The 123,922-nt window shown below is 33.1% G+C and overlaps 15 protein-coding genes across 64 annotated transcripts in view; 5 read left to right on the forward strand and 10 right to left on the reverse strand.

The window, feature by feature from the left end:
• Window positions 1-694, reverse strand: part of LOC108209738 (patatin-like protein 7) — a 1,859-nt gene extending 1,165 nt beyond the window's left edge. Inside the window, exon 1 of the mRNA XM_017380815.2 lies at window positions 1-694. This exon is cut by the window's left edge and continues 342 nt beyond it. Coding sequence (XP_017236304.1) covers window positions 1-576 — 576 coding nt within the window. The 5' untranslated portion in view covers window positions 577-694.
• Window positions 695-11,757: 11,063 nt separating this feature from the next.
• LOC108205989 (protein LSD1-like) lies at window positions 11,758-16,392 on the reverse strand. Of its 3 annotated transcripts, XM_064088102.1 has the most exons (9): window positions 16,029-16,258; window positions 15,925-15,947; window positions 14,029-14,142; window positions 13,599-13,709; window positions 13,196-13,308; window positions 12,494-12,574; window positions 12,332-12,403; window positions 12,198-12,231; window positions 11,758-11,919 (listed from the first exon to the last, which is right to left on the reverse strand). In XM_064088102.1, the coding sequence occupies exons 2-8, from the start codon at window positions 15,926-15,928 to the stop codon at window positions 12,199-12,201; spliced, it is 528 nt and encodes a 175-aa protein (XP_063944172.1). In that variant the 5' UTR covers window positions 15,929-15,947; window positions 16,029-16,258; the 3' UTR covers window positions 11,758-11,919; window position 12,198. The 3 variants fall into 3 exon arrangements, with proteins under 3 accessions (XP_063944172.1, XP_017231624.1, XP_017231625.1); XM_017376135.2 differs by lacking the exon at window positions 11,758-11,919 and having other exon boundaries at window positions 11,990-12,231; window positions 16,029-16,392; XM_017376136.2 differs by lacking the exon at window positions 11,758-11,919 and having other exon boundaries at window positions 11,990-12,231; window positions 16,025-16,256.
• A 1,107-nt stretch (window positions 16,393-17,499) lies between these two features.
• On the forward strand, window positions 17,500-19,498 carry LOC108208211 (CASP-like protein 1B1). Its single transcript, XM_017378713.2, has 3 exons — window positions 17,500-17,854; window positions 18,498-18,621; window positions 19,114-19,498. Exons 1-3 carry the CDS (start codon window positions 17,610-17,612, stop codon window positions 19,354-19,356), a joined length of 612 nt encoding a protein of 203 aa, XP_017234202.1. The 5' UTR covers window positions 17,500-17,609; the 3' UTR covers window positions 19,357-19,498.
• A 3,097-nt stretch (window positions 19,499-22,595) lies between these two features.
• Window positions 22,596-32,762, forward strand: LOC108208094 (lysine-specific demethylase JMJ18). The gene is made up of 12 exons (XM_064088103.1): window positions 22,596-22,800; window positions 24,363-24,428; window positions 25,664-25,729; window positions 26,410-26,487; window positions 26,577-27,095; window positions 27,174-27,398; window positions 27,735-27,896; window positions 28,369-28,737; window positions 29,241-30,189; window positions 30,296-30,399; window positions 31,037-31,231; window positions 32,158-32,762. Exons 3-12 carry the CDS (start codon window positions 25,670-25,672, stop codon window positions 32,503-32,505), a joined length of 3,009 nt encoding a protein of 1,002 aa, XP_063944173.1. The 5' UTR covers window positions 22,596-22,800; window positions 24,363-24,428; window positions 25,664-25,669; the 3' UTR covers window positions 32,506-32,762.
• Window positions 32,763-36,633: 3,871 nt separating this feature from the next.
• On the reverse strand, window positions 36,634-38,880 carry LOC108206787 (cytochrome P450 714C2). The gene is made up of 5 exons (XM_017377193.2): window positions 38,496-38,880; window positions 38,162-38,388; window positions 37,825-38,075; window positions 37,325-37,685; window positions 36,634-37,237 (listed from the first exon to the last, which is right to left on the reverse strand). Exons 1-5 carry the CDS (start codon window positions 38,785-38,787, stop codon window positions 36,812-36,814), a joined length of 1,557 nt encoding a protein of 518 aa, XP_017232682.1. The 5' UTR covers window positions 38,788-38,880; the 3' UTR covers window positions 36,634-36,811.
• Window positions 38,881-42,035: 3,155 nt separating this feature from the next.
• LOC108210175 (alanine--tRNA ligase-like) lies at window positions 42,036-47,497 on the reverse strand. Of its 8 annotated transcripts, XM_064088110.1 has the most exons (13): window positions 47,157-47,497; window positions 46,476-46,714; window positions 46,238-46,378; window positions 45,639-45,902; window positions 45,410-45,459; window positions 45,171-45,226; window positions 44,782-44,950; window positions 44,467-44,648; window positions 44,213-44,291; window positions 44,093-44,134; window positions 43,250-43,383; window positions 42,774-42,897; window positions 42,036-42,500 (listed from the first exon to the last, which is right to left on the reverse strand). In XM_064088110.1, exons 1-4 carry the CDS (start codon window positions 47,296-47,298, stop codon window positions 45,897-45,899), a joined length of 528 nt encoding a protein of 175 aa, XP_063944180.1. In that variant the 5' UTR covers window positions 47,299-47,497; the 3' UTR covers window positions 42,036-42,500; window positions 42,774-42,897; window positions 43,250-43,383; window positions 44,093-44,134; window positions 44,213-44,291; window positions 44,467-44,648; window positions 44,782-44,950; window positions 45,171-45,226; window positions 45,410-45,459; window positions 45,639-45,896. The 8 variants fall into 8 exon arrangements, with proteins under 8 accessions (XP_063944180.1, XP_063944181.1, XP_063944179.1 ...); XM_064088111.1 differs by lacking the exon at window positions 45,410-45,459; XM_064088109.1 differs by having other exon boundaries at window positions 45,171-45,459.
• Window positions 47,498-59,806: 12,309 nt separating this feature from the next.
• LOC108208277 (uncharacterized) lies at window positions 59,807-60,321 on the reverse strand. Its single transcript, XM_017378795.2, has one exon. The coding sequence runs from the start codon at window positions 60,231-60,233 to the stop codon at window positions 60,006-60,008; it is 228 nt and encodes a 75-aa protein (XP_017234284.1). The 5' UTR covers window positions 60,234-60,321; the 3' UTR covers window positions 59,807-60,005.
• Window positions 60,322-60,731: 410 nt separating this feature from the next.
• LOC108206196 (coatomer subunit epsilon-1) lies at window positions 60,732-64,360 on the forward strand. Its single transcript, XM_017376416.2, has 7 exons — window positions 60,732-61,001; window positions 61,138-61,227; window positions 62,018-62,169; window positions 63,186-63,321; window positions 63,396-63,551; window positions 63,768-63,847; window positions 64,044-64,360. The coding sequence occupies exons 1-7, from the start codon at window positions 60,837-60,839 to the stop codon at window positions 64,135-64,137; spliced, it is 873 nt and encodes a 290-aa protein (XP_017231905.1). The 5' UTR covers window positions 60,732-60,836; the 3' UTR covers window positions 64,138-64,360.
• Window positions 64,361-65,496: 1,136 nt separating this feature from the next.
• On the reverse strand, window positions 65,497-69,924 carry LOC108210020 (UDP-arabinose 4-epimerase 1). Of its 3 annotated transcripts, none has more exons than XM_017381253.2 (11): window positions 69,751-69,924; window positions 68,952-69,102; window positions 68,566-68,690; window positions 68,314-68,427; window positions 68,113-68,220; window positions 67,923-68,014; window positions 67,108-67,249; window positions 66,873-66,967; window positions 66,447-66,576; window positions 66,103-66,247; window positions 65,497-65,939 (listed from the first exon to the last, which is right to left on the reverse strand). In XM_017381253.2, the coding sequence occupies exons 2-11, from the start codon at window positions 69,010-69,012 to the stop codon at window positions 65,716-65,718; spliced, it is 1,236 nt and encodes a 411-aa protein (XP_017236742.1). In that variant the 5' UTR covers window positions 69,013-69,102; window positions 69,751-69,924; the 3' UTR covers window positions 65,497-65,715. The 3 variants fall into 3 exon arrangements, with proteins under 3 accessions (XP_017236742.1, XP_017236743.1, XP_017236744.1); XM_017381254.2 differs by having other exon boundaries at window positions 69,658-69,760; XM_017381255.2 differs by lacking the exon at window positions 69,751-69,924 and adding an exon at window positions 69,387-69,514.
• Window positions 69,925-76,951: 7,027 nt separating this feature from the next.
• On the reverse strand, window positions 76,952-83,516 carry LOC108209945 (TOM1-like protein 5). Its single transcript, XM_017381164.2, has 10 exons — window positions 83,233-83,516; window positions 82,926-83,038; window positions 82,003-82,081; window positions 81,730-81,828; window positions 81,504-81,617; window positions 80,622-80,776; window positions 79,466-79,541; window positions 79,165-79,250; window positions 77,829-77,990; window positions 76,952-77,613 (listed from the first exon to the last, which is right to left on the reverse strand). The coding sequence occupies exons 2-10, from the start codon at window positions 83,024-83,026 to the stop codon at window positions 77,286-77,288; spliced, it is 1,200 nt and encodes a 399-aa protein (XP_017236653.1). The 5' UTR covers window positions 83,027-83,038; window positions 83,233-83,516; the 3' UTR covers window positions 76,952-77,285.
• Window positions 83,517-84,188: 672 nt separating this feature from the next.
• Window positions 84,189-92,055, reverse strand: LOC108209640 (pentatricopeptide repeat-containing protein At1g30610, chloroplastic). Its single transcript, XM_017380651.2, has 9 exons — window positions 90,849-92,055; window positions 89,637-89,828; window positions 88,926-89,007; window positions 88,357-88,548; window positions 87,830-87,943; window positions 86,930-87,014; window positions 86,682-86,839; window positions 85,814-86,245; window positions 84,189-84,703 (listed from the first exon to the last, which is right to left on the reverse strand). Exons 1-9 carry the CDS (start codon window positions 91,973-91,975, stop codon window positions 84,320-84,322), a joined length of 2,766 nt encoding a protein of 921 aa, XP_017236140.1. The 5' UTR covers window positions 91,976-92,055; the 3' UTR covers window positions 84,189-84,319.
• A 1,573-nt stretch (window positions 92,056-93,628) lies between these two features.
• LOC108209933 (probable nucleolar protein 5-2) lies at window positions 93,629-98,644 on the reverse strand. Its single transcript, XM_017381150.2, has 9 exons — window positions 98,497-98,644; window positions 98,239-98,319; window positions 98,067-98,108; window positions 97,422-97,601; window positions 97,154-97,318; window positions 95,931-96,131; window positions 94,821-95,318; window positions 94,597-94,731; window positions 93,629-94,284 (listed from the first exon to the last, which is right to left on the reverse strand). Exons 2-9 carry the CDS (start codon window positions 98,314-98,316, stop codon window positions 93,895-93,897), a joined length of 1,689 nt encoding a protein of 562 aa, XP_017236639.1. The 5' UTR covers window positions 98,317-98,319; window positions 98,497-98,644; the 3' UTR covers window positions 93,629-93,894.
• A 2,215-nt stretch (window positions 98,645-100,859) lies between these two features.
• Window positions 100,860-101,393, forward strand: LOC108206544 (protein LIGHT-DEPENDENT SHORT HYPOCOTYLS 6). The gene has a single exon (XM_017376878.2). The coding sequence runs from the start codon at window positions 100,860-100,862 to the stop codon at window positions 101,391-101,393; it is 534 nt and encodes a 177-aa protein (XP_017232367.1).
• An 8,744-nt stretch (window positions 101,394-110,137) lies between these two features.
• On the forward strand, window positions 110,138-110,722 carry LOC108206677 (protein LIGHT-DEPENDENT SHORT HYPOCOTYLS 5). Its single transcript, XM_017377056.2, has one exon. The coding sequence runs from the start codon at window positions 110,138-110,140 to the stop codon at window positions 110,720-110,722; it is 585 nt and encodes a 194-aa protein (XP_017232545.1).
• Window positions 110,723-113,202: 2,480 nt separating this feature from the next.
• On the reverse strand, window positions 113,203-121,294 carry LOC108209855 (pentatricopeptide repeat-containing protein At4g21300). Of its 39 annotated transcripts, none has more exons than XM_064088142.1 (6): window positions 118,614-121,294; window positions 117,308-117,365; window positions 116,460-116,984; window positions 116,232-116,372; window positions 115,874-115,913; window positions 113,203-114,038 (listed from the first exon to the last, which is right to left on the reverse strand). In XM_064088142.1, the coding sequence occupies exon 1, from the start codon at window positions 121,213-121,215 to the stop codon at window positions 118,687-118,689; it is 2,529 nt and encodes an 842-aa protein (XP_063944212.1). In that variant the 5' UTR covers window positions 121,216-121,294; the 3' UTR covers window positions 113,203-114,038; window positions 115,874-115,913; window positions 116,232-116,372; window positions 116,460-116,984; window positions 117,308-117,365; window positions 118,614-118,686. The 39 variants fall into 39 exon arrangements, with proteins under 39 accessions (XP_063944212.1, XP_063944196.1, XP_063944201.1 ...); XM_064088126.1 differs by having other exon boundaries at window positions 113,203-114,734; XM_064088131.1 differs by having other exon boundaries at window positions 113,203-115,467.
• Between the last annotated feature and the right edge of the window lie 2,628 nt (window positions 121,295-123,922).

The raw sequence follows: 123,922 nt of genomic DNA on the forward strand, positions 1-123,922 counted from the left end.
AAAGGGCCCACCAGAGTTAACATCATAACAAGGGACTAATACAGCTTTCAGTGTGTCTTTCAAACTCAACTCACCAAATGTCTTCGCGAACACTTTCTCCGACGACCCATAAAACCGCCGGAATATTCCTTCCGGCGCCGACTTTGAAATTTTCCGGCGATTGTCAACCAAAAATTTCAGAGCCTCCTTGGCTGAAAACATGGGCCCGCCATCTTTCCCGGCGGTGAAAAGCAATGCAGCCAGGACCCCGCCGGCGCCGGAGCCAGCAACAACATCGAAATAATTCGCAATTCTGGCGTTCGGATTGTTAGATTTTTGCTGAAGATGGGATTCGAGGTGAACAAGAGACTTGGCTGCGAGCAATCCATCAGTAGCTCCGCCGCCATCTATGGAGAGAACTCTCACTTTTCCGGTAACATGCTTACCGGATTTCAAGTGTTCAAGCTGCAACGCAGGTTGTTTATGTTGCGTGTCATCTTGTCCGAACAGGAACTTATTTTCAAGAATGGAGAAGATCTCGTATGTAAGCTTGTCTGCTTCGTAGTTGGATTCGAGCATTGAGAGTGGTGCCGCCATTTCTCTGAACAGTAAAGTGTACGTATATATATTTATGTTGTATGTATATATAGAGAGAGAAATGTTAGTGAGGTGGAGAATGAAGAAGATGAAAATGAATGTGAAATGAAGAAGTAGCTCGCAATAGGTGGTTTTATAGTAAAATGTAGGGCAAGCGTGCGGGTTGTTTAATAAATGGGATGGACCATTTTCAGTGTTTTTTTTCCCTTTATCTAAGTATTAATTAATCAACCGATACACAAGATTTAAATTTCATAATTAATCTTCGATTTATTTTGGTAATCATAAATGTTCTTCATATTCATCTCGTATCCTTGACACAAAAAACTCGTTTTTTTCATGTAATTGAAAAGTGAGGTGGTGTTTGTATTTAAGGCTTTAAGCTTTTAAGCCACTAATAAATTCAGTAACTCAAATATTTTTTGTTTATAGTCACTTGTAAAAATAAACTGGATGAATTTAGATTTTAAAGTTTTTATAACAGATATCAAATATATATAAAAGCTAAATTATATTAAAATACTTAAAATTTTATAAAAAAATTTATAAATATTTAATGATGTGAAAACGTTCAGAAAAATATATACTGGAAATTATAATACCCAATAAGTAACTGGGTATTATAATTTGTTTTGAAGCTGACTCTTGAATTTGCTCCGTACCTACATAAAGTAAAAGTATGTATGTCCCTCTAAGCATGTTTAATTGTTATTTTTTATTTGTAAATTATTTTAACATCGCTAAAAATGTTTCCCCGCAAGTTAACACATTATGATTCAAAACTATCAGCCGTGTTGGTTTCTGCAAAACCAAAATTTATGTACTCCGTTTTTGTAAGTGGAAAGCGGGAGGGGAGGAGTATTTGGCGGATGAACCGTTTAATTTTGTGCTTTCTTTTCTTACGACTCAAGTAAAATAATACAGTAAATCAAAAGAAAAAGTGATTTTCAATTTAGATAAAGTGGATGCGTACTAAGGAATGTTTGTCATTGATTTCAATTGTTACCCCGCTTAAAATTGATGTCAAAGCATAATCCAGGATATTTTAAATAATAGGTGTATATTTCACAAGTGTGCTGTCATATTTTGTCAGAAACATTGTTATTCAACTTGTACGTATGCAATAATCAAACGTAAAATTTAGCTTTTTTTTTTTTTTTGGTTGAATCATGAATCAAAATGGTGACTTAATCTGAATTTGTAGTGTATTTTAAAAATTAATCCTAAGTTATATAATTTTTGGCAGAATCAAAGGCATGCAAATTTGCAGAAGCCAAGTTCGATTCTAACCTTTTTGAGATTAATAGATGGATAATCTCCCCTGCTGACAATAGTTTACTCATTTTAGTAATTTGGTACTAAGAGATTTTAATTTACAATATAGTGATGTAATTATATAAATTGTACGAAAAGAAGGTCAACAGTCACTTTTCTCTTTGAAAAAATAGTTGATTTTCTTCTCTCAAAAAAGGTTGATTCTTGCATATTATCATACAGATAATATCTAATCATCATTTTATAAATTTGAAAATTTAATAAACACATTACTTGAAGAATCAAATTGGCCGCCATTTTACAATATACTCCGACCCAGATAACAAACACATTATCACACGTATCAAATTCCAGATTATCATAGTATCTCTTTTAGTAGTAATAATATACTAAAAACAAAACGTGCGGCTAAATTGAAAATATATTAAACTCCAATCAGCGTAGTCTTGTACCAATAACCTGTAACCGGCATAATCAAACAAAGAATCAACCAAGTCGTGCTATAATCTGTCAAGTTAACATATACTTTGATTACTCCCTCTGTTTTTTTTTATATGACGCTTTGACTTTTGGCACACACTTTTAAGTGCTTTGACTGGGTAGTTAAAAATATTATTTTTTAAATTTTCTTTTTCTGAATAAAAATTTTGATTATATATTATTATTCAGAAAAAGAAATTTCAAAAAATAATATTTTTAACTACCCGGTCAAAACACTTAAAAGTGTGTGCCAAAAGTCAAAGCGTCATATAAAAAAAAACAGAGGGAGTATTATATAACGCTGTGCAGAATTGTAAACTTCTTCGCAAGTCGCAAGTGCTCAATAACTTTCCGACAAGGCGACATATGCCACAAAGCGCACGTAGCGTTTACAGGTCAACCAGGACTAATTCATGAATTTTAATAATCCCATGGGTGCCGAGTTGAATTACTGTAACATATAGTACCATTTGTACCCATACGATGAATCGAGTTAGATTATTGTTTTCTCTCAACAGTACCGCCAGAGTGTCAAGATATGCACATCTGTCTTGATATTGTTTACTTGTTTTTTTAGGTATTATGTTAATATATTGTTTTTGTAACGATGACCGATAATTATTTGCGGTATTTAATATTTTCCCCACACATTCAATTTGGGTAATTGGGTTTATATGTACTTTAAATGCTACAAAAAGACAAAGGGCTAGGAGACAAACTAGTCTCCGGTAAATTCAACTAAGTGTAAAGGGTAAAAGAACTCGTAAAAACGTACGAAGGTACAACTAGTACTGCTTCGGTATTTAGGTTTCAACCAGGTCACTACTCACCAGTACTGTCCTAGTTTTAGTACAGTAAATAACCTATCCAAAAGTTTTAACTGTACGTATGTACAGATGAGTCTACTGACAACTTCTATGTGTGCTAAAGACATGGATGGGACATTCGTACACGGCAAATATTTTCACTTACGGCACCGACACTTCAGCAAACAACAGATCGGACACGCTTTTTTAAATTTTGTGAATATAAGAAGTTTATTTACATTTATTATTCATCTATCAATCAAAATATATTATTATCATTAAATTTAGTGATTATAATGTGCTATTGAACACATTATAAAAAGTCCTTTTTTAATATATACAGAGCATCTCCAACAATGTTCTAAGAAACTTTCCTAAATATATACTTCATATGTCCCTTTTATTTTTTTATATTACTCGACACGCATTTTAAGACGCATATAAAATATAGTTTCATAACTTTTTTTTGTAAAAAAGTTCATATAATAAATTTTTATTCAGAAGAAAAAAAGTTCAAAATAATTTATCAAACTATATTTTATAAGAGCACTAGAATGCGTGCAGGTCTCCCGTCTCCCGATGTAAACAATTGAGAGAGACGGAGGGAATAATAAATAATTGAACTTCTCAACTACAACTATAATCTCTATTTGTGTTTATTATTATTATTATTATTATTATTATTATTATTATTATTATTATTATAGTATTAGATCAAATTCTTTTAGCAAAAAGGTAACAAAAAAATATGGGAAAATGAGTATAAAAGGTGAGAGTTGAATATGATCATTAAAAATCAAGAAATTAGTTAGGGATTACTTTTTTACGAGAAGTTAGTTAGAGATTACCTTTTTATGAGAACTAAAAAATGGATCTTTAATATTTAGAGAATGAATAAGTAATCTGCTTGAGTGAATTGTTGTGTGAATTTCTCAGAATTATAACTTAGAAACTCGTATAACTAATCAACCGTTCTTTTTACCAGGGAGGAGGTCAATTCTTATCTTTTTCTATAAAACTAGCATAAAAACCCGTGCAAGGCACGGGCCGCTAATCTATATTGTATTTTATATCATTATTTTGTGTAATTATCTTATTTAGAACATGCGTATTATTTATCTGTTTTTCTATAAAATATGTGAGTTTGATTCATTTGTTTAAGCGAGTGAAAATATAATATTTACTATTTAGCAATAATAATGTTAATCACTATATTTTAAAAATTTATTACGGATCATAAACATATTTGGACATATTAGCTCATGTTGTCAAATCACGATTAAGTTTCAAGATATTACAAGAATTCTTGTAATGCATATATAATTTTCGATAGTTTGATTGTGATTAGAGAACAATGTATCACTGCCACTATCTCACGCTCCTATTTTCATTTTATTATAAGCAGTTTTATATGTGTCATAATATACTTAAAGTGGATGGAGGATTCGAATATTTTGATAATACTTAAGATTATTCGGACTCAACGTGTAATTTTTAATGTTTAAGACTGAATCAACCTGAAAGTGCGTAGAATTAGCAATGTTTAAGATCGAATAAATAAATGAAATTTATGGGATTCACTCAAGCGATTATGATTGCGAAATTTAAATAAAAAGCCAAAAATCAAAACACGTGAATATTTTTTGTGTTAATTGATTAAAAATTACATGAATTAATTGCTTGATTAATGGCTTCTAATTTTTTGTAGCCACAAATTTGTTAGTGATACTTTTATAAATGAAATTTTAATGTAAGATGATAAGCGTAATTAATGTCATTATTTTATGTGTAATTAGAGCATTCAATAACATTAGATAATTTTAGTGAATTAAATGAATTTTTTGGCTGGTATTCTTGTAATTATATGATGAATAAGGGTATATCAGACATTTCACAGCTATTTTCTTGATACTTTTTGCCCTTAGTTGCCTTATTATATATATAAGTAGATAGATTAAAAAATAGCTCTCGACAATCACAGTTTTTCATTTAAAAATCACTTTAAGGAAAATTGGTCCTCAAAAGGCCTAAATTAAAATTTATCAGGAATATTACCCTCCACTCTAAGAAAATTATGGATCTGGTAAAAATATCACTTGAGAGTTTACTTTTTTGTTAATGTCTAATAATTATACTGAATTAAATCGAGTTATGTATATATGTAAGTTTGTTAAATATTGAAAATTTTATTCAGTGGATAATTTTCTATAAAAATATTAAAAAGAATGTTTAAAAAAGAGAGAAGAGCGTGTATTTTGAATAATATGATTTTTATTTTGAAAAAATTATTTCAAACTAATTATTATATATATAATGCATGTTTGGCTAGATTTCTATGATACATCTCATGATTTGTAGATTAAAATTAATTTATTTATATTCGCAGTATAATGAATTTATAAATCAATTTAAGATCATAAATTGAAATACAAGAAATTGAAAATTCAAACCTTTTTATTGACTTGTTGGATTTATGAAGTTTCATTATTGTATTAATAATTTTAAATCTAATAAACTATAAATTATAAATAAATTTATATAAATAATAAATTAAAAACTACTTTTTACTCATAAATAATCAGTTCTCGTAATAATCCAAAAAATTTAATAAATACGTGGCCATATGTAGATCATGAATACGGGAGTATTTAAAACATTGCAAAAATCAAGCATGGATTTTCTGTAACCTTGATAGTGCTGGGAGTTGGGACCATGGACACACCGTCGGTAGATTGAAAGTTACAAATGAATGGTCCTTTTTATTTAAACATGTACTCTTGTCCGATTCACCAGATTTTCTCTTTGCTTCCACTTTTTTCTTTTGTTTGTTATCTCGCCGGTGCTCTGTCGCGAACAAGGACAAGGCTGGATTTAAACTAAAGAATTTAACTATAAGTCTATAACATCTATTTCTTATGCTGTTAGATAATGGTTCGTAGGACAACATTCCAGAGAGGGACTCCTTATATGGAGTTACATAGTGCGCCACTATAAAGCATCAATTTTATTATAAACTAGTTAAAAAAGCCGCGCTTCGCGGCGGCGTGATAAATTTTGATATGAATCCGTATTATAATAGCATAAAAATTATTTTGAGTCATCTTCCCGTTAAACATATCACAAATAAAAAATATTATAATTGGCATAAAATTTTTTTAAGTGGCCATTCTGTCAAACACAATACTAATAATAAAATTAGTTCGAAAATCCTGCCGTCAAAAACAATATTAATCCATAATTATTATTTTTATGATAAAATTAAATATTATAATTTAGATCGAAATTAGTTTGAGCCGCTACCTTGTGTTTTAATAAGAAAACATAATAATTTAGATATTAGTTTGAGTCGCCTTACTGTCAAACACAATAGTAATAAAAATTATTCTAATTATGATAAAATTAAAGATTATAATTGGATAAAAAGTATTTTAAACTGTGGTCCCGTTTTAACAAAAAATAATAATATTATAACATAGATAAAAAATTATTTTAGCTACTTTCATGCCAAACATAATACAAATAGAAAATTTATTATTATTTAGATAAAAATTAGTTTGGGCCGCCTCCCGTGCCCGTCAAACACAATACTAATCAAGAATTATTTACATTATCATAAAATCAATAACGTTAAAAAATAAAAAAATCAATATATGATTCATATTTTATATATATTATTTTATTTGTTATTTATTTTTATTATTTGATTCCTATTTATTAGTTAAAAATTATTATTCTTTTATGTTACTAATTTTTTTGCTATGAGTTTTTTTAATGATTATTATCTTTACAATCCTTTATTTTCTATTCGAAATTTAAGAAAATTATAAGACTAAATCGAAAATAAAAATCGTACATATATCCCCTACAAATCCTAAATATAAATTGTATTTTATCTATGATTGTTAATTTAAATAAATATAATCCTACTCCTTTTAGGATTCTTAAGTAAGAAAAAAATTGTATTACCTTTAGAATTCAAAGAGAAAAGAATTGTATCATCTTTAGAATTCAATAAGAAGTAGTAAATAAAAAGAAAAAGAATTATATCATCTTTAGAATTCAATAAGAAAAGAGTTGTATTACTTTTAAAATTCTTGAACCTTATTTTTGAATTATAAATATATTTTCTATCCGAAATTTGAGAAAAATCAGAAGACTAAATCGAACAATTCCAGAGACGCCCGCATCCTCCTTTATATATATATATTGATTCTGTTATAAAATATATATAAAACGTGATTCTAATATAGAATACTATAAAATATATCTATTTTAAATAATTTTACACTTAAAATTTGATGAAAAAAAGTATATTTTTGAAACTGATTCTACAACAGAATAATTCTGGATGATTATTATTCTGTTATAGAATCATGTTGAAATATTGCATAATTTTAGATGATCTTTGGAATAAATAAATTGTATAACTTCTTTTTCGGTTTAATAATCAAAATTTGCAATTATATTTCATAAAAAATATAATAAAATATATAATATGTGTATATTTGTAATGGTGTGCTACGTAACTCCATATAACAGGGTATGCTATGGAGTGCTGCCCATGGTTTGTATACATTTAACTTGCACAAACTTAATTTATCTTATTTTAATATTTGGAAATATGATTAAAAACTGATATAGGATAAATTCTGTTTTCTTTCTGACACAAATGCAGTTAAGTTAATGATTACCAACATCTAATCATCGTTGTACGTTCCAGTAATCAAAGGTGAACATTCTTGACAATCATTAGAATGATACTCCCTCCGTCCCAGCCATTTGTATACAAATGGTTGGGACACGGAGATCAAGAAATAATGTAAGAAATGAGTAAAGTTAGATGAAAAGTGGGTATAGTGGTGGGACCCATTTATATTTAATAATAGATTTGAGATAGTGGAGGAAAGTAGTGGGTGTAATAGTGTTTTTATTATTATAGAATGGAGATAGTGGAAGAAAGTAGTTGGTGTAATGATGTTTTATATTATAAATGTTTACTATTTTTGGTATGTATACAATTGGTGGGACGTCCCAAAAAGGAAACTGTATACAATTCACTGGGACGGAGGGAGTACAGCTAGCGAACATATGTCGCATTGTAGACGATAAAAATCTCATTACCCGCCGGATTTATATATTATATGTGAGATTTGATTTATCATCAATTCTTTTTCTCATGTCAAAAGAAAAAATAATCAGATTTTTGCGCTTAAACTATCTTAATTACTAACTGCCTGTCCTTTATTTATATAAAAAAGGATCATTAATCGATTGAAACCAATCAAATAAACGATTGATAAATCAAACACAAATTTCAGTCAAAATGAAATGAAGTTCTAAAATTTGATTTGTTGTAGAACAAACGCCAATATTCTGGACGTAGACCTTTTTTTTTTTTGTCACATCACTAAGCTGTCAACAATAAAATGAATAATTGACATATCGATAGAATTGATAGTAATGTAGGTAGCCGTTTAATAATTGACGTAGGCTTCATCATAGACTACAAACATCATGGTTTGTCACTATCTTTTTTTATAATCTCTCGTTGCAATCAAAATTGTAAGAATTGTAAATCTTCACGTCTGAACTCTACTTTACATAGACAAGGGTTTGGTCTTTCAATCATAGGGCAGGAGCTTCAATTAACAATTGTGTTAGTTAGATTCCATTATTAACCTATACATCTACTGGAATGATTTAAAGTAGATTTACTTGTCTGCTGGTAAAGTGAATTGGATACAAGATAACTCTTGAAGCTAACTCTTTCCCGTTTAAAAGTTTTAAGCTTTTTTGTTTTCTTTGGTCATCGACACTCACGGATTAAACTAAGCGAAAGGAGATTTGTTGTTAATTAAACTACTTTAGTTTGAAAAAACCATCATTTGGAACAAGTTTGTTATGTATCCAGCTGCGTTAGAGAAACATAACAGCTAAAAACGATCTTTGACCAATCTTATGTACGTTCACATAGTTGCACGAGGATAATCTATCTGAACTCTGCATAGCCGCATAGGCTGTAAACGAAAGATATTGTGTGGTCAAACACGTAAACTCTCTAGTATTGTTATCGATCTCACGTTACAACTAATAAAATTTAAGCAAGTTTAAGGACCCCGAACGAACACATACCGATATGAGTTTGTTAGAATATAGTATAATTTCCGTAAATCTTTTTCTCAACATCGTCAAAAATATGTTTCAAAATACAATTATTCACGTATAATTCTGATAAATCCTTTCAATATCTTGAGATTCTGAGATAATCAACAGAATTAATATTTGGATAATAAGTGAAATCATAATAAATTAGCAGCCTAACATGTCATGATGTATTTAGTTGTATGGTACATGAAATTCACGATAAATGTACGTAAAGATAACAAGAGCAACCCTACAGAGTTAATGCTAAGGAGGGGACGACACACGTGTGAGAATGATGTATCATACAGGCCCAAGATTCATTAAGATTACTGATATATAATACAGTACTACTTAAGTATTAGTCAAAGACGGAGAGAGTGGCGGTGCATGCACTGTGGACGGTGGAGAGGGGTGATGCGTGGCTAGGGGGTCATTTTAACTTAAAGCTATAACAGTAGATAATACTCCCTCCGTCCCAAAAAGAGTGAGCTGGTTTGACTTTCACGGAGATTAAGAAAAATGTAGTAAGTTTAGTTGAAAAGTGGGTAAAGTGGTGGGACCTACCAATATTTAATAATAGATTTGAGATAGTGGAGGAAGATAGTGGGTGTAATAGTGTTTATATTATTATAGAAAAGAGATAGTGGAAGAAAGTAGTGGATGTAATAGTGAAAAGTAGTGTTCAAAAATAGTAAGTATTGTAGGTTCATTCTTTTTGGGACGTCCCAAAAAGGAATAAGGGTCACATACAATGGGACGGAGGGAGTACGAGTATAGATTGAGAGCTTTGCTTTTGTATTGCGTTGTGTCCCCCCACAACTCCAACCACCCACTGCGGACAGCCGTTTGTATTTAAGACTATCCTCCGCCGACACTCGCCACTTTTGTTTTCTTGTACTTTTCGTTTCATATTTTGTTTCTCATTTTCCTTTATTATTTTCATCATGTTTCATATGTGTGTGGTGTGGATTGTTTTCCACAAAGCAAAAGGAAAAGAAATGATCAAAATCACACGTTAGATGGTCGAATAGATGACGTTACAGGGTTAATAGGCTAAATTTCACGAGTATTTGAGCAGCTTTCGGATGAATCTCCGATTTCTGAACTCTAGAATCAAAATTTTGAAAATGACAGTGTGAAGAATATGTGTTCCATAATCAATTTTTGGTAAGAATTCGCAATGGTTAAATCCTCTTTGACTTGGAATTCCCCGTGTTGAAATGAGGCAACTAATGGCTCAGTCCAATCCATTGCGAGATCTAACCCCATCCATTACAATAAACCCAATCAACAACAGTAAGATTTTGGAATTGATGTTAAGAAATAAAGTGAAAAATATCGTTTTATTAGTATTTTACTGATTTAAATGACTAGAACACTTTTTTCATTATATTTATAAAAGATCTTTCTCTAAGATTATTAGAGAAATTGATTGGTCCATTGACATAAAATATTGTTAGGATGTTCAATATGTTCTAATTAAAATATTATTAAATGTTTATAAAAAATATAATATTTTCAAAATATAATTAAGACTATCATGTTGAAATGAGCTAAAACAAATTACATGATATTATCATGATTAAACTAATTTATCCCAACATAAACATATAAATCAAAATTATCTCCTCCATGATGTTAGCATTATACTTATTTACTTGAAATGACTAAATGAGTACCACAAATTTTCTATCACATATTTTTCCCGTCAAATAACATGGTAAATACATGAGTGATTTTAATTTATCATTTTATATAATCTTAATTGAATGATTTATGTGCTATATATAAGATGTATTATCAATATGAGGAACACTAATCATACAACACGAATTGATATTTGGAAATAACTTTTGAAATACAAATGTTTGTGTATTATGCTTATATATATACATTTTATTATTATGATTCGTGGCTCGTATAATAATATATTCTATGTAGTGCATCTGATGCGAATACAGCCAAGTCTGCTTAGTGCTTTCCCTGTCTCTGTTAGGAATAATCAGAGGGCAAGCTTAGAGTCGATGAGTTTATATGATTTAATATGAATAATAATCCGACTTTCTTCTTGACTCCCTGATAAATAATTTTCTACATTGTCTAAAGACTCTAAACACAACGTTCAATAATATATTTCATCTGCTTCCATAGTACCAGAGAAGTTGCTTTTAACAAGTGTAACTTGTAATTTGTTATTTTCTCTAGGTGGAAATCGGTCTCTTTTGTTAAATAAGTGCAAATCAACCTATACAACTTATTAAGAAAAAATTTATGTATAATTTTTAGAATTCTTTTAGAAGCCGTTTGAAAACATCCATTTAATTAAATGATGGATTTCAAATGACAGGATTTGAGTTGTCATTTCAAATTCTCAGATTTATACTAATATTTGAATGTCTGGATTTCAAATGAAATCCAAATCCAAATTCCCAAACATGTTATTTCATCAAATCCAGAATTTCAAATGAAATCCAGGTTCCAAAACAAGCCATTAATTTATTTTGCAATTTAGCCACAATCATCAATTCAAGATTCACGCTAGTTCATGAACTGCCAGTATTTGTGACGGGCAGTCCTTTTTTCTCAAGTACGACAAGTATGCCTGCCACCGTAATGTGTAAATACACAAACAAACAAATCAAATTTCATTTCGGTCCGTCTTAAGTGTACATTAGTCCCATAATAATTTGAGGGTTTTTGCTCAAATATTTGCAAACAATTATTCGATATATTAATGACAACTGGGAGTCATTCCTGTTGCCGTCACTGTCCTTTCAATGTACAATTTTTTTTTTACAAACTGCAGCTTAAAAATTCAAGTAATGGGCACCCCCGCATAAACAACACAGTTCAGTTTTACCACACTGATCAGAATCTTAGAATTGTATTACCTTAAGCTCAGATACAACGGATTTGACTAAGTTGTGACGCCAACAACGACATTGCTCACCTGCAAAATTTACATATATGGTATCATGTTTGCTGATTACCATGGTATACATGTGTGTGTGCTCGTGAAAATAAAAACAGAATTGGTGGTAAAATCTCACCAGTTTGCCACTTTCGTCAACTGACATCGGATTTTGGACGACCACAGTTTGATTCTGCGGGCGTGGCGTTGCCTACACGTGTGTATCCGTGTAATAATCATATATTAAGTCAAACATGAAAAAAAACATTCCTCGGTAATTATAAAAATGATGGGTACTTACCGGTGAAGTAGAGGTAGTTGACGCAGATGTAGCAGCCCCACCAGGTCTCAGTGCAGGAATTGGGACCCTTGCATTACCCATCTGCATTTGACACAAGACATTAATTAGTACTTTGAAATAATCCAGAAATGGAAGACAACAAAAATACCTCCCTATGCAATACAATGACCGGACATACACAACTATTCAACTTTACCGATCCATGGTATAGGTTGGAGCTCACTACATAATCTTCTTTAAAAACAACTTAAGGGAGCTCAACTATCCTCATTACCAATCCACGACTATTCAACTTTACAACATACAGCATACAAATAAATATTGAAGGACCTAACGGAACCGTAAACGTTTCATCCCCGCCAAGGCCAGAAGGTAAAAGCGCAAATTATGAGAAAATCAATAACCTTCTATGCAGTATGTAGGTTCTTAGCAGGACACATTTTGCTATGTAAATCAAAAGAATTGGCAAAAGCAATTATATTTTGTAATACGTAGGTTCTTAGCATGAGACTGCTAGCTATCTATTACTAATGGAAAAGAAACTTATGTCCAAAAACAAAGTTGCTCTGCTATGTATAAATACAGCCAAAAAAAATGTATCATGCCTATGAATCTATAAAAGTGTAAAGAAACAAGATGAGACCTAAAACGATGCATCTCATCAGCTAGACATTGAATATATAATCAGGATTCAGGACTCACATTCACATTTGTTACGCAGTGGCAAACAGCGCATTTAACTGACGGAGCACCATATGGATACATAAGGGTTGTACGGCAACTGCAGCAATTGACATGAGCAACCTGGCCCGATGCTACATATTGAACATAAGAAACCAAGAGTGATAGCAGTTAGTAAGTGGACTCTGAACTCATAATAGAAAATTGACCCCTCAACCCCCTCCCTACCCAAGAAAATATGGAGACCAGAACGGTGAAGGGTAAACAAATGATGTTTTTTTTGGTGCCCAGTAACTGAGCTTGTGCCAAGTCTCATTTATATGGATCCCAATCACTACAATGCAACAACTAATTTAAATGAACATTGCATTTGGGTCTTCTGGCATTTCGAGTCACAACCAAAGAAAACAAGAATTATTTGTACCTGGCACAAGGTTTACTGTGTGACAGCATGAGCATCTGACACTTGATGCTCCACGAGTATACATAAGCAATGTACGGCAACCTCCACATATTAGTTGGGACATTTCCAGTCCTGTTGGTTTAGCAAATGATAAGGATGATATATCACAGAGTGGTTGCAGAAATGACTTTGTGCTCAGCAAGAAAAAAAAGTGGACTAGGTACATGTAATATGGATCATAGTGATGAAAGCTCGTGAGCAGAAAAATTGATCTTAATTCACAAACTCAGAACTGCAAATAATTCTCAATAACAATCAAATTTTCCTCAGAGCAAAATTTTGTTCTTCATCAATGCATAGGCTACATATTAGAAATATATAGTTTATTTGCAGCAGATTAATATGGCACATGTGATTATGCAAAGAGAAAGAATATAGCAGTAGGCCATACCAGGAGGAGGAACCGATGTGACAACATTGCAAACTGCACAACAAACATTTGCAGCTCCTCTTGGATAGAGAAGAATGGTTCTACACCCATTGCACACTAATTGACTCTGCATAGCTGTAATGCACAAAAATGCATGGTATGCTTTCAGCTAAACAGAAGTAAAATAATTATTGCTGATCTATGGGGGCGTTTGGATTCTGGGTGGGAATCGGTATCCCATGGGCTGTGAAGAGAACGATTTACCCACTAAATGGGAATGAGATTCCCATTCCATACAATAAATCCAAACACCAACACATTGGTTTGAGGTTACGATTCCGGTTAAGCGGGCTCATGAACCATGATCCAAACACCTCCTATATACTTCCACAAAATATTAACTGTTTAGGAGACTTAGGGAAAACAAAGGACCATGCTTCAAACTCTAAACCATGATATCTGACAAAGAAAATTTAGAAAAGTTTGGACTAAACAATACCCTATATGTAAAAAAGCTTGAAGGAGAATATATTAAAAATATTAAACAAAATCATTTAATATAGAAGTTGAGAGCCACCCAGCAGACCAGTACTTTGGATTACAATACAAATAGTAATTAAATGACCATTTTTAATAGACACAAATAATAATCTTGTCCGTTTGACCGCAAGGACTCTTCTGAAATGACACATAAATCAAAGGGCAAGCTGAATTACATCTGAGAGTATCAGGAGCCTATATAGTATATCCATATCAATACATTATAACCGCAGAAATTCTCCAAACTTTCCGCCATAGATATACAGATCTTATACAACTGGTTATTAATATTTACTTCTCAGAAGACCAAAACTTATAACATTTGTTATTTTTTGGTAATCCGAAAGGCCATTCTTAGCCTGATGCAGTGATGCTCAAGTTGTCTGCTTGTATTTGCTCTCTGCTAGGTCACACATTTACACCCTAGAAAAAGTTTCTTTATTAATAAGGGGTAACGCTATGAACATATGTTAATCATAACAAACCAGGGAGTAAACTAGCTGGAAGCATATTTCTGAAATTGATAGGAGGAACTAATATGTGCAACTCCACTTAGTTCTAGAAAAGAGTGTTCAGTTACGAGCTCAGTGTTGTAACATTTTGCAGCTCAGATGTAATTCTTTGTAACAAACATGATATGACTTTCTATTAATATATGAATCAATTCTTACTTTCTTCCTTTCAATTTCACTAAAAGAATCTGCATAAATGATAACCCAACAAAGAATTGTCTTGTCAACATATAAAATGATGAGAAACAAAAGATTAACATACAAAATAGGTAATAAACGATAATGCTATATAAAGTCAGTACAGTGATATCAGATCATCATAAAAAAGTTGATCTACAGTGCACTCTAGTGTTACTCAAGTCTGCTGACCTAGCAAGGTTCATATGCAGACATTTCAATACGTACATTGCACAGTTTACAAATGATCTATAATTTTACCCATCCGAAGGATATTTTAACTCCTAACATGTCAAATTAAACATATATATCAGCGATTTATAACCAATCTACTACTGTGCATAGTAGTTAATACTATTGCCACATAAAAACTAAAACCATCAGTATCACTATCATATAAGGAGGAATAACAGATAAGAAACAAGTACAGTCAACTACATAGCAGAATACTTTCATACGAAACCAAACATATCTGGTGTAGTGGTGTATCTCGCTCACAAAATCCGGTCCACAAGTGTAAGAAGCAAGGAAAACTCATACATATAACAAATACTCAAAATTCGCCTAATCCATACATCTTCCATACTACACAAATCATCAAAAGTACCCAATGCAGGTAAGTCACAACTTGAGTGAAAAGATTTCAAACTTTACAACAGAAAAAACATAAAAAGAGTTGAATTCTTACCCATGAGCAAGTCTTGAACAAATCTGATCAGGAAAAAAAGTGTAAGAGATAAGATGAGTTTTCTTGAAAAAACAGAGAAACGGGATAAATAATGACATACCCACCTCCCAAGATTGAGTTTTGACGATGAAAATGGGGACAAGGAATCAAGAAAAGTATAGGATAAGCTTGAATTATGCTCTTCTTGAAATCTTTCCTTTTCAGATATTCTTTTTCCTTTCACTTTCTGGGTTTCTGTATATATATGCAAAGAGAAATCTAGAAGAGCAAAATTCCAAACCCTTGTATTTTCTTGGTCGATTCTAGTCTGCAATGTAATAGAGTAATTCTAATCGGGTTCTTTGTGGGTCAATTACCATATGGGTCGGGTTGTTTTCAACTTTTCGTTGCTGGGCCCGGCGAAAACAATATCCGGCTTTCTTTTTCTTTTTTGAGACCAACAGTATCCGCCTATACGGCATTTTGTTTGAGTTGGAACTTGAAAATGGTTAAGAGGCAAAAATATATTCAATACTAATTTTAGGATTTTGTATTAAATATTTTAATTTTTGGATGATACAGAGACCCGTGTCAAAATCCAAAAATTTAATAATTAATACAAAAATTTAACTCTAGCAGCTTGAAGTAAGTCTCGAACTCGTATTAAAATTATCTATGATTACAATTTAATCTTGATTTCTAAATATCTTCAAAATTAAATTATTTTATCAATGTATCAGCACTAAAATTACATTACTTTTGTTGTGACCGAATTTTTAATATTTTTCAGACAAGAAACGAAAAAAAAACTATATTATGAAGTCAACCATTTATTGTGTATTTGTTCATCTGGATTTTAGGACATGAAGAAATTGAACTGGCAATCATCAGCAGAGAAATCCTAATGGCTTAAAATACAATAGCATAAGGAATTCCGACGTTTTTATGACTCGTTTAAAAGTAGGATAAGGAAACATATGTATACTCTGAAGTCTGAATTTCAACCTGCTCAACAAACTCAAACCACAAACAGACTACCAGTTTTAACCAAAAACAAACCACTGAACTAATTCTATTCTTATAGCCCTGTGATCATGGATGGCTCCAGAGGGCAGAGCCTGGACCATTTCAACCAGTAACTGAGGAATTATAAATTTGAACCATTGTCCTCTCGAGCCCCATCCTCCTTCAAATGGGACACAGAGGTTCCTTAATACCGGAAAGAAATTTTTTAGCAGAATGTGAAATGGGATGGGCATTAGGAACAAAATTTAATAGAGAAACATGGTTTAGTTTTCTGTCGTTAAATGCATTTTGAGGTTAATCCACGATTAGAGAAAATGAAAATGACCCTCCAAATAGAATAATAAGTTTACTCAAAAATTCAGCAGAACAAAACTTTGCAAAGATTTATTTCATCTTGAAAATAACAGCTTTACTGTTCCGGTTGTTGCAAAGTATCTCTACCCAACTCCACCTGTATATCATCTACCAATTTTTTCCCCATGGCACACTACATATTGCTTTATTTTTCTCAGCAACCAACACCAAATCAAGAACATGAGTTACTCAAGAAACCAGGTGTGATAGCTCCTATAAGAATTCACTCCAAACTGGCCAACACATTATTGTCTTGTGCTTCATAAGCATTTTTAGTCCTATCTAAGCATCAAAACTCCCACACTAAACACACACACAAAATAAACATGGCTGTAGAAATTGGAGATAAAGCAGAAGCTGAGTGCAAAAGCAATCAAGAAATTGCAGTGACCAGAAAGCCGATAGGATATGTGATTCCGGTGTTAAGACTCCTAACATTTGCTGCCACTCTCTCAGCAACTCTTGTTATGGCACTCAACAAACAAACCAAAACTTTTGTAGTTGCAACTGTTGGAACCACTCCCATCAAAGCGACTTTCACTGCTAAGTTCAGCCACACTCCAGCATTTGTGTAAGTTCACTTTGTTTATTTCCTTTACATATTTTCTGAGTAAAAATAAAGATTGTTATATCCTGCTAGATTGCATAATATTGTGATAAATCTAACACTTGTACCACTTGTTGTATACTGCATTTTCATAAAATTGTTGTAAATTTGATCAACTGCAGCATCTTTGGTAGCATATTGCTATTGTGATTGCTATAATTCGACCCTAAAATTTGCAGAACAAAAAACATTGGAGTATTTCCCTTTTCTAAGATGGTACATCCAACAACCTAGATGCGCTCCACTGTTATCTATCTATAAAATTTCATCATTTCCTTAATCCTCTTCTCTGTATTCCTGCTGAATCAATTTCATGATATTACGCGAGCTAAATAACTAGACCACAAAAAAAGCTCCTGCTCCTCCCGCAATTCAGACAAAAAAATATCATGCTGTCATTAGTACTCATCTGACTTATCTGTATAGACTTTATCAGCTGAAACTTTATAAATGGGCGGAACTGCAGAAAATGAAAAAAGAAACTGCAAAATGCTCCAATTACTGCTGGATTCTGAACCATGCAGCCTGAAAGATTATAACATTCTTATATTCAGGTCATCCATGTTTTATTTAATATATGGTTGGTGGTTAATATCGGATAATGCAGGTTTTTTGTGATAGCTAATGGAATGGCCAGCTTTCACAGCATCTTGATGCTGGTTATCGAATTGTTTGGACACAAGTATGACTTGAAAGGACTGCGCTTCGTCATTATTCCTGTTTTAGACATTGTAAGTATCAAACAATCAAAGTTTATTCATTCTTTATAGAACCAGATTGCTAAATAAACAATGAAATCAGAGCAATGTAGATATATATAAAGAAAATAAATTTTTTGATGTTTTGATAGCTACTTAAACATTTCTAGAGGTGGCAAAAATATACTAATTTATGGGTGAAAAAAAATTAATAGCTTTACTTATACTCTAGTCGACATCTCTCTCAACTTCCAAATTTAAGATTGCAATACATCAGTAAGGCATGTATGTGATTTTATTATGACTTAATTGACCATTTCTGAAAATCATCAAGAGGAAACCACCTATGTACTCTAAACACTTGGTAGCACAGTCACTGGATGTGAGTATCTGACAGCCTGACAGGCAAAGCAATGGCTTATGGGAATTGGTTCATATATATCTTCTTTTATCTGTCACTATTTACAATCTCTGTTTTCACTCTAACTGAATTTATTTTGTTGCCTTGTGTTTCTGCTTAAACAGTTTACAGTGGCTCTAATATCTGGAGCAGCAAATGCAGCAGCATTCATGGGTGAACTTGGAAGGAATGGTAACTCACATGCAAGGTGGAACAAGATCTGCGACAGGTTTAAGAAATACTGTGACCATGGATCCGCTGCTATGCTTGTCTCTTTCATTGCCGTTCTTATTCTCATCATTATCACCGCCATCTCTATCCTCAAGCTTCATAAACGGAACTCCACCAGCTATTCTACACTTCATTGATGTGTTTCCTCTGGCAATGTAGTATTTTAATATTATGTATGTGTTCAAAGTGGTCCATGTGAGTGTGAGGATCACCCTTTTCGTTTTAGTATAAATATAAACATTAATGAAAAAGATGGAAGTGCAAGATTTTACTGTTGAATGCGGATATGTTGTAGTAATAGTTTTGTGTAACATTTTCTATACGGTTATGGCACACCTTATCACCTGCATTCAATTAAACGGAGCTGCTAAAAAGTTCAACAAGATAATAGCTAGCTGTTTAGGATACGTCTTTAAGTTTAGCAATTGTAAAGTACCTTCAAACTTATGCTGATTAATTTCTATTCGTCCCAAACGAGAATTCGGTTGTGCTTTAGGCCTGTAGCTGTGGTTTACTAGTAGTATTCAGTGTCCAGTGGTAAACTGTAATGAGATTTGGCAGGTAACTTCTTAAGGCTTTGATATTTTCAACTACGTAATTAGAGTTGGTCACCAGATCCAACAAGAAAGATGATAGATTCAAAGTTCCCTTGTTATTCTAGGCTGTGAATCAAATTGCTGATACGCTACTTAACATCTGTATAAGAGTGTCATGATCGCACACTTATAAGTTATAATGTGATCAATTTGCATAAACTTCAATCAAAAGCTGCAGGACATGGGGCAGAGGAGTTTACAGCCGTTGATGTAAACATAAATCTATCTTCTTAAAAGTTCACTAGAAGTTCAGTAGAGCTGCTAAAAATTAAAAGTTCACTAGAAGTTCACTAGAGGAGTTTACAGCCGTTGCAGGACATTGTATTTCGGTTCGGGTTGGGTCTGGATCCGGAAATGAAGATCCAGATCGGATTCGTCGGGTTTTTCGGATTTCGGGTCAGGTTCGGGTCTAATTCGGATACTTTGAAAGATAAAATTAAAAATAAAAATTCTATACCATAAAAAATGTGATGATTGATTTTTTTGAAATTTAGAAATATAAAAAAAAGTTTTACATGTTTCATTTAGTACACGTGAAACATGTTAACATAGTTGTATACAATCATTCAACTTATTTTTTATATTTTATTATTTTTGTTATATTTAGATTTTATTAATGCACAATAGTTGAGGAAAATAATATATCGATGAAATGAATATAAATTCTGTATTGCGCATATAAAATTATGTAAAATGTTAATATTCATACCTAATAATTCATAATATTTCAATATATATACTTTACATTAACACACACGCATATATAATTTTGTATTAGGGTTTTATTGGGTTTTGAGTTTGCATCGGGTTTAAATCGGATTTTCGGTTTTGGGTCAGGTTTTGGTTCGGAATACTTAAGATCCACGTCCAAATCCAAAAAATTTGGGGTCTAGAAATAAGATTCGGATCCAAAAAAATCGGGTTCAGATGATCCAATCGAATCAGAACGGGTCACATATTCATCGGGTCAGGTAAAACTGTCATCCCTATCCGCTACCACAAGCAAGAAATAAAAGTGATATAATGAATTACTGTACTTTTTTTGAAATAGAAAGTGATATAATTAATTTAACATGTACTTTCACAACTATACATTTGTTTCGACACATCTAATTTTGTTAAAATTTATTTTAAAGAGATGGATTGTGATGCGTTGAGGAACGACATCAAAGAAATTATTATTTAAAATTTTCATTTAAAAAATACGATATCCAACTTTTGAAATCTAGAATATAAATATTGTCGAATTTTCAATAAAGTTTACTTTGAAATGCTGTAGTTATCCTTTTTGTTGCAAAATTTACTCCAAAATAAATTTTAAAAGTATAAATTATTTTTTGAAAGGGAAAAAAATAATTTATACTTTTAAAAGTATAAATTATAGTTGCATTTATTTTGTATTATGATAATATTTTTTATAAATAAAACTTAAAAATCATTTTCTGAACATTATTTTATAAAAACCAATTTTAAATAAAATTGAATGAAAATATATAATTTGAAAAGTCACCATTAATTATAAAGTTTTAATTTGCTAAGAAAAAACTTTTTCATAATCTAAATAATAATGAATAAACATTTAGTCCAAGACTGAGACTAAAATAAAAATTGGCTCGTCACACTATGATATCCGTACGATAAGAAGTTGTAGGCTGATTCAGCAAGTTCAGCCTTCTACGTGGCGAAGCACCCTTCTCAATTTTCTCAGCTTTTTGATGACTCTCCCAACTTTACCCCTCCAAATCCAACCCGCTTTTCAATTAAGTAGGACCATCTTATTTTAATAAATAATATTTTAATTATAATTACAAATATACCAATGAAACAAAAAACACGATATTCTCTCTGTATTTCAAAAACCGAAACCTTAATTTGACGTAACATCTAATTTGATAATTCCCCCTCTTTTTTATCAAACACAAGTTAGATATTAATATAACAGAAAGTAGAAAGGAAAAAAAAAATCTAAATATCATAACTTGAAATTGAAATGCACTAAATATTACAGTATAAAAATATGATCTTCGATGTCACATTAAAAATTATCATGTACTATAATCCCTCCGTCCCATATTTTTTTTATACTGTTTTTTTAAAAACTTCACACCTACAAGGTTTCCTTGATTTTATAATTTATTTAAAAAATTCACATAAAATTTTATATATTATATATTTATTTAGGATAAAGAATTTAAAATGAAGTATGAAATTATAATTTATAAGAGTTTAAAATGCGTTTCGACCCTCTCTCCTAAATGTATATAACTCACCGAGAACGGAAGAGTATAACAATAAAACTGCACGTCGTAGCGTTTAAGCGATATCTTATACGATTTTTTAGGATTGATACGTGTTTTATTATAAGTTCAAGCTAAAAAAAATATGATAAACACTAATATTCAAATGTTAAACGATGTAACATTCATATTTGAAATCATATTTTTGAAACGGTATATTTGAGATATTATCATTTGAAATTATAATGAAAAAGGCCCACGTTAATACCCGTTTCGGTATAAAAAATTCAATCTCCGAATCATTTTATTCAAATCCGTGTTTAATGACCTGGGTCTGACGGTTTGTTTTTACATAATCCGGTCCTTATTCCGCTGTTAATTTTTCCAAATCTAATTATGAAGGACAATTTTGCCTTTTCAGTTTTTCTTAAAAAAGCGAAATTTCGTGGGCATTTACGGACTTTTACTAGAGCAGATTAGGTTCTATTTGTCAGTTATAGTCATCATGCATTAATACATACACGCATATATATAATTAAGATTCTCAAATTTACTTAATCCAGCTTTTTATTTCAATTTCGATACTCTGTGGCCTTGCAAGAATTATATTCTTTCAAACTTTTGTGAATTTGGGCCTGTTCTTGAATTGGGTGGCTCAGTAAAAAGGTTTTGCTTTTATATATAAATCATCTCTTCTGTTTTTCATATCAAACAGTTCAGAGTGGCCGCAGATTGTTTCTTGCAAGAGGTCAGACATTTAATCTATTCTCTTTAATCTTCATAAACCCTGTTATTCATTCTTGTTGTGATCAAGCCTTGCATGTTTTACATTCATCTCTGTCTGGAAATTTTCTTGTCGGAAATGCTTATTCATTTGTTGTATGTTATTGACTTGTTTATTCTTTAGTGGCTTACAAGTCATACCGTGTTAATTGTTAGAATGTAATGCAGAGTTGATTGGTTTATTTGTGCGCTTATGTGAATGGAATAAATACATAAAAATCGGATTTTTTAGCATAAGCATGGTGTTTCTACGATAGATTTGTGTTAAAAGAGAAAAATGAAATGATGACTGTATACTTGATTAATGGTTCGTGCTGTTTTTCGACATGTTCTATGTAACTAGAGGATATACTTCTGTGTAGCTGCTTATTTTTTTTATTTTTGTGCCGATACCTTGCCTGTCTAAATTAGATGAATTAGATTTTCAACGATAAAAAATGTTGTAGACGAGTCGGTACTGTTAATAACAGGGGTGTGGACAGAAAGTATGACTGCCATGGGAAACCCTCCCAGATAGGAACAATATTTTGCTTAGTCCTATCTGTTTATTCAACCTCTTTACATGTGGTGTAGATGGGTTTGTGAACACCTTAACATGAGCTAGATTACAAAGATGTTAGATTTTTTTAATTGAAACTGCAGCTATAAGCCTATAGCTGACGGAAAAGAAAAGAGCAAAAATAGTAGGTTAAGGAATTAGAAAATAGAGATAATTAATCGACATTGTTATGCCGTAATAAATAAAGTGCTGTAATAATAAAGCGCGCCGCATATCTTGAGCTTATTTTCGACCTGACTTATAAGGAAGTTGTCTTTCCTCAAGTCAAAAACATGATTTAGGCAAGTTATATATTTTGCAATGGGGGTCCAGTAACATTAAATTATACGTTACAACTGTGCGCTCTATCGATTTTATTAATTATGAATATTGAAAATTAATTTGGCATTATCATGCTGTGTAAGAAGGCGCTAGGGCATATCTGGTACATTTCTGTTATAATTTATTTACTGTATACTTGTTTCGTGTTTTTACTGCTTTGTTAAGGATGGTATGATGTCCCGACATGAAGTGTTCAAGGTGTTTCTTCAATGATTATATACCTATTGTTCAATATGGGAACCTTAACAAGGACAGGTGGTTAATCACTATCAATTAAAATATTCTGAACTGATTAGACAAAATATTTTCTCAATCTCACGTGTCCTATATTCAGATTGAGGGCTCTGACCTAGTTTTTTTTTTTTAAAAAAAAAAGAATATAAATGTAGTGCTAGCTACCTGCGGTAATCCTACATGACTTCGTTTCACAGTATGTGCGCATTATGTTTATGTTCTTGAGTCCAGAGGTTTAAAATTTAAGGCATCAAGTTTTTGGTTAGTTTCTCTGTATGAATTATAATTTTAGTGGTTGATTGTTGCTGTCTTAGTCCTTAATATAACAGGTGGAATTGTGCTGGGAGCTTAGTTTTTGCTGCAACTTTCTAGTCTTGATTTCTGTTCTCAAACGCTGAATTTTGGTTTTGCAGATCAGAACTAACAGTATTCTTTAGCTAGAGCAATCCGCATTGCATGCAGATTTCCTCCATAAAGAGGTTAGAATTCTGATTATGAATGATGTATTATTTGTACTTACAGATATTATTCTGTATGAAGCATTCATTGTTTTACCATATATTTGTGTCAACTTATTTGCCTGTAAATGCTTTTGAAGTTGAGAATTATTTTTCATCAAACTGGGTATCGAATGAGATTCGAACCCTCGACCTCCTGTTACCAAGAGGAGTGGGGTATCGACTAGGCGACAGTGCTAGGGATACTCTATGTATTACACTACCATAAAATGCATAATTATGGGATATCAAGGATGTGATGCAGATGATACTAACTAAATTATAAGCTATTAAACATGAAGAACATATAAGGAATTTCAATGTGTCCAATGTTATGCAGTCATGATATGAATTATGAAACTCACAAGAGATTCAGATCTTCTTACTTTATTATTTGACATGCAAAGGACACCATTATGTGATTAATTATCGTTGCAATGGGCCCATAAGTTTTGTCGGTTTCCTTGGTTCGTATTTATGTAGTACATTTGAACTGCTCTCTTTCTCTGCTCTTATTTCTAAGAAATAATTTCAAACTAGAAAAAATGTTGTTTTAGTATATATATACTGCAATATAACTTATTACTATATTATGCCAACTTCTTTTTTTTTTTCTCCAACGATGGCATACGTGGTAACTGTCGTCAATTTCAGGGCTGCCAGTAGCGTGACTTCGTCATATCATATATAATGTTAAGATTGCATCAGTTTCGACCCTTATTTAATATTGATCCTTCATAATAACAAATAACGAATTACTAACCATGGAAAATGTGTTGTATAAATTAGTGTCGATCCTTCATTACACGTGTTATATACGAGTGACGTCTCTGGCTTATCTTTTTCAACAAAGCTTTATTACCTCGGTGCGAATATAGTGCCAACTACTATCCATTTAATCTTATCTCTGTTGCTCACTTTTTTTAGGGAAAAAAATCTCTGAATTCCGGCATGAGTGTCTGAACTTATGGTTGGTTTCAAATTTTTAGTATAATTAGAATGTGTTGTACTGTTGTACACTGTATTACATCTATACGCTTTGATTTATTTTCTATGCATTTAAAGCCGGTATCTGCGACTAAATTAAATTGTCCGACCTTTCACGTTGAAATCAAATTTGTATGAATCAGAGACCCTGGCCATCATATTTGCTTCTGCTTTAGATAGAAAATTACAAGTCTTCTGTTTTTCTTATTAAAATCTTTTGTTTACTGCAGTTGATCATGGATGCAACCATCAATCGAAACTGTGAACGGGAAGTTGAGTGCGAAAAGAACATCAAGGTTTTCTTTCCTCAACATACTTTTCTGTTCTTCATATTTTTCCATTTATCGTCCTGAGTGGAAAGTACTCCAATTAAATGTTCAACCATTTCACATAGACACACTTTTTTTTTCTAATTTGTGTATTGATATAGTTTATGGCTTTAACACACTCTCGTTCACAAGTTGTGTCCATAGAAAGAATCAATACATCAATTTGTGAATTTATTTGGCTGCTTTCATGTTCAGAATTAAGATAGGGTCATCTGATCTTTTTTTCTACACTTAAAAATATTGTGAACTATGTATAAATTACCAACAAGTGCAGAACTTTTTGTTGTACAAATATTTAACTATGGTACCTGTTTGCTGGAAACACAGGAAATTTCTTAGTGGCAATAGAGGTCATTTATGTATGCTTTGATTTGCGATAATTACATGGCAACATTTAGCTGTATGATGAGTACCATGGGAAAGTAATTTTTAATAAAGTTGAAGTATCTTATAGTCTCTTATTTACATATATAAGTCTGTGTTGTTCTATGTTTGGACAGTAAATTGTTTACTCTGCGAAAGAATTGTGTATATGTATGTCACCTCATATTAGACATTTTCGGATCTATTTAATATGCTACAGTTTGTCTGCACACTTTTTGCTTTCTCATGATATATCATCGGAGTATTTCTAACTTGTGGAATAGGTATCTGCTAGATGGAATCCTGCTGACCCTTGTAGGCCAACTATGGATGCCGCGCCTGTATTTTATCCAACTTGTGAGGTATCGAATGACAGGCCAGCGACTTTATAGATATATAACAAATTTGCTTACCTTAGATGTTCATTTCATCCAAATTGTTTACTCATCAGGAATTTCAGGATACCCTTGGTTACATAGCTAAGATACGGCCAGTGGCTGAAGGATTTGGTATTTGTAAGATTGTACCACCTTCTTCCTGGAAGCCACCATGTCCTCTTAAAGAGAAGAGTATATGGGAAAATGCTAAATTCCCAACTCGAATCCAGCAAGTGGATTTGCTTCAAAATAGGGAGCCAATGAGGAAAAAAAGAGGTCGTAAGCGTAAACGACAAAGAAATTCAAAGATTGACAACATAAGGGAATCCCCTGGCATTGATGATCCTAGCATAGATGATTTGATCGACACAGAAGAGAAATTTGGTTTTCAAACTGGATCAGATTTCACTTTTCAGGATTTTCAAAAACTTGCGCATAACTTTAAAGAGTGTTATTTTGGGATCAGGGATACAATGCTGAAAGATACTGCTGGTCAGAGTCCCAATGGGCAAACGAAAAGATGGGAACCCTCAATTGAAGATATCGAAGGCGAATACTGGCGTATCATTGAAAAGCCAACGGATGAAGTTGAGGTACGGGTAACTCATATATTAGTTGTTTATCCTTTTATTTTTTAAATCCCTAACATGTCTTATTGTTGTGTATATAAGGTATACTATGGAGCTGATATAGAAACCGCAGTATTTGGGAGTGGTTTTCCGAAAAAGTCACCATCGCTAACTGAAAACATATCAGATACATATGTGTCTTCAGGTTGGAATTTGAATAACTTTCCCCGCCTTCCAGGTTCGGTTCTTTGTTTTGAAGAAAGTGATATCTCCGGAGTTATGGTGCCGTGGCTTTATGTAGGAATGTGCTTTTCATCATTTTGCTGGGTAAATTATATTAACTCCATTTTGTTTACATATTAAAAAAATGTACTGTGGTTGTTAATGGATATCTAGAAGCTACTTTAAAGTAGAATATGTATTTTGAGATGGACCGAAGAAGTAAAAGATAACATTCATCTTGGCAATGTGAGTCAATAGTTTGAAGAGTTTTCTACTTACATATAAACTCTTGATGTAAAGGGTAAACTCTCCATCTACTTATATGGAACTGTATATATTATGTCTGATTTTTAAACGGAGATAGATCATTAGTGGTCCTTCAAAGCTAAAGTTTAACATTTGAGTTTCTCTCTCCTTACCTGACCCCTCTCTTAATTTTAGCATGTGGAAGATCACCACTTGTATTCCTTAAATTATCTACACTGGGGCGATCCTAAAGTCTGGTATGGCGTCCCGGGAACACATGCTTCTGATCTGGAGGCTGCAATGAGAAAGCATCTTCCAGATTTATTCGATGAACAACCTGGTTTGCTTCATGAACTGGTACGTAATTACCAGCATTGTCATTACTATCATCCACTAAGTTTGACAATAGTGCAATGTGTATTACTGTGATATAGGTATTAATTATCTTAACATAATCAAGTACTGATTATAGTCTTTTTGCATAAAAAAAATATTTGAGTTGGTGCTACTTTTTCATATATGTAAGTTTTTGTGGTGCTTCATGTTTATCCTGTTAGAAACAGTAGTCAATATTTCTTGGCCACAAATTATGATTGGACGTTCTGTGTATTGCTAACAAACCACCCTCTTTTTGTACCACAACCCCTGGTCCCATATCAAAATTTTCTTTCTTATGACTTTTTTCATAAATGACCTATGTTTGCTATATACTTTATTGAACACGGCTGGAGACAACTTATACTTTAAGGGACTATAGCAGTGCTGTGTGTTCCGAATTTGTCCTCGTTGCCTTCATATAATTATATATGATGCCATTATCTTGTGACAGGTTACTCAGATGTCTCCATCAATTTTAATGTCCGAGGGTGTGCCAGTGCATCGAGTTGTACAGCATTCTGGGGAGTTTGTTCTTACATTTCCAAGAGCATATCACTCCGGATTCAATTGTGGCTTCAACTGCGCTGAAGCTGTGAATGTTGCTCCTATTGATTGGCTACAGCATGGGCAAAGTGCAGTAGAGGCGTATAGCGAGCAACACCGAAAAACATCACTTTCTCATGACAAACTGCTATTTGAATCAGCCAGGGAAGCTATTCGAGCATTATGGGAACTGTCAATAATGAACACTGAAAATCCGAAGAATATGAGGTGGAAAAGCGTGTGTGGGAAGGACGGACTGCTGACCAAGGCAATCAAGGTAACTGATTTGTATATCTGTAGATTTGCGTTTATATATTTGTGCTTATATATCTTAATTTACACAAAATGTAATTGCACAATTGCATCATGCTACATGTTCTGAGACACATATTATGTCAACATACACACTTGCACAGTTGCATGCACATAAACATAAATAACAAAGGATTTATGTAATTCAAATAAAGAACAAAAGACAGCTCAGCAAATAAATTAGCACACTCTGTGAAGGTGGACCAGATAAGGCATCCATGTGCACTTTAACCTTATTTCTCACGAAGAGAATGCTTCCTGTGTTTAAAACTGTGACCTAGTTTATAAGTAGACACTTGACCACTGTGGAAATCACAACCTCATATATAACTCTATATAAGATTATATTCTATAGCCTATATGCAAGTTTTCTCCAAATAAATTATAAGATCTCTCCCCCCCAGCATAACAATCTTCACTTTTCAGAGTATAGTCAAGATCATTTCACTGAATTTCATTTTCATTCAGGCAAGGGTTGAGGCAGAAAAGAAAAGGATTGAGCATCTTCCGCTCCATTTAAAGCCTCAAAAGATGGAAAAAGACTTTGATTTAACATGTGAGAGAGAATGCTTTTCATGTTTCTATGACTTACACATGTCTGTTGCTTGCTGCAAATGCTCACCGGATCAGTTTGCCTGTCTTAGACATGCAACCATTTTATGCTCTTGTGAAAAGAATGATGTATTTGTCGTTGTCCGATATACAATGGATGAATTGAGCACATTAATCAAAGCGTTGGAAGATGAAGCGGGTGCCTTAAAAGCATGGCCATCAGTAGATGAAGGATTGGTTTGCATAAATTGTGAAGACAGTATTTCTGGCATTAGCTCTGCCAAGCAAAATGATGATCCAGCAAAATTTCCTAAAAGAGACGAAACTTTGCAGGAAGACACTGCTGATGGATGTATGTCTCAAGTAGTGACTAATAAGCTAAAAGAGGATGTTGTTGGCAAGAGCAATGATACTATGACAATCAATCAAAGTTACACTGTTATATCTGCTGTAGTAGAAAGGATGCTGAATCACAAATCGGATGTCTGTTATGATAATATGATGGCAAATGAAGGCGATGCTTGTAACAACGTTATACGAGAAGCTTTTCACAAGGCAGATTCAAGGCAAAAGCTAGATTCCCTGCAGCTTGGTGGTTGTCCTGGTTCTTCTGTTTCATATGTTCTCCCGAAAAATGTGTGTCCTTCCCCTTCAATGGATGTTGCAGATCGTGGTGCTTCTAATAATGATTTGACTTTTGGGTGCATGTCAAGCAATGAGGTTGTTGACCAATTGGGTATAAAGGACACTCACTCAGTCAGAAATGGTTCATTACAGAAGTTTAGTTTTGATGTTCATCCTATAAATATTGGAAATGCAGTTTCTGGAAGGCTTTGGTGCAATAAGCAGGTGATATATCCAAAAGGTATGTATCTACATCTGTATAACTGTATTCAAATTTATCATGATATTTCCTTCCTACTGTATTTTTCGTGCATTTCTCTGGTATTAACATTAGCTCACCTTTGCAGGATTTAAAAGTTATGTGAAGTTCTTTAATGTGCTGAATCCAACACAAATAAGTGGGTACATATCAGAAGTCGTAGATGGTGGCCTTATTGGTCCTTTATTTAAGGTATGTTCATACTCTTAGATAAAAGTAAGCAGTATCAAGTTGCCTTTATAAAATCTGTAAGGGCTAATATACGTGACAATTTCTCAGAAGTTATCTTATTACCATAATACCATACCTTTTACCAATTTTGCAGGCATGTCTACACTTTATATTGCGTTGTGCAGTACAATGATATCTGTTTTAGTGGGTTATGATCTCTGTGCTTTTAGTATGTTATGATGTCTGTGCGTTTATTATTTTCCCCATCGAAAAAACATGGCAACCTTAATTGTATTACCTGTTATTTGAATACTCTAGTAGTTTTTCTAATGGAGTTCCCATTTTGTACTCTAGTTCCATCTTTGATAATAATAAGTAGCTTTGTACTCTTTTTTTTTTGTTAAAATGCTTGTCTAATTTTAGCACTGAATCCAGTTTACAAAAAAAACAATGACGATTTTACTTTCATATATACTTTTATGCTCACAAAATTTGTTTTCATAATTATTTTAAATTTTACCATCTTAGAACTTGTTTTATAACTTGGACTTTCTGGATATTACATTTCTTGAAAGCAGTAAGTTTAAGAATGGTTATATCCGTTTATTTATTTTAGTCTTGGCCTGACATATCTTCTGGAATGATGTATGACATTCAGGTTACATTAGAAGAGTCTCCAAGTAAGAGCTTCGTAGATACTTCGGCACAAAAGTGCTGGGAAATGGTGATAGACGAACTTAACCAAGAACTTTCAAGGTGCCAAAGCATAGGGAAAGCAGTATTTCCCTCTCTTGATCCCCAAAGCATCAATGGACTTGCAATGTTTGGGTTTCTCTCTCCGCACATCATTAAGGTAATTACATTACTTTACTATGTGTATTGCTGTAAACCTTAATTGTAGACCCAGTTCTTCATGATTATTATGATGCTGGTGTTATGTGTGATTATCGGAAAGCAGTACAGTGTGTTGGTTGGAATTAGGGCTATGCAGACCTCTGGCAAAATCCGTTATAGAGCAACAAGAAAAAATAGAGATTCTCGATCTATTACATTTCTGTCGCTTTTTCACTGCTTATGGTAACGAGTGCAAGGCAGAGTCCACTTTCTATTATCAGTGTGCAACTTAGGTATCATAGAATACTTTGCATTTTATAATAAGAGCATCCCGGTCGCTTTGTAGGGCGAACTGAAAGTTTGATGCTCATTATTTGTCTCGGCTAATTTCAAACTTTATGTCTACATAAGCTACTCGTATTTTGTTTAATACAATGCACATGAATAATATAAACAAACCTGCTTGAGTATATGTCAGAGGCTGTAACTTTAACTCTTTAAGTGATCAAATGGTTTAAATCAACCTCTACCAAAAGGAAATACACTTTAATGTGCTGTCACTGCCTATGCTACTAGTGAAAAGGACAGTATTCTAGCGTTCTAATGTTTGTCAGAAACCTTTTCAGGTCGATAGTCCTAAAATCAAATAAAAAGCACCCTTCAAAAGACGAAACAGTGTCAAACATGATAGTAAAAAATTAAAAGATGTATAGAATAGATGAAGATATCTCAGACATGTCTTGGAAAATATCCTAAATCCTATTGCATATTTCTTTTGGTTCTGCATATTTAAGGTTTCATTCAGTTGATGGTTTGTATCATTGTTTTTTTTTTTTTTTGTTTTGTTTGTGCATGCCATTTGTAAAAGAACTGCGTTCCTATGAAGAATTTCTTAGATATAAAGTTTGTGCCTTCAGTACTCACTACTAACTATAATATTTTCAGGAAATTGAGGCTCTTGATCCAAACCATCACTGCTCGGAGTACTGGAACTACAAGCTTCCGATGAAAGAGAAACTTACCGATAACACTTATGAACTGCCAGATGCTAAGAAATTCAATTACCATACTGGATCAAATTTATCTGGAGGAAATACAACACCACTAACAAATACAGAAATCAGCATAGGAGGGCAGGCTCATTCGATAAATAAGGAGTGTATGCCTGTGTTAGAACGTTTGATGCAGAACGCCAATCCTGAAGAACTGAATATAGTGCAGAGAGTATTTTGCGTGGATTCGCAGACCGCTGAATGGAAAGCAGCACTTGCCAAATTGAACGAGGAGGTCTAAAGAAATTATAGTTAAAATATAGTCGGGTCTTATTATACCAAAAAGTTATAGCATCTTTTTTCTCTCATAGGCTTCATTCTTTCATATTGTTCATGAAGGAGATCTGAGCTTGAGCTGCACAGATGCTGCTCATGATGTAGACTTAGATTCAGATTTAGAATCAATTTTGTTTTGTATTGTTGTTCATGGATCACAGATTAGACTTTCTGAATTTCAGATTTCTTAGATTTTATAAAATACATGGATTTTTGGTAATACGTTTTTGGTCTGAGAACTTTTGTTACAATCGGCCCAAACATTATTACATGTTCTAGCCTCTTACAGCTTCCTCGCTAGAAGTTTGATTCTTTTCCCGGGCTTTATGACTTAACTCAAAGATGGTACATCCGTACATGAACATATCGCTCCATTTTTGCAAGTTTTTTGGTTAAATTTGTAAGACTGTTCTCCCCAGTTTTGAGGATCAGTGTGCAGTGATGTTACCACCGTCAGACATTTACACCCTTGGGAACATGAATGTGTCTTAATTTGATGTCTCTCAAGGATTCTCTTGACATTACAACATAATGTATAGGTGCCAGAACAGTCCTAACACCCCGACAACAACCAGTGACATGAAATTTTTTGATGCATCAACTCCAAATTCCATGATTGAACGTAGAGCAAAAAACACCTACGACACACACAATGAACCTTTTGTTTACCGCTCTGATGTGATAGTAAGCAGTCATTCACATACTTTATAATACAAGAAATATATGCAAGTAGCACAGGAGACTGATAGAACTTTTTTTTTATAGCCAACGAAAAATTAGTTACACATAGATAACAACATTGAACAGAACTTCACTATGTTCAATCCAAAGTAGAAGAAAGAAGGTATATCTGCATGGTATAAAATATTCTCTAATGAGCTTAGTACGATAATACAAGAAATGACATATATAACCCACTGAGCTCTAACTTCACTATTGGAAATTAAGAAATTTCTGCAAGCGATCATAGGAAAAACTTGTTGATAGATGCAGCTTGTCAACTCTTGATGCAATCCATCATCAAATGCATGTGTTTATCTTTTCTCAGTTTTAGCATCTGCCCGGGCCTTTCTCTTTGGGTTTTCCCTGGTTGGAGCTCTAGCCCGAGAAGCACCTCTCTTCTTTAGCAACTTTCTTTTGTCTGGTGAATTAAGCTTCTGCCTGCTGCAAATTCGTGCAAGATCCAGTTGGGCCTTTTCCAAGTCCCCAGGACTCATGTTCTTGAAGAATTTGTCAATATTCATCCGCACACCACGAATAATGTCAATGTGAAACGGACTTGCTGAGCAAGCAATTTTGGCATCCATGACTAGTTTATCCTCCATAAGTGGGTTAAAAAGTGCAAGTGAATAACAATGTTCATCGCCCTCCATTGGTGGTGGAAGATGTTGCACCCGGAAGTCCATCAATTTCTCAGGCAGTGTGTCGTTGTAGTCAGCAGTGAGGTACATGAGAGCGTCATCACTAGACTCAAAAGTATGACTCGCAACAAATTCATAAGATTTATCAAAACTTCTGATATACTCCTCAGTGGCTACATAATTTCTCTCAAACTTTATACACGTCATGAGCTCGGAAGAGAACATATCCAAATGACGATTCAAACAACATAAACACGGGCAGGTTCTTCTGCTTTTCATAAAGACTAAGACGCCTCCCAGCACCGCTATTTGAATCTTGTGATGTCCAAAACTTGCTGCTTACTAGACAACTTTCATCAATATCAGCAATCTCCATTGTGCGATAAACACCAATAACATAAACATGCTCTCTATCAAATGGTTCCAGGGTGACTCGCTCCATTCGCTGGTACTGAACCTGTTCATTTTTGCTCTCGGAACCAAACAAACCATCACCACGGTTCGTTGATACCATAGAATCATGAGCCTGGACATAAAGCATATAGTGTCCGCCGGTTTTAAGAAAATATTGAGCGTTCAAATATGCCATGTGGACCTCTCGTGGACGATCAGGAGCACCGAACATTACATCCACCATATTAATAAGCATTCTCCGTCTCTACTACATACACCCTGCCTTGAGGGCCAACAATATCAGAGATGTGTGATATTGTGATTCCAAATTGTTGATCATCTCGTGACTCGTGAGTAAAGTACGAGGACACGTGAACCGGGTTTAATCCACCAGAAAGAATAGCAGAAGCCAATCTGGACTTAAATGGATCCCATTCTCTATACTCCGCTGTTCGCCCGTCCTCATTCTCAACAGATAAAACGACATCGTCTTGGTCTCGAGATTAAACATTGGGTACCAGATTTCTGGTGTAAAGGACCTTGTTACAAGACTCGTCATGATCATGATCCGCTGCAACGTAAACCCCGGGAAAGAGTGAATGTGGGTGTATGACACAAGGTTGAGGCCTAGAGGGTCTATTGGGGGGCACGATAAAAGAGGAATTCGAATGAGGAGGTGAAGGAGGAGGCCCAACAAAATCACGGTAAGGACGTCCCGGGGGAAAAACTGTGTAATAAACTTGCTCTCTAAACTCTTTTAACGATGACGATAATGATGACGAAGAAGGAGACGACGGGCGAGGGGGACGGCGACGTCGACGGCGAGAGGCATCGTAACGGTTCTGTTGGGGTTCTTTCAATTTTTCGCCCAGAGACTGATAGAGTTGATATATTTATTTCATTTGAAATTATGAAATGACAAAGATACAGAGGAAAGTTATACGTATTATCAAACATAATTTTTCTCCTTTTTGACAGGAGTAAATTTATTTATTTAGAAACTCGAAAGAACCCATGCTAAATGTAATTATAAATTCTAATATATTAGTCATTATACAATAAAATTATATAAAATTTTTGTGGTAATCAAGTGCTTACCACTGTACCAAACCGGGGCATGGTCGATTGAGGGAGATGCTAGATATTTTCTTGTTTCAAAGTTGTCCATTTTAGGATAATAATTTGTTTCAAAATATGTATTTACTTATATTTTTAATATATTTTTTAAGACTAAATTTAAATCATTATTATTTAGTCTTCATTTATATTTCTAGAACTATATATGCACCATAAATTTTTTTTAAAATAAATATGAACTTGCATACAATTTTATGAATATCATATTTCTCAGATTCTATAAAATACATGGATTTTTTGGTAATACTTCCTCTGTTTTTTTTATATGTCACTTTTGACTTGTGCACGTACGTAGGTTGACCGGCCAGTAAAAATTATTATTTTTAATTGATTTTTTTTTATGAATTAAAGTTTTGATTATATATTTTTATTCTGAAAAAAAAAATTCAAAAATAATACATTTAACTACCCAGTTAAAACACTTAAAAGTGTGTGCCAAAAAATGAAACATCATGTATTAAAAAACAAAGTACGTTTTTGTCTGAGAACTTCTGTTACAATTGGCCCAAACATTGTTACATGGTCTGAAAATTCTTACAGCCTCTTACATCGCTCCATATTTGCAAGTTGTTTTGGTTGAATTTGTAAGACTGTTCTCCCAGTTTCGAGGATCAGTGTGCCGTGATGTTACCACCGTCAGACATTTACACCCTTGGGAACATGAATGTGTTTTAATTTGATGTCTTTCAAGGAACAATGCAATGATTCGAACAATGCAATGATTCGTCTATCCACCATTTTGAACTGCAAGTAACAAGAAAAAAACAGCACAACAGCGATTAAAAGGCAATTTTTGTGTGTGCTGTGGAAGGCGGAACAAACAGCACAATAACAACCCTTTCAAAAAATTAAAAGCTAAAATAGCACAATAACTCTCCGTTCTTTGAAAAAAATCGAAATCATATATATTTTTTATTGACATTCGTAGATGATGAATGATTATTAATTTATTAAAATTTATCAAAATCTGAATCAAATACACCTCTATTATTGTTCAAAGATGACAAAAAAAGGGAGTTTTAATATTATTTTTCGAGGATGGGAAAAAATAAACTATATAAGTTTTTATCACGGGGTTATTAGGTTGTTGAGTTTAGCTGGACGAAGAACAGGGACAAACTAAGTTCGGCAGTTTCAAGTTCCAAGAAGTACGCTACAAAGAATCATGCTATGATTTTCAGATAAATGGATTAAAAAATTGGTTTAATAAGTAAAGAAATCGATTTATTAATAGTGAAAAACAAAATAACTATAAATCATAGATCTAATTAACTACCCAAAATGAATGTAATAAGAAGAAAACAATAATGCATAATTTCTTAGTTCACTCCTTTTTTGCTCAGCAATGATCGACCCAAACGTTGTTGATGTTTTAGCCTCTTACAACTTCCTCACCAGAAGATTCATTCCTTTCCCGGGCTTTATGACCAAACTCAAAGATGGTGCATGAACATATTTGGGAGAAAGAGAAAGTGAATAGTTCGACAGAATCTGTGAAATCAAAATCTTGAGCTCAACCAACGCCAAGTTCTGTCCTAGACAAATCCGAGGTCCAACTCCAAACGGCATGTACAGATGTGGCAACTTGCATGCCCCTGTCACTCCATTCGCAAATCTGCTGGGATTAAATTTGTACGAATCTTCTCCCCAGTTTTCAGGATCAGTGTGCAGTGAGGTTACCACCGCCCAAACGTTTACGCCCTTGGGAACATCAATGTCTTTGAATTTCATGTCTTTCAAGGCTTCTCTTGACATTACAACCACCGGAGGATACAAACGCAATGATTCGTTTATCACCATCGTTAGCTGCAAGTTAACAAATATTTTAATTGCAGCTCTTTGAAAAAATCAAAACCAGAAGTCCTAAACTCTGTAAATAAAAGAAAGGCATACCACTTTCATTCTATTGACAGCAACAATATCTGGAGGCTGGCCCTGACAAACTTTAATAGCCTCAGCACGAACACGATCTTGCCATTCTTGATTTGTAGCTAGTAGCATAAGAGTCCATGTGGCTGAAACCGCAGTGGTTTCATAGCCAGCCAAATAGATGTTTTTGCAGTTAGTGACAATGAATTGCTCAATTTCATCTTTTGGCAGCTCACTATTTTGGCCTTCTTCAAGAAGCATCTGTAACAAATCTTTCGTGTATCCAACTTCAGCTTCAGCCCTCTGATTTACTACCCCTGATATTAATTCATAGATTCCTTTTTCTAGCGCCCAGAGTTTCCTATTGTTCTTAGTCGGAATATGCCTGTAATTCACATAAGCTTGTGATTATCGGACTCATATGTAAGAGTTATTGCAGCAAATTGTCAGGGGTTCAAATAATTTTCAGGCAGTGCCTGTACAAAGCTTCATTTGTTTCAGAAATACAAAAAGTATAATTTTACCTCATGCCAGGTATTCCAAAGGAAAAAGCTTTGTTGGAAGACAATTCTACAAGCTCTCTAAGCTTGGAAAATATTTCTTCCCCTTGCAGGAAGTTACTACCAAAACACGCTCTTGATATCACATCACCAGAGAAACTCCTCATGTGCGGATCAATTTCAATGTCACTGACAATCCCACCATTTGACATAATTATATCGTTCCACGACTCGAACAGAGTCTTCACACAATCATTGACTAAGCTACACATATCCTGCAAAAGGATATACAGTGTAATCATCAAATTTCATAAGCTAGGAAATCCACATTTCTTAAAACACAACAATTTAAGGTACGTGCCTTGACTTTATCCATGTAGAGTTGAGGAGCAATAATTTTGCGCTGGTGAGCCCAGTACTGACCATTGGAAGTTATAATACCATTGCCAAGTATAGCGCCTCGATCTTTAGCTAGGTAGGAGGGTTTTCCAAAGTCTAGTGATGTGCACGTAGTGATTTCTTTCAATACATCATACCGATTCACTAGTAAGATTTGGGTATTTCCAAGCGCAATCCTGAACATATCACCTGTAGACAGAGCACAGAGGAAGGCATTTGTGAAGGAATTATCGATGCACAAAATATTAAAGCAGGAAAAATTGAATATACAAGAACATTAAATAACTTAAACATACCATATTGTTGCTTCCATTTATCAAAGAAAGGAAGAAGCAGAGCTCCACAGTTGTGTGACACTGGTGGATCAGTACTGTCGGAGTGCTTAACAACTGCATCCTTCATTTTTTTCAATTCCAGTATATTTCCCAGAAGAAACATGGGCTTAGGTCCGTCAATTCCTTGTTTCTTGAGCATCCGGCGAATCATACTTGGCTTGGCAACCAATATAATATACAAGTGCCAGAACAGTCCTAACACCCCAACAACTAGTGACATGAAAATTTTTGATGCAGCAACTCCAAATTCCATGATAGAACGTAGAGCAGAAAACACATACGACACACACAATGTACTGTTTGTTTACCGCTCTGATGGGATAAGCTGATAGACTTATACCAGAGTACTCCATCCGTCTATTTTATTGGTCTTATAAATCACTCTTTTATTATTTTAAAAAATTGAAAATTATATTTTAAAATAGATTAAGAGTTATTTTCGGTGATAAGCTTTTGTCAATTTAACCGGCACAAAACCAAATGTGACAACTAAAAAGTAACAGAAAGAATATTATTTATCAACAAAAATTTCTTTATTTATTTAGAAACTCGAATGGACTCTTGCTCAATAATCACTATGCAATGTATTATATACACATGCTAACAATGTAATCTAAATATAAATTTTAATATATTACTCATTATAATAATAAAATTAAATAAAACTTACATTTAGGATAATAATTTTTTCAAAATATGTATTTAATTATATTTATAATATATTTTTTAATTTGTATTTCCAAGACTAAATTTAAATCTTATTATTTAGTCTTCGCTTATATTTCTAAAACTATATCTGCAGCAAAAATAATTTATAAATATATATGAACTTGCATACAGTTTTATGAAAATTAATACTTAAATTTCTCTATTTTTTTTAATGAATTTATTTTGAAGTACTCTAGCCCATCATGATTTCTAATTATAAAGTTCGCATCTAGATTAAATAATCTCAACCAGAATTTAATACTATGTTTATTGCTTGTGGTTGCACGTGCAGAACTAATTTAACACGTTATGCCAAAATCTTTATGGGGTCGTTTGGTTCGAAGAGTGGTATGAGGTTGGAATGAGGAATCGGGTTAAGTTGGTATGAGTTTGAGGTATCATATCTGATATCATGTGTTTGGTTGAGTGCTGGAATCAATATATACAATTTTTGTAAAAAATAAGTTATTAATTTATATTAATTAAAAATATTTATAAAATTATTATAGTTATATATTTTTGCATCATTGATTTAATTTTGTATCAAATATTAATATTTCATTACTAAAACAGAGACAAAAAAAATAAAAAATGAATGAATCTGATACCCCCATCTCATACCCACCTCCCCACTTGGGTATCAAAAACCCATACCTTGGGGGTTTAAGGTATGGGTTTCAGATTTTATTTTTTCCAACCAAACAGGTATGTGTTTGGAATGGACAAACCTCATACCTGATTCCTGGTACCCATGAACCAAACGACCCCTATATGTTACGTGAAGACCTAATGGATATCTTTTTCAAATTAGTGTCACATTTTTAAATTTTTCCATTTTCTCGCGACTCTCTGTCTAGTCTATTTTCGGTTTCATCCGCGAAATAAAAGTTCTGGGAGGAGCTATTTATAGAAAACTTATAAATAAATTTAATAGAATAAGCAAGCTTTATAAATATGTTGAATATTAAATAATCATATATGTAATTAAATAATTTTATCAAATTTCAAAATAAATTTATTTATGTATTATTATTTGGTGTATTTTATATCATATGATTTTAATTTAAAAGTGCACAAATTTTCTTCTCAATAGTCAACATATTTAAACAACAAAAATGCTTTACCAATAGCTAATTAAAAATAAATAAAAACCCATGAGTCAAAATTGTGGGTCAGCTATGCACGGAAAACTAGAAGCATTGGATACATTATTTAACTCCATTACAGGTAAGGGTTTAAACGACAATTTCCTACTAGTTGTCTAGTTGTGCATTTGGTATCACCTCAATTAATTTGCATGTGCCGGTGCCAGTGCCAGTGCCAGTGGGTGGACAGTATGTGTCTATGTGATTAGAGGACTGCAATGCTAATCTCAATGTAGACCTCGGTTCGAAAAGCAAATAATTAATGGTAATTGTGATTAATTATCGATTACAGTAATTATTAAATTTTCAAGAAGAGCAGCAACTTCGGTTAGACCGGAGGCAGCCCTACATGGCTGTATCAAGATACCCTTGAAACATATTGGTACTGACCCTGGATCAAAATTTCAATACTCGACTCAAAACACACGGAGCCGTTCCTGTTTTTATATATACTAGCCTATAACCCGTGCAAAGCACGGGTGACCATATAATTTTAATTTTATTAATTTTCAAGCTTAATATCATTTTATTATGTTTTTTTATTATTTTCTTTTTTGAAATATTAGTGTTTTATTTTATTAGTGTTTTATTATAATTAAATAAAATGATATTAAATTTTATTAATCGATTGGTTATATTCTCTTTTGAAAGTCTGTCTTGTACAATATTTTTATATATTATAAAATAATAGTATGTACATTTAATATTTTTATTTTTCAGCATGGGTTAAACTCTAAAGTGTGGTTGTGTCGAGAAATGAATAAGTGTAGTTGTGTTGAGAAATGAATTTTGCATTAGACAATAACTCTTAATGATTGATCACAATTAATCAAAGCCTGATATACTTACTTGTCCATAGCTACTAAATAAAGCACCAACCCGCTTCGGTCACCTGAAATTAAGAGTTTATTACTGCATTTTCTCAAGTTGAAATAACATTTACAAACCATTCAAATGTAAATATATTTACTAATTCGTACTCACATTATGGTCAATATCAGATACATAACGGTGCAACGAATATGTTGGTCTGTTTGAGCCTTAAAAGATTTTCAAACTTATCCGCTTCCTTTCCCGGTTCAAGTTAGTTCTTCTCTGTTAAAACAAAATTCCAAAATTAAGATATAAATCATATTGACATTGTAAGAATATACCTTATGAATGTATAATTTGTTATTCAATATATTTGTTTCGACATCAGAAACAGGAAACCGGGGGCATTGACCAAGAAGAGAAAGTACAAACTCACAAAATGACAGTCTCTACAAGAGGAACATTACAATTTTTTGCAGGAATGTGTTGAAAAAGAAAAAATTCAGTTGGTCAAAAGAAAAGAAAATAAAATGTGGTTTTCGATTTAAAATGAGAAAACTAAAAACTTAATTCAAAAAATAAAAAAAAAACATGAATTTCATTGATATTTTAAAGTTATAAATTGCTTGATTTGAAAATATATATTGAGATATATATTACTTTTGAGTTATATTATTTTATTTTATATTCAATTCTAATATACATTTTCATTGCACTATTTAATATAAAAATTCTAAAATTTAATTATGCTTGAACTTTTCTCTAATATAAAAATGAATATCAAGTTAATTTATCAATATTTCAAGTGATACAATTAAGAAGATTGAGAACTATCTAAAAAAATAAAGTACCGTAATTCCGTAAATCTCATATAATCTTGCAAAGGTCACAACGAAAAGAACCCCAACCAATTGGGAAGACCAAGCAAACAAAATACCATACAAACTACTGAGAAAGAGAAACTGAGACCTCAAATACTACCCCTTAACCATACATATATATAATAGCATGCAGGACTACCACTAAACATCAGCCTGAGCAATTTTTGAGATACCAGGCCCAACAAAAGCCATAAACTCGAGCACTTGATCAACTTTCATGAGTTCATTCACCTCCTCCAGAGGGCACTGCACCCTTGACTTAAAGACACCCAGCTTTGGAATGAACTTATCCACACAAATTGACTGCATATAGAAATTGGTTGGCCAATATGAATAGGCACATGTATTTGTGCTCGCTAATATTGCATCCCCGAAGTACATCAGGATGAGGTTGATCACACAGGATATTGCACAAACTCCTGCATATGCAAAGGTAACAGGGAAGGTCATGCATACTTAATGGTTCCTACATGTGTGAACTACAAAGGAATGAGATTGGTATGTCTTTGACTGCATAAAGCATAAGTAAAATAGAAGCATTTACAATTGAAACTCATTTTCAACTCAAGTAAACAATGTAGTGAAACACAATTATAGCAGTATGTTTACTTTAAAAGAGTTCTGTTGTCAAAATACAATTTCTTTTGTGTGTAAAATGTGTTTAGATTAAGTTCTATTAGGCATGATATTACCATCATGATGATAGAGAAACAATGCCACAAACATTATTATCTGTAACTTAGTCGATTGTCTCCCATCTCTCGGCTAGTGCTTCACTGCAATTAAACTGCATCAATATAGTCTTGACTGGGCAACCTATAGTGGAAATACAAAGAGTGTAGATATTTTGTCAGCATCAATTAATTTGTTACTGTTATGCCGGTAAATTTATGACTCTTGCTTTTTTGTATTAATCAATTATTTCCTTCATGATCACATGTAGGCCATTCCTGCAGAGAATAAAACAGACGGTAACAACACAACAGAGGTTCAAATGCACATGACCGGATTTGTTTGTTGGTAAAATTTGCAACCTTCTTTAAGATTGTTAAACCTATATAAAATGAGGTATGCTGATAGTATCAAACTCCATGACTAATTATCAAAATAATCTGACCTATGTTGAAAAATTTCTGCAACATGCAAAATAACTTTTGCAGTGACATACCTTTTGCAGTCCATGTTCTCAGCTTGCTCCACGATTAAATTTGCTCTTTCAGTAGGATCATCTGTCGCCAAGACAGTTTTACTTCCAAGTTCTGGAGCAAGAGCAGTTAGCAAGTGAGCATAGGCCGCTCCGTCCTGCAAATGATGAAACCTCCCATGTTAGAGCACAGGAAAAACTTTTAAAACACCGACAAAGCCATTCTAGCGATAACAAAGTTTACTTTAAGAAATTCATCTTGTCAGATAGATAGAAAATGTTATATCTTTACTACAATGAAAATATGAAAGTCGGAGTATGAGGTAGTCAGGATGAAGATAATCCATGTTTAAATTGAATAAGTTCCACACTTCCACTGTGACTGGATTTTGACAAATTTATCCCACACCTTTAAATCCGAAGAAAAATTGGTAACCTCCTTCTCATATCCGGCTTTCTTCAAATGAAAGTTCATCCATTTTAGGAGAACCTTAACATTAACATTAACATGTATGTATACTTTATCAAAAGGACCAGGACCTCGACGGCCTTTACCTAAATGCGAAGAACACAACTAAATGTTTAAATAAATAATGCTGAATAGAAATACACAGCACACACACGGGATACAAAACATGTTTTAAGGACAACACATACACAAATCGCATAGGAGTAACAGGTCTCATAACATGACGCAGATAGTCTAGAAAAAACGTAAAGAAGTGTATACATCTGGATACAACATTCGATGAATTTCACATTCCATGAATTTCGAGACCAAAGCAAGATGAATAAATAAAGTTAGCATGACATTAAAATACAAAACCTGAGAGGCTGAAATGCAGATGTTTTGTGAGAATCACGTACCTGTTGGATTTTCTTTCATTGTGAAATGATTTTGCTCCAGTGCTGTAATTGATGTTCTTAAGATTATCATTACTACATGAGTTAACCATGGAAACATACACACTTAACAATATCAAATACCTGGAAGGGAAAACCAAAACAACCACCACACCATAGATGATCCAGTGAAGCCATTCCTGCGCGGTTATTGATCTGTGATCTGCTGGAGAAATTTACTGAATTTGAAAATAAGAAAGAGGGAATATAGGTAGCAGATATGTAGCAAGAGAGTAATGCAGAGAATTCAAAAAATAGGGCAAATGACATCTCCAGCACATTTTAGGTCTAACAAAATCCTACTGCAATGTGAATATGATTTAGGTAGTTAAGCTTACCTCTTTCAGTTTTTTATTCGCCTCTTTGTTTGTATTTTGCGTTCAGCTACTAAGCTCTCGGCGATCTGCAACATCTCCAGCACATTTCTAACAACATCTGCAGTAGTTTTGTAGTTCACTATTTCTTGCCTATTGGAATACTGTAGGTAGAAAGTTTTCCCTCGGACCTGAGCCGCTTCAGCCTATTAAACCAAAACAAAAAGAAACATGTACACAGATTAGTTAACAACAAATATTATCAAGCATTAATACAATTAAAATGGGATAGGTGACTAAGCCAAACGGAAGAGAATGAGAAAACTGATGCACGCTTACAAATTCAATAAAAGCTTGGTTTCGGTTGGCTCCAATATTACACTTGGTGTTGACAACTTTACCAAATGGTTTACCAAGTTCAATCAGTTCCTCCTCAGTGCACTCTCATGGAAAATTCCTCAGATGCAGGACCTTGGACGGAGGTTGTGTGTTTGAGCAGTTTTAAGGCCTATAAGAATTAAACAAAAAACATATAGAGGTTGCCAGTGTGATGTAGTTTAATTGCTAAAAAACACAGGAGTGGTAAATAACAGCACTGAGAGCATCACAATCGTCAGTGAAACAAGGATAAGCAACAACTCTAGACTGATATCTATCACCGTATTTTAAAAGAAGGCGATTTCAAGATACCATGCATTCAGTGAATAATAAAATGGTATTAGAGTTACCTTCATTGGTTTAACGCAGACACGAATTTAAACTACTCGAAACAGATGACATAACACTGCAACAAAAAACAAATTAGTTAATACACTTTGTCCCCTTTATCAAAAACTATTATAAATATAACATCCTCTTCTACTCTATAAAACCAAACTATCATATTAAAACGTATAAAAAAGAAAAAAGACAAATCCGCTTATCAATATACTGTAAAATTATGTACCGAAATTATCGATAAACAAACCTGTCTTACAGCCAAATAAATTGTAATCGTCCGCCGTCCAAGTAAAGTGACTAGAATTTGTGAATTAGAAGCATCAAATAGTGATAAGATACCTAATAATAAGATCTCTAACAACGCGCAAGCATATACATATAAGATCTGTATGAATTTCAATTTCACAAATACGTGGATAGATACAATAAGAGATACAAAGAATCGGGGAAACAGAAGGAGCAATAAGCACTATTACCTTTGTAGACTGACGATGAAGCTAATTTTGCCCCTATATTCGAATATCTAGGGTTTGGATACCTCAATTTAGTGGATGCACATTTCGTGTTCATGGTCAAGGCTGATTTTCGTTAACAGAAAATAAAAGGAAAAAATGTGATATTAAAATACTTCACAGTTTGGTTCGACTTCAGTGATCGCGCCTACCGGCTTTGGTTCAAGTTGCACAACAACCGCGTTTGATTCGAATACAACTCCCAGCTTTGGTGCCACTGCTTTACCCCTAAGATTACATAGAACACATACAAATAGTACACTACTAAACTCCAACCGAATTGACAAAAAAGTAAGCCCGTGAGGATTTTAAAAACCTCATCAACATATCAATATCAGAACACAGATCTCTACTTCAGGTTAGAAACACTTTCACATGTTTCAATGACTATTTAAACACTTATAGTTCCAAAAGTGATATACCTAAATTGGACACAACACTATTAATGATTCTTCAGAAACCCGACAAACCATTTATTTTGTCATGTAAACAATACAAAGACACGAGATGCTTTAATCACGAAAAAGAAACAAAGGGTAGAAAACCTAATATGAAGCTCTTACCTTACAACCAAATGGCAATACGCGTTTCTTTGGAAGATATTTGAGCCACAAAGCCTTAGCTTCAGTATCAGGGTCAAGGCCAGACTTTTCATCACCACCAAAATAGGTAGCATAAATTCGATCTTCAGGTAATTTGTACACCTGATATCAGTAACCGTTAAGAAACTAATGTCTCGATTTTTGCTCATATATTATATATTGTAGCTCAATTTGTTAACCAAAAAACATTAGAACATGCCTTGGTGAGAAGCTTCCATGCCCACGAGATCGCCTCGGCTTTAAAATAGTCCCCAAAAGAGCAATTACCAAGCATCTCAAAGAAAGTGTGGTGATAAGTATCTTTACGAACATCATCCAAATCATTATGTTTCCCACCCGCTCTTATACACTTCTGTGTATTGCAAGCACGTGTTAGCTTACTCAGCTGAGTGTTGGGATCAGCAGTTCCTAAAAAGATAGGCTTGTATTGATTCATCCCTGCAACAGAACACCCAATATAAACCATCAAATAACAATTCAACACTCTAATCACCTAAAAACCTGTCAAAATAATCCAAACACTTCACCGCATAATCTTCAAAATACTATAACAGAAAAATAGACATCAATAAAATACTAAACTATAGATTTAAAATATATAAATAAACTTCGAATATATATATAACTCTCACCATTCCTATATAGTAAAAATCCATCAATTCAACCTCAATTTAAACGGCGAATAACAATTCACAACTGTCGATAAAAACATCACTGAATACTTTTCAACATGCTGAAACAGTAAACAGCTGGCTATGAACCTTAAAACTTTACTACAAAGATCAGAAACAACACAAATTGCAACACTATCAAACAGTAAAAACCAATAAATTACCACAGTAAAACCAGAATCACTTGAAAAACATCACGCACGACAGACCTGCGTTAGCGAAGAGCAGAGTAGGATCATTGTGAGGAACAACAGGGCTGGATTTCCAATTAACATGCTGCTTATCTTCGAAAAACTTGATAAAAGTGTCGCGAACTCGATTCGCGGGCCACTCGATTTCTTCGGAGCCCATGGAATCGGTGATTGGAGATTGCGAAGCGCGGCGGAGAAAAGCCCTAATCGGGAAGCAAAACTACGTCGGAGAGAGGGGAAGTGATATGAGAGAATGAGGTGGAGGCGCTGAAGTGAAACTACAGGGTCTGCTTAAAAGATGAGTGTATCTTATGAAATTTGTAGTATTTGTTTTTGTTTATAAAACTAATACTATTAAGAGATCGAAGTATTAGCTTCCGTACGATAAACAAAACGACCAAACCAAAAAATACAAACAAAAAAGGGACTACAAAATATACCTATGTTGGCTTATTATAGTATAGTATAGATATATATAGGGCATATAAAATAGGCGAACTGGCTGATATATCTATCGGCTAATACTGAAAGAGCCCACTGCACAAAAAAAATAAAAAAAATTCATGTTGGGTCTCTTTTTCATAATAAAAGGTTTGATCCGCTTTATCGGCTTCGAACCGGAGCAGTCTTCCTCCCCGCTTCAGAAATAGGACACTGACAGAATTAATTACTTTCCGAGCTCCTGTATAGTGCGAGTAAGTAGATTTTTCGTGAAAACTTCCCGTTCCGAATAAATTTAAATTAATTAAATATGAAATTTTAAGGGAATTTATCACCTGTACCTATTTTCAACAAACTAGTTTCATTACTACGGTTTTGTTATAATAATTGGAGATATACGTTTTCGTCATAAAAATATATCAAAAAGTTGTTATTTTACGGTTTCTCGCCGGCCTCTCTCTATCTCCTCTCGTGCTCCCTTCTTTCTCCCTTCCTCTCCTTTTCAAATTACAACATCTCCTTCTCATTTCGATCTACATCTTCTATCTTCTATACACATGTACCTACATAGTCGCAAGATATTTTGAGTGTGATTGGACTTGTGAATAAATTAGAAAATAGATCTGCGTAAGATGTTGGATCGACGCTTTGAGTGTGTTTGTTGGTTGGAGAAACAGGTTTGGGTGTTGAATCAGAGGTGTTGGTGATGTCTCGGTCGGAAGTGCGAGTCTGATGGCCTGGGTTGAAATAGGATGTGTGACGGAGCTTCGATGAAGATGAATTGTCGGAGTTTATGATGGTTGAAGTTAGGTGGATTGGATTTTGTAGTGATTTTTGATTTGCTTTTAGTTGATTTGATGGTTGCTTTCGTGATATTAGTTTTGGCCCCGCAGGGGCACTCATTTGTCTTCATTTGCAACTTGTTATGTAAATGAATATGATTTTTAAAAGATTTTTTCAAAATTGCATTTGTGGTTGCATATGTGGTTGTTAGCAGTTGCAGATATGATTGCATATGCAACCACCGTATTTTTGCAAATAATTTTTGAACTATAGTATTCTTGTAATTTATTTAAAAAAGTGATAGTATTTTTGTAAAAATTCTTTTAAACTTAGGTATTTATGAAAAAAGCCCAAATTTTAATATAATATATCTATATTTTAATTAATATTATTCATGAAAATTATAATTACAGTAGTAATTATATAAGATTTGTACGTTATATTACATGCAATAATAATTTCAATTCAATATATTAACAGCATAATTGAAATATATATTTTAAAATCAATAACATTTTTTACAAAAAATGGCATTAAATTTATATTTTATGTTTATCATATATATATATATATATATATATATATATATATATAAAGATAATTTATATATTAAACACTTTTTTTGTAAAGTTGTTTAATATATAATAGCTTGACGGGCTGGAATGGGGGCGGATAGGCAAAATATTCCGATAAGATGGAAATGGAACCAAAAATAATTACTCGGGGGATGGGACAAACACAATTTATACGCGACGGGAATTACAACCCCCGCTCTGAACTCGCCGCGCTCAAGCCTAATTAAATTATAATTAGCTAAGTTCTTCCGTGAAGATACGTAAAAGTTTGATTTTTTTTTTCTAGACTATTAATTCATAGATAATAGGATATCATATAATATATTAATTATCAAGATATATGTGAGTTAAGTTCTATGGAGTATATAAAAACATTGGAGTATTGGAGTACAAATCATAATTTTTAGTTTGATCCTATATAATATCTTTGATTATCCAAATTTTGATATAATCTATCATTTATAAGTTGTCTTGCACATAATTGTCAATTAATCATTAATATCTTTCAACTTTAACAAGTATTAAGATTATTGTTCTGCTTATTAGTTATATTGCAGAACATAGAATCCTATGATTTATAAAATTAATTATTCTACCATTTGATCACGATGTTTATGTTGCAGAACATAATGTGCAGGTTGTCAAATATTTACAAATATTATTGGACAAAAAAAATTGAAATTTAGATGACTAGATTACATTTTATCAAACTTTGTACTCCAATACTCCAATTTTTTTTGTACTCCATAGAAGTTAACTCTATGTGCATATATATATACATGCTCAAATGAGAACTACACACTCATGTGAGATATGAGATCTAATTTAGGCCATTAGATCAATCTAATCTGATGGCCCCCTAGAATTCACCACACACAATGAACCTGTACCCTCCCACACATGATCCACAGATTTCCCTCCGTTTTTAATTTGATTTTTCCCGTCAATTGGTAAACTTTTTTCAAAATCCGACTTCACTGAATTTTTATTCATCTCTGAACGATAAATTTCCATACCATATTTGCTATGTTTCGACATGGTTCTCATTTAGTTCTCATTTTAAGGGTTCTCACTAGAGTAACACTCTATATATATATATATATATATATATATATTATAATCTATTGGTCTAAACAAGAAAATACAATAAATGATATTAATTTGTGTCAAATTTATCTAAATCTAGAATGGTTGAATATCAAGTGACTAACTGCTTATTAGCTTAATTTAATCATTTCATTAAAGTCTTCAAATTGAAATTATCCAAAATTGAAAGATGATAAAGCTCGTTTTGGACTTCAATATGGTTATTAAAACTTGTTATTTGGTTCTCGAAATCATGAGAAAACCTTTGATTCTCTATATTTTTGAGTTTTCGAGTTTTCGAAGAATCAAAATTAGATTTTATCATGATTCTGTGAGGCAAATAGCAAGTTTTAGTAATCACACATAAACACAAAACGAGATCAACCTTCCTATGTATCATTTTTTAATTTCAGATAATTCTAACTTTTAATTATAACGGAATGATCAAATTAAGTTGATTGATGACCCGGAACTACGGCTGTAATTCGAGCCGAGCCAGGCGAGTTTCGAACCAAGTCTAATTCAAGCCAAGTTTAATCGAGCCGAGCCGAGCCGGCTCGGTTAACTAATCGAGCCTAAATCTTTACCCGAACTCGACTCGGTTAATTTCACGAGTCGAGTCGAGCCGGCTTGTTTAGCTAAACGAGCCGGTTTTAACGAGTCGAGCAAGCCAGCTCGTATAATTTTACACTTAATCGAGCCCAAACATCTACCCGAACTCGGCTCGTTTAATTTCACGAGTCGAGTCGAGCGGGCTCGTTTAACGAGTCGAGTCGAGCTTGCGAGCCGCCCGACTCGAATTACAACTCTACCCGGAACGCAAAACGATCCTTTTGAACATTGATGAAAATAACACGTATTTGGTAGGCTATGATCGAGAGTTTGGCATTATTTCTTTCATTAAATTTTTCAAAATTGCCGAGATTTTTAGAGTATACAGTCGAATGGACGGGCGTACGTGCCGGATGAGCCAATCTTGTGTTATAAACATCACACGCGATAAAATTATAATGGCCTGTATTCAGTTGTATATAATCAAAATCTAAATTTTCTCGATCTCTTTTTGTCGTTATTCTTATATAGTGATCTCTTCAAATGCATCATAAATTAACTATACTTAGTCTTCGAAATATGACCAAGAAAAAAGATGCAATAAACGTTTTTGCTGTGTTTTGGTGTTATTGTAGTGTTGAGGTTAGCTAAACGAAGAACACAGCTTTTTGCAAACTAAGTTTGTTCATTTGTAAAAGAGAATACAAAGAATCGTACCATGATTTTCAGAAGAAAGGATTCAAAATTTGGTTTAACATATAACCAAGTCGAAGATGTTGCATCATAATACTTTCAAAAAAAGTTGATGCGACAAGAAAAAGTACTGTATAAACTTCTTGCAAAACAAGAACAACTTGGATGTTCACTTTATTAATCACAACAAACACAAACACACTTCAAGGTAATACAAATATAAAGCTAGCAGCCAGCCACAATTTTCAATCAATCACTCAAATATTAATCAAAATAGTGAAAACCAAAAAAAACTATAAATCATGGATATAAATTAACGACCCAAAATTAATGTAATAAGAAAAATGATGCATCATTTCTTCCTTGACTCCTTTTCAATTTTGCTTGATCTTCTACTTGCCAGGAGGTGGGGTACCACCACTGGAGAATGGGAAAGGCAGGGTGGGAAGTGGACATGGAGGAAGTCCAGGAATCTGCGGGAACTTGGGAAGTGTTGGAAATGGTGGTAAGAAAGGTATATTTGGAAAAGATGGAGGACTATCAGAAGTCTGAGTTATGTGAGCTACATTTTCGTTGAGTTGTCGGGCCTCGCTCATGCCTATGAGAGCTGTGGCCACGAGGAAGCTCAACAAGAACAAGGCTTTCAGCAATGTAGATGAACAATGAGAAGCCATTTGTGTGTGTTTATGTGTGGGAAGAGAGAAAAGAGAGAGATATGTGCATACTATGTTTGCGATATGCATGAGGTTTATATAGAGTTTCTTCTACATCATGCCACCCTGTGGAAGAATAAAATATTGTAAAGTTTCTTCACTTTCTCATTTTTACAACTGGGTTGATTGAGGAGATATGCAGTTGAGATAAGTACAGTTGCATGCTGCATATGCAAAGTAACTAAGATTGCAGATGTAAATATTCTCACTCTATGACTATGTGTAAACCAAAAGGTAATATACTTTCTTACACCTTTTACAACTATAACTATAGTTTAATCGACAGACTAGAAAAGTGTTTATTGTTACCATCAAATCTTTGTTTCATGCATTAACATAGCATAATATTTAGGTTAATCCGGTTTTGAACTTTTGGGCATTATAAGGGCATATGCAAAGAAAATTAAGCAGCCTAGCTAGCACCTAGCTACTACCTATCCGTGGTCCAGAAAGAAAGTTCATAGTTTTTGCGAAATAAAATCCTGAAATTATTATATTTTTCTTGGATACGAGCACCAGAACATATATTGAATACTACTTGAGTACTTGTGAACTAGATTCAGGGGTCACCAATCACCATCCTGTCCTCATAATTCACATACCATAAGTGTAACGAGATTCTACACCCATCCAAAAAGTCTTTCTAGTATGAGCAATACTCCTATAATCAACTTACAACATTAGTTCTCTCAAAAAAAAAAAAAACTAACAATACATTAGTAAAATTAAAAACGTGCTGGAATTCACCGTATGATAAACTTTTTTCTTTTTTTTCAAAAGGCCGCCATATGATAAACTAGCTAGGCATTTCTCCTAGAGATACAGGTTTGTACTTTAATTAAAATCGTAAAACAAAAAACTAATATATTTATTTGCACGAATGAAAGTATTGTTATCGATGTATTGCTTATGTAAATATTCTCGTCTTATATATAGTCTTATACGATTAATTTAATTTTCTTACTTCAATAAAAACAAAAAAAATATTAATAATTTAAATTATTTTATTTTAAATAAAAAATAAGAAGTAGAAAAATTAATTACCAATAAAAACAAGACAAAAAGAGTGTTGTTACTCATCTAAGGGTAATTCCAAATTATGAAAGTAGACTTGACTGTGAATTTACCTGACTAGTCTCTTAGGTGCCCAAATCCGTAAGGGTCTACCCTCTGATATTTTATATAACCTCAAAAATAACTTTGTAGATATATGTATGTTAAATAAATATGTATTTTTAAGAAAAGTATTTAGAACATTTTTAAAGATTTTATTAATGGTAATGATAAATGATGTAAAATTTATCGAAGTGCTTCAAATATACTGAATATAATACTTTTTATTTTATAAAAATATATGTTGTTTTTATTATTATCACTTTAAATCATTATGAAAAAAATGTATTTATTTTTCAAATTTTAACCGTCAATAATATGATAAACTATTTATAATATTTTTAACTAGTTTTACCCAACTATTTAATAAGATTACGAATGTTTTACTCAGTTTTGGTGCCATTCACCTATACAAGTCTCGAACAAGAATATTTGATCAAATTCTTCATTAATTTCGATTATATCCCAAATTTTGATCGATGAAATTTACTATTTTACTCTTTGAAAATATGTACATGTAGGATCATATATGTCAAGACTAACATAAAAATATTACTTGACCCCACCTTACCTACTTCTGATTAGGAAACCGGTGAACAATACAAATTCAATAAGTCCACTAATTCGGAATATGTAAATGACCCACCTGAAAATAACTCCATAATTGTTAAAAGTAATGGATATCTTTGACCCGTATTATACAATGAATATAAGATTTACTTTGTAAATATATCTTATTTTTATATAATATTGTTTAATAGTAAATATTTAATAAATATTCAACAGTTCTTATTTATAAATTAAATTACTTAATTTCACAAGATAGTATATTCAAAATAAATAAATTTATCAAAAAATAATATACACTAAACGGTATATATATATCCATGTACCCTATTGGCTATTGTTTACCGTTTAAGCTATGCAACCTCATTTGTTGGGAGTAATTATATTCTCATATATAATTCTAATGTTATTTAAATTAGTTTTTAAGAAAACTCAAGAATTAAATACCCGACACTCATAATGTAGTCAGAGTTTTTTTAATTGAAATATTGAATTTTGATACATTCGAATTAATATATTAGAATGTGTACCGGAATGCTCACTCAGGGTCAAAATACTTGTAGTCATGCTCCAATTTCTTTTACGAACTTATATAAAATACGTTAGTAATTCATCCTTACATATAGATGTAAAAGTAATTTTATTCATTTAAATCATATCAGTCACAATTGTGTTATACCCATAGATACCTTGTCTTGTCTAACTGTCCGAACGGCAACCCTCATCCCTATCTGTTATAAACATATTCAACTGCGGTGTGCAGCCCACCGTTGCAACTCGCATATTTATCGGACGCAAATCAAGGAAAATGTAGCTTATTTTTGTCTGGAATTGCATCTTGCCAGGTATCCTTGGCATGTGGACGGTTAATTATCAATATTTTTTGGCCCAGGACCCATAATTTTTTGTTCTTCTGATTAACGAGCTTCATACTAATGTAAAATGCTTTACATATGCATGTGATAAATGTTATATATTGATTTTGCATGCTAGTATTGGTGACAACATGCTTAACACATAATTTGCATATTAGTGAACTTAATTGCTTAGCCGTCTTAAGAATGAATTTGGTCAAAATTAGATGAGGGAAGAACTTAAATATTTTAACCAACTAATACAACTCTGCATTCTATATTCACATTTATATTTCAAATCATATGTCATGTTTTAATTTTTCGATTAAATTGATTGAATTTTGATTAATACAATTTATATATATATATTATATAACTAAAATGAATTCATAAATTTATGATTAAAATATGTATAATTATTTATAATATGCTCTTGAGATTCATAAATTATACAAAGCAATTAATAATATTTCGTCAAATTAGGTCACTTCCTAAAAATTTGAAATTTGAGATTCATGAAGGAATTACTTAATATAGAAATTTTACAAATTTGTCCCTAGTTATTGGAACCGCTTTATATATTTTCTTTAAAACATTACAAAAAAAGATTGATCAAATTCAAAAACTAAACAATGTGAAGTAATTTGATCAAAAGTAATTCATGTAGAATTTGATAAATATGTCAGGCTTCAATTAAAAGAAGACATTATCGAATTTAAGGTCGTCAAATACCTGCATTTTGCAATAATTAAAGTTCAGATTGAAATTTTACATTAGAAAAATGTCATCTTTATTACATGTTATTCGTGTAGTGTTGAAGTTTATAAATGAAAGTATATTATTTTTACGATTATTTCATGTTATCTTTTAGGAACATAATATTCTTATTCGACCAAAATTATTTATTTAAGGGAAAAGAAGTTTCACCATTACATTACTGATTTTTGAAAGTTACAAGTATTCATAATACTTTAACATTTCTAATTAACAAAACTAAATATTATTCACAAAAAATGTTTATTTATATATTTTCTCTCTAAAAATAGATAAATATAAGATAAATCCAGCTTGGAGTTTGCTCCACAGCTGCGCATGCTGCTGATATAACGTGCTTTATAGTTTATATGCATGCTTGCTCCTCTGGGGAATGGGGATCTGTAGGGCTGAGCAAAAAACTGAAAAAGGACCGAAACCTAACCGAAACCGGTATAAACCGGTTAAAACCGAGCCGAAAAAAACCGAGCCGAAACCGAAACCGAAAATTAAAAAACCGAGCCGAGTTCATGGGTCCGGTTCCGGTTATTTGTTAAAACCGAACCGGAAAAAACCGAACCGAACCGATTATATAAATAATTATATATATATATATATATTATAAGAAATTTAAATAGTATGTCACATTCTGCTCTAAGAATTAGAGGTATACATGAAATAATTTGTTGAAAATTTCTGAATTTTACATGTGAATATCTCTATGTATAACTTGTCACTAGGCATGCATAGCTCACATAAACAAACCATTCTACTGAGTTGTGAATGCTATATAGGTCAATCCATATATCTGGTAATGTACTAAACAGTTTCTGCAGATCAGATGGTCACCATTTGTATGTTATTGTGCCATTCTCTCAATTGTTTTATAAGGTAAATGTTAATCATAAGAAAACCTATCACTTGTGGCATAATATGGGAGAATTGTTTTAGTATTCAAAGTCTTCCAGGTTTATAAGTTCTGATCTAGAAGTAAGTACAACCATCCTGATATCAAGAAAAAAAGAGTGACCATCTCCAATACCGGTAATAGAATCTGCAACATCAGAAGAATTTTCATGGCTTAGCAACTTCTTATATTTGGCGGTTTTGGAACCGAAACCGAGCCGATTATAACCGAACCGAGATTTTTTAACCGAAATCGAACCCGAAACCGAACCGGTGGTTGCGGTTTTCGATTTTAAAAGCCGAAGATATATGGTTGCGGTTCCGGTTTTGTCCAAAAACCGAGCCGAACCGGCCCATGCTCTCCCCTAGATCTGTGATCCAGATCCCAGTAACTGAATCAATACTTCCTCCGTCCCAAATTAGATAAACGATTTCGGACATTTATTTTAAGGCACATTTACATTATTTATTTTTAAAATTTTAAATTTACAAATAAAAATTTAGATCTGAAATTTTGGTTTACAAAAAAAATCATAAAAATAAATTTCAGAACTAGATGGTCAGTATACCTTAAATTACGTGCCCAAAATCAACTAACTCATCAAATTTGAGATGGTTATTTACTTGTTTTTCCTGCCAAAACAATAGTATCTTAAATGATTGTCCTTCTCTTTCATTTCTTTATTAATTTTTTGAAATTATTCCTAAATTCCTATTTTCTAATTTAACTTCATATTTCATCTGTCCCATTTTAACTACTTTTTTAAAGAGATGCACGCAAACCAATTTTTATATTTATTGAGGTGTTTATTTGAATACTTTTACATAGCTACCCTTCATAAGATCAAACTAAACTACTATTTGTATTGCATAGAAAATATAGGCTGCATTAATGAGGGGTAAAATTGAAATTCACCTACCAAATAGTATATGAAAACAAGAAAAAGTCACTTATTTTGGTACAACAACCAAATTCTGAAAAAGCTGTTAAGATGAGACGGAGGGAGTAATTAATTATGCATTCACAAAAATTAGGAGTGTCTATATAAATAAGATATTTAATTAAGTATCTTTAAAAAATATGTGATTTTAGGGAAGAAGGAAACACTAAATTAAACTTTGAACGGATAGAACGTATTATAGAAATTAACGTGAAATGTGACATTTTATGACTTAAAAACACTATAATGTATTAAAACAAATATATCTTTAATCATAAATAATTTCTCACAAAATCTTCATACAACAACCTATATACGTGTTTTCACAACGTGGACAGTTGTTTAACTTAAGATAAGTGACTTCTTATTTAAAGTAAAGAAGTGGAAAATAAATTGATAATTACAAATTATTAAAACGTTTGGAAAAGAAATAGGATTTGTGAAAAAAATCTAATATTTTCAAATTCCAACTTTTTTCTCACGGTTTTTCAAAAGTACTTCTTACTTTTTTACACACGAATCGAAAAAACCGAAATAAACAGGGGGTAAAGACTTATTTGATAACAAGTGAATGAGAGGATTTATGGGATGTTAAGACTTTCATCATGTTAAGGTCATTTGATTTATGGGCTCAAAAATATTTCGTTTGTTGATTTTAGACACAGTAATTTAAGATACATAGACCATCTAACTCCAAAATTTATTTTGAATTTCTTTCTGTTAACATAAGTTTTATTTTTAATTTTTTTTTTTGAAAAATTTAAAATAAGATAAATTATATAACTATGCGTTCAATGAATTTAAAATGCGCAAACGAGCTTAACTAATTTGGAGCAACTCATAAGATATGTTTGAGGAATTATAAGCAAGTCTGTCGTCAACTAAGAGTTGACTTGTCTATATGAGAACTTACAAATAAATAGGACAATCATGTAAGATAATCATATAAGATGTATTCTCTCCCTCTCTTTCTAATTGTCATATTTCTATTTTTGTTGGTCGAATTGATTAATTTTTTATCAAAAATTATAAATCATTTTTTCATTATTTTAAAAAACTGAAAATTACATTTTAAAGTAAATTAAAAGTTATTTCTAATGACATTTTTTTTATTTTTTTACTTGATAAAATATTAATAAATTTCAGTCGAATTTTGGCACCGGCGCAAACCCAAATGTTACAACTAAAATGGGACGGAGGAGTGCTAGTCAGTAAAAACTGAAGCAAATTGTTCTAAGAATTATGAACACAGTAGAATTCGCTTGTTTTATTTATCTTCACACAAGAGTTACAAGAAGCACATGCATGCAATAACACAGCGCTAAAGATGAATGCTCACTCGATAAAAAACTACACGCACACATACACACACAATAAAAACAAGAAAACATAGCAGTCTAGAGGTCTGCCAGCGTCACACAAACATGCATGATAGTGATTCGTTGTCCTTAGTTTTTATTAGGAGTGGGTGTTAAGAAAGGAATAGGAGGGAAAGGGAAGGGGGGCAAATTGGAAATATCAGGAAGTGGAGGCAATGGAATTTGGGGAATTGGAAACTGTGGGATTGGAATTGGAGGGGGGAGTGGAAGTTGTGGAATGTCTGGGAGAGGGGGCACAAATGGAATTTGAGGAAGTGGAGGGACTAACATTGGAATATTTGGAAAGGGGAACAAGTCCTTGGCTTCACCCAAATCCATCTTTTCTTTATTATCACTTACATCCCCAGACTTTTTGTTTTCTTCATTTCCTACCCCTAGCTTTTGTTTTTCAACAAGTTGACGACTCTTTCCAACCATCACCATGCTCAACAGCAGCATAACGTACATGATCATCTTTAGAGAACCCATTTTTCAGAGTGTTTGAGAGAGTAATATATGTTATACTACTAGATTACTAGTACTATCTACGGTTCTTTATCGAGAAAGCAGGAATATATAGAGATATTTGTAGTACATTAAAAGCATTTTATAGATCATATAGAACGGTGTGCCATCATATTTACTGCATAAACCTCATTAATTTTACGTCTAGGGAATCTGCGTGACAATGAATGAAACATTGATTATGCTATGACAGTATATTAACATGTCTGTTCCTGAAGAGGCTAGTTAAGTTCTACGTGCGTGGCTTCACCTTGTGATGACAGACTAGTAGTAGTATTCACTACTGTGATCATCCTTGTTCAACCGCACTTGTGCTCTGGTATACAAATATCGAGATCAACTTGACGGACACAAAATCAAACATGACAACTAAAAAAGAATGGAGAGAGAGTAACAGTAGTATACTGTAACTCACCCCAATAGCTCAACTCAGTTCTGCGCTCCCCACAATCTTCATATGTGTTATTTCCTCCATCTAGCTTTTCTGGAAAGAAATTATCTCAAATTAGTTGAATCTTTTATTATTTCGATATGATCCAACAATCTTCAAAATTACTTCTGAATTTAATCATTTTCAATACAGATGTGGGAAATTTTTCAAACATTAAAAGCTTCTTGTGAAATTTGCAACGTTTGATTTTCAACTTCATTCAAACATATTTAAAAACATGTATTCTAATATTTTAAAACAATTGCAAATAAATTAATTATTGCACAATCGTTGGTAGATTTCCTTGACTACTAAAAACCCGATCTGATACTCTGATCCCTGATGATGAGGAGCGACAATTCCATCTTCCACTACTGGTAAGGATCTCAAATAGTAGTTCTCCATATTTTCCATTTAAAATTGATAATCCATCACACAAAACTAGTAGTATACACGCACAACCCACACACCAAAGACTCAAAGACAGTATATGATAAATACACAAAATGTATATTAAGACACAAGAATCCAATAATTAAACTAGCTAGCCGTAGGCTATTTGAACACCAAGCACAAATCAAACCATGTCTGATTTGTCAAAAGTTTTGAGATGGGTGGGTGGTGGTGAAGGATAGGAAGGCAGAGCTGTGGCATCGCTGCCGGGCGGGGGTGTCGGGACTCCGAAAACTTGAGCATTGTTGCGAACATCTTGACGGCCTTTAGCTCTTCCAAGAAAGTAACAACCAAATCCAAGAAGCAGAGAGAACAGAATCAGTGGCAGAGAGATCACTATAACCATACCCATTTCTAATACAATTTTGAGAGATAATGAATATAAAGGGTTAAGTAAACTGGAGTTGTGTTGTGTAATATGGGATTGAACTGAGAAGTGATCATGCGAGGAATGTATTTAAAGTACTCCAGAAATTCTAACGGTCACCTTAGTCTAACGTTAACTTTGCTCTTCTGAGTTGTCAAGCCTACAAGCGTACAACTGGCTATTTTGGAACCTACATCTTTAAACGGCCACTTCTCAGCAGCAGTAATTATGACAGCTGTTCAATTGTATACAGTTGTTTTGCCAGTTGTCACAGAGGATATATGACTGGGCCAAAAACCTGAGAAACTCGTGATGCTGTGGTCAAAATTTTACGATATCTAAAATATAATAGAAACGTATAAAATTTAATTGCGAAGAAATTTAAAATCTCATTTTATTTAATATTAAAATATATATAACTGCAAAATCACGTCACTTAAATTTAATTTTCGTTGAAGTTTTATTTGTCAGTTTTTTTTGTTGGAAATAAATGAGCATTTGTGTTCGATTTTAGATATGTGGAATATTCTGACGAAGTCGAAAACATATCTAGAGAGAAATAGAGGAGCTTGAGATCTGAATCGATCAATGGCGGCACCAGATCTTTTGTTCTCGGTGAGAAACAACTTCTACCTCGGCGCATACCAGTCCGCAATCAACAGCAGCTCCAATCTCCCCAATCTCTCCCCCGAAGAAGCTGTCGAGCGAGATTCTCTTGTTTACAGATCTTACATTGCTCAATCCAGCTACCAAGTATCATCTCTCTCTCCCTCTCCCTCTCTCTCGCTCCCTCTCCCTCCCTCCCTCCCTCTCTAGCGATTAAATTTTATTACAACCCCCCTGCAATTCCCTAATTTTGATCATATGTGTGGTTGATTGAAATCTACAGCTTGTGATCAGCGAGATCGATTCGTCTGCTGCTACGCCACTCCAGGCCGTTAAATTGCTGGCATTGTATCTCTCTGATCCTGGAAACAAGGTTTGCTTCTTTTTCTCTGTTTGTTTAATTGCTTCCGAGATATATTGTCCAATAAGAATTATCAATTTTTAATTAGCTTTGGTATTAATATTAGTCGATATTTAGTTTACTACTTCTGCATATGATATATGATATGTGTTGCAATTGAAATTATTTTTGCTGTTTGTATTGATTGGCATTGTCGTTATCGACATTGTTAATAGTGTAAAGTAGCTTAATATGACATGCATTGTGACTTGTGATTGTCATTATGTTGCTCGTGTAAGGATTGGCAGCAGCAAATATCAGTCTGCTGTTCTGCAAATAATTAACTTGGTTTTAGATCCATTGGGAATGTGATTGTGTTGTTTTATTCAGGACAGGCTTTAATATATGCAGAAAATTTTCACTATTCGGAAACTATTATATGAATGGAATTAGTAGACTTAGGATCATGTAGTGTTTTCGATGAATAATATTACTGCATTTGCTTTTCATAGCTATCTGTGCTTAAAAACTTTATTGCAAGAATGATTGTCATGAATGATCATAGATGAATGTAGTGGAAGGAAGGATAAAATACAGATGCAGTTTGGTAAGACAACATATTTATCCTCTATGGTGCAACACATATGTTTGACTTTATCTGTAAGCATGCTTGCACATGTTTATATTTGAACTACAGTATAGTGTTTTTAACTTTATGAGTTTATAATTTTAAAGGAAAGTCCATTGATTAACATGCATTTTACAATGTGGAGCTTATCCAAATACCTGCTTGTGGTTAGTTTTATCAGTATGTATTCTACAGGAAACTACAATCTCAAGCCTACATGAGTGGCTGTCAGATCCAGCAATTGGAAATAACCCCATCCTTCGGACCATTGCTGGGATCATATATATGCATGAGCAGGATTATAATGAAGCTCTGAAACACACACATGCTGGTGGAACAATGGAGTTGTGAGTTTTTTGCTTCTTCCATTGAATTATATTTTTTCAATATGCTTCCTCAAATATAAGCAAAAAAATTTCAGGGTGTAAACTGGATTTGGCTTGTTTTAATACCCATAACTCATGTTGAGAAAGCTTACTCTGAATGATATTAGTTTGTGGTTGCAAATATTTATATTTAATGCAGATATATGATTCTTTTGCTATGTTTTTTTTAGCTTTCATGTTGCCTACATTACTTTCTACAGTTATACTGATATAGTATATATTTTTATAAATCATTATCTTAATTTGCTTAGTTATAAATACATGTTCAAGCAAATGTCAAAAACATTGAAACAACTATAATGCATAAAAATTATAGATACCATATTATAAAAATATGAAAATAATTTGTGTATCACACGGGTTTTAAGCTTGTGTCTATTATGAACTGTTGAAGTCATTAGTATTGAGTGGTGATATAGATGTATGTTTACATGTTTTGGTTAACTTATGATATGAAATCAGAATACAGTAAACTGTTGACTTTATTTGCTTAAGATTTCACGAAGTTGTTTTGCTTTTTGGATGTGAACTATTATTAATTTATGACGTGGAGAAGCTCTAGGTATGTGTCGGCCCATAAATTATTTTGCAAAGAAAATATCAAGCATGGGGCTTACTTTCTGAGTTACTGATGCTAACCTTTTTGGAAGGCAAATATATAAAAAAACTACATATTGTTACTCTATGATGATATAGTCCAAGCAAAAACCCTCAATTTTTACACTTGGGGAAATGATTGCTTTATCTATATTGTTCTTTGCTAATTGAATGATTGTATTTACTCTGTAATATGGTTATATATTTTGATATGTTTGACATCGCAGTATGCTTCTTTCATCTATGTTTGTGCTTATTTGGCAACTCTGTTCCACATATTTCAGGTGGCTAAATTTATTCAGGATTAGAAACTGATTTAAATATTTGGTTTTGTAGTTTCTTCAATTAATTTATAGTCCTTTACCGATTACATTTTGCAGGCATGCTTTAAATGTTCAGATATTTCTTAAGATGCACCGATCAGATTATGCAGAGAAGCAACTGAGGATTATGCAACAGATTGACGAGGACCATACATTAACCCAACTTGCAAATGCATGGATAAATCTGGCTGTGGTAAGTAATCATTTTGTATATTATATATGTAGGAGGTGGTCAGTATCTTTGATAAGTTGTTTCTTGCAAGTCAGGGTGGCTCAAAGATTCAAGAGGCATATCTCATATTTCAAGATTTCTCAGAGAAGTACCAGATGACTAGTTTGATTCTGAATGGGAAGGCTGTTTGCAGCATGCACATGGGAAATTTTGATGAAGCTGAATCATTATTGCTCGAAGCACTAAACAAGGCAAATGTTTTATTAATTTATTATTTTCTGAATTTTTCATGCCTTTCTTTTCGAGCTGCCATTCTCGATTCCTGAGGCGTATATTCTTCTTTGATAATTATTTCTAGATTACAACCCTACCAATCTCATTTTTGGCAGTTTTTCAGTTGATCTGTACTAGGTTTACTGTCCTTAATATTTCCCTCTGTATGTCCATGCTTTCTGTGGTTGGTGCAGGACACAAAGGATCCAGAAACACTGGCTAATATGGTTGTGTGTTGTCTTCATCTTGGGAAACCCTCTTCACGTTATCTAAGGTAATCAGAATTGCCGAAACCTTTTGTTTGTTTAGCATTGTGCACATACATTATAGCATGTGGTTCGATATTGGTAACATAAATGTAGACCATGGAAGTTCTATTTTTCTTATGTTTGAGCGGCTCAAAACTGCACTTGTCAAATGCAAGACTGTGTCTGAAGAAATAATTGCATAATCTGATTTTGCTCTTGCAGCCAATTGAAACTTTCACATGCAGACCATATGCTCATTAAACGTATATCTGCTGGTGAGGAAGCTTTTGATAGAGCAGTTCAGACGTTTGCTTAACGTTGGGTGAGAGATCTGACAAATCAACTGGAACAGTACATGATTAAGAAAAGAATAACAGAACCTTTTGCCTGCACCATTGACTACTCTAGTTTGTACTTGATGCTGAGTTATTTTCCCCAAATACTTGGAGGAAAATTGCTTTGAATTCAAGAACTTGTGTGGTATACTGGATTCACTGTCCTTGACCTACATAATGGCTCTTACATTTTCATTTGAACTAGTTTACTAGTTTGGCTCATCAAACATTCTCTGCTATCTTCTGTTTTATTTTAGAAAATGTGTCCACCTACTTATGATATGGAATGAAATAGGAATTAAAACAGATTCAAATTGTAGGAATTATGCGCGTCAATTTACTGGCTTAGGGAACAGTGAGCTGAAGTGTGCAAGCTAATTTCATTTTAAATGAATATTCAATAGAAGACGGAGTAGAGTTGCCAGCACAAATCGATTACGGTGGTCTGGTGTGGCTGGTCTTGTAAAAGTTTCGGGTCTGACTATGCTAGCCTCGTATGACTTTTTTTTTTCCCCCTTGGGCCTTGATAAGCCTAAGGATACTCATTAGTTATGACTTAAAAATAAGTTTTGGTCTGGTGCGGCTGGTCTTGTAAAAGCTTCGGGTCTGAGTCGTCTGACTATGCTAGCCTCGTATGACTTTTTTTAGAATCGAACCCAGACCTTGGGGACGACAAACGGATAGTTCTACTACTGAGTTACTCTCAACCCATTAGCCTCGTATGATTTAAAAATAAGTTTTGTGAAGCTGTCCCACCCACTAGTCGTATACGAAGGCAGACTAGATTTATTTAATTATAATTTGTTAAGCAACAAGAATTATAAATATCAAAAAATACACAACTAACCTACTACAAACAATTTTAAAATCTTCCTTGAAGAGTTGAAGTTATGAATAATAGATGAAAGCGTAATTATTTTTTTTCCAGAACTGAAAGCATACTTGATAGTGTTATTATCTAATGGCAAAAATACAAACTACACTACTGTTTCGAAAGCTGGCCCTCAAGCATCCCCTGCTCTCTCTAATTATTAATTTTCTACTTTTAGAAAAGAGTTAATTAATTGCACAGATTAAAATATCATCTCTTCCTCGGCCTTCATAGAATCTTAAATCCTCATCTTTAAACGAAAAGAATAGCTCAACTTCAAGACAGTATCAGTTGCCCTAACAAGGGATGCGAACTAAGGTCCAGTCCAAAGTTTATGGATCAACAAAAATTAGAAAGACCTAAGAATGAATCAAATACTGGCATTGAAGCTCCACCAGGATAAAGAAAAAACCGCCAACGTACTTGGCAAAAAAAAAAAAAAAACTATGTTAATTAAGGGAAAATGATGTAAATTAATCATACCAAACTGGCATTATTATTTAAATAGGGTGTTACATTATCATAATCGAAGGCTACTTCCTAAAACACTACCTGTATAACAACGTAACATACTTTAATAAATATGTGAGCATGTCAAAACCCCTCTACCATAAGTAATTTAGAACTGGGCAAAATCATACACTGGGTGGGTATCCAACTAATCTTCCACTATAACTGTACTGTGGGTTTATGAATTGTAACCATTAAGATGAGACTTTTGCCATCTCCAAGCCACCTGCAGACTTTCTTGGAGGTTAGTGTATTGAGCGGTCCAGTTAAGCTCACGCAAGATTTTTGTGGGGTCGGCTAACACTTCAGCATAGTCACCAGGCCGGCGATCAAGAAAGTCAACTTTGATAGTTACCCCAGTCGCCTTTTTACAAGCCTCAACAAACTCCTTTACAGATCTACCTGATTATAGGATGCCGGATAACAAGTTTCAAAATTTGTTTATTTATGTAATGTAATTCCAAATTTGTTGTTTGTTTGCTTTTGTGAATGACTGTACTTAAGAAACTTCAGATGCGGTGACTTGTTAGAGTGCAAAAACTATCTTTAAGCAATGTAAACTTACCTCTTCCAGTTCCAACATTGTAGATTCCAACTTTTCCAGGCATTGCTTTCTCAAGGGCTTTAACATGAGCATCAACAAGATCAGTAACATCAATGTAGTCACGTATGCAAGTTCCGTCTGCAGTTTTATAATCTGTTCCTCTAACCTGAGTGTCCACAGAAAACAAATTAGTTAATGCCAAGTACAAAGTAGTATATAGATATACTAGCCTATTAAACACACAAGCAAGGTCGACATATATCTCCTTCTCCATTCACAATCTATTTAAAGTACAGATTGCTTATCTTAGTCCTGCAGAATTGCATACAAGGAAACCAAGGGATTAAAAAATTGATGGTAGATACCTTAAGGCCGGGAATGATTCCTCGAGCTGCATCAAAGCAAGCACCTGATATTCGTCCGTGCTCACGTAGTTCTGGTCTTGGAGCTTCTCCAAGTCTTCCCTCTGGGTCTGAACCAATTACATTGAAGTATCTGAAATTCAAGAAAGAATGTAATGAGCATAATCTTTGACTCATATCTTTTTAGTAGCATTAATAGAATGGGCAAAACTCCAACACACTTAAAAACCACATACTGAAATACTGTATGGTGGATACATATCAAATAAACTTAGCAGCCCTCTGCAAACAGAATTTTTAGTCTATATAATTAATACCAGTAATGGTGGATTTTGGCCAATTTTTTTTAATCAAATAAAATGCTTGCAACCGCCATTTGCGATAAACGAAAGAGAGATTTTAAACATAACAAGCTATACACGAATTTACCTCAAAATCATAACAGCCATGTTCGAGTTTGTATGGAAATCCAGAATAATATCTTCAGCCATCTTCTTAGCTTTCCCATATGGATTAATAGGAACCTGCAGCATGCAAAAGAAAATTAGGATGTAGTATCTTACCAGTGCAATTGAATTAAGTTCCCTATATACACTTGCAATTGTAAAAGCATAATAGGAGTATTGTTGGTGAGGATAGATAACTGATAAGTGCAGCAACTCACCTGAGGGGTTTCTTCTGTAATAGGCATCTTTTCAGGCTCCCCGTATGTTGCACATGTACTTGAATATATTAGAGTGCCAACACCATGTGCTGCCATAGCCTCCAACACCACTAGGGTATTTGATGTGATATTGTGATAGTACCTTCATGTTTAAATAGATAAGTTAATAATAGAGTGTAAAACAACATGTATCAATATTACACCTTCATACACTGAAGAGAGCTAGTAGTTAGATTAAAGCACTATGATAAAAGAAGACATGAAAAAACTAATGAGAACGAAAGAATGCGAGTGAGTAAAGGCTGTAAAGATGGATTTATTTTTTAAGAGCAATTTTTTTGATAATGTGGTCAGATAAATTATATTGGAACTGGCTAGGTTGAAAATGCAATGATCCTGCTATAAATTTTGTAGACTTTGCATGGTTGGGAGTTTCCTTTCTTTTTTTTTTTCCCCAAAGGGGGAGTTGTTTATTGTAAATTTCTACTGTGAATCTAAGAACTCAATTGGGTTTTTTACTTTTTCTTAATCTAATTCTTGTGCTGCAGACAAATTTATATATAAATCTTATATTATGAATTACTGAAGTTGAGGTCATAGCACATATAAGCTGTGCAATATACAGAGCCTTTAAGCCTCTACATATTAAAGTAATTCTTTATCGAATTTAACTATTGTCAAATGTTTACAACAAATTTTAAACAATGCAGGGAGTCTGCCATACAAGTTTTCCCACAAAAAAAAGGGTTAAGATCAGAAGCAGAAAGTTGCATTAAAACTATGGGCAAGACTTGTTTTAAATTACATTTACTTACCTCAAAGGATCAAGGGTACTCTCTCCAACATATGCCACAGCTGCAAAATGCATCACAGCATCAAAAGCGTTTTCTGAAAATATTTTGTTCACCTAATATGTTGTTAAGGAAACAAGAGAGATACATGCATATATCAGGCTTATTCACGACAATTAGTAGTTCAGTAATTTATGCTAAGGAATAAGGATACAGCTTTCGCATCCCCCAGGTCAGCATATATAAATTGAAGTCTGTTAGGTTCAGGGAACAGTCCTTGTAGAACTTTGACAGCGCCAAGATTTCCACGAGAGAGATTGTCCTGTTGGAAAAGCAAATAAATTTCTCTAACAATCATTTTCACATATGTACACATGCAATGCAAAATTTTAGTATAGAGTTAGAAGACACAAACCACTATAGTCACGCGATAAGAATCTTTCAAAAGCCGCAGAACAGCATGAGAACCAATATAACCAGCTCCTCCTGTTACTAGAACGTGTGTAATCCCTGGTTCATGACGCGAGAACTTGGGAGGAAGAAGGAAAAAAGGAAAACAATTATCAGATGCGAAAAGCAGATGTAGACCAATTTATAGAAACCCCGACCGAGGTTTAACATATCAAACATAGAAAGTACTGCCTGCATAGAGAGATCAGGGAGTTACCGCGCTTGGAGTGTTAAAAGTTGGAGATTGTTTGAGCACGAGAATGCAAAATGCTGTTAAGGAGGCGGCCAAAAGAATTTTTCCTACATAACTGCTTTTCTTCTTCGGATCCACGAAATCCATGCCTACAAGCAATGAATGAGACTCAAATTCAATCTCCAATTAAACCACAACTTGCAGCTGTTTCTAAAGTGGACATACTACAATTAAAACAGATAAACATGACTAACTGAAAATTTCCTAAAATACAAGTCAAGTGCAAAGGGAAACCGAAGCATATGATTCAATCATTAATATAGAAGAAAGTAATAGACTAATTTTTCGTATGGGAAGAAGCTATTAAACAAAGACCTGATGTAAGAAACAAAATCGCAATTGTCAATTACCTCCTAAAGACATGGATCTGTTAGTTCTTGCCTGACTTCTAGACCTATTAAAATTTAGCATTTGCAGAATAAATGCTAATTTTAAGAGTAAAAAGGACAGTCTTTGAAATCAATGACAAAGACGCCTTCTTGACTGCAAAATTGATGTAACCTGATGCAGTAAACGAAGAACAAATAATTAGTAAAACTACGAACAAAAAGAAGAAAGTTAGTCAGGAAACACTGGAAATCTTACAAACAAGAAATGGAGCCTATAACAAGTGGAAGAGGTAAAACATTAGAATTTCAAAATTCCAAGTATTAGCAAAAACACAAACAGCCCACCAAAAATAATTCAACATAAAGCAAGCCCAGATAGACAAAATATCATAATTTGTTATACTAATTACAATGGCATGCAAATCAGAATTGCAAGAAAGAGTTTTAAGCAATCACCAGTACTATAAGGCCATCAAACATCAAATTATGTATGTTATATATCATAATAAAGAAATTCAGCAAAAGCCCATTCTGAACTTGAAGAACAAAAACAACAAAAAAAGCACTATTCGAGATCTAATAACAGTATCATACACATAAAAAGAAAAAAATCAAACTTTAAGAAGAAAGAGAAAAGGACCCAATTAGAGTATAAAAACCAAGAAAGCATAAAAAATTACAAACAACAATTCTTGATACAAATACACAAGAATTCAAGAAAAATTACATGCAAAGAAACATAAAATCAGCTCCTCAACATTGATCAACACAATGCAAATAATACGCTGGAGAGAAAAACAAGAAGAAGGACAGAAAGTACCTGTAAACACAGAGGCAAAGAAGGTGGAGGGGGCGTTTAAATCGGTTAAAAAGAGGGGCAGGTGCAAAAGGGTATGTATAGAACATGTATGTATAGGTGGGCATCAAGAAAGAAGACTTTGAATACAAAAAGATTGAATTTTTAGCACACCCCACCACGATTAATTGGTGATTTGAGAAAAAGAAAGAGGTTTTGGAGTGTTGTTTATACGTTTTAGAGTTCTACTGCTACTTTACCTCATAAATTCTATTTATTGTTTTTACTTCACTGTTTCTTTCTCAAAAAAGTTGAAAATATTTTAAACAATTTTATTTATAAATTTTGAGATATCTAATGTTTATTCATTAATACAGATAATACAGATACAGATACAGATACAGTTGGTATTTAAAAGATTTTATTATGCATGTCATCTTGATTATCACAGTTAACACAAACTTAAGTAATAAAATTATAAAATACATATTTACTTTATTCCTAACAATTTTTATAGGAGAAAGCCAGAAAGGGGTGCAATAAAATAAGATAAAGACTGCAAAGAAAGAGCAAAAATACGTGCGTAAATTCCTGGGTAATCATCAGAGGCGGATCTTAGAAGGGGCAAGAGGGGGCAACTGACCCCCTTAAATTTTAATTTTTTTAACATTATACATAATTTTGGGTCGTAAAATTGAAATTGACCCCCCTTAATTTTTTTGTGACCCTTTTTAATTTTTTTTTAAAAAAATTGACCTCCCTTAACTTCATAGTCAGATCTGACACTGGTAATCATATTGTAGAGCGTGAAAAGGCCACAGAGAGAGGAGACGATTCGGCAATAAATTAGTAAGAAATCGGTAGTTGCACTATTAAATATAATAGGAGTATAATATTAGATGGATCAAAGATTGCTACGTGATATAATTTCACGGGAAAATGAAAATTATTAAATTTAAAATTTTAATATAAATACCAGATACAGGTCTGCCGTAAAGAATTCTTCCAATAACCCCGAGCTCGATCTTTTCAAAAAAGCACGTACAGTACTGTAAAAAGCGGGAATCGGACTTGATCGGTAAAGTTGCGGAATAAGGATTAATCGGAGATTAATTGAATTGATCGGGGATTAATCGGATTGATTGGTGATTAATCGGAGATTTAATCAGTTCTGCGAGTTACGAAACAAGAATTAATCGTGATTAATCACCGATTTTTAGAACAGAAGATACAGGATAAGATAGCATCCCTTAAAATATTTTTAGTGATAGTTGGATTCGGAATAATTGCCATCTAATATAAAATATACGTGCGTGCATGTTTGTACCATTGTACATGACTGTACCTATGACTATAATTCTATACGGTGAGATGCTATTTTGTGCAACTTTGCTACCAATAATGAGCTACCTCTACTAAACTAGTCCGAAGAGGTTGAGAGCAGCAATATTTGTCAAAGAGAAATGCATTCACATGCGGCTCTACTGTATCATGGTTGGCCTGTTCCTCACTTTCCAATTTTATATAAATTATTATTAAAATTCTAAGAGAAGCGTTGGATTTCCAAATTTTTAACTCACATAATAGATAAGTGGCTTGTTTTAATTTGTGGACACGTTTTTATATATAGTTATATATACTATTTTTATATATATTGTTTTGAAAAGGAAACTAAAAAGTTTATATATAAATAGTTATATTTATAAATCAGTTGATCATTTTTATAAAAGAAAACAACTAAAATTGGGGGAAAAAAAAATATACGCGGTTCTACTGTATCAACTATTTCAACCTGCGGCTCTACTATATCATGAAATCAATTAATTTTCATATTGAAATAGTTACAATTAAGATTGCACGATGTTTTTGAAAAAAATATTATGTATCTCAAATATTTTTGGAAAAACCTTTTCAATGCGTTTAGTCTCATAAATTTCACTTTTTGGTGAAAATTTTGTTTACACCTTTTTGGGGTCGGTCGAAATTATATGGACTGCGAAGACTTGAACATGAAACGTGCACAGTTTGGCAGGAGCAGGAACAAGGGGTGTCGGCCGTCGGCTGCCGCGTAAGTAGCGAATAACAGTGAAAGAATCATTTCAAAATATATTTGGGACATTTTTAATTTAAATAGGATGGATTGGAACGGTGAAATAAATGAAAATTATGTATATATTTTTGTTCTTCTCAAATATAATTCAAATTTCCGATCATTTTAACTGAACGCAACCATGACATATACCGTCTCATACAATATAATATCACTTCTAAGTTTTGAAAGACAAAACAGTTTTCTTTTCATATAATTTTTTTAGCTTCCTTTTCAAAACGCAAGATATTATTTATTTCATCTTAAGTTATGTGTATAAATCAAAAGACGCTTGTATAAAATAGGAAGAATATTAAATTTTAGTTCAGAAACATAAAAATAGAGAAAATTTGTAGATATTATGAGAATTTTCTATATTAAAATAACGAGTACTCCTCTGAAATTTTAAAAATAAGATATTCGTTGATACTAATATTATTCAAACATTTTAAGGCATTCTCTCTATTCTTGAAAGTAGCCGTCTCTGTAATCTGAGGGGCTTCCATCGGCTTTTACCGGTGGAAAGCCCCAATCTTTTCTTCTTTTAGCGGTCTTTGTTCATCTTTTGCTTTTGTTCAATAAGTTCCCAATTTATTTGGGGTTTGATTGGTCTCTCCTTGTGTGAGAGTTTGATTTTGATTTTTTTTACTGTTCATCATGTCCGAGATTCTATATCTGGAGGATTTTGATGGTGTTGATTCGATGGTGAAGGTTATTATGATGATACATCTATGGTCGATTGCTCAAAACAACAGTTGGAGGATTACAATATGTATATATCTCTTCAAAAAATCGTTTGATTGCCTATCCAAGATGGAAGGATTCAACAACGATATTATTACGCGTTTGTTCAATTTCGATCATGTATGTAGATGCCGTATGACGTTTTATTATTGAATTTTATTATCCTTGTTCAAAAAAAGAAAAAAAATAATTAAGAATGGGATAATATATATAATTAATTATCAATCAATAGTTATACATAATTTGCAATTTTGATTAAATATAATTCAAGTTGTTAATAATCATCGTATTAGTTCTAGATTCGACTGTAGCTAATTTCGAATATTTCCTGCAACGTGTGAAGTCATATTAGTTATCACATATGTATGTTTCAAAAAAATCACAACGAGCTTCAAAAAAAAAAATCACAACGAATTCCCGATTAATTCTCCTTCCCTAATTTCACTTAAGCTCGATTCACGCATCTCACCCGGGCCCAACTTAATACAAAAATAAAGGGCAGGGTGAAAGTTAAAGGTGGCCATAGCGAAGCTCGCCACGTATGTACCCGACTGACAATATAAAATTGAAGTGGGGACATGGATTGGCTCGTGACAAGAAATTCGTCGCCTTTCTACTGTAGTTTTGCAGTTGTCACATGTTCCCCCGTATATGCTCGACATGTGTCTTTTTTTGGCACATCTATATTTATGACTACTCTTTTTTTATTTTTTTCTACTACGTCAGTCGTTTGTCATTTCTAGATTATAGCATTATGTTTTATGAATTTTGTTATTTTCTCTTTGTTTTTTGAATTAATTGTAGATCAATAAAAAATTTTATTAATTTTGGATGGTTCGAGTCATAATTTTATACAGTAAACTTTATTGACTGATATATTTTCTTATGTACAATAATAAATTGCTGAATTCTGAAGATTGTTATAAAAAGAAATTCAAACTCATCTTATTAAATTCTATGATCGATATAATTTTATATCGATCTGTTATGTATTTTATACTAAAGTCAATGGTTAACTTATGATATTAACATTCACCTTCTATTTTAAAACTGAAAATAATTAAGCTCTAGTCGAGCCATACAAGTCTCGTAGTCAAGTACAGTAATCTTGATTTTATTTATTGTCCATTGACCAACGGTGTTACAAAATATTCTATTTCAGTGCATTTTTATTTTTCTTAACTAAACTGAAAAGAAATAGCGTTGACATGTGTCCATATGGCATAGTCCTGTAATTCTGCTCTTAGATTTTTTTTCTTAGTTTTGTATAAGAAGTTATATATTGTTAATATAATCATTTTTCTTAATAAATACATGTTTAACATGTACATAAAAGCAAAGACATACGAGAAACATGGCGATGGCGGTAAAACTAAATTTAAAATTGAATTAAAATATAGAAAGAGGGTCCATTTAGAAAATTCAAATGATACGGGTGTCGCAATCTAAATTAAAATGAAGTTCATTTCCGCCAAACTTGTTCACGGTCTTCACCTAACATATGTCGACTTCCGAGTGTCTTGTCCCAATCTAATTTCGTAAATCACGGGTCCACATTTTCTCAAAACTCTTGGTTTGCGTTTTTGAGTAATTTGATTAAGAAATATTAACTAAGCGGTTTTTATTTTTCAATAAGTTGATAAGGAAACACTATCCAAAACAAAGAAACAAAAAGAGAAAGGACGAGGGCTATTATCTATAAAACTACTTTATAAATCACGCTTTGTAGCAATACTATTATATTTCTTATATATATATATATATATAAAATATTTTTTTATTTTAAAAAACTTAAAATTATATTTTAAAAAAGATTATATATACTTTACAATGATATAGTTTTAATAATTTTCAGTTATACTATATATAAGGGATAAATTTTATGGAGACCACGTTTTCATTGGAGACTTGAAGACTGCTTATGTACTTCAACTAAAATACTCTATAAAAACATTGCAAAACATATTATTTTTCGAATCATATTCTTCAAAGATCATTATTTTATTGACGATCTTGCAAATTTTATACATTTGGCAAATAAAACATTAAAAAACATATTATTTTACAAAACTATGTTTAGTGTGCAGAACATTTGTTAATCTTGCAGAACATACATGTCTGGCTTATTTAGCATAAATAATTTTCAACATTTTCAATGAAATAGTGATATTTATAGAATGTATTTCGCAAAACAATATATTTTGTAGTGTTTTAATTGCAGAATATAAGTGGTCTCTAGGGTCTCCGATGAAAACGTGATTTCCATAAAACTTTTTTCATATATATATGTGTGTGTATATATATATATTTTAATTAATTTAATTATTAAAAGTCAAAACATGATAATTTATTTATTTATTGTTCATTCTATATGGATTCGAAGGAAAACGAGCATGACACGACAACATGAGACCATACTCCATATTGTGATCAGAAATTAGCATTTTTGATTTAAAACACGAAATATTTCCTCATTTTTAACTTGTAACGATATGTATACATGTGAACATTTGTATAGAAGCTGTTTAGCTAGATTTATTTTTCGGAAATAAACGGCTTATTTCTAGAAAAAAGTATACCAAACATTACATTTTCTGAAATAAATTTTTATTTTTCTGTCAACGAATACGTAACATTCCTTTAATATTTATGTTCCAAAAAATTATAAAAAAAATTCTTTTTTAGAAGAAAATAAGTGCTTATTCTTTTAAGAAAGCTGTTAGCCAAACTAGCATAGTGCGGAAGAGTAATGTTATTTTCCCCAGGAGGCCTAGACCAATTGATGCCATATTGGGCCTGGGCCGAACAAGTGAGTAGAAACTAGGGGTCGTAAGAGCAAGTCCAACAGAACCTTGCTGAAACCCTAAATATAATATAAAAAATTATGTCTCAGTAGTTTAGGACATATTCAACTAACTTCAACTCCAACAATTTGTCTTATTTTCTCTATATGTTTCATATTTTATTATTAAAAGTTTATTTTCATCATTAAAATATAATATAAAGTAGAGAGAGAAAGAGAGTGTTGATTAGAATTTATTATAAAATATGGGATAGGGCTTGAAAGATTTGTCCTAGTGATATAAGGCATCACTAGGACATTGTTGGAGCAGTCTTTTTGAACAAATACCCTAAATTTTAACTTAGGACATCAATTTGAGGCACTCTTGGACTTGCTCTTATAAAAATAAATTTCCGGCTTATTATAACATGTAAATATGTAATCACGTAAAATAAACTCAAAAGTGACCATTTACACCAACTGTCTTTAGGACGTGACTCAACCATCATATCTTTCTAGCAGAAATTTAAAAATTGAAAATTCTATAACCATATATAGAATCAAGTTCTATGGAGTACAAAAAATATTGGAGTATTGGAGTACAAGATTGATACAATATAATCTAGTCATTTAAATCTTAATTTTTTTGTTCTACAATATTTGTAAACATCCGACAACTTGTAGATTATGTTCTACAACATAAACATTGTAATCAAAAGATAGAACAATTACTTTTATAAATCGTAGGACATTATGTTCTGCAATATAACTTTTAAGCAGAACAATAATCTTAATGCTTTTTAAAGTTGAAAGATATTAATGATTATTTGATTATTATGTTTAATACTACTTATAAATGATAAGTTATATATGAATTTGGATAATCAGAGATATTATTTATGATTAAACTAAAAAAATTATGATTTTGTACTCCAATACTCCAATGTTTTTATGTACTCCATAGAACTTAACTCACCATATATAATCTTAAGACAGAGGTATATTCAAAAAACTGCATCGCTGTAGATCCACGTCAAACAATCATGTATTAGCCAAAAAAAAAAAAAAAACCCTTCTTGCTTCCTAGGTGCTTATTTAAAAATGTCTTTCTAAATATTTATTCATTTATTATCGACTTAGGGTTGTAATACTACCTCCATCCCAAATTAGATGACCCCGTTGATTTTGGGCACGTAACTTTAGGTGCATTGACCGTTTACTTTCAAAATTTATTTTTTTATTTTTTCTTTTGTAAATGAAAATTTTACATTTTAATTTTTATTTACAAAAATAAAATTTTAAAAATAAGTCATGTAACTATACGGTCAATGAACCTTAAATTGTGTGCCCAAAGTCAACGGGGACATCTAATTTGGGATGGAGGGAGTACTATACTAAGTCATAACACATAACCATACCCAATTTTTGCATATTAACGTCCTTCTTAAGTTGGAATTTCAATATCTACCTAAACAAATTCCAACAAGAAGCCGCATATGCCTAAATGTGATCCCATGCATTAAAATGCCCAGCTGTTTGAATGTCCTGGAGAACTTTTTCCACAAAATGAAAATGCAGTAAAATGACCAACACCCCGAAAAGACGAAACCTTTTGAAGTAATTACAGATATATAATGCACTCAAAGGCAAACACATTAACTGAATCTCTGGCCATCACATAAACAAGTAAAATCCCACAACTGGAGTATACTCTGTATATACCAAACTTCGACCCCCTAAAACCAAAGTACATAAGCAAGAGCAACATCCAAGACCCTTTAAGCAGTACCATACTGCAGTAAACATCCTCTACCTATTCTGAAAAGAAAACACCGAAACTTCTCATATTTGAAACCTTTACCTGTATCATCAGCAATGAAACACCATAGCTGTAGAAATAAAACCAAACCCCACCCCCCCTAGTACTCGAACTCGGCACCTTAATCAGTCATTAGAATCTAGACTTTCACTGTGAGAGCTGCTGGCACTTCTACTATGTATCGACAGGCCTCGGACATGACCTGCAAGAGTAGAGCCATCAGACTTGTTCTCCTGGAAAAACTTCTCTCTCTCAACATGTTTTGCAGGTGGTGGTGGAATGCTAACAGCTGGCACAGCTGGTCGAAATGCGAGGGGTTCTTGCTTTGGCTCCACACTCAGTGGCCGTATAAGTGGACGGTGAAGCCTATCAGAAGCTCCAAGCATACCTATGGTTCGGTTTATTTGCGGGTTTTCATCTTCAGGCTGTACACAAGCTTTTCCTTTCCGTATCCTGTCATATGTATGTCAGTTATTTGTTAGGCCCCATACTTTAGAATATTTAACGAGCCAAGTCGCAAACTATTTCGATTTCAGAAACAAAATTTGGAAGCAGGTATCAATTTGAAGTTAGATTTCGACAAACTCCTTTTTGAAGTACTGAATTTGATCGTTAATAATTAGCTGGCATCAATTTAAAATTATCAGAACCAAATCAAATGTACAGACCTCCGGAAAAGCTGTTCGGCTTCCTCTTCTTCCTCCACCTCTTCTTGATTAAGTTGGTTTATAGTAGGGGTTGGCCTATCGGAGATAAGTGCATCATGTCTGGTAAGAAGTTTCTGTAGCTGGTCATTTAGCTCAACTGCTTCTGACACCACCTTCTCATCACTAGATACATAGACGGGATCAATTTTTCAGTTAAAGAACAAGCGGGATATGTTCTTGCAGGAATTAACAGCTCCAGTTTAAACAGATCTCACCAATAAAATAATAAAGGAGCAGCAAAATATTGCTGCAAAAACTCACATGATAGAATAAGCTAATTCCGATGGGAACTTGCCAATATTAACTAAAATACATCTCAAGCATCAGAAAATATACATAGGAAACAAAGAAATTGTATATAGGGAACGACCAGAATCCTGAACCCTGTACATTTAACATAGTTACAATGAAATCTGTTCTCTCTCTGTTTTTTTTTTCTAATGGTACTCTTATTGTAACTCTTTTCTATCAGTAATGGAAAGAAATAGATTGAAGTTCTTTTGAATTACAATTCTAAGTGGACCCTCACGGGTGCCTACATCCCAGTATCCCACTTCTGAGGTCTAAATCCACTTCTGCTGATTTTTCAAGCGGCATTAGCTTCCAGTGTAGGCTCTACGCCTCTACCTGTCAGCCATAACCTTTACACAAGACACTTGGGCCTTGTTGCTCTAATGCAAACCACTAAATAGCTAGACCAATATATCAGAATCCAAAGACTACCCCCTGAGGGGTGACAACTCCGCTGATAAAATAAATATATCACAATTTCTCAGGTTGAAATAATACAATATCTAATTGTTCCTTGGAAGCTCCATATATGCTAAGAATAAGCATTTCACTTCTAGCACTAGATTATAAATGTCGGCTTTTGCTGTCACTCCATTTACTTGATAAAAATAAAAAAGCATATTGCTGTCTTTGTTCAGATGTGCTGACTGATTTCACTACAGTCGAATAGATGCAGCAACAGATCCCGAGTACGTAGGTTCTTTCTCATTCCTCAACAAAAATATTTACATATGATTCAATTTTGAAGTACGTAACAATATGCGGCTTGAAAGAATACTAAAAAAAGTGATGCTTTTAACTTGGCATAAAAACAAAAAGAATCCTTTCAGCAAAATATATGATATTAACGTGCCTCCAGGAACAGATAATAAGAAGATAGTATCCTAAGATGTCTGCATTGGGTCAAATATGATTTTTGTGCTCAAAGTACATGCAATTTTTTTTAAAAAAAAGCTATTGCACATTATATGCTTTTTTGTAAATATAAAAGATAAGGCAACCTTACCGAGAAGTCATAGCAAGATGCATTACTCGCTGCTTCTGGAAGGAACACTGCTCTACAAGATCAAGAGTAAACTCATCTTTTGCTCCCTGCAAGAATATAATTTTAGATATTAAAATCATTCTTAGCTATGTTGATTGTTGAAACTATAAGAAGTTAGGTCTGCTAGGCTGATGCCTTATCAAGGATGCGGATGCAAATATGATGTTATCAACATTACATAATAAAAAAATGACCACGAGTATTTCCACTAGAAAATATATCAACACTACACATTCACAAACTCATCAATGAAATGACATACCTCAGGATTCTTTTTATCGACAGCATCAAGGACCTCCTTCAAAACCTCTAGTGCCGCACCTGCCTTCTTGATAATACTGATGGAAAAAGAAAAATGAAAGAGCTACATTACAAACGCATGTAGAGCAAGCTCTTCCCTCCATTAGATTTCCACATATGCTTTTACAAACAGTAACAATAGTATTAGGAATAAAATTTCAAAGAAAAATGGTTAAGCTTTGCCTTCCCGCAAAATTTTACGAATATGGATCGTACTTTAACACATCTATCACTTAAATTTGGTCATAATTCAAGTACATGGGTTACACAACAATTATGGAAGTATTCTAGCTCAAGTATATACATAGTCAAGTACATGGGTTACACACACATGCACAAGAAAAGACTATAGAGTTCTCGAAATTCACCACCCTACAGGAAGGCATGTTGAAAAGTGAAATACTTGGCTACAAACAAAAATCAATTGTCATTGTCAAGAAAAGCATATCTATAGATGCAACGTTTCCCTCTTCTTTGCAAAATTAGGTTAAGACACAAAATAGATCCATGAATTGTGAAGTATATCAAAAATTTACAAGTTTAACTTCAATTTTGTTTGGCAAATCAACTGGGTGTCTATCAAATAACTACATATTATTTTCACCTTTCTTCAAAAAATTTGTTGCTGAAGTGATAATTCTTAAAAAATTAGGTAGGAAAGAAAACTAATGGTCTGGAATAAGTATCGGGGTAGAGGTAAGAAATAACTACATCCCGGGATAATGATTTTAGCGAGCTGGAAACAATATGACATTGCAGAAGCAGAAGACCATGGCAACAAAACGCGATTGTGGTGGCATCAAACCATGGTAGGAAAATAAATGTCGCCTTATATTATATATAGGATTAAAATACAACATTAAATACCTTCTGCATGCATATATGTACATATCGATATCCAGATGTTTAGATTGACACCTAAGGGCATATTGTGAGACGTGTCATTATGTAAGACAGGTAATGCTTTCTTCAGCAGTGTTTACCATTTAGCTGCCACAAAAAATCTGACCTTGTTTATAAATGGGCCACTACCGTAATGAAAGTCGAAATATGTCCTTTTGTGACAAAGAAAGTGATTTTAATCACACAAAGTTAAGCGTAAGCACCACATCAGTTACCTGGATTCAGGGATGACAGGAGGCTCTGGCTGTGGCACATTTCTTTCTTGTCCTGACGACGCATGTTCAACATTAATCAGCTTATTTTGATTTGCATTAGAGGATGGAGGATTATTTGCTGCAGTAGACCTTTGAGGGAACTGTACTCCTGCACTCTGAAAAATCATAAGTCAGTGGTTGATGGCTTATATATCCTTCAAACTGGCCACAGTATTTTTAATGTTAATATATGTTGTCAAAAATGGAAAGAAAAAAAAAACATAAATGAGACAGTTGTAGTTACTTGAACCAACCAAAAAAATGAAATTCTAATTGTAGGCGCAAGTAATACATCATTTATTATCTTTTTGTTCAACCTGATTCTAATAACAAAAGCTTTTAAAGTGTGTACTTGAATTATTAAAGAATTGAGCAAGTAGAAAGAGTGTGAGTGTGTGTTTCTGTGTGTATCTCACACCAGAAAATTTATAAAGTGTAACAAGGAACTTATATTAATCGAGACGAGAAATAAGAAAGAGGCCAAGACTTGATGATGTCTTTTGCTTTTGGTTTACCACATTAACTAGACTTTAATGGTTTTTTATCTTGTAAAATTGTTTCCACACAGGATCTGTATATGATTAATTTGTAGTTACACATGCCCACATATTTAACACGTGTGGGAGGCTTGGAGTAGTATATTTATGAGGGGAAAGAAGGTAACGTAGTAGGTGGTAGTTCAGGGACTTTGTTGTGCATCTACTAGGCAAATATATAAGCAAATCTTGCTTATGTATGGGCAACATACAAGATTTGCAAAATGAAGAAAATTCATCCCTTTGCTGGGACTTCGTACTATACTCTATACAGTATGTAACCAAAAAGCTAAATATCGGCACCTACCACCAAATCATAATATGCTGAATAATATTGTGGGAACTTCCCAGCTGCTCCACCAAGAGACGTTTGTGTTGCATCTAGAAGAAGAAATATCTTCTCTCGCACCGGTTGGTCTGACTGTTACAGAAAAAAATAAATCAGGGGTAAATAAGAAGGTTAAAAGATTTTTGTTAAAACAAAATGTGACAATAGAAACAATCAATCATCTGAAGTGGAGAATCTATTGAACCTTTTTCTTAACTATTTTCACCAGTGTGGAAAGAAGTCCCGTATCAATCACTTGCTTATGAATTGGTTCTCCAATATTATTCATCAAGACTTCCAGTAACTGCAAACTCAAAAAAATACATTGACCACATGCATGGAGGAATTTCATGATCTTGTAGCAAGGTTCTAGAGTATAGACTGATAGATGCCAAAAATGGGCTCATTCAAAAAATATCAATATAATAATATCTTTATTTACATAATTGGGCGGAGAATCAGGTAATAGAGTACTTACTGTAACAGCAAATAGCTGTGTATTCACATTCTTACTTCCCACGCGCTTTTTGATACTTTTAATGACATCTTTTGCTTGCCTGTAAATTTTGATCAAGAGGAAATTCGATTCTAGAAATTACAGCAACAATAACGCAAGGCAGTACAGGACAACAATAATATGTCAATTCCTGGTCAATAAATTTCTTTCGTGGATAGTAAGAAAAGGTGAAAGTTTAGTCGGTAGGGCCATGTGCAATGTTTATTTGATTACATGATATATAATTTGAAGGTGCAGCGATAAGTCTGTTTTCAGATAGGAAGCCAGATTAGAAAATACAAATGACTAATAACATAATCTCACGTGTAGACCTCGTACTTTCTCGTTCTTTATTTGTCTTATATCAAATTATCAATCACATAGGTAGACCTAGATATGGACATAGTCAGCAATAAATATAACTATGAGTAACACCTTTTTGACTCTTACGAGTTGGCGCCGCAAAGAAAAATATAAGGCATTGTCCATTGGGCAAGGTAGAAGCACTTAGTTCATAATAGGCAGACGTGGGGGTCGGGGGAGACACATATACATACATATCTGTGTGTGATATCAGACAAAAACCCAATACACGTAAAATATTAGATCATAAATGTCCAATTATAAACCACAAATAACTTCGATTAATCAAAAAAGGCTAGCCAAATCATCATTTAGCACATGATCAATCAATTGTAGATTACTGCACGTCATGATTTAACACGCACACATTAGCACGTATATAGCACTACATCAGCATATGTAATCCCAGGCAAATACCATATACATATCAAGTACATATTTGTCGAGTTCTAAACCTCAATAACAGAAAACCATCATATAACATGACTACAAATGATCAAGCAATTTATCAACACAAAAAGCCTCAGAGCTCAAAATAATACCTATGATCCTTTGCAACCAATTCACAAATCTCAATACTTTTAGTCCAATCAACTTCAGTCAGCTTATCACTTGTTGCAGCACTAACTAACTCGGCAGCCATTTCACCTTACTCCTGAAGATAAACATCAAAACCCAATTCAAAGAAAATCTCAAAACCCCTATAAAATCACGAAATTAGATCTCAATTTACAAACCCTTTAACCAAATTAAACACTACCCTCCATCAGAAACACAAAACCCATCAAGATTTTACATAAAGGTTTCTATCTTCATCATATATCAAGAAATCTAATAAACCCCATTTACCTTATTTCATGGACAACTCAATCAGCTTACCACCAAATCCAGTAAAACTTGAAGCCAAAGAAACACAGTAAAAAAACAGTAAATTACAAAGAGAGGGTAGGCTCGAATTTCAATACAATGGATCTGAAAACAATGGGTGTTTTGAGTTCAAGGTTGATATATCTTTTGACAGCTAGTTGTTTACAGAGAATGAGTTGTTTGGCCGAGAGAGAGAGAGAGTTATGAGAGAGAAAAAGAAAGACAGGGGTCAGACAGCTTAGCACAGACTAATGATGCTTTAGTTTAAGGATATTTTACTATGTTTGTGAGTACAAGATCTAATTATTTATTTAATTTTAATTTAATATTGATATTATTCCCAAATTAATTTATTACTCCATTTTTGTGTTAGATGAAAATGACATAACTCTGTTTTGGATTTATCACTTTATCTTTATCTCTAGGGCCACCTGAGTCAACACGTGCCTACTTTGCTTTCTCCCATCTGCTTGGATTTTTAATAAATTTGGAACATAAAGTAACTTAAATTAATACATCTATTATTTAACATGCTGTGTTGTTCACTTGTGTATGTATTCTTCGAATCTTTACACGTACATATACACATTATTGACGAGATTTTTTATTTTTTTGGAATACAAAATACTTATAAAACTATTATTTAGAGTGTTGAATATAATTATTTCAACCGACTCTGAAAAATCCGCATTGCTTTATTCTGGATTATACTAGTATTATTTTTGGCTTTGTTACATACCCTCAACTTTTTCAAAGAAACAATTAAAATTGGCCAAAATGTAACCGCATGTTAAATACAGGAAATGATCATCCAACTTGGTGGAGGATCGGCAGATTTACATACAAGAATCGTCCAAATGTTGCCTAACGGTACTAATTTTGATAAATTACTATCATATATAATAATTAAGTTATTTTGACTGATGGTATATTCACTCTGATCCACAATTAACATTTACACATGTACTTGTTACACGTTACACTACATTGATAACTGATTAGTTGATCATAAGCAAATACATGATTGAATGTTACAGGAGTGCCCACCTACAATTATCAAGAAATTACCTCAGACACAGGTCATTCTAGCTTCTAATGATTGATCAAAATCATCTACTTTCATATGTTTTCTCAAAAATTCTCTACAAGCAAAGCTTAGATTCTCAAGTATTATGTTAGGGGAGTCACTTCTAGTATATACATTGCTGATTTCATGTACCAAGCCTACAAGATTCTCCTTTTGTAGACGATGAGAATTTTCCTTGAAAAACAGCAACCATGATTTCTGGGAAAATTCTGGCAAATCGCTCGAGGGATGATTTGTAACACAAGCAAAAGCAGCACTGTAGTCTTTCTGCTCCAATTTTAAGCAAAACATCTGCTTAACAAGAACTGGTGGTGGCAGACGATCAGCTTCGCCCAAGTGCTTCCAAGTTGTTTCCAGCAGCTCCATCTAAATATTTCCATGCATAAAATTAGTAGCAGATAAAACATGATGACCACAAATTGGAAGGAATTAGACTATTTTTTACTAATTGCGATGAGAGTTGTAAACTTGTAATAGTGGTTCACATAATTTGTGTTCAATAGCAAGGAACTGGTATATGTATAACTGTCAGTGTGATCCAGAAAATCAAAAGCCACTTTTGCCTATTTGATTCCAGTAAATCAATGAGAAAATAACCCCACTGATATTACTTTTAACTTTTTGTTCATGAGCTGATGAGCAAGGATAGTTGAAGATCTTAATCAAATGGAACTTTAATACATCAGTGTGACTTTATATGTTAATATAGGCACGAAGGTTATTGGATCAGATGCACGATCATAGTAAAGGCTTGGCTGCAATTTGCATGAAACATAAAAAATCACATAAAAGTACAAAATGCGAGACATGTAGAAACTTCTAGTGTTGTGAGCCTTGGACAGTGGATCACAAATGGAAGGAAACTGTAATGTGATTGGAAGGGTTCGCATTACACAGTCAAGTTTTTTCCAATAACATAACACTAAGAGATTTAAAATTTCAATATATGAAGTGGCATTATTGGGATTGAGGGACCAAATTTAACCCCCCACTAGATTATATAGTCTGGTAATGAATCTGCAAACCCTTCAAAGCTTTTCTCCAAGTAGGGGACAATTAGGGTATTCCAGTTTGTTACTGATCCTACAGCACATTTATTGCCAGTTACATAAACATGTAAACAGCTCAAATAAATTAATATGAATGATTTCACTGATTTCAAGCAATCCAATCATATCACCAATGTGTGAAGAGAGAGACTCATATAACCAATGTTCTGTAGCAGGTTAAATGAGGACTGAAATTAAAAGCCGCTATGTATATCATGCTTTCTCCCTCACAGTTAGCAAGATCAGTGTTTCCACCATTAAAATTGACTAAAGTACGACTTAAAAATTAAGAGGTGAGAGTTTACCCCTTTGTTTTTATATAAAAATATGTTTTCCTTAAAAAATTAAAGCTTGTAGACAGTGCAGCAGAAAAAGGAAAAAAGAAATGCAAAACATGCAGAACGCATGATGAGTGAATTAGTTATACCTTCCCCGCCCTGCAGGCATCCAGTATGATCCGAAGATGACGCTTTGCGTTGAAGTGATACTCGTGTTGCAGCATTCTTCTGTAAATAAATTCTAGATCATCCCATCTCTGCTGAATCGTGCAAGCATCTAGCATCAAGTTAAACGTATAATTATCGGGTATAACTCTGTCCTTGTAATCTGATTTACTGCTAATATGATTGCCACTTTCAAGTAATTTCTGGAACAACCCTATAGCTTCTTCAAACATCTCATGATCCAGGTAAGCTTTCAACATGATATTACATGTCACCAAATTCGGGGAGCAAAACTTGTGCATGTGCTTGAAGATGTAAACTCCATCTTGAATATTTCCAGAATCCAAACAGGCCTGTATTAAGCCTGTGTATGTTACCACTAGAGGTTTACTTGCAACTTTACATATTTTGTCAATCTGCAATGAAAATTTTAAGCCCTTAAGATAATTCCTCAGATGTGATGAAAAGAACGGGAGACGGGAAGGTATTACATGGAAAAATCACAAAATAAAACAAAATAAAACATGGAATTATTTAATTATATCGTAATGCACTTGACATGATTCCTTTTTTTTTTTTAAATTTCCTGAGGTAGAAAATTGGACTCGGACAGGAATAGAGCAACCCTGAGGTTATTCCTCAAGGCTGTAGCCTTTTCGTCCACTCTGTAGAGTTAAATCGGTGTAATTCAGCCATTGATGTGGCTTTTCAACTTCCAAGCTGAGGATTTCATCAACAAACCAGAAGCATAACCTCTACAAGAATGCAATACATTCTTATACTCAAAAAGGCCACAAGTGGTACTCTAATACAAAAAATATGCATGCATGCTTCAATCTTAAATGGACCTACTTGCATTAATGCCTCTTGGCACCTCCCTGCACTGCAGAGGCCTCGAGCAAGATCATAATAAAGGCCACTGGTACCAATTATCCCTCTTCCTTCCATCTCTTTGACAACCCGTACAGCCAGATCTATGTTTCCTTCTTTCCAATGGGTATTCACAAGAACTACATAAGAAAATAAGTAATAATCATAAATATTGTCCATCAGAAACTTGTGCAACAGTATATCTGAAGAAAGGAGGTTCATTAGATTACCTTTATATGTCAAAGCATTAGCTGATTTATGAATTTTCTTGAAAAATTCATGCACCAAGTTGTACTTACCACATGCTAACATTACCTGCACCAATTTGTCCCCTATCAGTACAACTGTACAAGTCAGGCTGTGAATTTAGTTATTTGAACAGTGACAAATGACTGTGCATTACTTTCTACAGTTAATGCTGTAACAGGCGTTATTACTTAAAATAATCCTCTAGCTCCTTGCATCAGTCACCAACACAGTTATTCACAAGTATTTGATAGCAACAAGTTTCTATTAACTAATGTACAAACTTGTTAACATACATGTAATTGTGCAATAGATTTTTATTAAAGATAACAGCTTCATGTATATATTCATATTAGCTTTAAATTAATAAGACTTGGGTATATAAAAATCTAATATTGTCACTCCCATTCTCCATCAAGTCCAATTTGTTATCGGGGCATTCTCAACTCAAACCATTACGTTAAATACTATGTCAGAATTAACAACATACGTACTTAACGACATACGGAGACTAAATATGATATATAATTCTGTTTGAGCTCTTTGCTTCTTTTTTTATTAGTTGGCATTTTTCCAGTAGTGGGCACGTCACTGCACAGTACAAAAGACCCGAACAAAGTATGTGAGTTCTATATTCTGCTACACTGCTAAAATTTTATACCACAACACGGTAAGAAAGTTAACAACATGCTGAAAAGTTTCCTTCTTTTTTCACTAATTAAAAAATGATCAGGTTTCAGAGAAGGAAACCTGAACAGCTGGGAAATATTTACAAAATTGTAAGTTTGTTACCAATGCTTTAACAACAAAAGGAAATTCATATTTCACAAAAGGAAACATCTCTTACATGACAGGAACTAAAATAAACACATGAACAGATGTACCTCCATAATGAGCCCATAAGTTGTGGTAGTAGGCTGTTGGCCCTCTTCCTTCAGCTGCTGCAGCACCCAAAATGCACCTTCCCACTTTTTGCGTTGCACACATGCATTAAGGACCTACATTATAAACAAGTATAATCTTCAGATTTAATTCCAAAATGTGTTTTCAAGGAAGGAAATATCAGTAGCTAGAGAAGTTTACAGGCCACAAATTCCTATGGCAAGAACCTTTAATTGTTTATTTTGTTCCCCGTCTTCGTAAAAGCTCCCAACTAATTTAAATTGATCTTATAAAGGACACCTTCTTGTAGTGGTACCAATCACAAAGATACTTACTTGAATGGCAAAATATTCTTACTAAGCCTGGTTCCAATTAACAATATCCGTGGATTATAAAATAAATGTGTTAAAAACCTCAAGTGGCAGCCTACGTAGCTGCTACTTCATGTTGCAATACCAAACAGATATTCAACAAATAAAAATATTATACTATTGAATTAAATAATAATTACTAGGCCAGGAATACTCACAGCATTGAAAACAACTATATCTGGTTTCAATCGGGGGTCCCACTTCCCAATGACCCCAGTTTCAAATTTCTTTTTTGGAGAAGACTGCATGCTATCAATCACATCAAAAAGTTCCTTTAAATGTCCTGCTTGTCCAAGAGTGACAGCAATACAGTGATAGGCCACAATGTCAGGATATGTGGACATCTGTTTCTGTGAAAGTAAAAAATTGAACACAAGCAAAAATAGTTAGTTGATGAATTATATATCTCCAAAATTCGGGTGAACATGCTGACATACAATTCTATTTTATTACATTAGTTTTTCCTGTAATATAAATATAAGATAAAAGCTAATTGGCATGATAAGAATAATATTAGTTTGTGATTTTTGTTTAGTGAGTCCTGTCTTCTGTTATGAATAGTAGGTGTTAATCTTACATTTTGTATCCGGCGACTGAGGACTGGAGGGTGGAAGATTGCACTAGGGTGGATCTCAAAACATATGAAAGATCGCCATCCATGCCATTGATAAAAGTGTAAGGAGCATGCTTTGTTATAACTATATTTCTATAATTGAACAACCCTTACCTGCATCGTGTAAAATAAATTGAGTGCCTCCACAGGCCGCCTAGCCTTTCCAAGTGCATCAAGGGCAGCTGTGTAAATAAACCTGGGTAGGACGAATGTCTAGTTAAAGATAAGCGTGAAGCTGTTGACACTTAAGGACTATTTGGAGTCGATACAATATTTATGAAGCGGAGAGAGGTAAAAGAATAATGATTACATTCCATGAAACTAAGCATGACACTTGCTAGCAAAGATCTGTGTGCAAGATTGAGAAAGAGCAGATACTTTATAAGATGAACTTTTGTTTTAATGTGAAACTTCTGTTTTAGCAAAACTTTGTTGTAAATAAAGGCTGATGCAGGACAAGCCTGATCAGTTAGGATTTAATTCCACAAATTTTGGCCTATTTGTCTTAACTTATAAGATCAAATAAAAGAACGCTATATAGATAGATAATATTTTGACTTTTGGTTCATTTCTTTGTAAATCTTCTCTCTTAGATTATCATATTAACTATCTTTCAAAATTTGAGTTGCTTTGGAAAACCCTCCCCACCAATGGCTACACCCCTGCAGGTACTGCACCCTGCCAACCATCTTTCAATACCACATTTATGTCATATGCAGAGCTGGCTTTGGCGCAGATCTTGTCTGCCTATAGCCAGCACCCCGGGTCATATTCTTGTCCTTGAGAGAACAAAACAGAAAAAGAAGAAAGGTATGTAGAATGTACCTTAATTTGTGAGATTTGAAGCGTTCTCGAGCCTGAATCCACTCAATGACTTGTAGCACCCGTCTCCAGTTTCCAAATTTGCCTAATATCTGAATAACCCTCAGCATTGAGTGATCTGCAAATCTAATCTTTGCACTTCTCATGATCTTCGAGAACATCCACTCAGGCATGTCAATGTCTGCACCATTTAAACTGTCAAAGTAACCATCTTTATTACATGACAAAAAAAACAAATTACCTCTAAAACAGAAAATCATATTAGTTTTTTTTTTTTTGAAAAGAAAAACCATATTAGTTTTATATAATATATAACAATAAAAAAATTCTATCTCAACCACACACTTGACACTTGCACCTATAGCATCTCAACCTCTAAACCAAACAGTCTTTGATGATTAGATAACACAGATTATAACAGCACTGAAAGTCAAATGCCAATTATACAATTAAATTAATTAATGAGGAGGCCTAGTGAATGTGTGCCCCTCAAATCAGGTAGCCCGCTATGTGCCAATATCATTTGAGGAGCTCAAAGAAAGTAGAAGTGCTAGAAAGTCTACACACATGATACCGGAATTATACTTGGAACTTTCTAAATATAGCTTCCCATATTTGTCGCATCTCGCATGCATATATGTATAGAATTATAGAAGAAGAGAATTTTATGTGCATATGAATTTAAGTTGTAATATAGTTTTGAAATGCCAAGAGAACTCCTTTATGTTCGAGGATCAGATTTTCAGACATGCTCAGATAACATACATGTACACAACTTCTTCATGTAGCAATCATTTGTCAATCTTTAAACTCATACACATTCTATGCTTAACAAGAAGTATAGATGATGCATTTGATTATGTGCAAAATTACCCCCGAGTCTGAAACTAGTAAACCTGAAAGATGAAATAAGATGTGCATACAAATGAACTTAATCGAGACTAATGTTTACAGTAGATACCTTAAAATATCCGGAGAAATAAACTAAGACACACAGCACAATATAGAACTATAGTTTTACTTGTATCTATCTTTGATAATTTAACAAGAGATTACTTCTTGTAAGAGACAGACATACACAAGCTTAGACAAACTAGCAAGCTGCAAATAAAATTTCAAAACATGCTCATAGTTTTTTAATCACAATTGTTGGATTTCAAATGGACCATTTTTCTAGGGCTGAGATTATTATGTAACGAAGTCAAAATCGAGTACCTCTTTGCTAATTTCTGAATTCTCTCCTCCATATCTACCCGTGAAACAGGTGGCTTGTCATCAATATAATTATACTCCTCTAATGCCCTAAAGGCTGCTCTATCTGTCCCACCACTGTCCTCGTAACCATGCTTGCCAACCCTGACTCGTCTCACATTTTGCTGTGCACTTTGAGCATAATTCTTTCCACCTTCAGTATGATCCCTTCTACTTGTCTGATAACTAGAACTTCCCCTGTATCTTTCTCCTTTATATATATCATTTTGTTGAGTTTCTCTAACACCGCCATTCTGATTATTCGTCCATCTCCCATTTCTTGATTCTCCCAAATTCCTCTCAACTTTAGTATCATCTCCACTACTTCTAAATGTCGGTTCATCTCGAACCAAACCAATGGCATTTCTCTTATTACTCTTCTCTTCAATTCCAACCCTCCTAGCACCTTCCTTCACTAGTCCACTCTTATTCTCTTGTTTCAACATTCCAACTTCCGTCCCTTCGACATCAGAATCACCTCTACTCCGTCTCAAACCACCTATATTTCCTACACTACTGTTATCCTTAAATCCCATCTTCCTTGCCCCTCCCTTCACAATCCCACTCTCAATTTTTCTCCGTTCCAGCGACACAACTTCCGACCTTCTGATATCATCACCACCTCCACTTCCCACAGACCCCAAATCCTTTCGCCCCGAACCACCAACTTCACCATCTTCAACCCTCATCTTTTTATCACTCTTTTCCAAAACCACCAAACCATTATCCTCTCCACCCTTTCTTGTTTTGCTCTTAGCTTGCTTTCTCTTATCTCTAACACTCTGAACATTCTCCATAGCTTTCAAATACTCATCAAATGATGGTTTAAACTCCAATTCTTTCTCAATCACCCCACCATCACCTGACCCTCCTTTCATGACAACACTAATTTTCCCACAATTCCCATATCCCAAGAAAACCCCAATATTCTTTTGCTCAGCTTTCTTGGTCTTCTTTACACCAAAACTAAAACTGGGAGCTTTAGAAATCAAAAACCCAGATGAAAAATTGAATTGGGGAGTATGAAAAGAGGCTAAAGATTCAACTTTTTTGATACCCATGTGGGTATTCGTATGTAATATTACAACCATCTTTCATAAGTGGCAGAGCCGGAATCGCCTTTGAGCAAAGCTGGGAATGTAAGCCTATCTCTTAACGGTGCAGAAACGACAACGTAAGTTGTAAAAATATTATTTTTAAATATATATTTTAGAAATTGATCTTTGTACGATGATGTAATTGGCACCTGGAATTATATTATTATAAATAAATAAATTTTAATAAATACGGACTACAGTCTATATTTGTCATCCTAAATTTTGAAAATGGCATGAAAACATTGCAAAATGTGTTATTTTGCAAATCATGTTCTATAAACATCATTATTTTGTTAAAAATTTTGACAATCCTAAACATTCTACAAGTTAAATATTAAAAAACACATTATTCTGCAAAACATGTTAAGTTTGTAGAACACATTTACATATTACAGAACATATGTGTTCTACTTGTCGAACATAAATGATTTTCAATATTTTTCATGAAATATATTTACAGAATGTATTTCACAAAATAACAAGTTTTATACATTTTGCAATATTTTTATGTCGCTCTATAGTTGCAGAACATACGTGATCTACAGTACGGTAAATATGTGGACTACATCGAACTTAACTCATACATATATTACGTAATATTGAAATATTACTATTAGTATTAATATATGTCAATTTGGTGTTATGTATGAATAATTTATTAACATAAAAATAATTATCTTTCTTAAATGAAAGTTCGTAAAATCGTAATTCTTGTAAGAGTGACCACTGTGTAGTGTGTATCACGTGAGAATGACATATATTTTTTGCTAAATATTTTAGAGTTTGGACTTTGTAATCAAAAAATTATATAAATTTAGATATTTCGATGTCAATATATTTCGAATTTCATGTAAAATAGATAAATTTTTTTAGAAATAACAACTTATTTTTAGAGAAAAATACATAAAATTCTACTTTTTTAAGCAAATCGTTCTTTCTTTGTCAAACAACGAATATAAAACAAATATTTAACATTTCTATCTAAATAAATTTAAAAAATGAATAAAGACTAATTTTATAATAAATTAGTTGCAAGCGTCAGTTAAGCAATCTGATCAATCTAACACTATTACACAGCTTTCCTACCTTTACACATGGTAAATAAGTGGTTCTCTTCTTTTTCAAACATTTTATTAATTTTTTTATTTTTCACTTTACTCCACTTTAGTTGTATAAATAAATAAAAACACTTTTAACAAATTATTTTTCTTTTCTTTTTCAAACACTTTATTAACTTATTTATTTTTCAATTTTTTAGTAACCGTTAATCTACGTGACCAGCTGCAAGGAATAGTTGGACCTAGAAAGATGTACCCGCTCCGTTATGAACTGATTACTAAACTACTGCACTGGAGCACGTGGAGCACGATTGGACAGCCCAAGTGGTGGATTTATCCTCTGTTATCCCGGGACACCCGGGTTCGACTCTGGCTCACCCCGAAAATATTAGAACAGATACTAATGCTTAAGGCATATAAGCCTCATTGTTAAAAAAATTACTGCACTGAACTGGTCGGATCTCGGGTTATATTTATCCCAAATTCCCAATTCGAGGTTCACACCTCAGTCTAAGGACTGAGAATCTTTCTGTTTGAACATCGACATATTTTTCTTTTTAAAAAAAAAGGAAGAAGAAAAAATGCAAACTAAAAGAATAAAAAGGTACTGTAATAATTCATTTAACAGGCAAAATTCTGCAATTAACTTCAAATGTTTTGCTGTTAAAAATATCAACCGCAAACATATACAACCTGTGCCTGAAGGACCCCTTGCTACCTGGTCCTCCTACGGAGATTGCCCGATAAGTTTGAGAATTCGAAATCCACTCAACCGTACAAACTCAACTACTTGTAAACATACTTACCAAAAATTGATCAGCACTCCACAAATTTCAAAGTGGTTTCCAGCTTCCCTCATTCTTCACTTCTTTTCTTTTTCTTCTTATCTTTCTTCTTCGCAGGTGATTCAGTTTCTTCAACAGGTGCAGCATGCTTCCTTTTCTTTTTCTTTTCACCTGTTTCCAGAGCCTCTGTATTAGGAACCTCAATCTCCTCAGCTGAACGCTTCTTCTTTTTCTTCTCCTTTTTGCCTGCATCTTCACCTTCAGCCTGTGGCAAGACAGTTTCATCTGCATCAACTGCCTTTTTCTTCTTCTTTTTCTCTTTCTTCTCTTCAGGAGCTTCTTCAATCTGAATTTCATCTGTTTTCTTCTTCCTCTTTCCGACAACCACCTCCTCTTCCTCCTTTTTCTCAGGCAATGATTCGGTCTTTCCGAGAAGAGAATCAGCTGATGGGTTATATGTCTGCATTTTAAATACAAATTGTTATGCTTGAAATGCTAAAGAACTAAATTTAGGAATTAGAGCTGCAGCAGTTTTTAGTTGATATTTTTTGATATAATAAGAAGATAAAAGCAGACCTTATTACCAAATTTTAGGAAAATAAATCGTAAACAGCATTATTTGCAACAAACAACCCCGAAAATTCAAATTACATGCTTGTATTAATCAGAATCAACAAAACTAAGGCCTTAAATATGACTTCAAAAGTTGACAAGGTGATTTTGTATGTTAATGAAGAAAGTACTGAAACAAAGGCCCGAGCATAATACAAACCTTAGCAGGAGTTATCAGTGCACCTCCTCCCTTTTTCCGGTCCTTATCATAGAACTCAATCTTTGGCTTTCCTTTAGCTGAACCAGCAGAATGACCTAGTTCTCTACCTTCTAGATTCCTCAAACGTGCTTCAAGCTAGACAGATAAAACATAAACAAACATGTAAGAGCAAAGAATGGTGAATAAGTACCAAATACAAAACAAACTGTAATCAGCAATAGTACCTTGGCACGATTCTCCAGCCCCATTGAATTATCTTCCCCATCTCCAAGAGCATCATAGCGGATTGCTAAAGAAGTTTTAGCAGCTAGGGATCGTGAAATTTTTCCTTTATGTTTTGGTGCTGCCTGACCAATCAATGAGGCATGGTAGATAAGTCCATACTTCGGAGTTGCATGTTTTGTCTTGAGAGCTCTAAAAAGAGCTTTTTCTGCACCAAGAATTTGAATTGTGCTCCCTGGCTGCTTTGCAAGATTCAGCAAGCTGCCACCATGAGCAATGAGACGAGCACCAACAAGTTCACCAACAAGAGCAGTAAGATTCGGAGCAATAGTGTTCATCCTGCTCTTCAAATAATCATACAGCTGAGCTCTGTACTCTGAAAGAGATAGAACTTGGTCACAGAGATCTTTGATATTCATCAGATCGATATCACTGACTTCAGTTCCCATGGAAATCATGGCGGCTTCTTTAAGTTCAGCCTCAACCTCTTCAGACAAGACCTGAGCATATTCATGATGAGCTTTAAATCAGACTCAAACACGTAACTTAACTACTTAATACAGGAATTTAAGTTTCAGAGAAAGGGCAAGTCTAGAGAATAGCATGAGAAAATGATTCGGATAGCAATTGTACCATCAAACAACATGAATATTAAAAGACAGCTAGAACTAAAATCCCTTATTTATATTTAACGATATAGTCAAGAGATGATAAAGATTTTATATAACACGGTGCTGACATATTTGAAACACGCCATAATCATCTCATCTGAAGAATGGGTATGTACCTCCCTCTGAATCCTGAAACATGACACTTACTACACAGAAGTAACAAGTGATATTGCCTTTAATATCTACTTCACACTAATGACTCGAAGAAATCCCTATGAAGTTATATGCATGATAATGTGGCAATATTCACTTTCTAGTTATTTTGGGGAGACTACTAACACACTCTCCTTTGGTTTATTAATCTCATAAAATGGACCAAAAAGTAAATAAAATTTAATAAATAAAAACCTTTTAGACAAAATATAGTGTAAGTTTAGAGCAAATGAGCTTAAAATATGGGACACATGATAAAAAAAGAACAAACATGGCCCTGTAGTATACCTCTGAAAAATCAAGCTTTGCAGCATTTGTACGATCACCCATCAGCTTCACAGACTTTGCATATAGTATGTTATCTTGTACAATTTTTGCAAGCTCTGGAAAATGCCAACCATACCATTCCCGAACTCGCATAGCATAGGTGTTAAGCTCTTTATCAAGATCATCCAATAAACCAATTGCCTGTATGATCATCGTATCGACCTGGTAGAGGTTGAATAGGACAAGGAAATTAAGTATAGTGATGTAGACAACAAAATGCATTCTATACTGCAAGCCACCTGGTCCTCTTATTTTCAAATATTATAGCAAACAAACACGTTTAAGCTATGTTACTTGGACTCGGCTATAAGTGTCGACATGGATACATGTCCATGTGTCGGGCTTGGTAATATTCTGAAAATTTACATGTTTTGGCCTAACAATAAGTGTCCATGTCCAACACAGCTACTTCGAGGTAAATTAAGAGTCAAAGTAACATAGCGTACAGGTATTATGACCCAAGGTATATGCAATTGGTGATGAAAAAATTGTCCCGCAACAAAAAATTTAAAAAAAGAATATGACTGACACAAGACAAAATTATGCAACTGACAGAACTGATATATCACTGTTTTGAAAAGCAATCAGAAAGAGAAAACACAGTTTCACAAGAAAAATTGACCATCACAACTTAAACAATAAACAAGGGGTAAGGAGAACTGCTAACTCCAAGCCATGAGCAAAGGTATACAATTAGATCTATTCTATTGCATCCTGAATTCCTGATACAAGTGGATGACTACAACAGAATAGCACTTTCTTTAATCCAATTTGTATCATTCAAAGAAGTCAGTTATTATATTGTGTTATTTATGCTTTCAATAACAAGCACATAAAAAAAATTGTACGCCAGGTAAAATTATTCAAAATTTAAAGAAAGTCGGTCCATGGACTCTTCAGTGAGCCAAGGTGGACAACTTCTTATTACATCAGTTTCTTAAGATTAGACATTGCTAAACAAGGGAGTGTGCTTCTTGTCCCACAACATCTTGGCAGAGTCGTGATGCTTAAACATACATACAAGTTTACCAGGGGACCTCATAGACCAGTGGCTGTACAGTGTACATTCTTTTACTCTCTTTTTTTTTTTTTTTGTATTATAAACAACTGTCTGTCCTTCATTGCTAACTTCTACTTAGCAGAAGAGGAAAAGTAAGCAAAAATTAATGTGATGAGAGTTTCACCTTGTCAGGGCTGAATTTAAGTTTGTATCTGGAAAGACTGTGAGATAAACCCAAGCTCATCGGCGCCAAATCTTGAGCTCCAAGACCAGATATTAGTTCAGTCAATTGACTTCTCACACCTCTCATCAGTTCCATAGCAGCATTATTGTGGAAACAGTCAATTTGCTGCAAAAGTTTATACAATATGTGTGAGCAAAGTACAGACCGAGCGAACAAACTAAAAAAAATGAGGCCTGGCAACCGTAATAAATTAATAATATTAGCTTACAAGTTTTTCCTTGATTGCATTTCCAAGTTTGGAATCAGCCACGGCTAAGGTTTCGCCATCACAGTGTGCACGTAAGAACTTACGTAAACCTTTGCTAGGCTTGCTATCAATTAACAAGGTGGCTGCTGACAATGCCTCTGATGTGTTTTCAAACTTTGAAAAAGCTTTAAGCTTCACAATCTGATTAAAATATAAACAAATGCATTAAGAGTTTGAAGCACAATAACTCAATAGTAAAAGTCAATCGAGGAACCTACAATCAATTAGAAGTTTTTTTTTTTCTTGTGCAAGTTCAGGTACACCGTTATTTATAATCCAGCTACAACAACAAATGACAGAAATTTCACAAAAAAATAAATTGCTACACAGCTAACTGCTTTAAAATAGATCCCAAAATTTATTCAAGTGCAATAGTATAAATCAATCCCAAAAATAACTTCTCTCAAGTATCAGAATCAGGCAAAATGTAATATGCACATATAAACCACATTATCATATAAAATTTTACTTTAAAGAAATAAATGTGGAATATCTTCGTGTATATAAAAACAATGATGCAAAACAAATTGACCTGCACCCCAATCAAGACACGCACACACATAACAAAAAAGGGAGAGGCAAGAACACAGAAGGGAGATTAAGAACCTTTCGAGCTGCGTCAACAGTATCAAACTCCTTTGACAAGTCCTGAAACATCAAAAACCTGTCACATAACACGTCCCAACGTACTCCAAACCCAAATAAATTTGAACGAGAAAGAAATTAGATAAATAACTATAAGCACCAAGCAAAACAGAGAACAAAAATCATTAATTACCTCAACTTTGGAGAGCTTCCCCTCATCCAACACTTTAAAAAGAGCAAACCCAGCAGGGGTTTCAAATAACAGAAGCATTTTCTGCAAAACCAACAAAAAAGAAAGCCTCGACAATTAAAACTTTAAGAAACCCATTAATACTAAAGTTCTCAAACAAAACTGGGCAATTACGGAAAAAACTTGAAATCAAATCGAAAACCAACAAATAGTAGTAGATACAGTTTTATAGACAGATATACATATACTTGAAATAATTACCTGAAGTGTTTAAGAGAGCTCTCCTCTGTTATTCGTAGCCGCAGGGGAGGAGAAAGAGAAATAGGGTTTCTAGTCAGTCAAACTAGGGTTTATGGGCGGGGAGGTGGATTATATAAGCAAAGGTGAAGTGTTTATAATTTTTAGAATTATTATTTTATGATAATCCTTAAACTTTTATCATAGACAAGAGACAACCAGTGCCGTTTGTTTTTTAATATATGATATTTTACTTTTTAGCAAATCCGGTAGTTAAAATTATTATTTTTGAAAAATTCTTTCTTAAAATAGAAATATGTAATCAGAATTTTAATTCATAAAAAATTAATTTAAAAAAATACTTTTTACTATCCGGTCAACCTATCTAAAAATACGTGTCCAAATTAAATATGTCATATAAAAAAAATAGAGGGAGTATCACCGGCAGCGATAATAACTTGGCCTAACTCAATAAATTGGCTATTGGTATTGATTTAAGTTAATTGTTAAATATATTAAAATATTTATTTCAAATAAAATGATTTATTTATATATTAATTAATAGTATTTAGGTTAAAAAGTTATAGTTTAGAAATTAAAAAATTATATTAGCTGTTTTTTATTAATGATTTGTTTTATAAATAATATTATTTATAAGATTAAATCTGTTATAATGTATAATTAAATGTTTTTAATTTATAAAAATTACAAAACTAAATCTAATATTTATTTTAAAACATTAAATATGAATAATTCATATAATCAAAATTATTATTTAATCTACTTTTTCTCAAAATTTTAAATCTCGATAATCACATAAATTTGTTGGAATAGGTTCTAAATTTAAAAAATTTGTAAAAGATTTCAAAGATTTTATTGCTATTGTTAACACGGTTTTTATAAAATGACACATAATAAGTACTAAAATCTACTCCCTCCGTCTTAATCATTCGTATACAGTTGGTTGGGACACGGAGATCAGGAAAAAGTGTAAAAAATGAGTAAATTTAGATGAAAAATGGGATAGTGGTGTAACCTATTTAAATCTAATAATAAATTTGAGATGGTGGAGAAAAATAGTGAATATAATAATATTTATATTATTATTGAAGGGAGATGGTTGAAGGAAGTAGATGGTGTAATGATGTTTTATATTATAAAAGTATACTATTTTTGAAATGTATATAATTAGTTGGACTGTCAAAAAAACTATATATAAATGAAGGAGACAGAGAGAGTATGAATTTACATGATTTTTATTGATTTATACCCCTTGACAAAACAATCATTCAAACTAATCATTCAAATTTATAAATGTTACTCCCTCCGTCCCACAATATACGTCACTTTGACTTTTTCACGTAATTTGAGGTGCAAATAAAACATATGTTTATATATTAGTTTTCAAAATTTGTTTTTTTGAATAAAAATATGTATATTATATTTTTATTCAGAAAAGAAAATTTGAAAAATAATGTATAGAAGTATGTTTTATTTGCACATCAAATTACGTGCAAAAAACATGTATTTTGAGACGGAGGAAGTACTGTGTTAGTTGGCACTTGGCGCGGTAGACAAACCCGTATATATGCAGGCTGCAGCGTATCGTGTGTTTAATTTACTCATGCTGATGGTCTCAAACATAGGTAGCGGGCTAGTTGCAAAACTAGACAAACTTTTTGGGATACTGTAACGGCCCATACTGTACAAGTTTGTGGAGGACTCTATTTTTCGGCCCAGCCCACCACTACAAGTACCTGTGAGTTGTGAGTTGTGTGATTCGCTTTCGATTTTCTTCTTCGAGAGCTCAAATGGTCGAGCGGTATACTTTATGTCTCTTATCTCTTCAAGAGCTCATATAGTCATATGTCCTAGCTCCTGCTATCAGTATTACTCCTTTTATCAAAAAAATAATAGATAATCTATTCATGGGACGCATAAAAAATGGTTTAGTTTATGCAGCAACTGGCTATCAAGTCATTTAGATAAGAGTGATTAGTAGCTATCACGCAGAAGCGAATGATTTTTAAACTCACTTAGCACCAAACAAACTTACTGTCAAACATAACCGGGGGCTTCTTGTCCCAACCAACACGACTGTTTCTATCACTCGGCCAACGTCAAGCAATAGCGTAGAGGCAGCCTCTGGGTCACCGTTAGTGTGAAATATAGCTGTTTATGTGGGCACCAAGCATCACACGTAACCGTGTTTATTATTAAACTAACTACAACTTTCCCCACCATTAACAAACAATCCCCTCTCTATAAATACCAGCCCCTGTATTACATTTACATATTTTATATTTCATTCTCAACTTTCCAAAAGCAAATACCAAAAAAATCCTCTCCGTAAACCCCTCTCTCATTTATTTCCAAAAGCATAGAGAATGTCAGCTGCCGTTGCTGCTGCCTCAGCAGCCGCCAATTACCGTCGCAACTCCGCCACCACCACCACCGCAAAAAAGACCAACTACACTCCTAATAATTATTACATCTCGTTCTCACCATCACCACCGTGTCACAATCGCTACGAGATTAATAAACGTCAGGATTGGAATAAATTTGTGCACTACTTGAAGAATTATCACCATGGTCACGGTCAGCCTCCCATGTCTGTGCGTCGGTGCAGTGGGTCCCATGTGCTTGGGTTTCTCAAGTACCTGGACCAGTTCGGTGCAACCAAAGTTCATAAGATGAGCTGCGAGTATTATGGGCAAGCTTATTCCTCGGTCGCATGTTCTTGTCCGCTCAAGGAGGCATGGAGTAGCCTCCAAAGCGTTGTCGGACGCCTCCGTGTCGCCTTTGAGGAGTATGGGGGCTCACCGCTGACAAATCCGTTTGGTTCATCGGTGGTGTGGTTGTATCTAGAGGAGGTTAAAGTTTCTCAGGCTAAAGCTCGGGGTCTAAGTTATAAATGCTGATCGAAATGAAAGAAAAGAATATGGCTACATAATTAATTTAAGCCACGTGATGAAATTGAAAACCTTAAAAATGAAATGAGGTTTCGTCAAATCAAAATCTTTCATGATTTTCGATAGAATCACCCCCTCGCTCAGGCCCCGAGAGCTCCAAGAATATTGTTTGTTACTTTTTCTTCACAAATTCGAGAATGGGCAAATCGCATGAGATCTCGGTACAAATTGTACAACCCGCATCTTTGTGCAAGTACAATGACAAGGTCCGATCAAAATTTCCTCTCAGAAGATGAATAGTTCCCTTTCGAAGCATGGAATGGACCCTAGATGAGAGATCGAGTTCATAATTTATATTTATATTTTAATATTTTTTGGCAACTCAGCTGCAAATATTAAACTTGATGCAGCTTACCGGATCTAGGAACTACTTGCGCAGATTCGGTAGTACTCTCAAACAGGGGCACTTACCAATAAAGAATATTATACAAAAATGTATAGTGGTGTTTCTTAACAAACAAGATATGCCGGTGTTGTTTATTGTTTGTAGATAAATTACTCCCTATTTGGTGATTCTATTTTTAGAGGATTATATAGATTTGTATGTAAATTTGAGTTTTCATTATAATATTGATTTATTTATACGATCTGCATTCTTTTATAATTCCATTAAAAGTATAATCTAATTATACTTATATAAAATGATATCTTCTTAAATAATTATAATCCAAAAATTGCACTTCATTTCAAATAATTCAATATCGGAACTTGTTCTTTCATGGCTCAACAACTTTATAAATGTGAACAGAAATGAATTATTTCTCAATTTCTCTAATTAAATAAAATTAATTATTTCAACAGAAATGAACCAATGTTATAAATGTTGGACCACACGCTTCTATTATTTATCAATTTGTCCATTCTTCATGACAATACGTTGCTCTCAATCGGTCTATAACCACACACGTCCATTTTTTGTTTCCTAGAAACTTATTATTTTATTTGTATGTGAAATTAAGCTTGTTGGTAATTATGTTCACAACGAAAGGCTTGATAAGAGCTCGTAATTATAATGTAATACATACCCACGCCTCTGGCACGAACGTAGTACTCTTGATTAACTAATTTAGAAATTAGAAGCAACCTCCTTGACTAATTATAGTGTGGATTACTCCATATAATGGAGATCAATACTACCCGCAGTCATTTGTTTTAAGATCAACTAGTTGAGAAGCCGCGCGTTGCGGCGGCCAATAAAAATTATATTAATGATTCAATATTAATATTTATAGAATAAAATATTTTTTGGCTGTCTATAAAAAGTATATTAATGTTTCAAAGTTAATATTTGTACAATAAAATAAATTTATATTATAAAAATCTTGATATAATACCAATACTAATATATAAAATTGCAAAATTGGACTATAGTTCATGGTGAAAAAATGAAAAATAAATTTATACACGTAATTAACAATTTAAAGAATGACGAATCTTAATTATTTTTTTTTGAAAAGTAATCATGTTCTTGCATTGTCACCTTCCTCCAATTTTTTTAATTGATTGTGCACAAAAACATCTAACTTAAATCTGTGAGATAGCGGTCTATAACTCCCTTCTTAAAACTTGCTTGAACGGAGCAAACAGATAATGCATGAATAATTTTTTCCCGTATACAAAGTAAATCATATAAAAATTAACGACAACAAACATGTCTGATGAACAAAACATATATTATAAAAGAATAACCAACAAACATACATCACTAATAGTTTATTTTGTTGATATCAACCATCAATATCACGTCAAGACTATATTCTTTTCCGTGTTTGGATTTGTGGACTCCGATATAACGGTCTATAACTACCTTTGTTTGCAACAATCTTTGTTTTTTTAATACTGTATAAACAGCCTTCACTTATCGTTGCAGAAGAATCGAGCAAGAGAAAGATAATTCTAATTTTTGATATTTTTTATCCAAAAATTTCAGAAAATTAGAAAAATAGAACGGAGCGATGTGAGAGGCGCCACCTACACGCCCTCTCGCTTCTCCTTTAAAAATCGAGATCGAGTAAGAGAACTATTACCAGAAAGAGGTAGGTTTGTGGTATTGAGAGAGGAGGTTGTGTTTAGATGATCCAAAACCCTACGATCTATACGGGTATTTATAGGTGCAAAGAGACTTGTTTGCTACTCTTTCCCATAATTAAATAATCTGAACAAAATCAGAATAAAATTTTCAAGTTACTGTATTCCATAAATAATCTATATTTCCCATAATTAAATAATCCGAAACAAAATCAGATTAAAACTTTCAAGCTACTATATTCCATAAATAATCTGAAACAAAATCAGATTCTGAAACTTGCTTCTAATATACCCGAAACTAAAAAAGGTAGTTCTAATTTTTGATATTTTTCATCCAGAAATTTCAGAAAATTAGAAAAATAGAACGGAGCGATGTGAGAGGCGCCACCTAGACGCCCCTCGCTTCTCCTTTATATAAATATATTGACTTAGCGTAAGATACTAAAATACAAATTATTTGAATTATTGAGTATAATAAAATAACCATCAATTTTCAATTTATCTAGATATTTAATATTTACTTTTTATATGGAAGAAAGGTAAAAAGAAAACTATATACTTTTTTCTGGTTTTTGTGAATTATGATGAAAGTAGACTAAAAACATAGCGCATATGCCAAGACATATGGATTAAGACTGGATACAAGCAGAATTAGGGGTGATCGCGGTGCGGGCGGTGCGGTTTTTCGCTAAAACCGCGAACCAAACCGCGCATGCGGTTTGGTTGAAAACTCAAACCGCAACCGCACCACGTTAGCATAAAAACCACGTAAACCGCATCACAAAAATGCGGTGTGGTGCGGTTTGTGCGGTTTGTATGCTTAAGAATAAATATTTTTAGTTGAAGTTCGAAATAAAATTTAAATGTACAATAATTAAAATCTTTTCTTGTAAAAAATTTATATGATATTTATCATTTTAAAACTACATCAACTACTAAAAAACACAAACAAAAGTGTAAATATGATAATAAATATGAGCACTAAATACAAAGAGACATATTATAATAATATAATCATTTCATAAAAATTTGGTATAATAGTAATGCGAGATTGATAAATTAATATTTAACTATTATTTGAAGAGATTTAACAAATATATATAACATAATTATAAATAATATATATGTATATAATATAATTTTATTTGACAATCACTAATATATATATATTATAATATCGTGGTGCGGTGCGGTTTGAACCGCACTACTAATATGTTAAACCGCAACCCGCACCACACCGCGCGGTTTGTGAAAAATTCAAACCGCAACCGCACCACGAAAATTAAAAACCACGTTTTGTGGTGCGGTTCGGTGCGGTGTGGGCGGTTTATGCGGTTTGGGCGGTTTTCTGATCACCCCTAAGCAGAATAATAACATGACTGATGAAAATTGAAAAAGCAAACTTTCCCTTTTCCTAATGGCTACTAATTATCATGGAATAAAGTAAGATTCCAGCCAACCAAACAGAAAAAATTAGGTTTCTATCACTTGAGTATCTACTTGGCCGATATATTAGTTAGTACAACCGACCCGAACTAAATACCGGCATGCTGCCAAATAGATCAGGGTAACCTTTAATATGACATACAACCGTAACTAATAATTTTCTTATGCCGCATAATTAATTTTCATAAGCGGCATCATATCCCATCCAGGACTGGCGCTATCGGGATTAAACACCCGGCTTCTATAATTTTTTATATTATGATTTGAAATATTTTATATTTGAACTCCTGGCAATATTTTTGCTCATTTCAAAATTATTTTTCCAGTTATATAAAATTTTTACACAAATAAAGTCAGCCTCTTGATGGATTTCTGGGTGACCGCCTGCAATTTGAATAAATTACAGTGTAGACATAATAGTAAGAGCGAATCCAATGGAGGTGCTAAAGTAGGTGCTACTGCTATTGTAAAGCACCCAAGCACAAAACTCAAACTCCAATGGGATGCTAAACTTGAATGTAAAATAACAAAATGCTATACTTGGTTCTAAATATAGTTACAAGTATAGATGGTGCTATAATTGTCACATAAGCATGCAAGTGACAAAATACATTAATAAAGTAATAGTGACAAATATAATTATGTACTTTAAGATTATATAATGAGAATATAGCTTTATTTGGATATGTTTGGTTCTATTTTACACTTACCATTGGACCGTAAGTTCTGTTTTAGCATCAAAAATCACTTTTTGGTTTCAAATTATAAAAATAGCTACATCTATTTTAACATCACCATTGGACTTGCTCTAACCAAGTAATGAAATACTCCCTCCGTCCCAAATTAAATGTCCTGTTTGACTTTTTTCTGGTCAATTTGACCCAATTTTAACTGAAATTTTAAAATTATTCTTTTATAATTTTACAAAACTGAAAAATATATTTTAAATTAGATTTGATAATCTTTTCAATGAAATATTTTTCATAATTTTATTCAATTATTTAATATACAAATTTTTCAGTCAAAGTTAAGTCAAATTGACCAAAAAAAATCAAACATGACAGTTAATTTGTGACGGAGGGAGCAGTAATTATTTTAGTCGATTAATTGTCAAATAGGGAACCAAAATCCAAAATGTAGAATATGTACACATCACTACGATATGAAAGTGATGCAATGTACGACTAGTTGAATACTCCCTCCGTCCCGGTCAATAGTATACATTAGGGGATGGGGGCGCGGCACGGACTTTAATGCTTCAATATAGTATAGTTCTGTAAATTATTTTTAAAATTTTCTTTTTTTGTATAAAAATATAACATTTATATTTTTATACAAAAAAAGAAAATTTTAAAAATAAGTTGTAGAACTATGTTTTATAAGAACCTTAAAAAGCGTGTCGAGCAGTGAAAAAGAAACGTATACAATTGACTGGGACAGAGGGAGTACTATCAGTTACAAGTAGGATGTCATCATTTTCTCTTAACCTGACAACAGATTGTACACCATGAACTGTATAAACTTCTCTCAAACCTCCTCTTTTTGTTAACTTGACGCAACTAAAGTGTTACACAAGATTGTTTGTATCTATGGATGATCAAGGTAAATGGTAAGACACTCCACTTGTTTATGTTAAATAAAGGAGTAAATGACACTTTGCACCCATTATATTTTGGACTTTTTGCAGACCGGTCCCCTTCTATTAAATCTTGCATTTCACACCCGTTATCTTTTTTGACGTGTCGAAATGCACTTAAATGCTAACAGCCGTTTAAAATCGCCGTTAATTTTAACTAACGCAAGCAAGGACAATGATGTAATTACGCCAGCTACCCTTCATTTTCCCCTTTTATGTTACACCACCAAACCATGCTTCGCTCCAGTGCAGTAGTGAATTAGTGATGTTAATATGGGTGGTTTTTATTTGCAAAAGCCGTGGGTTCTATTTTGCATAGAATATTTTATCAAAAAAATAACTATTTTAATATACATTATATATTTATAAAATTACTAATATAAAAAAAAAGTTTAATGTTTTATAGTATATAAAACTAGTGTTTGTTAACTAATTATTCTAATATTTAAAATATTACAACTATATCTTTAAATATAATTATTTATTTTATTTTCACTTGTATTAAATAATATAATTAATTTTTTATTAATAATTCATTAACAATCATTTTCGTAAAGATAGCTGTTGAAATTTAAAAATAAAAATAATAACTATTTTTCAAATATAGCTAATCATTGTAACTAATACCATTAAAACAAAATGTCTTGCAGTTTCAGTATATTTTAGATAATATATATATTATACTATTTTCATAAATTAAAATAATAATATTATTTTAATTAATTAGAATATAATATATATTTATATAAAATGTTTATTTGACTGAATTTGTAAGAAATTTATTTATGAATAAACTGTTTATTTGACTGAATTTATAAGAAAGCTATATTCAAAATTATGTTATTTCCAAATGCTAACAATTACATTTTTAAATAATAATTATTTCCCGAATTTAATCAAATGAAGTTTTTATACAAGAAAAGGGTTGTAAATAAATTAATATTAATTAAAAATTTATTTTTTTGTATAACACAATTAAAATAAAATATATAATTAATAAAATCTATTTAGTAATATTATTATTATCTCAAATACGATAAAATATTATTATATGTGGCGTATATATGAGTGTACATGAAGAGCTGTTCAATAACCTCTTCAATTACTGCTTTGTCCTTGTATCTACTGATCTTAACGATAGATTTAGACGGCCGTTATGATTTAAGTGCATTTCGACGCTTCAAAAAAGATAGCGGGTGTGAAATGCAAGATTTAATAGAAGAGTATCGGTCTGCAAAAAGTCCAAAACATAATGGATGCAAAGTGACATTTACTCTAAATAAAGATATCAATTGTAGAGCTTATAATTAGTACTCCCCCGTCTCTAAATACTTTTCTTGTTTGTCTTTATCACGTTTGCCAATACACACTTTTGATCATTAATATCATTGATTTTATATTAGTATTAAATATAAAAACTTCACCGTATTAAAGTACTCATAAATACGAACCCAACAAAATCACTCATGACTATATTTTATCTTATAGATTAAACGTAAATTAGTAATTTGTCTCGTGTTATAAATAGTGTCAATATTTCAATGACAATATTTTTAGAGACGGAGGGAGCAGATAAAACTACATACACCAGTCAGAATATCAAACAGGCTTGAGCATGCATGATATATCTCACTCGTATCGTAGTTTTAGAGTAAGGTCCGCGGAAGCTGGAAGTTGTAATTCGTAAATAAGATCTCCGATTTCACCCGAATAAAATCACTTGGTCTTAGAAGGAAACATTGTTGCTGTGGATATCTCAGCCTTGGTTCCATTTAAAGGCAAGTTTAACACCTTAATTTCTTCAACTGTGGTATACATTAATAAAAATCACAGATCTTACATATAGCAAGATAAAATAGATATGATTGTATCTATAGTACTCCATAAAAACACACATTACAATCTCATCTCGCATAACACTCTCCAACTGCACATAAGCTGAGCATCAAAATAAAAAGTCTCAGAATAGCAATGAAATGTAAAGATTATTCTTAAAGCAAACCAATCTATAGATCTGAACTTGGGCATATTTATCCAAAATTATGAGTGAGCTAAATAATGATTCAAATTTGAGACGAACGACAGTACGACTATGTTGATTTATATAAAATAATGATTTTATTATTTGAATATTTTTACTTATCATATTTAATTTTTTTAGTTACTTAAATAATAACAATAATATGTAATCAGCAATTAATAAAATTGAATTATTGAATAAAGCTTAATTATAATGATGAGAAACATCAATTTTGCTTTGATATGATAAAATATTTATTTATCCTCGAAAATAATTAAAATATTGTCCATTCCATTCTTGTCTTCATCTTCATTTCCTCGATTTAAAATATCTTTGTTTCTTAAGTCGTTAGCAATGAATATTCAATTTTAAATAAAAATCAGAATGAAATTAAAGAATACGAGAATAACTAAGTATATGATAATGAATACAACAAGAAGAATATAAAAGATAATTTATTTTTCAACTGAAATTTGTGTTATCATTCTATGTCACAAAAATAACTAATGCAAATATAAAATATGATTTGAGTTCCCAATTTATTTGACTAGACCAAACTCCTCCATAATATTGTGACTTGTGACGCAGAATTTAGATCACGACACCCACAGCTTTCTTTAAGACACCAAACAATATCACACGTGACTTGTGACGCAGAATTTAGATCACGACACCCACAGCTTTCTTTAAGACACCAAACAATATCACACGTAACCTTGTTTGACCGACGATATTGTACACGACACGGTTGAACGGCATGAAAACAACATGAAAATGTCGTATTTGTGTTTATGTATTTGTTACACGACACGAAAATATGCATACACAAAAATATACGAGTTAATTTCATGTCGGTTTTGGGCTTACTTATCGAGTACATGATACAATTAATTAATTATGATGATAGATAATTAATAATAAATAGTAATAACATGATTTATCATATGTAATTTTATTATAATAATAGTTTTTATAAATAACAAAGATATAATATCATACTATATAAAATTTAATTAAATATCAATTTTTAAAATATTAAAATGTAATTTCGTATTCTATTTTTCGTTTTGTGTACATTTAGTTATTGTATCTTTCATTTCGTGCATATTTCGTGTACTTTTCCTGCATATTTCGTGTATTTTTCGTGTTCAATTTGTGTCGTGTAATTTTAAACACACAAAAATTTCGTGTACTTCTTGTCATGTCGTGTTATTTCGTTCGTGTTGTGTTCGTATTTAGATTTCAGATACACGAATTTATTGCATATTGTGTTTTTGTTGACACCAAATACACGACACAAAAAATATTACGTGACGTGTTGTTTCTGATACCAGGTACACGACACAAAAAATACATGATACGATAAGAACGGCCAGGTCTAAACCCCGCTAACAAATACATTAAACAACTTCGTCTATATATACCACCCACATGTACATATTTTATATTTCACACTCTTAACTTTTCACAAGCAGCTACCAAAAATTCCTCCCTCTCATTGTCTCATTTTTATCTCCCAAAGCATAGCTAAGAAAAATATCCATCTCTCTTGTCGTCAAAAGAATGTCAGCTGCCGTTGCTGCTGCTTCAGCAGCCGCCAACCGTCGCAACTCCGCCACCACCACAGCGAAAAAGACCAACTACACTACTCCCAACAATTATTACCTATCGCTCTCAGCATCACCACCGTGCAACAACCGCTACGAGATTTATAAATGCCAGGACTGGAACAAATTCCTACACTACTTGAAGAATTACAGCCAAGGCCGCGGCCAGCCTCCTTTGTCTGTGCGTCGGTGCAGCGGGTCCCATGTGCTTGGATTTCTCAAGTACCTGGACCAGTTCGGTGGAACCAAAGTTCATAAGATGAGTTGTGAGTATTATGGACAAGCTTATTCCTCGGTCGCATGTTCTTGTCCGCTCAAGGAGGCGTGGAGCAGCCTCCAAGGCGTTGTCGGACGCCTTCGTGTCGCCTTTGAGGAGTACGGTGGCTCACGCGAGACCAACCCGTTTGGTTCACCGCTTGTGTGGTTGTATTTAGAGGAGGTTAAAGTTGCTCAAGCTAAAGCTCGAGGATGCCGAAACGAAGAAAACATTTATGGCTACTTAACACAAATGAATTATCGTAAAATCAAAATCTCGATTTGACGATTTTGATAGAATCATAAAAAGCTCCCTCGATCGCTCTAGCTAGGTCCAAGGTTGTTAATTGCCACATGAAAATAAGATTCTGCACAAGGATAAGGATAAGGTCCGATCAAAATCATGTTTGCCTCAGACAGTAACCTGGGTTCCGTTGGAAGTATCGAATGACCATATATTTGTAGCTAGGACCATGAGGTGATAAGATTGATATTTTAGAAAGGGTTTACAACTCATTCCTACAATATTCATATTAGTGTCAGTCTCAGTTCCAGATTCAGAAACTGTTTGCATGGATGGGTCTCAGAATATATATTTAGTTGTTTTTCTTTGACAAGAGAATATATTACACATGTATTTACTTTTAATCAAAACTATTATGTTAAAATAAGCAGGTGTTTGCAAGAAAATTATGCTACAACAGTACTAGTGGCACTTTGCTATATAACGGTCCAAAACTATGCACCTCATGATTCATTACATATAATTTAAATAATGAAATCTGTTCCCTACCGGTTCCACACCATTGTAATTGTCGACGGACCAAAGAAAATTCTAAAATACGCTGTAGCATTTTGTAATATTCTTCCTTTATATAAAATAATAATGTCTAAACAAAATAGACAAATGTTGGACCACATTTGTTGAAATGTCTATTCCTCATGATATTACGTTGCTCTCAATCAGTCTATAACCACACACGTCCATTTTTTGTTTCTTTGTGGAAATTAAAATTTTAATTGCACTGTCAACTTAAGCTGCTCGCAATTATGTTGATTACGAAAGGCTGGATAAGCGCTCACAACTATAAAATGTGAGACATATATACAACTTTGATACGGGAGTGCTACTCCTGAACTATATTAGAAGCAACCTCCTTGGCTAATTATAGTGAATGGAGTATAAAATTAGAGATCAATTATTGATACTTTCTACAGATAATCTGTCGATGCACATCACTTAATAATCCGTCGTCATAAATTTTTAGTTCTTACTATATTTCTGATCGAAATATCGAAGATCTATAGTAGAGTCCGGGTAAAAATTCCGCCGAACAGAAATTTTTGATGAAAAAGCCAATCAGACGAAGTTCGCAAATTTTCTTGTAAGGAAAAACAAATACTCCAAGAAAATACTTATTCCTATCTTGTATGAATTATTATGAAATAGAGTACTATAAAACATACCGAATATCCCAAGACAGATAGAATAGGACCGGAATAAAGACACGAGTGATGAAGAACAAGATAAGTTCCCCTTTTCCTAATGGCTAATTATTGTAGAATAAAGCAAGTTTCCAGCCAACCAAACAGAAAATATTAGGTTTCCATCACCTCAGTATCTACTCGGCAGATTTTATTGGCTGTGCAACCGAACAAAATACCGAATACAACACAGTCGTACACAGACGCAAACCTCTAATATTTTTTATTGTAAATCCTATTCACGGGTTTATAATTAAAACAAATGATTATAAATATGAAAACAAAAAATAGATCTAATATGAAATATTATGTGGCATTACTACAAGGAAGATACGCACATATAAAATATCTTTTCAACAAAAACACAAGTCTGAAGACTAATTAATATAAATCTAGATTGCTTACATATCTTATAATTTTTTTTAATAAAAGCAATTTATATGCGTATGAGTTTATATTTATTAATATAAGATATATAATATATTCATCACTTTTTTTAAATAAAATAATATTACATGAATATAATAAATTTTAATGATTTTATCTAAAACATGAGTAAAAGTTTATTGAATAAACGGCACTCTTTAAAAATATCACTGAGTCTATTAATGAGAAGGAACCGATATCCATCTATTTTACAAACCGGAAAGTAGATAGATAACTTAAAAAATCAAAATAAATTTTGAAATGATAAATTAATCGTAGTCAAGTAGTCGATTGACTAATAAGCAAACCGAATGTAGAATATGCCCATATCACTGCGATATGAAAGTGATGCAATACACTGGCTGGAATCGGTTATTGTAAGATGGCTAGAAGATGGATGTTTGAATTAGATAAGCAAGTAGGGTGTCGTCATTAAATCCTCCAAACTTGACAATCTATTGTACATCAAAACTGTAAAAACTTCTTTCAAACAGCCTCTTCTGCTAACTTCACGCAACAAAAGTGTTACACAAGATTATTTCTATAAACGGATGAATACCGTAATCAGTTAAGATTTAGGACAAAATTCTTTCTGTAAAATAAGAATATAAGAAATCTACGAATTCTTTTCAAGATCATAACATAAAAAATTGCATATATACGCTCTGAATAACAAACAAAATGAACTATACATGATAGATCTCACTCAATAAGTAAGGTCCGTGGAAGGTTTAGGGACATTTTATTGAAGAAGATGTCCGAAATATACGAACATTATGAATAGCTATCTGTTCTAAATCATGGATATATTAAACGAGGAACATAATTTAAGAGAGAGGGAGAGAGAGGACTATAGATTTATCAATACAATTAGCTCATTAAGGATCCTGGATTGTCTAACAGATTGAGAGGTCATTAAGAACTGGACAATATTTTCCTATTTAGTAATATCAGCTTATCCTTTGAGAGACAATAGAATGCAGCTTATAACATCATGTCATAGCATTACAAGCTCTTATGGACGGTTAAGAAAAAGATTATGGATATTAGTCGTGAAAATTCTAAGCATAATTCTGGAGGTTGATAAAGCAAGCCTGCTGCTGGTCTATAAACTTATGTTCATAGTCTCGACTCCAACTTTTACCCTTTCACTTCTGTGAATGTATAGCTCCTCGTATAATTTGCCTTGAATTCATTTCTTTGACGAAGCTGCGAATTCATAGTCTAGTGCCAAACTTGTACATCCCTTTTGCATTTCCGGTAAAGCTAAAGCATATTCTGATACACTTTGACGATTCACGGTGCAGTAAGCCGGCAGGAAAAAGCCACACTCACAGTAAAAGTTACAGCTGTAAACAAATGCAAAAACTCCTCCCCGGTTCAGACTTCAGATCCAGACACGCAACAGTGTGATGACGAAGCAGCTCAATTTCAATGGCTCTGACTGGCCAATACTTGTACACCTGCTCCAAAAATACATTAATATTTGTTGGCTCTGGCCCCCTTGGAGCAAGTCTGCTCGAAGCAAGTTGGTGCTGTTGGCTAGCTGGCTCGGTTTTGAAAAATAGGGCCCCCAGATTTGTTCAGAACATCTTCTGATTCTACCTCAATAACATCACTGGATCTCATAAGTTTAACATTATTGCTGTGAATATTCTAGCCTCTATTCCAGCTGAAGGCAACTTTAACACCTGATCATCAAATCTGGTAAATACTGAACAAAGTATCTCACAAGCAAACATTATTCCACTATAAGTATAGCCACAGACCATAGCACTTATATATTTCACATTTTAAATGCATTGAATTAATTAACTTGATCTAATCTGTCATCAATGGTTAATATGACCTGAGAAAGTCGTATCAACTATTAAGTCAACAACAAGTTTCCCTTATTTTAAGAAGAAACTAGTGAAAAAAACGCGCTTCGCGCGAGTGAGAAAATTATAAAAAATAAATATTTTAAAAAGATTATATAACTTATAATTTCTGAAAACTTTTATTTTGTGTTTGTTGGAATATAAGAAAATATTCTTAGTCATAAAGAGTGTAAGAGTGAATCGAATATTTAGCTATATTTCAATTAAGTTAGTTTTCTTTTTGAGTAGATGAGGATGACTTCTCGTATAATTTTTGAAATAAGAAAAAAAATCAAACAAAACAAATCAAACAGTTGTTTCGGAACAAACTTCAAAAGAAAGCAAACGAACAGAATTTAAATTCGAAATGATGCTTGAATGTAGTCAAATATATTTGGAATTTAAGATAATGCAACTTACAAAGCTAGCAAGGTGACCCCTCGCCTTGATCAACATGCTTCCATAACAATGATTTAATGAGTAATGCTATTACAAGGAGAATCCAGAGAAGTAAAGTAGCTGATTTATCTGTCATGTAAAAGGATATAATGCAACAACTGCTTAAACATATGCATATACTAATAAACCAAATATATGTGTTTACAGGTTATATAATTAGTTATAAATCTGTTGAAAACCATTGCATTGGATAAAAATACCATATCACGTGTACGAACTGAAGTAACTAAACGCACTGTGTTGGCTAAATACTGGTATACTTATGTATACTTTCTCTCACTTTTCTTCCAACTCTTCGATCACTGACTCTATCACATCTACTATGTCTCTCCTCTTCCTTTACATATTCCCTTCAGTTTTAGTCCTTCCAGGCGATCAATTTACTGACCAACTTCCAGCTTCTTCTTTCACATTTAGTGTTATCAGTTATGCATCAAGTACTTAAGTAATACAGAACATAGTGACCATTGAAGAAATTAATAGTTCAAACTACCACCAAGTATTATCAAAACTAATACGCCAAAACTAAACACATCAGACTTAACCGAGAACTTGCCATACATTGCATATTTCGGTGCCATATTCCCACTGCAATTTACAGGAAGATACTGTTTACAGAACTCAATTTTCAGAAAACTAAATAATTTCTGGCATTACTATATGCGGCCATTCTGCTTTAGCCTACTACTGGTGCAAACAATGGTAAGAAAACTTACTATGTTCCCACAATTTTATTTGTCATTGCTCGAGTTTCATCCAAGTCAAAATGTCTTGCCAGCAATTTTAGGATTCATACATGCATCTAGTAGAATATTGCTAGCTTTTAGATCACAGGATGAATAATCCGTAGTCCCATAAATGAGTGATTAATTAATCTAAACCTATTACGAATACAATCAATAGGCAACGAACATATAGGAAGTGGAAAATTCTTGTAAAACCTACTATCGTCCAAACCTACAATTAAAAATCAGCACAGAAGCAAGAGTCCATTCAAGAAACACAAAACCCGCGAGTAAAACTGATTCAATTCTACAACCCATTATGCCGAATAAACTGCTTGTATTGCTAAGTAGATACATAGTGCTTAAAAAATATTAATGAACTTGGCAACATATCCTCACAAATGATCTGCTCTACTAATCAAACACACAGAAGTGTACATAACAAAGAACAAAACACATAAGAAAGGAACATCGGTACAGTACCTTTAAATAGCCCAGCTGATCTGAGTTGTGGATCCTGGTCCTGAAAATGGAATAAAGATAAGCAGAGTTGATAGAAAAAGAGAATAAAAGGAAAGTGAAAAATAAAAATGAACACACCGACAGTGTAGAGAAGTTGCAGATTAGCAGAGAAATGAAAAACAGGGGATTGGTTTTTAGTATAAGATGGGAAACATTGAATGAAAGTGGGGAGTGAGTTGACAGATACAGATACAAATACGGGCCCTGACCTACAATGAGAAAGTGGTTAAGTTTGAAAGAAAGTGATAGACTCTGAACAAACTCTGTTTAGATAGGTAGATTAATGTTAATGTTAGTGTGTCTGTGACTGGACTGTGACCTGTGATTATTTCAACACTATTCTCCCAAGATCCCATTCTGTGGTTTCTTCCCTTTTCCGCTAATGCTACAATATAACTGCTTCTTTCAGTTAGCTGATTATATCTTCCTATATCACTGATAAGATAACGTTTCACCATATCTGCAATATCCACAACCATATATAACTATTACTTACCGACATTTGAGCATTCATAAGCTTTAGGCAATGAAATAAAAGCAAGAATACCTAAATCATATAGTATAACTCTTGAAATGGACCATCCATAATTTTCATACCAGATATGAAGCGGTACAGACTTGCATTAGGTAAACTCATATATGAGAACTCTTTCACTTCCTTAAAAGCAGAATTCAACAAGTCTTAACAAAATTTATGTGTTACAGTTTGGCCACTTATATGACCTCGTTAATGAATTCTTGTTGACCATGATCTGAACCTCTAGAAAGTCTCTTCACAGCTATTGCTTGACCTTTTTCGGATGCACCCTATAGTTTTTAGCATTGAAAATAGAAATAATAATAGTGGAAGCGAAGAATTTACAGAAAGTAGCTTTGGCTGACTGCATAAATCTGCTCCAACAAAACAGAAGCATATTCCAACAGAAATCTGCTCTTACTTTGTAAGAGGATCCAAATCCACCTTCTCCAAATCTATTACTATCTGGAAAACTATCTGTAGCTGCTTAAATAGTACTGAGGTCATATCTCAGGGATTCAATGGTACTTATGTCTCCTACATTGTCATTGTGATCTGAATAACATGGAAAAATGACTAATCAACAAACATTAAATAACACAACCAAAAAATTTGAATACCAGATAAAATGCCAGTTTCACATAATGATCATGGCATAAGCAAACCCCAAAAGAAACCCAATCTAACAAAGAAGTTCCCCAAGTTAAAATTAAAAATAGAAAACAAACAACATGGTTCTGAGCATAGTGTGAGTGATTTTATGTAACGCTGCCAATCTAAACTCATAATCATTCCAAAAACCTAACTTAAACACGTTCAATTAGCATATAAAAAATCAAATTACAAGACTTAATATTTCATAGATGATAAACAATGACCTGCGATTATCATAGCACCAAGAACCAGCTTGAGATGCTCTTCTGACTTTCTCCATTCCTAGCACAGACAAACTAATCAATTGCACTTCTTCTTCGATTCACTCAAATCTGTAATGATATCTATTTATTTGTTTAATGAAAGAAAGAGGAGAATATGATTCCAATGAAAAGGTGAATAAGCGGAGAGTTTGAGTACTGAGGCTTTAAACCAAATGGAAATCAAAAAATCCATAACGGATGATAATTACTAAGCTTGAGAAATTAAAGAGTTAATTTGTTTTAAATACAAGGGAAAATGAGCAAAACGCAGAAGTGCTAAAAAAACAGAAAAATTAAAAGGAGTTCTGAGAGCTGTCATGTCACCCTATCAGGAACCTCCTTTATAAGAATATAAGAATGCTCCGTTCTCCATCATATACCCATTTTCTTCTCATCATACAAAATTTGCACTTACTCATCTTTTCAAAATCTTCCCTTACCTCCATTATTTCCATTAAACTTCATTTCATTACACTCCCCCACCAAACCACAACACTAAATAAAGCACAAGAGTCATTCTTCCACTGTCATATTATATGTATTAATCTACTATTATATTACTTGTACACAACAACACATTGTTTCCATCAACATGAAGAAAAGATAAGGGGAAGACGGAAAGAGTCAAGACCATCAATATTGCAACATATTCAGTATGTCATAACTTTAGCAGAAAATGATACGGGGTATATGAACAAACGAATCCACCTAAAAGTACTTCAATTTACAACCCAGCAGAAAAGGTCAATATATCTCAGAACATCAGTTGTGTGTGTGTGTGGTGTGAACAGTGAAGGGTTCTCTTTGCGGTTTCTTTCTCCCCGCCTTCACACCATCGCTTAAGATTTATAAATACTTTTCAAGGTTACGAGCACTTTATATCTAATAAAGGTCATGTTTCATTTTCTCAGAACACGTAATTTAAACAGTAAGTAAAGAGGAAAGGTGAGGAATAACTACATAGCAAATATGGGATTCAAACTTTAGACAACATCCATACAGTTGTTGGAATGAAAATTTCTGTAAAATCTAAAATCCCATTTACTGCAACAGAACTAATATATAGTTTATAGTAAATCAGTCTACGCCCATTTTTGTGATCTCATTTCTCTAAACAAGCAGAAATAATGTATGTGCGGCAAATGCAAACATCTTGTAGTTTTATGTCGATAATGTTGATTGAGGATCCATGGAATAATGCATACTTAAGACTCAACAAAACCACATTATAAAACAACATAGTATAAGTTAGGGGGCTAATTATTACCATATTTGAGGTTTCTCCACCCACAATGGCTGACAGGCGAGCACTATTTGCCACCAAGATAAATATCAATTGCTCATATATCATTACGCAAGTAAGTTAGTTCACTGGATTCCATGTGCAGTGGTAGGTAAGGCTGAGGAACATATCCCTCTTTTCTCAGTTCCAGAAGAAGATGATTCAGTATTGAATAGATCTCAGCAGCGTAAGAATGGCTAGTGTCTGCTGCAACAAACATGTGGTTGTAATTGTTTACTTCAATCCAGCTATAACCTGGTATTTTTTGTACTCCTCTTTCTTTCATCATGCTTCTTGTTTTAAGAACCCCTTCCCATTTCCCAGCACCAGCCTGTGCATTTGCTAGTAGTACGTAATAGCCAGAATTTTGTGGGTCTAAGTTGAACAGATTTCCAGCAGCCAATTCCGCAAGGTCAACATTGCCATGGACCCGGCAAGCCCCAAGCAATGTCCCCCAAACACCTGCGTCTGGATCAAAAGGCATGCACTTTATGAATTCATATGCTTCTTCTAGACGACCAGCCCGTGCAAACAAATCAATCATACATGCATAATGCTCCATCCGAGCAGCAATTTTATGATCTTCCTCCATGCACTTGAAGTAGTGCTTTCCTTCTTCAACACAACCAGCATGGCCACAAGCAGATATTATGGCAAGAAAAGTGACATGATCAGGCTGGAATCCCATTTGTTTCATTTCATGAAAAAGAGCAAGAGCTTCCTTCAGACAACCATGACTTCCATAAGCAGCAATAATACTACTCCATGAAACTTCATTCTTTTCTTGCATCATATCAAATACACAGCGTGCTAATCTCAAGTTTCCACATTTAGCATACATATCTATCAGGGCACTCTCAGCCAAAATATCCAAGCTGAACACACCTCTTATCATAAAACCATGAATCTCCTTGCCATGGTGAAGTGCTGATAAACTTGAACATGCAGAAAGAGCGGCCGATATGGATATACCATCATAATTAACATCTTCAGCACCCATTCTACGAAAAAGATCAATGGCCTCTACTGGATTTCCATTTTGTGAACAGCTTGTAATTATCGAGTTCCAGCAAACAGCATCCCTTTCGGACATCCTAAAAAAAAATTGGCGAGCAAGATCTAATCTTCCACATTTTGCATACATATCGGTTATTGCACTACCTATGTGAAAACTTCCCTCCAGCCCATGTTTAAGGATATTACCATGCAATTCCTTCCCCAAACTAATAGCAGCCAAACCAGCACAAGCTGGCAAAAGACTTGCCAGAGTTACCACATTTGGCTTCATTTTCTCATGAATAAGTGACCGGAAAACAGCTATTGCATCAACATTCATTTCATTCATCACATATCCAGAAATCATGGCCGAGTAAATGACAATATCTACTGCAGAGTTACAACTAAAAACACATTTTGCCATCTCTACTTGTCTACATTTGAAGTACATATCAATAAGTGCATTCTTCAGAAACACATCCGTAAGCACACCATGTCTTACTATATAACAGTGAATTTCTTTACCTTGATTTAAACTTGATGTTTCAGAAACTAATGGGAGGAAACTTGCAAATGTGATTGGGTCAGGTTTGACACAAGCAGAAACCATCTTACGAAACAAATCCAGAGCCTCAAGCATATACCCATTCAACACATACCCTCCAATCATCCCATTCCAACTCACCAAATCAATTTCCGGTATTGTGTCAAACAACTCACGTGCATCAGACAACCAACATGATTTAGAATACAAAGCAATCAATGTGTTAGCCACAGGTGAATCCATCTCCAACCCACATCTAACAACAACCCCATGAATCTGACTCCCAAGTTCAATCATCATCTCCGAGGCACAAACCGACAAAACACAAGCATATGTCACCGAATTAGGTCCTACATCACTGTACCTCATTTCCCTAAACAAACCAACAACATTCCCCGAATCTCTATACCTCACATACCCATGAAGCATCACATTCCACAAAACGCTATCTTTCACCGGCAACTTATCAAACAGACAACGCGCATCCAAAATACAACCATTCTCCGCATACAACTTAATCAAAGAACTACTCACATAAACATCTAGCTCAAACCCCCTCAACCTAACCATATCATGAACCAATTTCCCCAATTTCACAGCATGCAAACCACTACAAGCCTTAATCACATAAGGGAAACTATACTTATCAGGTAAAGTACCATAACTCAACATCTTAAAATAAACTACCAAGGCAAAATCAAAACAACCCATCATAGTAAACCCTCTAATTATCCAATTCCAAGGTGAAGCATACGACAAATCAAGCTGAAAAAACAAACTTTTAGCATCAAAATACTTACCGCATAGAATGTACATACCCAAGATTCTTGTACCAAGAAGACCCTTAATCCCATTTACAACAATTTGTGAATGAACTTGTTGGCCTTGTAGAAAATCACAGTGGGTTGGATTATCTGAGCAAGATTTTAAAATGGGTGCAAGCTTAGTTGCCAAGATTTCTTCAGTGTTTTTCAAGAAATTAATTGGGGGTGTTGTAAATACATGTAAGAATCTTGTATGAGTTGTGTGTATGTATTTTCTGTACATATTGATTCAAGCTTCAAAGTGATGCATACTGCTATATTCAAGGTGTTGTTGCTGCCGCGCTCGGTTGATATTGTTTTGGATTTATATTAATTATCGAGTGCATATTTAATTGGTTGGAATTTTGGAATAAAGGCTATAATTTTTTTAATTTATTATAAATAATATAATTTATTATCAATATAATTTATTAGTTAAAAATATTTTAAGTATGATTATTAATTAATCATATATATGTTTCTTTATATTTATTGATTATATTATAAAACGCAGTCCTTGAATTATAAAATAATTATTATATTTATTGATTAATATTTTCAGTGTTCGAAAACATATTAGAATAATAAAATTAAAATTATTAAATTGTATTATATTAGATGAGAACTCCAATTTAAATATGAAGTTCATACAATTTTTTTCTAATTTATGTTTCTACTATATTTTAAATTTAATGGTATATACTATATAGTGTTATGGTGAAATTTTAATGATCAAACAGGGGACGGTAGTGATCTATGGGCCGGGGTCTATGTGAGGATTGACAAATATAAGTACTGGATCAAGATTAAACTATGAGTCGGGCGAGGCAAGATAATAATGGACTACATGAATTAGTTTGCGGGCTTCTAAATTGATGTCTTCACTTGTTCATGGACTCGTGCAAGAACTTCAAGTAAAGCCCATATATTTGTAATGCTGCATAAGCTTTTCCTTCTATGGCCTAAACTCAAACAGGGACGGAGATGATTCTATTAAAAAATATTTTATCAAATATTTAGATGGTTTAATTTAGCTTTTCTTGTTAAAGATAATATATTTTTTTCCGTCCAAATGACAGCTTTTTTTCATAATCAAAGTGAGACCACAAACTAAAGAAAGTCCAAATACGCAAGTGATTTGCGTTTGAAAAAAGTTAAGTAATAATCCTGTTCTAGGAAATAAAATTTTGGCTGTTATTTTGTTAGAGATAATATGCACTATATTCTCTTTACCTGAAAAGCTATATTGTATATAGGTTTAGATTTTCTTAAATAATTTTTGTTTTTTCAAAATCCATATCTAGACTTCATATTCAAAAAGAGGTGAACATACAGTAGGTTACACAGTATACGAAATCAAATTCATTATTGTTTTTTATCATTTATATAATTATATAAATGATTCAAAATATATATAAGTATTAATTAAAGTAATATTAAATCTGTTAAAAATGGTTAAAATCTATTATCAAAAAATATTCAACTCAAATATATTCCAACTTTCAACCATACACATAATATTATATTTCAATCATATATTTTAATAATCGGTTTCTCATCTCAATTCGAATAAAATATCATAAAATTTATATTAGTGTATGGATAATAGATCACAGAATTCTAAAGATGCAGGGTCACGTTGGGTGACATTGAAGCATGTTGAGGGAGGCATATAAATTACAAACTAGTTGAACAACTAGACTGACTAAAACCCAAGATTGATGCTTCCATCATCTATATATTACCCAACTTCACATCCCTTTGTCGGCATGTGCAGTATCCTATATACATAAATTAAGTACTGTAGCAGTAGTTGCTATTTGATATACCTATTTATAAATTTTTGGTTATTATTTCTTTATTCTTACTAAATTTTACATATATTTAACTTATTTCTGACTTTTGATTGCTGATCACATTTTACACTTCTGTAACTAAAAATTCGGTCGTGTCCCGATCATAATTATTCGATTATGTAATATTAGGTTACAGTTTATGAATTATGATAGATATTCAAACACCAGTTGTGAAATTCGAAGCTGTCATGCATGATGCACAGTGACAAAAATACAGTAGATGGAACCGCAGAACACATATTACTAAAACCCATGAGGGCAAACGAAGAACATCCACTCAGGCTGCTTCCTTACTGACAACATTAAATTAAAATGTAAAGAATTACATGAATCAACGTGACTTTGGTTTCTTTTTTAGAACTTGCAATGCACTTAAAGGGATTAGATCTCTAAATCCCCAAAATAATGTAAATCTTTTGAATACGATATCCAACTCTCTTTCATCTTTAAGTAAAGTCATTAATTTCACATGGGAACTGCAGGTTACGTGCTACAAATCCTATACCTAATCATCCCATGGCCTTATTATAATTCTTCCATTAATTACTAAGTACTATCACTTAGGCATTATTAACATTTTCATAAATGTCATAAATTGACATTTGGACTTGCTCAATCAAAGTGTTAAGAAGATAATCTTATAATTAATATATATGATTATTATTTATTAACTATTATCTAGGTCATAATATTAATTAAGTAACAACTTTAAACCAAAATAATATTGCCGTCCATGCATCTAGAGAAATTTACGCGGTGTAGAGATGCTACGGCCGAGGCAAGTGTTCCGCGTGCTGATTGACACTATGTCATGATTTACGACTAGGAAGAACTTTGATAATTTAATTAATTACACCTACACTATTTAAATAAATCTAAGTCGTCAGCGTTGAGGTAGGCGTGGCATCATATGAACACTATTATAATACAAAATGAAACTTGAAGGATGATTAAGCAATGAGTAATTAATGATTCCTCACCACATGGAAGGATGCTTCTGAATAATGTAGGTGAAGACAATATATGCAAGAACCCTCATAATTAGAGTAGTTTTATATGATACTTGTAGAATCCCAGTGCTAATTTGTTCGCTTG

Source organism: Daucus carota, chromosome 2 (assembly GCF_001625215.2).
Source record: "Daucus carota subsp. sativus chromosome 2, DH1 v3.0, whole genome shotgun sequence".
Taxonomy (NCBI): Eukaryota; Viridiplantae; Streptophyta; class Magnoliopsida; order Apiales; family Apiaceae; genus Daucus; species Daucus carota.

What these genes read in the sequence shown, in the direction of transcription:
- LOC108209640 (XM_017380651.2), bottom strand. Translation starts at nt 91,975, where the DNA reads ATGGTTGTAATATTACATACGAATACCCACATGGGTATCAAAAAAGTT. An exon ending in ATATAGTTGTTTTCAATGCT is followed by an intron (nt 87,944 to 88,356) that starts GTGAGTATTCCT and finishes TTTATAATGTAG; the next exon opens with GTCCTTAATGCATGTGTGCA. An exon ending in TAATGCTTTGACATATAAAG is followed by an intron (nt 86,840 to 86,929) that starts GTAATCTAATGA and finishes TTTCTTATGTAG; the next exon opens with TTCTTGTGAATACCCATTGG.
- LOC108210020 (XM_017381253.2), bottom strand. Translation starts at nt 69,012, where the DNA reads ATGCTAAATTTTAATAGGTCTAGAAGTCAGGCAAGAACTAACAGATCC. An exon ending in CTTTTAACACTCCAAGCGCG is followed by an intron (nt 68,428 to 68,565) that starts GTAACTCCCTGA and finishes CTTCCTCCCAAG; the next exon opens with TTCTCGCGTCATGAACCAGG. An exon ending in ATGGCTGTTATGATTTTGAG is followed by an intron (nt 66,577 to 66,872) that starts GTAAATTCGTGT and finishes CTTGAATTTCAG; the next exon opens with ATACTTCAATGTAATTGGTT.
- LOC108209855 (XM_064088149.1), bottom strand. Translation starts at nt 121,215, where the DNA reads ATGTACAGAAAATACATACACACAACTCATACAAGATTCTTACATGTA.
- LOC108208277 (XM_017378795.2), bottom strand. Translation starts at nt 60,233, where the DNA reads ATGGGTATGGTTATAGTGATCTCTCTGCCACTGATTCTGTTCTCTCTG.
- LOC108206787 (XM_017377193.2), bottom strand. Translation starts at nt 38,787, where the DNA reads ATGGAATTTGGAGTTGCTGCATCAAAAATTTTCATGTCACTAGTTGTT. An exon ending in TTTGGAATACCTGGCATGAG is followed by an intron (nt 37,686 to 37,824) that starts GTAAAATTATAC and finishes TGTGAATTACAG; the next exon opens with GCATATTCCGACTAAGAACA. An exon ending in CTGTCAATAGAATGAAAGTG is followed by an intron (nt 37,238 to 37,324) that starts GTATGCCTTTCT and finishes GTTAACTTGCAG; the next exon opens with CTAACGATGGTGATAAACGA.
- LOC108205989 (XM_064088102.1), bottom strand. An exon ending in CACATCGGTTCCTCCTCCTG is followed by an intron (nt 13,710 to 14,028) that starts GTATGGCCTACT and finishes CTAAACCAACAG; the next exon opens with GACTGGAAATGTCCCAACTA. An exon ending in CACAGTAAACCTTGTGCCAG is followed by an intron (nt 13,309 to 13,598) that starts GTACAAATAATT and finishes TTCAATATGTAG; the next exon opens with CATCGGGCCAGGTTGCTCAT.
- LOC108206544 (XM_017376878.2), top strand. Translation starts at nt 100,860, where the DNA reads ATGTCAGCTGCCGTTGCTGCTGCCTCAGCAGCCGCCAATTACCGTCGC.
- LOC108206677 (XM_017377056.2), top strand. Translation starts at nt 110,138, where the DNA reads ATGTCAGCTGCCGTTGCTGCTGCTTCAGCAGCCGCCAACCGTCGCAAC.
- LOC108209945 (XM_017381164.2), bottom strand. Translation starts at nt 83,026, where the DNA reads ATGGCTGCCGAGTTAGTTAGTGCTGCAACAAGTGATAAGCTGACTGAA. An exon ending in CAGCATATTATGATTTGGTG is followed by an intron (nt 80,777 to 81,503) that starts GTAGGTGCCGAT and finishes ATGATTTTTCAG; the next exon opens with AGTGCAGGAGTACAGTTCCC. An exon ending in TCGATAAAAAGAATCCTGAG is followed by an intron (nt 79,251 to 79,465) that starts GTATGTCATTTC and finishes ATATTCTTGCAG; the next exon opens with GGAGCAAAAGATGAGTTTAC.
- LOC108208211 (XM_017378713.2), top strand. Translation starts at nt 17,610, where the DNA reads ATGGCTGTAGAAATTGGAGATAAAGCAGAAGCTGAGTGCAAAAGCAAT. An exon ending in AGCCACACTCCAGCATTTGT is followed by an intron (nt 17,855 to 18,497) that starts GTAAGTTCACTT and finishes CGGATAATGCAG; the next exon opens with GTTTTTTGTGATAGCTAATG. An exon ending in TTATTCCTGTTTTAGACATT is followed by an intron (nt 18,622 to 19,113) that starts GTAAGTATCAAA and finishes CTGCTTAAACAG; the next exon opens with TTTACAGTGGCTCTAATATC.
- LOC108208094 (XM_064088103.1), top strand. Translation starts at nt 25,670, where the DNA reads ATGGATGCAACCATCAATCGAAACTGTGAACGGGAAGTTGAGTGCGAA. An exon ending in TATTTTATCCAACTTGTGAG is followed by an intron (nt 26,488 to 26,576) that starts GTATCGAATGAC and finishes TTTACTCATCAG; the next exon opens with GAATTTCAGGATACCCTTGG. An exon ending in TGCTGACCAAGGCAATCAAG is followed by an intron (nt 28,738 to 29,240) that starts GTAACTGATTTG and finishes ATTTTCATTCAG; the next exon opens with GCAAGGGTTGAGGCAGAAAA.
- LOC108210175 (XM_064088108.1), bottom strand. Translation starts at nt 47,298, where the DNA reads ATGGGCTCCGAAGAAATCGAGTGGCCCGCGAATCGAGTTCGCGACACT. An exon ending in CATGGAAGCTTCTCACCAAG is followed by an intron (nt 46,379 to 46,475) that starts GCATGTTCTAAT and finishes TACTGATATCAG; the next exon opens with GTGTACAAATTACCTGAAGA. An exon ending in TATTGCCATTTGGTTGTAAG is followed by an intron (nt 45,227 to 46,237) that starts GTAAGAGCTTCA and finishes TTTTTGTTGCAG; the next exon opens with TGTTATGTCATCTGTTTCGA.
- LOC108206196 (XM_017376416.2), top strand. Translation starts at nt 60,837, where the DNA reads ATGGCGGCACCAGATCTTTTGTTCTCGGTGAGAAACAACTTCTACCTC. An exon ending in TTGCTCAATCCAGCTACCAA is followed by an intron (nt 61,002 to 61,137) that starts GTATCATCTCTC and finishes TGAAATCTACAG; the next exon opens with CTTGTGATCAGCGAGATCGA. An exon ending in GCTGGTGGAACAATGGAGTT is followed by an intron (nt 62,170 to 63,185) that starts GTGAGTTTTTTG and finishes TACATTTTGCAG; the next exon opens with GCATGCTTTAAATGTTCAGA.
- LOC108209933 (XM_017381150.2), bottom strand. Translation starts at nt 98,316, where the DNA reads ATGCTTCTGTTATTTGAAACCCCTGCTGGGTTTGCTCTTTTTAAAGTG. An exon ending in TTAAATTCAGCCCTGACAAG is followed by an intron (nt 96,132 to 97,153) that starts GTGAAACTCTCA and finishes AACCTCTACCAG; the next exon opens with GTCGATACGATGATCATACA. An exon ending in CACTGATAACTCCTGCTAAG is followed by an intron (nt 94,285 to 94,596) that starts GTTTGTATTATG and finishes TTTAAAATGCAG; the next exon opens with ACATATAACCCATCAGCTGA.